Here is a 143,607-nt window from a genome sequence, read left to right as displayed (position 1 = left end):
TGAAAGCGCAACAATATTTACACTTGTCAAGGGAATCAAGCTACTTATGTCTTATTTATAGTTGACTGTTGCAAAATATTAATCACCATCTATTTATCTGATTTGCATTGATATGCATCACTCAATTGGTATAGACTCACTTTAAGCATAACATTATTTATGCATTCAGTCATGTGTGAGCATGGGTGAGATTTTCACTTCGGTTATGCTCTATCAGTGAGTCTATACACAATATATTTATATTGGAGGAAGATTAATAGTTTCAACTTGCCTGCTGTGTGATTACAGTTTGTTTGGGCAATAATAATGATAGTAAACACACAACAATAATGCTGATGCAAAAAAGGTTGAAAAGCACTTTATATCAGCACACGGACAACATTAACTTACTGCATGTGACCATAGCAGTGCCAATGTCATGGGTTTGATTATCAGGGAACATACAAACTGTAAGATGGAGACCCCCGAATACACCATAAGACACTGGAGAATTAACGCTGTCAAAACCATGCATAATAAATAACACATACAATCACCGGACTTTTAACCTTATTCCCTGTTTTATTGTTTTAGGCTCTATTTTTGATCAAACAAATGTAGCCTTGGTGAGCATACAAATCTTCTTTAAAAAACATAAAAATCAACCCCAAACCAGAATCTTTTACTAAATTTGACAGCGTGTTATGTTGCAATCAATTTAATTATAATCATAAAGCATAAACGATTACTCTCATCAGATTACTCTCATCATTTTCATGTGGATGTTTTCTTGAACAGCGTTCAAACAGTTTGAAGTGTGTTCACTGTTGCAGAAATTCACTGAGGTGACAGTGACTGATTTCCTACAGAAAAATGAACAAAGGAATTTAGACAAAGTATAACATTCATAGATATTTTGATTAGAGATATATACAGTATGTGTTCATATACTGTTACTATATTAAAATAATGACTTAAATGTTCTCATTTTGTAAAGTTAAAAAATGTTTAATACCGTGTTCCCAAACTGGCAGGGGCAGGGACCGGAATTTTCTTGTATATATTTTGCTTGTTTATCAGATACCATCTTCTGGAATGTTGCTGTATTAAAGTCAGCCTGTGAATATAAAGACAAACACACACATTTGTCATGTTACTTTGTGAATGTAATTAGATCAGAATATGAACCTATTAATGTCATATGCAGTTTAAAGTTCAGTGACAGGAAACACATACCGTATAAATGAACTTTAGCCAAGCAGATGAGAATTTATCAGAGAGGTAGACTTTCCTGGTTTCGTCGAAATCACTGGAAGTGCTCTGGATATATTTGTCACATGCAGTCAATGCAAAGACTGGGTGAGAGATTCAGAACAGATTAGAATCTTTTTTTATCTTCTTTTTTTTAAAATTGATTATGGACAAAACTTTCAAATAAAAACTAGCGTGTTCCCAACTCTTATTACTTTTATGGCAGGGCCATTAGTTGTGGTTTTCATGTAATATCTTACCATTTACATGACTGGAAAGGTCTTGGAACATCGTTGCAGAATAACTGCTGGTCATGAATATCACCATCTGCAGCACAGATACATGTGGAGGAAACAGTAAGACCACAGCCTACTCATTCTCTTCTTTACTTCAGCTGATTTATATCACTACAGGTTGATTTTGCCCTTTTCGAAAGCTTTGAAGTAGCAGTTAAAGCAGTAAAAGCAGTTATAACTGGTGGGTAAGATGGACCTGCTAGAAATAGAAGCAAGTACAATCACAAGGTTTGAATTTCCTGAATCTATCTATCTATCTATACTGTATCTAAAAAATATGTAACCACAGTAATTGAATATGTACCTTGGAGAATGTTTGTTTTTCACTCATTTTGTTGATTGATCCAATGAAATCACCTGGATAAAGCTGTAATTAAAAATACAGAATTAATGGTCTTGAAGTCAGCAGGTTGTCAGATTAAATGCACAGGTTCTATGTCTTAATTATTTACATACAAAATCTTGAATTTATCATTGTAAATCATTTATCAATTCTTAAATGAATAACAGGGTAAATAGTGTCATCTTTAAGAAATGTAGCAGGAAAGTTTTTTTTCCAACAGGAATCCACGCAATGGGAGTTTTGCATGAGGGCGAAAATGTTCCCTATAGATTTTGCTCATATTTGAGTTAGTTGTCAGGAAGCTGCGTGGTTTAAAAGTGAATTCTGTGATAGCTGTTAGCTTCATACATTGCTGCACTATCAATAATAGAGAATGGCCATTTTTATATTATAATATTTTGACTCATCATTATATATACACAGCCTGGCCAAAAAAAAAGTCATTCTTTGGATGTAAACAGGTAAATTTGTAAGAATCTATGATTGGATCATTATTGAAGTGATTATTATGTTTCTAGTATGTTAACATGCAACATTTATTTCCATCAAGAGGGTCATCAATTTATGGTCAAGATCTTGTCAATACAAGAGTCCAGCACTCTGTAATGTCTCCTCCAGCACATCCCAAAGACTTTCATTGTGTGGAGATGATTCTTCATGCTCCCTCCCAACCATTCTTTCACAATTTGGAAGTGACTTAAACTGCAAATCATCGACTGGCCACTAGAGACAGGCTCCAGAAGGAAGCAGAATCTCATTGAGCCCATTGTTAAAATGCCCGACTTTACAGCTGAAAAACACATGTTTACAGCCTGGTACAAATTGCGGTTTTGGTCTATACGGCTAATTTTACCCTTTATGACAATTGAGTTTTTTTTTTTTTTTTTTTTTACTCATCCGTTTAAATTATATTAAGCTTTAAAGTTCTGCATTAATTAAGGGCGTGGCCACTTGAGTGACAGGTGGATTGCCGTTGCTGTCACAACTAGCGTTTGTCTCCTGTCTGTTAGACATCACGTGACCTTAGCTCCACCCACGTCCCACCTTTTTCGCTTAAGGCTAATTTATATTTCTGCGTCGGACCTGCGCCGCAGCCTCTACGCCGTGGGCTATGCGTCGATTTTTCATTTATACGTCTGCGTCGTTGTCCGCGTCGACGTGCAGTTACACATGCAGCGGGAGCATGTGTACCCCTGAGGGGGGTTCTGGCAGACCAATCACAGCGCTCGCAGTCCGTGTAGAATTGACGCTTTGTTATATTTTTGGAGAGGTGCACGTCAGGGTACGTTGTAGGCTACGCGTGCAACACACGGCCTACGTCGTAGCTACGGCGTACACTCAACGCAGAAGTATGCCAAGATGGCAACGGCCTGCCCCGCCCACTTTGGGCTTCAAACATGCTCTTTAGAAACCTATTGGTGAAGTCCCAGACATTACATGTATTCCATTGCATCCATTGTTTTATATAATCTAGAGTCTTCCCACATCATGTTTAAGAAATGAAAGCTACACACTCCATCAATGAGGGTTAAAAGAACTGTTGCCAAACTTATAACATGCTAGAAACATAATAATCACTGCAATAATGATCCAACCATAGACTCTTATGCATTTGTCTATTTAAATCTAAACAGCGACAATGCAATGTATGTGCTGTATATCATGTCCATTATTCTGATATCATTTCTTAAGTCTTAGTTTTTGTACTTACTGACTTGTGAGGAAATTCAAACGTGCCTTCATTTCCCAGACCGGTCATGTAGACGTAAATGTTGTCATTTGCTCCACTGCATTAAATGAAAATAATAATGTTTTTCATTTTAGCTGCAAATTCAAGCAACAATTACGGAGCCATGCACGAAAGCGGCAGATCCGTTACAATTATTTAACTGTACATCGTATCCCTAGGGATAATTGAAGGCAAAGCAGTTTTCCAAAATCCTCATGTAAAATGATTTATAATGTGATAAAATTGCTTTTTGACCAGTAGGTGGTGCTGTCATCTAATTCATTGAAAATGTTTGTGTATTTTGACAAAAACAAATGCTACAAGAAAGTTACAGCCTAAGCACATGTGCTGCTTCTTCAAATTCAGTGCTTGAATCTTAATGAACTGCACAAAAGGTACAATGACCATTTTAATAAAATAGTATTAATAATAAAATGAAATAAAATAAAAACATTGCATAACATATTGAAAGATTTCTTCTTAACAAACAAACCTTTTTATGACTTTCCTCCCTGTACTGTCATCCCCTTGAAGAGCGGCCAGGAAGTTCTCTGGGGTAACTTGCTGTAAGGTCAGAATGGTCATAATTATTGTAAGGAAACAATATTTAACAATATTTAACATTACAAATGTTACCTCTCCAGTGTAGTCCTTCGGAACTCCTAAGTACACGTTTGACGTGTCTGCTACACTTATAATGTCTCCATTTTGTGGGTTTCTGCAGGCAGAGAAGAAAAGGAACGCAATCAGCTCCAACTCCATCGTCACTTTTCTGTGTTGACGGGTTTCCAGAATTATTCAATCTAGCAAAGTTTTTATTATAATTTTTTTTTTTAATAACATCTTTATACTGCTATACTTCTGTACTGTACACTGTACTACATTTAGCCTACATTTTAACACTATACTTGTGTTATATGACCTTGACAGTAAATTACTAAAAACTAGTTTACGCTGTTATGGGGGTGTTTCTAACATGACTGAGGGAGTGATGGCAAATTTGACATCTTTATCTCATCTGACTATTGTATATCAAGCATTTTTTGGTCTTTTTTCTTTTGCTTTAGCAAACAGGAATCCAAAATCATGCATAGTATACTGTATAATCTTTCGTTCACCCCTCTTTTGCTTCTAAGAAGCCCAGATATGTAAGGGTCCATTACACTTTTGTTAGGTATGTTCAGCACGGAAGACTGAGGTCAAACGTGATACTTAAAAAATTCAGGAAATGACTCACAAGTGATTGCAAGCGATGTCATCATACATCATCACCACAATCTGCTCATCTGGAATTCCATGATTCTTAATTATCTGATATAAACCGCACACATTGGCCTGAAACACAAATGAAAACGATGATTTTCATGTTCAGTTACTGTCATCATCAGCACACCTCGAGGAATGTATGTTTTTGCTAATGAAAACAAGGACAAACCTGGTGTTGGTAATTTTCCCAGTCCTTTGAGCCGGCAACAAGGAGAACCCATTTTTTCCCAGACATTTCTTGAGCCTTTTCAAAACAAAGTCTATCGGAAATTCAATAATAATGAAAAAAATATATATATATAATTATTATTATGCAAACATTTTAAAAACAAAATAGATTTTTATTCTAATGCTTTTAATTGGAAAATGTTTACTTTTGTGATGGCTCATTTATAATGTGATTAAGGAAACAACACAAGCAAGTAGACGATATGTTACAAAGTTTGACAAAATAACAAGAGCTCAAGTATTGCAGTCTACTTAAGTGTTGCTTTCTGTTCATCAAGTGCTGAAATGTCAACCACTCATTGTAATGTTGAAAATATTTGTCATACAGGTCAAGAAATGTTTAAAGTTTCTATTTAACTGAATGATCTACATAATGAAATACAAGTGCTAAAAGTGTTTATTGATGTATCGATTGGCTCATATGCCATCATACCTGCGTTGAGTGTCAGGTGTTCCTCTGCGTCAGTCTAGATGTCTTCTGGTGCTTTTAGTCGGACGATCACTGTCTTTATATAGGCCATTTACTACTGTCATTTGAGACTCATGGGTGGAGAGTCTGTGCTGGTGGGAGGGTCAATTTAATATTTTGCAATATTTCCTATATTTCCTTTTTTTATTGAAAACACATGTAGGAAAGTTAATTTGGTTTGAATATGAATAGAATTACTGTAAAGCAAAGGTGCAGATGACATGCTTCAAAATTTTAGATACTAAGTCATGAAGTTCATCCATAGGTTTTCTCATATTAGTGTTTTCACATTTCATTGTCATTTGTGTGGGCTGCTTCTGTGGTTTCATCAGAAATGATTAGATCTACTGAAAAATGCAACTCCCAAGAAAGATATGAACCTGAAGATGCAGAGATACAGCCACCCCACCGTTAAGAGTAGTGAGAGAGGGAAACATTTTTTTGTTGTTGAGGAAAACAGGATTTTTCTCCACATAATGGACTTCAATGGCAACCAGCGGTTGAAGGTCCAAATCAATGCAGTTTCAAAGGAACACTCTAAAAAAAAAAAGGTTCTATATTGCACCAAAAATGGTTCTTGGCTCGTAATCATAGGGGAACCTTTTTTAGTGCTATATAGCACCAATTTTGGTGCTTCAGTGGTTCTTCAGTGGTTCTTCAGAGGTTCTTCAGCGGTTCTTCAGCGGTTCTTCAGAGGTTCTTCACCGGTTCTTTGACTAAGGTGCTATATAGCACCTCTGAAGAACCGCTGAAGAACCACTGAAGCACCAAAATTGGTGCTATATAGCACTAAAAAAGGTTCCCCTATGATTACGAGCCTTTTTTTTTAGAGTGAAGCGCTTCAGAGGCTCTGACCGATCCTAGACGAGGAACAGGGTCTTATCTAGGGATTCTATCTATGACTTTCACAATGAAATCTGTTTAGAAGATAATTGCAAGGGTACTATTTATAAATGAGTTTTAAATGAGAATTTATTATTACACTCTAAAAAAAAAAAGGTTCTATATGGCACCAAAAATGGTTCTTGGCTCGTAATCATAGGGGAACCTTTTTTAGTGCTATATAGCACCAATTTTGGTGCTTCAGTGGTTCTTCAGCGGTTCTTCAGAGGTTCTTCAGCGGTTCTTCAGAGGTTCTTCACCGGTTCTTTGACTAAGGTGCTATATAGCACCTCTGAAGAACCACTGAAGCACCAAAATTGGTGCTATATAGCACTAAAAAAGGTTCCCCTATGATTACGAGCCTTTTTTTTTAGAGTGTAGTTATGAGGTACTATTTGTGTTTAACATTTGTGAATTGAGTTTGACTCTTACAAAAGTTCAACGTTCTTATACGTTCAACAATTTATTGAAAAAAAAAAATCATTGATTAACCATTAAGATCAGCTGGATTAAAAAAAATACATAAAAAATTGTAAACTGAACCAGAAGAGATGCAAATGAATAAAAAATTTCGACCTGTTGCGAATTTAGTACTGAAAGTTTAGAATAATGACAGCTGTTTGAATATGAATGCAATTACTGTAAGGTATGTGCAGATTAAATACTTTGAAAATATACAAAAGAAATGTTTTAAGTATTGTACAAATATTTTTTTAATATGAATAAATAAATCTTTAATATATACAGTATATATATTACAAAATGTATAGATTCTGTCATGAAGTTCACCCACAGGTTTTCTTCTTTTTCCTGAAAACTTCCATTTTGACATATATTTCTGTCACAAGTCTCTTTTGTGTTTTTGCATTTGTCGCATGCTTCTTTGTTATATTTTCTGTGTTTCCGTTACCCTCCTTAGCCTAGTTCTGTTCAGCTGTGTTTAGTTAATTATCACATGTCCTTCATTTATTCAGTTATCTTTGTTTGTATTTAAGTTCCTCTTGTTCACCCACTCCTTGTCTGGTCACCGTTATGTATCTTGTGTGTATGCCTGCTTGCTTTGAGAGTCATTCATCAGTAAACTTCCTTTGAGCAATATATTTACCTGACCTTGCCTTCCTGCCTGAGCGATCTGTAACAATTTCACAATGTATGCAATTTATGTGGGCGGCTTCAGTTAAGTTTCATCGGAAATGGTTAGATACTCCCAAAGCGTGACACTGTACAGTCAATCAGCAAATGCAACTTCCAAGAAAAATATGAGCAGTCTCATGAGCAGTTCTGAATCCCCTTAATAGCAGGTTTTACAGGGTTTCACATAACACACACACACACACACACACACTTTTAAATATATATGTTCATTTTGGTAGGGTTTCGATTCAATTCTGATTTGCAAGATTTCGATTCTCGATTTTTATTTGATTCAATGAATAGTTTTCAGAAATGCCCCAATAATTAAAAAAAAAAAGAATAAGATAGTTATTGTTTTAGGTTGTCTTAGATATCGAATCGACCACATTTAAAACAACAAAAATCTTTTTTGCCCAGCCCTACAGTTTGGGACTTTTTTTTTTTTAGGAATCTTTTGTCCTAATCTTCAAGCTGATCCTTGAAACAGTTCGAAATAAAGCATTTATTAATTTACTAACAATATAGAAATACCTTGTATTTTTTAAATTACATTTAACATTATATCACAACAAACATTGCCTGAGACATAGCCTAGTAAAGGGAGGAAATTAATAATATCAAAATCAAGTATGACAACGCAATATAAATAGATATATAAATACAAATATGAATGAATAATTCAATTGAACCAACAGAAGAAGAAGAAAAACGTATAATTTTATGCCATCCTTATAGAGAGGATGATTTATCGTTAATCCAAGATCAAGTCAAATTAAAAAGTCGTCTGGCATATTTATTGGAAATTCATTTACAGAAATATTTTACTCAATTCAAAAACAACTTTGGACCAAGAGGCTTTAATTATGTGACCGTTCCACAAACAACAGGTTTAATCTCCTGTGTCTATCTTGCATTTGCAGTAGAGTGGAGAAGGAATTGAATTTATGTCTGTTATAAGGCGTGATATGCACCGAGATCTTTAGCTGAATCACTCTTGTCCTGTTGCATACAGAGTCCAAACCTTCTCCTGTTTGTTGCAACACATTCTCACTTACAACTTGGTCAGGACCCCTTAGCGTCACTTTTTAACGCACTTTAGCGTAATTGTCCGACGCGCAGGGAACTCCGTTGATCAAGACGCATTTAATTCTTTGCATTTGTAAAAGCAGACATATTTTACGAATATTTATAGGCTACTTTTATATTGGAGCAACTAACCCAACTCCTCCTCTCAACCTACCCACTTCTAAACAATATAAAACACGTAACAGGCAAATAAAGTAAAGTCACAGGTATTTATTGCAAAAACTGACCAAACAGTATAAAAGTATAAACTCATGTTGCATTTCAAGTCTTCTGAAGTCACACGATATCTTAATGTAAAGAACGGAGTTGATCTTAATGTTTTAATCGTTGAAATAATGATCCCGCCACTCTGTGAACGCACACACGCCACTCAGTCATATCTCATTCAAAAGATACACCCAACTCTTTAGCATGATGCGATAGATCACGAGACACAAGAGCCAATGACATTTTACAATCAAAGCTGGCGTAATGATGCAATTGGTCACGAGACATACAAGAGCCAATGCAATTTCACTATCAAGCAGCGCAGCAAGCAGCCACGTGACAGTGACGTATGTCAACAAAGCGCCGCAAGAGCGATTCGAGAGCAGCCGGCTAATACAGCCGGTGCAGCTGCTCGAGGCTGCACAGACTCCGATGACGACACAGCTGTTCCACGTTTGGCCAGATTCACCGCATGACCGCATGATCACGTGTATTTCGTGTTTATTCTAAAACCTTCAGCTCCACTAATGCGCACAAATCTGTTTTTTATAACAGTAAAACCTCCTTTCATGTAGTCGCGATGTTATGTCATGTTTATCAAAATAAAACTGATTAAAAACATAGACCCCACTTCATTGATAGTGTAGGCTTATATGTTGAACTTTATCCTTGTACAAACAGACGCTGTATTAAGCAGTACATAAAGTATTACATGACAATAATGTCTCTGAAACATCTGTGTATTGCCAAATATTGCATTTATTTCACTCCAGCTGAAAAAGTATGCAAACACAGCGCAAGCGTCACTGCAGGAAGCAGAAAGTGTCCGACTTCACGTCTCTGTTTGCAGCTCCTCCCCGCCTGCACGCGGCTACTCTCACCGATCAGTTGCATCCGGCCGCAGCCGATGTCGAACACACCTAACGTTAAATATCTTCAGGCAGCAATTTTCGAATGTGTGCATGATCTTCTGCTGATAGAGACGCCGATCGCTTTTGGGGATTTTCTTCACACAAATCAATCGCTTGGCCTTTGAACACTTGGAATATTTGTACTTTTTGAATAAATTGTGCCTGCAGTCATATCTGCCTGTTATATCCTGTGTTTTAGATCATATAATACACAAATGGGTGACTGATGACTGATGGATCATTGCTCACCCACTGTCTTATGTCAAAGCCTCCTGAACTTAAGAGGCTGCGGAGTCTGTCAACAAGGTCTTTTGCGGTCTCACTTGTGGCAAAGTTCTGAAGGCAGTTGTCAACGTAGAAAGATTTCTCTACTGAGAACTGTGTCTTCAGGCTCACTGTGATCCAGGACGTGCTTCTGTAAAGCGACTGTTGCACAGCAAGGACTACACGTTGTTCCAAAAGGAACTACTTGCCATTCATACACATCTGGTGCCTTGTGTTTCTGAAGATTTCTCCAAATGAATCTCAGTAGTGGTTTGACTTCAGGCAAAAGGAAAACTAGGTGGAACATCCCGCGAATGTCACTACTAACAGCGATGGAATGTTCTCGAAATCGCAGAAGATCTGACAGAAGAGAAGGGCTGAATGGTGGACCTGGGAGCAAGTACTCGTTCAGGTTGTGGCCTTGGCAAGCAAACGAACAGTTGAAGACAGCCCTTTTTTTCCATGATGCTCCACCAGATGATGTGGAATGTACCAGCTCTCCCTGGAACGGTCAACCTGTTCAGGAGTGAGTTTTGTGATATAGCCAGCTTGCTGTAGCCTGACTCTCTCTTCTTGGTAGGCCACTGCTTGATCAGGATTCTTGTTAAGCCGATTCTCCATTTGTCAGGATTTGTTGAAGGGATGAGGCGAGGACTCAAAGATGCAGATAAATGGGCTTTTTAATGAAAATAATAAAACAAAAAACAAGACAAAACAAAACTACCCCGAGGGGGAAAAACAGACTTGACTTGACTTGACTTGACTTGACTTGACTTGACTTGACTGGCGCAGGGAAACATGAGGTAAAGACGACGATTCCGCACTGGACTGCAAACACAAGGAGATTAAATAGGGAACAAACAAAAGAGGGTAACGAAGGAAGACAGGTGGGGCAAATTAACCAATAATCAGGAAACAAGGTGGGCGGGGTTAGCAATAGACACGAGCACATGACACTTGACAAGACATGTGCTCACACCAAACATGACATGAACATGCAGCTAATGAGAACTCATCAGCTGCATGTTCACACAAAACATGACAACATAACGTAGCACGTAGCCAGTGAAAAACACCAACCACGTGCTACACAACATAAGACAAAACATAACATGAAAGCACACGGCCGATGAAAACATGAACCGTGCGCTACACAGACAGAAGAGCACACGCTCACGTGACAAGACAGAGTGACAAAACAAACACGCAGAGCATGAATGTCCGAATCCCAACACAAAACTGAAACCCAAACTAGACCGAAGTGCTGGGATCCGAACACCACGCCCGCACACAAAACAAGGACAGAAGAGCACGCAGCTCGAGCATGCTCAAAGCTGTGCGCTCACACAAGACAAGACGAACAATACAGGAGTGTCAGGGCTCTGTCGCAAAACCATGAATAAACTAGACAGAAGTGACAGAACCCTGACACCATTCCCCTTAATTGCGGCAGAACAGCTTCTTTGGGTGCATGTAGACAGGGAATACCTTTGGCACGTAGAAGAGGGGTAAGCATAATGCTGGATTCCGTTAACATCCTCTCTCACGGTTTTGTCCTGGAGAAGTTGGATAGACTCTTGGTCTTGTCTTGACCTTGTCAGTACCTTCTTGTTTTTTCGATATGGAAGAATGTCCATTTTCCACAGTTTCTCCACATTCGCATAAATGTCATTACTGGGCCGTAAGCTGTTGAAGAGACATTGCTGTGGGGAAAGTTGGCTGGTCACTTCTTGTGCTGGGCCTTGTTGTGTCCATCCAAGACGTGTTCTCACAGCAGGTTACGACTGTAACCCTTGTTCCCTGAGAAGGAAACAAGACACTGCATCTCGCCGCCACACCTTCATGCCTGGAGCGCTTGCTTCATCACTAGGGTTGGGAATCGTGAGAAATTTTCCGGTTCCGGTTCCGGTTCCGGTTTCGGTTCCGCCTAACGATTCCGGTTCCGATTCCGGTTCCATTAAAATTATTACACAAATAGTGGTAAAGGAAAAAGGCACAATACGCAACTCAAACAATCCATTTTGTGTTTATTACTTGCTCTAAAATTAATTTACAGGTTGGCAATGTCAAAAAAGTCCTGTACTGTACATATATTACAGTATTAATTAAGCCATTCTTGCAACACATTGTTTTTCAAATGAACACCTCTGAAATTGTCTTATTACATTTTATCTCTCTGTCTCTGAATAAAACCAAGTTATAAATTATATTTATTAGTTATATTTATTAATTAGTTGTATATTAATTTAATAGTAATTCAGTTATTCAGTGAACTTGTAAATAATAAATTGCAATTCAGCATTACAAAGGTAATTGTGCCTAAACGCTTACCTAAACCATGGTGACTCAACGGTTGACATACATATACATATATATATATATATATATATATATATATATATATATATATATATATATATATATATATATATATATATATATATATATATATATATATATATATATATATATATATGCCTTACACTATAAATCTGGTATAAGCCCTGAGGCACTTTGTGCTGTAGCAAATGTTTTGTCAAATTGCTAGTGCAGCCTCCTTTGCATGTTATTAACTTTTCACATTTTGCTTCATTATCATTCATTCTTTGGAAATGAATCCATACTTTTGACTTTCTCTTCGCCATGCTGGTGGTCAACGAGAAAATATCTGACGCAAAACCGTAAATGTGTAGCGCGAGGGCTTTCAGTGCTGAACTGCTGCACTCCTGGAAGCGGCAGGCAATGTAATTAATATTCATGATGAGGTGAGCCAGGGTTGCCAGGTTTTCACAACAAAACCCGCACAATTGCACAATCGCTTCAACCCGCGGACATGAAACACAGCCCGCGGCAACAGTGGAAAGCGGGAAAACCACGGACTTGGCAACACTGGCTGTCACTCGCTATGAAAGGATACGCTTCCAGCGCTTCGCACACACATTGCACCAGAACCGTTTTCGGAACCGAAACTTAGGAATTTCGCGCGGTTCTGGTATTTTTCAAAAATCAGTTTCGGTTCTGAATAAGAACCGGTTCTCGGTTCCCAACCCTATTCATCACTAAGAGTTGTGTGTATAATGTGCCGGCGTCCCTTTGTAGCTTCTATATGTGCCATCACATACTACGTCATGACGCAACACCAATCAGGATTGGAGTAGGATTTCATTCATAGACTTGGTCGGCGTTGTGTCATAGCTGGGGGCGTGACGTGGGGGCAGAGTCAACGTGGGGGACAACAGTCCTTTCCACCACAATGTAAAGGGATGGGGTCAAACCAGTTTAACCTTTGTAGAATCACTTTTGCCGCTCGACAGAGCAAGTTATATAGAAAAGCCATATTGGGTCAGATTGTCCGTACAGTATCTGTGACTGATAAACGACCCAACGGAATCAATGGTCAGATATGTCATTTTCTCATCAGAACACATGCTGCTCCGCCGACCCCCATATAGGTATGACAAGCCAACTTCATAAATTACCCAGTCTTTCGATGAAGACATTAATTCAGTATTCCTGACTTTAATGGATTAAAATATGTATTACATTTAACATAAGATCGTACACGTGTCATGTGCTATGAAATTGATATTTGGAGTTGACAACGTTGTCAGTGTCACAATATTATTAGAATTACTGACAAAAGCAAAGTTTTTTATTTACTTTTTTATAGCAACCGTCTTCATCAAAAGACTGGGTGATTTATGAAGTAGTCTAGCTATTATGTTGTATAATATTTGTGGGAGCAGCTGCATTTTGATGAGAAAATGTACAATTGCCGTATATATAATGTGACATATCAGTTTGAAGCACAAGCATGAGCCCAGCCCTTCCCATCATGAAATAAAGAAGACTTTGGAATGTTTTGTACATTAATAACCTCACGAATTATGTGGGTATGTGATCGCTCATCGTGAAAAACTGCTTTAACGATAAATTGAGTCCCGTGACAAATATGACTTTATTGACGTCTTGTTCAACAAACTTTTGCCATTGCAATTAATGAAATCTCTTTTCTAAACTTTACAATAATACCAGCATCATGCAGTGCAAATCTAATGGACATTTCACAGGCTTTGGGAATTGACAAACAGCTCCGTCTGCTTATTCGGCAGTATAAAACTTCAGATCAGGGTTTTTTTAACTTACTAGAGGTGCAGAACGCCACATGGCAACTTTTCGGGACTGCACCAAGCAAAAATAAATTCGTAATTATTACAAAGAGTAAAGATAAAGCATCTAAAATGGTCTCCGTGCATTCATGGCTTGTTTTCCCCCACGGCATATGGTGGATATTACATTTTGTGGGCGTTCCCAGTAATGCAGACCAAGTCTAGTATACTTCAGACGCGCTACGCTAAGGGAGTGTCTCCAAAGTGTCGTTAGACGCAGTGTCTCGCTCCCTTCTCAGGGAACAAGGATTACAGGATGACGATTTCAAAACACGGCCTCATGAAGCTTTGAAGCGTTATGAATCAGTGAGTCGATTCAGCAGTTTGGATCGCCAAATTTCAGCAGTTTGGCGGTTTGACACGCGATCCGAATCATGATTCGACTCACTGATTCATAACGCTTCGAAGCTTCATGAGCCGTGTTTTGAAATCATCATCACTATATAAGTCATTATTCAGGGGTTTTTTTGCGAACAAAAACTATTCTCGCCGATTCATAAAGTTATTGTAGAACCACTGTAGTGAGATGGACTTTGTAACGACGTCTTTAGTGCCTTTTAAGGGTCTTGAGAGTGAACCGTGCATTGTGCCAATGGAGGCCTTTCAGAGCCATCAGATTTCAACTAAAATATCTTCATTTGTGTTCCGAAGACGAACGGTGTCCAACGACATGAGGGTAAGTAATTAATGACAGAATTGTCATTTTTGGGTGAACTAACCCTTTAATTATCACCTGTCCTTCATTTATTCAGTTATCTTTGTTTGTATTTAAGTTCCTCTTGTTCACCCACTCCTTGTCTGGGCACCGTTATGTATCTTGTGTGTATGCCTGTGTAGCAACAATGACCCGATTCAATCAGATTTTGGGCCGAATACATCACCGGATGAGGCTTCTACACACCAACTCGTGACTCTCCTAATCAAATCAGACATAGACAATGGGGTGTGTGTGTAAGAGATATCGAAGTTAATGAACAACCACGATGTCCGCCAGATTGTCTGAGTCTAAAGGATGGAGCATCGAATTGTACCGCCTGAAGGCATCCACATGACTTTACACACACACACGCATATCAGCGCTGAAAGAAGACAATTCTTGCACAACACGTGTTACTTAAAACATGGGACTTAAAGAACTGTCTTAATAATGTTCAAATATATATAATCCGTTGATTTCATGTCTTTATACAATGTATTAGAATAACTAGGATGTTTACTGTTGTAAATCAAAACCTGTATGCCAGTAACTGTGATAATCTTGTATATCTGGACGCGCAAATCGCAGAATGACCGTTCTTAGTATCTCTGAAATCAGATTTTGATGCATAATTTCAGAAATACCAGCTTTCTAAAGAAAAAGAGGCTTAGAATTTCCACCCTATTGATTAACTCAGAGGAGGGGGGTTCAGAGAACAATGGAACACTCGCGCCTTCTCGAGAAGATCTCTCCACGGACGTGATTGGATCTTTCCATAAGTCGGGCTCGGCCACTCCATCTATAAGAGCAGAAGTTTATCATTAACTCAGCGCATTCCGCCGTCCCGAGGACCCTGGCCTTTGACCTTCCCTTGAGAGAGGGATTCCCTTGGCACCAAGCCAAGAGAGAGAGACCTGCAACTTCTGGAGCGACTTTCCTGAACTTCACAGAAATTCTCCGGACTCACCTCCGTAGCGAACTTCCACGACGATTCGAACTCAGACACGTACATGAGAGAGCCTAATGCAAGTATTATATTTCACCTTTAACTGCTTGTACGAGGTTGTCTTAATTAATCCTGATTCACGAAATCATAAATGTCTGAAGGGTTTTGGTGAAGTGATTGAACTGTCTCTCTCTCTCTCTCTCTCTCTCTCTCTCTCTCTCTCTCTCTCTCTCTCTCTCTCTCTCTCTCTCTCTCTCTCTCTCTCTCTCTCTCTCTCTCTCTCTCTCTCTCGTGGATTCTCTTTTTCCATCATTCTCTTCCCTTTGATTTTATTCGTTAAGTTTGATTTTTCCTTGTTTGTACCATATCGTTTGTTTCTCCTATATATATGCATATTTACCCCCGTGTGATTCGTAGCTTTGTATTCTATAGTGTTTTATTAAAACTCAATAATTGCATTAAATTGAATCCTTATTGTTTTGCTCACAAATCTCGAAGTCACTGAAGCGTAAGATCTAAGCTACCCATTTAAGCTTGATTTTCATGTATTACTACCTCAGTAATACAAATTGTGCAAACATAAGAGATATTATTTGTCCTGATCAAACAGATCAATGTTTCTTAAGGTTTGTAAGATTGATAATTGATGAAGAAATCAATTTGGATAAAGGTTACTTTTAAATGATTAAAGGTTCCGTTATACGTTAATTTTTCTGTACAACAAGCTAATAATATTCATAAACTCATGAATATTCATACCATTTGAATTAGTTATTCCCCAGAACTTATTGTTGTTACAGTGGTGGAGATATGTTCGAGCAGTTTCAAACTTTGTTTTTGTGAGCAATATTAATATTCATATTCATGTGTAATTTTTGGGTATTAATATTATGCACGCGCGTTTTCGTTCGTTTCTTTGAACTGTGAGACAAATCGCGCAAAGCGAAACTCACTCACTAAGGCACGACGCCGAGCTCAGTTTAAAGCATATTAACAGATGCTAAATTGGCAATATTAAATGTCCTGCAGAGATAAAGAAATCTCTGTTCAGTCCGTACATGAGTAATATTGTTTTGTCCCGCTTGACTTGAACGACGAAATCTTCTTTCAAGCGGAAGATTGAAATAGGGCGAGTCTCCCCTATTCAATAATAGGCCTAATATAATATTAAATCGTTAAAGATAAACGATAAAACTCCTGGTTTCGCGTTGGGGTAGCTACCCAAAGCAAAAAGACCTAACACATGATTCATAAATGCTGACTGACCTTCAGCCAGTTTGATAAATGTCTATTGGAGTTCTTTTAAATGTGAAGCAAAGCAGATGTTAATTCCTGTAGCCACATGTTTCTTGTGCCATTATAGCACAAAAGGGCCCGCCGTGGTCTAAAAGTCATTGTGTGTTAATTCTGGGTGCGGCCATTATATGATTTTTGGTCTTCAACCCCCACGAGCGTGTGTTGCAACTCCGCGTGCTAGACGCCCGAGGGCGCGAGCTCACAGCTCTCGAATTACACTTCCTCATAACTTTATCCCGAGCGAGCGCAACAACGCCATCTCGTAGGTATTTTCGGATAGTTCTACTCTCCGCTAGTAATTTTGTCTTGACAGACTTAATTTTCCTTCCTAAGTTGAGCATGTGAATTGTTAATGATTACTGTTAGGAACGTTTTCATTTATGCAATTTTACCAAGCATTAGGCAGCAACCAGGTCTCATTCTCGCTGATTAAAAACACTTATTTGAATTTGGGTTTAAAAGGAAAAATGAATTTCCTCTAACTTAAATTGAAATTAGGCTCTTAAAGTTACTGACAGTCCGCTTGGAAGGACGCCACCCTGTGGCCGTACCCTGCTAAGTCAGCTTACAGCTCTCTCTCTCTTTTCCACTTTCTTCCAATTCTGTGTGAAGTGCTTATTCCTGTTTCCCTTGCTGATTATTAATTTTTTTTTGGTTATTAATGATACTCCAACTTAGCATTAAATTGTTATAGGATATTATTTGGACTTGCTTTCTTTTATTTACATTCTCCCTACAGGCTAATTTAAATTTAAATTTTAAACTTGTTTTGAATTTAATTTGAATTAAGTTTGTCTTGTTTAATTTTAATTTTAATTTTCTATTTAATTTAATTTTATAAAAAAAAAAATTTTAATTAGTTAAAAAATTTTTTTTTTTTTCTTCCTCTCATTTGGGTTAGGTTCATTTTAATAGTTACCAACATTATCAAAATTGCCTTTTGTTTTATCATTATTTGATAGAAACCTTTGCCTTTTTCTAAATCACTCTCGATTTTGCATTTCCTTTTCGCCTGCAACCATAAATCACTTGATCCGGTAAACAATAGAGTCTTAATTAATTTTGATTTCGTCTGTTTACCCTCTTTTGTGTATTTATCGTAAGGCTCACAAGCATCTGTGGTGAACTGAGAATCGTCTCAACGTGGTCTCCACGAGCAAGGTTGTCCAACCGACGTGACCTGCACCGGCTGTGTGTGAATCTCGGTTTCTTTTACCTCTGTCCGCCGTTGCGGCACGCAGTGGCGACATCAGCAATCTGACACTCCAAAGCCAGTCAACCAGTTCAGCTGACACACACAAGGCAATTTCTGGCACCAGTACCTAAACCGGGGCTTTATAGGGAGCCACTCTTGAAAAAGAGGGTTCTGGGGAGCGGGCCAACTTTGCTGTGCTGGCTGGCGGTTGACAGGTGGATGCTGTCAGGTCGTGTTTAAGGTCTAAACTGTTTGAGTGGGCGTAACACGACAGAGTAACAAGGACCGAGGACACGGCAGTTGGGTGTTTGGGAACGCCCGGAAGGCCGACTGCGCCACTGGTTTCCGCCTGAGCGACCTCAAATCGCCCCGGATAAACTAAAGGTGATAAAATCCACATTATAAGCCAAATATTAGATACTCCCCGAGTATAGCCTAAACGTTTGGCCCACCTTTCCTCTCTAAGCCGCACCTTTTTCCTAGGTTTCCTACCCCGATAGCCACACATGCTGTAGGCCCTATCAGAAACTCTTACGAAAGGTAGCAGGCTTAACCCCTTTAGTGCTTCTCTAACACTCCCAGCGTTCGCGCTTATTCTCCTTGTTATTGCAGACCAATTCATTTTGTGTTTGTTTCACTGTGCTCTTTCCTACCTTCACTGTCCGGACTGTCGTAATCTTGTTTCTTTCAGTTCACCAAGAGACCCCAAGGAAAGCAAATTAATAGAGTGACAACCAAGCAGTCGGCGTCACCAGGTGACCCACAGGGCTACCGCCTGTCAAAGCCTCTATTTCAGGCCGATCCAAAAATTGGCCCGCCTAATTGCCTAACTGTCTAACTGTCTACATCAGTTAGCCAAAATTCTTGTCGACGGCATAGTCCGTACAAGAGCTCGTAAACCCTAGAACAAACTTGCATTGGCCTCTTTGTGTGTGTGTGCTGTGTTTCTCTCGCCCACAGTGAACCAGTATGTCCCGTTCATCCAGTCCCGCTGTCCCTTGGAATCGCCTAGCGGTATGGTTGGAAGCGATGACGAGCACTGTTCCGTCGGAGGACACCAGTGATCTGCAACTGCTGAGCCAGGAGGAACTGGACACAGAGCTAGACAAGCTGACGGCACACGACCCGACGCAGAGTTACTCTCACAAAGAACTGGCCAAGATCCTCGGGAGCCTCGCCCACAACCTCGTCGCCCAGGCACGGCTAAGAGAAAAGAGCCATACCGACCTGGAACAGGAAGCGGCAACACTAAAGCTCCAAGCCGAGGAGGCCCGGAGAAACCAGGCCCTCACCCAGAGTCATCTAGACCAGCTACTTCTAGAGACCGAGGAAAAGGGTGAAACGGACACAGAGCGAGAGAAAGAAGTAAAAAGATTTCAAAAGGCCCTGGAAGATCTGCGTCTGGACACAGACCGCAGAGAGCAGTCGGAGAAAGACACCAGGGAAGAACTCAACGAACAGCTCCGGCGAGGCGAAGCTCTCCTAGAGAGAGCCAACACTGCGCTCAAAGACAGAGATGCTAAAGCCAAAGCCTCCGAAAACCACTTGCAGGCTGCCCGAGCCGAGATCAATGAGCTGGTCCAGCAAAGACATGAGCTCAAAGATGAACTTGACCTTGTTCACAGAGAACTGAAACATTCCTATAAACTGCAAAGTGACCGGGAAGGGGGAACGCACCACACAAAGTTTCCCCCGACCAGCTGGTCCGCACCTTTCAGCCAAGAACCAAGAGCTGGAAAGGGGGGTGACAGCCCACTGCTCAGACTGTCACCTGCTAGCCTCCACGAACCCCCGCCAGCAGCGGAGGAAGGGACGCCCTTCCAGGAAGTCAGGGTCAGCAGCCACGTAGCTCATAAGGACCTTTACAAGCTGGCCAGAAATATCCCTACTTTCAGCCCAGACCCTGCAGGAGGACACGATGTTTATGCCTATTTGCAAGACATAGACTTTCACCTGCAGACTGTCGCTAACGCGAGCACTTGGGACAGATTGTGCCTACTCAAACTCACGTCTAACCGGGACGTACGTAGCTTTCTAGACCGCCAACCAGAGACTGTCAAAGCGGACTACGGGCAGCTACGACGAGCTTTAATTCGTGAATACTCTGATCCAGAATCAGTCCAGGGGCTCATCGCTGCTGTGGACCTCAGGCAAGGTCGACTTGAAACCCCACAGAACTTTTATAATCGACTGCGACGTACCTACTTCGGCGCACGAAACGAACCAGGCATGGAGGAGGACCTCAGCTTCAGAACCCTGTTCCTCCGAAACCTCCACCCCACGATTAATCACCATCTGGGAGTTCTGGTTTGTCCACGCAGCATGTCCACACAACAGTTAAGAGACTTAGCTCACAAGGCTTACACCAAGCAAAAAGCTATTTCTGAAAAGACTGTAAAACACCCAACCATTTGCCCTGTCTCTGAGCATCGCCCAGAGCTGACCCTAGAGGGCGCCCAACAGAACCACAGTTACGGACCCGTCAACAGAGAGTCTACACCGTTCCAAGCCAGCAGAGGGCAGCATGATCGTGGTAATGCCCATCCAAGGTACCAGAACGATCGCTCTGGAGGATCCTGGGACCAGCCTCGCCCCCTCCACAACCAAAAGGGGAGGGGCACATGGGAAGCCGGCCGGCAACCCAGAAGGAGCCGAACCCGCTCTCCCAGAACGCCAAGCCCAGAAAACCGACGGAGGGACCACTCTCAACGTGGTACTGGTAAGCGCGGATCTGAGCCCACGGCTAACAAGAAAAGCATGGTCGAGTCCGAAACTGCAGAACTGCTGAAGGTACTGAAGGAGTTTCTACAAAAGAAACCCCGCAAGACAGACAAGAAGGATGAACCAGACACCGCATGACTGGACCGGACGCCTGAAATCAACCTTCCTGACCTTTCTGCAACTGAACCTAACACCCAGAACACTGTTTCCCAACCACAGACTCTCGAACTAACTGTTGCACCCCCACATGTCAGCAACACCCACTCACTTCAGCTGACAGCAACACTTCTTGACCGAGACAGTGTCACTCCGCACACCAAGGTACATGAAAGTGCTGTCCTGGTTATCTGCACTCACAGTGAGACACAAGAGACATATCCCGACTGCCTACCGATCAACACACAGGCCCCAACACCCAGACTCTTGGGGAACCTGATCGAGAGGGGAATGGCTCGAAAACTCTACCTAACCATCACCTTGGAAAAGGAACTGAGGCTCGAAGCCCTGGTTGACACCGGCTCCGACCTAACGTTGATATCCGTTCAACTGTTTGACAAACTCAAATTTGAAGCACAGAGACAGAATCGCACTCTTAACCTTCACACGTGTAAGCTGAATGTGCAGTCGTACAGCCAAGACGACATCCAGCTCAAAACCATAGCTCCCATTCACCTGACAGTTGGGCCTATGAGTCTTGTACATCCTGTCTATGTGTCACCTATGAACACTTATCCGTTTCTCATCGGCAAAGACCTGCTGGACCGTTTCGAACCTTTACTGGACTTCAAACAGCTGAAATTCTGGGCACAAGTGCGAGAACCTCTTCCCCTCCAGACACACAGGTCTTCTGAGCAAGACTGTCAGGTCACAGAGGTCACGGCAACCCCAACAGAACCAGACTGTCAAGTCATAAAGGTCACGGGAACTCCTGCAGCCAGCCGTGAGAACACAGTCTCAGACCCAGAGCAAACTTCAAGTTCGCTACTCTGCACATTTCAGCTCACCATAGACTCTGATACCTACAGCCCCAAGGTCATGACTGACCTGCAGCTGAATGATATCACCACAACGAACACTATTCTAGCATTATGGGCAGACAACTCAGCCATTAGTCTCTCACTGTTCAATGCACTCAGGGAACACGCACCAGACCCGCCTTATGCCAGCAAGCGCACCCGTTTCCCTTTGAACTCACACCCCTCCTCTATGGTGTCCGCCAGAGGAATCTGTGCGCTGCGCTTGACATGGAATCATCGGTGCCTGACCCATTACTTCCTGGTCCTTCCGGACCCGCCCCACGATGTTTACATCGGAGCAGACATTTTGGTTCGCCTCCGGGCTCATGTGGACACGTTTAACGAAGTGGTATGGGCCCCATTGACTTTACAGCCACATGTTTCCATCAGCCATGACAACCTCATGTCAGGACAGACCATCCCTGAGGTCTGCACCCTAGTCAACGAACAGGGAATGGTGGTACCAGCATACACCAAAGGGGTCGCTGTTCGGCTCAACATGCGATGTGGTCAAACCTTAAACCACACACTGGGTTTCTTCCAACCCTCACCTGAATGTGTGGAACTCGGACTCACACTTGAAGCCACACCCCTCACTGAAGTGTCATCTCGTGTAGTCTACATCCTCTTCAACAACTGCACAGCAACTGACATCAACATTCCCAAGGCCTACCGGCTGGGATGGCTAGTGAGCCATGACTTTCATGACTTTGAACTTGTACTACCCATCATTGGGCCCATTCCACCTGCACTGATACCCGAAGGGAGCACAGATAACACACTGTTCACCGCACCCTTCAAATTCATTGCCATCACATCTGTCATGCCAATGACCAAAGACCAGGTGTGCCGAACGGAGCTGACTGAGGACAGTCACCTCGCGGTGTACACAGTCTCCCACCAGCCTGTCGGTGAGACTGATGACCCTGCCACACCTCCCAAGACCAACCTGACTGATGACACACATACGGAGGAACCGTACCCAGGTTTTGAGTCTCAAGTGCAGCAAATTCTACGAGACGCTGACGCGCTCCAGAGCGAGACAGACCGTCAAAGACTCAAACAAGTCCTTTACAAGTTCAAAGAATCCTTTGCCAAAGACTCTTTAGACTGCGGTCTCACCAACCTCCACACGGTGCGCATCCCAACGCACCCTGATGCGCCTCCCACTTTTGTCAAGCAATACAAGATTCCCATCGCCTCACACGAACCAGTGCAGGAGATCATCGAATCCATGCTTGAAAAAGGTGTCATCCGTCCTTGCAACAGTACCTTTTCAAGCCCCTTGTGGCCTGTGCTGAAAGCCAGCGGAGCCTGGAGACCCACGGTCGACTATCGGAAATTGAATCAACAGGTACCGTTGTCAAGATGGCCTATGACCCAACTAGAACAAGAAATACCCCGAATCAGGGGAGCCACAATCTTCTCTACACTTGATGTGGCCTCTGGATTCTGGACCATTCCGGTGCACCCAGAAGACCAACACAAGCTAGCATTCACATTCGGCAACCGACAATACACCTTCAACAGGTGTCCGTTCGGCTATGCCAACTCACCAGCTGAGTTCAACATCTTTCTGAACAAAGCCTGCCCAGACGCCAGAGTAAGAGGCAACCTGATCTATGTAGACGATGTTCTCATGAAGAGCACAACGGTGGCCGACCACCTGAATGAAATAGACTATGTTTTGAACCAACTGTCCGCAGCCGGTGCCAAGATCGCCCTCCACAAAGGACAGTGGTGCCGGACCAAGGTCAACTACGTGGGCCTGCTCATCGGATCCCAAGGCATTGAACCTCAATCAAACCGTATTCATGCCATTCAAAACATCAAGCCTCCTACAAACGTCTCTGAGCTGCGCAGTTTTCTAGGGGTATGCAATTACTCCCGACAGTTCATTGAAAACTACTCAGACATTGCTAGACCTCTAACAGCCCTGCTGAAGAAAGACTGTCCTTTCGTCTGGTCAGACGCTCAAGAATACGCCATGACGGCACTTAAAAGACATTTATGCACAGCTCCATGCCTTGCTTACCCCGATCCACAGAAGGAATTCTACCTGGAAGCCGGGTTTTCCGACCAATGTCTCAGTGCTGGCCTATATCAACGACATGACCAAGACAAAAAGGTGGTCGCATATGCCAGCAAAACGCTTCTCCCACCAGAGTGCAAGTTCTCTGACTGTGAAAAAGCTCTGTTCTGCACGGTGTGGGCCATTCAGCGATTCTCCAACTACATTGAGGCACAGAAAGTTATCATTGAGACTTGCCACCAGCCCGTAATGTTCCTCAACAGCCAACGCATCCGAGATGGCGTTGTCACTAATTCACGTATAGCCACATGGTTAATGGCCCTCCAGGGACGCAATGTTGAGGCACGGTACGCACAAAATCACAAGTCTGCACTGGGCAATGGCCTGGCTGCATGCCAAAACTGCTCTGATAACACGCCTGCTGCTGCAGCGGATGCACAAGAACCCCAACCACAACAACTGACCTGTCACAGATACTTTGAACCGAATGCGTGCCAGGGCATGCCCACGGCCTACGTCGATGGGTGCTCTTACAACCACGACGGCGTCCTAAAGGCAGGTGCAGGAGTGCTGTGGGTGAACGATCAGCCGTGCCCACCACAACACTTCAAGTTGGGCCCCCAGTCAACGCAATATGCAGAGATAGCAGCTATTCTCATAGCCCTACAGATCGCATCAGCCAATGACATCAGAGAACTGCTCATCTGCTCAGACTCTAACTATGCCAGACTCAGTTTCGTGTGCCACCTTCCAAGCTGGAAACAGAATGGTTTCAAGACCGCTAACAACAAGCCAGTCAAACACCAACACCTGTTCCAGGAATGTGACAACATCACAAGAACACATGACCTGACAGTGTACTGGAAGAAGGTAAAAGCACACTCGAAGCTACCAGGTCTCGACAAAGACTTAAATGACCAAACAGACGCCCTCGCCAAGACGGGCGCACTACACGGCGACATGTGGGTACCCCCAAACCCCACATCCAGCCCCAACGTTGCAGTGCTAACCCGCAGCAAGCGACCGGCACCGGCTACAATGCCCGCCTCGCAGCCGCTATCGCTAACTCCGCAGATTTCCAACAACGACATCACGGATATGCAAGCCTCTGACACTGCAATAAAGACCATTCTTGACCACCTCTCTGTCCCCTCCTGCCACCCTATCACTGACTCTGAGCTCACTGATGACTCAAGCCTCAGACATCTACATAACTCCAGACACATGTTGCGTATACATGACAACATTCTGTGGTTTGCGCCTGATGACAGCACAACGCCACGGCTTGTGGTGCCACGGTCGCAAAGGGGGGTCATGCTAATGTATGCCCACGACACACCATGTGCTGGACACCACGGCACCAGAGCCACGTATGACACACTGAAACAGGTGGCATATTGGCCCGGGATGCAACAAGATGTGGCAGAATATGTCAGAGAATGCCTGGTTTGCTGCCAGTTCCAACCAGCAAACCCGAACCACAGAGCCCCACTGCAACGCAGAGGGATCACGTTCCCGTGGTCAGACCTACAAATCGACTGGGTGGGACCCCTGCCCAGGTCCGCAAGAGGCAACAAGTACTTCCTCACGGTGGTGTGCCAGTTTACCAAATGGGTAGAGTGCCTGCCAGCACCCAATGACACCGCCCAAACCACAGCATACCTCCTGATGAACCACATCTTCTCCCGGTTTGGATTGCCACTGAAAGTCAACTCAGACAGAGGCACCCATTTCACGGCCGAGATTATGCAACAGATCTGGAAATGCCTAGGAGTACGGGCTAGACTTCACATCAGCCACCATCCAATCTCGTCCGGCCAGGTCGAGAGATCGAACCGAACGGTGGTCGCCATGTTGAAAAAGTATGTGTCTGCTAACCAGAAAGACTGGGATTTGAAACTCCCCCTCGTTCTGATGGCTCTCAGAGCTACCCCGCAGGAATCGACAAGGGTGTCCCCCTTCGAGCTCATGACTGGGCGGCAGATGACTCTGCCACTTCACTTGCTGTACCAACCCGGAGACTCCAATCTTGTCACCGCGTACACCACATTCCAGTACCTCGAGGAGCTCCATAGACACTTAAAAGCAACCTTCGCGTTTGCCCAGCAACACCTGCAGAAAAGCGCTGAAGGTCAGAAAGCATATTACGACCGGAAAGCATCACACCAGGAACTGGATGTGGGCGACAAGGTCTTGTATTACAGCTTCAACCCGCCACCTTTGACAGGCCCCCGGCGGCTGTCGAAGAAATTTCTGCCTCACTGGACGGGACCCCATGAGATTATGGACAAACTCTCCCCAGTAGCGTACCAAATCCAGTTAAACCGGGGATCCAGAGAACCAGTTCTCAAATGGGTCCACCGGAACCAGATTAAGAGACATGGGGCCACTAGCATAGAAAGACAGGGAGGGGCCAATGCAAGCTAAAACTCAACCGCCGTCACCGAAGCGAAAAGACTGTCCCATCCAACCCGGGACAAACCTTGCTGACCTGTTCCTTTTCTCTCTCACCTGCTCCTCCCTACCTCTCTCACTCTCCTGCCTGTAATAGGATGCGGCTGTGGATCATCCTCCTGTGCCTCCTGTCAACCAGAGGCCAGCCGCCACCCGACCTCATCACAACAGGCCCCGCCTCTGGCATTGTATTGAGAGAACAACCGGGGCTCCTGATCACCAATTGCCGGACGCACACCCAGAAAGTGTACGTTCGACTCGACCCTCGCAACGTCTACAGAGCACACTACCCCAAAGCAGTAGCCCAGTACAGCTGGGCCGGTGCCCGATGGACAGAAGACTCTCTCCTCCATGCCGAGGCCGATGTCAAGCACATGCTCAACCAACTGGAGAAGATGACAGTCACCCAAGCGGAGTTAGGCGGACACAACCGCCGCTCCAAACGGTTCCTGGGAGCGTTGCTCGGAGCCGCCGCCGCCGTTGGAACTCTGTTTAACATTGGCATGTCCAGTGTCAACGCAGTAAACATAGCCACGATAAGACGGCATGTGGCTGAAATTCAGACGGAACTCCCACAGCTAAAAGAGCAACTCACCACACAGAGTGCAGCTTTACAAACCGTCGGCCAGACATTAAGAGGAACGGTGGTAATTCTGAACACCCACAGTGTCCTGTTGAACCAGACCGTGAACTCCATGAAACAGCTGTTTACAGTCTTCCAGAATGACTTTGCTCAAACGCAGCTGGTAACAGCCTTAATGACTGACATGCTACGGGAAATAAGCTCCTCCATCGACAGCTTAGCCATGGGTAGAATACCACCATACCTCATACCCTTAAGCCTGGTGCAAAGTGTGCTGGCGTCTGCTATCAACACACCCGCCGACCCTCTGCAGGTACACCTGGCCTACTCTCTGGGTAGCGCCATTCCCCTTTATGTGGACCCCGAACAGAAGGAGATGGGTTTCCTTCTTAACTTACCCATCATCGAGTCGAGCCGAATCTACCGACTCAAAGACATTGTCAATGTGGGCTTTTGGAAGGGTAACACACACCTTAAGCAAGCCCTTCCTCAGAGACAACACCGAAGGAATCTGCGGACTGCAACCAATGATCAGCAACACCCGCTGCCCTACCGATGCCACGCCTCGTACCCAAGTCACCGAGACGCAGGCAGAGATCGTAGGTGACAGGTGGCTCGTCAACACTCCGTTGCGTACCGCTATGCTGATCTACGACCAGCATGACACCGCCACCCGCATCAACTTGCTGGACCAGAGCATGTGGATCCAAGTACCACGAGGGGCCATCCTCCACCTGGACGATTTGGCTTTGTACCATCTCCCAAGTGAAGAGTATCAGTCAGAGCTAGAAATCCCAGCCTTTTTCATGGACCACAACTTCACCCTAGCTCCAGAACTGGAACGGTGGATTGAAAAAGGGGGGCCCCAGCTCATTGACATTGCTCCCCTCGACACAGCCCTCCAAGCATTGTCCCGATTGCCTATCCTGAATACCTCACCTGTTGTCCAGACCTGGACCGCCGCTGACACTGCGCTATGTATCTCCATGATCATCGGCAATACCCTAACCCTGGGCATGGCCTTTCTCCTGTACAGGAAGTTCAACGAGATGAAAACCTCTACAGCCAAACTCACGACAGCCGTGTCTGGAGGTCTCCGATGGAAACCCCGGAGGGAGGGTACCATGCCAGAAGCAGATGCGAACCTCGTCGAGCTGGCTCCTCAGCCATAACGAACACCTGCTACCCAACCATCCCAAATCACCTGCCATCCGACCATTGCGATGGGGGTTGTCCGATAATGACCACAGGACATCATCCGACAAAAAGGGGGATAACTGTAGCAACAATGACCCGATTCAATCAGATTTTGGGCCGAATACATCACCGGATGAGGCTTCTACACACCAACTCGTGACTCTCCTAATCAAATCAGACATAGACAATGGGGTGTGTGTGTAAGAGATATCGAAGTTAATGAACAACCACGATGTCCGCCAGATTGTCTGAGTCTAAAGGATGGAGCATCGAATTGTACCGCCTGAAGGCATCCACATGACTTTACACACACACACGCATATCAGCGCTGAAAGAAGACAATTCTTGCACAACACGTGTTACTTAAAACATGGGACTTAAAGAACTGTCTTAATAATGTTCAAATATATATAATCCGTTGATTTCATGTCTTTATACAATGTATTAGAATAACTAGGATGTTTACTGTTGTAAATCAAAACCTGTATGCCAGTAACTGTGATAATCTTGTATATCTGGACGCGCAAATCGCAGAATGACCGTTCTTAGTATCTCTGTTATCGCAAAATTATGACTAGGCCAAATTTGGTTCAAAAATCAGATTTTGATGCATAATTTCAGAAATACCAGCTTTCTAAAGAAAAAGAGGCTTAGAATTTCCACCCTATTGATTAACTCAGAGGAGGGGGGTTCAGAGAACAATGGAACACTCGCGCCTTCTCGAGAAGATCTCTCCACGGACGTGATTGGATCTTTCCATAAGTCGGGCTCGGCCACTCCATCTATAAGAGCAGAAGTTTATCATTAACTCAGCGCATTCCGCCATCCCGAGGACCCTGGCCTTTGACCTTCCCTTGAGAGAGGGATTCCCTTGGCACCAAGCCAAGAGAGAGAGACCTGCAACTTCTGGAGCGACTTTCCTGAACTTCACAGAAATTCTCCGGACTCACCTCCGTAGCGAACTTCCACGACGATTCGAACTCAGACACGTACATGAGAGAGCCTAATGCAAGTATTATATTTCACCTTTAACTGCTTGTACGAGGTTGTCTTAATTAATCCTGATTCACGAAATCATAAATGTCTGAAGGGTTTTGGTGAAGTGATTGAACTGTCTCTCTCTCTCTCTCTCTCTCTCTCTCTCTCTCTCTCTCTCTCTCTCTCTCTCTCTCTCTCTCTCTCTCTCTCTCTCGTGGATTCTCTTTTTCCATCATTCTCTTCCCTTTGATTTTATTCGTTAAGTTTGATTTTTCCTTGTTTGTACCATATCGTTTGTTTCTCCTATATATATGCATATTTACCCCCGTGTGATTCGTAGCTTTGTATTCTATAGTGTTTTATTAAAACTCAATAATTGCATTAAATTGAATCCTTATTGTTTTGCTCACAAATCTCGAAGTCACTGAAGCGTAAGATCTAAGCTACCCATTTAAGCTTGATTTTCATGTATTACTACCTCAGTAATACAAATTGTGCAAACATAAGAGATATTATTTGTCCTGATCAAACAGATCAATGTTTCTTAAGGTTTGTAAGATTGATAATTGATGAAGAAATCAATTTGGATAAAGGTTACTTTTAAATGATTAAAGGTTCCGTTATACGTAAATTTTTCTGTACAACAAGCTAATAATATTCATAAACTCATGAATATTCATACCATTTGAATTAATTATTCCCCAGAACTTATTGTTGTTACACCTGCTTGCTTTGAGAGTCATTCATCAGTAAACTTCCTTTGAGCAATATATTTACCTGACCTTGCCTTCCTGCCTGAGCGATCTGTAACAATTTCACAATGTATGCAATTTATGTGGGCGGCTTCAGTTAAGTTTCATCGGAAATGGTTAGATACTCCTCAAGTGTGACACTGTACAGTCAATCAGCAAATGCAACTTCCAAGAAAAATATGAGCAGTCTCATGAGCAGTTCTGAATCCCCTTAATAGCAGGTTTTACAGGGTTTCACATAACACACACACACACACACACTTTTAAATATATATGTTCATTTTGGTAGGGTTTCGATTCAATTCTGATTTGCAAGATTTCGATTCTCGATTTTTATTTGATTCAATGAATAATTTTCAGTAATCCCCCAATAAAAAAAAGAATAAGATAGTTATTGCTTTAGGTTGTCTTAGATATCGAATCGACCACATTTAAAACAACAAAAATCTTTTTTGCCCAGCCCTACAGTTTGGGACTTTTTTCCTAATCTTCAAGCAGATCCTTGAAACAGTTCGAAATAAAGCATTTATTAATTTACTAACAATATAGAAATACCTTGTATTTTTTAAATTAAATTTAACATTATATCACAACAAACATTGCCTGAGACATAGTAAAGGGGGGAAATGAATAATATCAAAATCAAGTATGACAACGCAATATAAATAGATATATAAATACAAAAATGAATGAAGAAGTCAATTGAACCAACAGAAGAAGAAGAAAAACGTATACTTTTATGCCATCGTTATGGAGAGGTTGACTTATCGTTAATCCAAGATCAAGTCAAGTTAAAAAGTCATCTGGCATATTTATTGGAAATTAATTTACAGAAATATGTGACTCAATTCAACAACAACTTTTAAACAAGAGGCTTTAATTATGTGACCGTTCCACAAACAACAAGTTTAATCTCCTGTGTCTATCTTGCATTTGCAGTAGAGTGGAGAATGAATTGAATTTATGCCTGTTATAAGGTGTGATATGCACCGAGATCTTTAGCTGAATCACTCTTTTCCTGTTGCATACAGAGTCCAAACCTTCTCCTGTTTGTTGCAACACATTCTCACTTCCAACTTTGTCAGGACCCCTTAGCGTCACTTTTTAACGCACAGGGCACCCCTTTAGCGTAATTGTCCGACGCGCAGGGAACTCCGTTGATCAAGACGCATTTAATTCTTTGCATTTGTAAAAGCAGACATGCTTGAAGCACAAGCATGAGCCCAGCCCTTCCCATCATGAAATAAAGAAGACTTTTGAATGTTTTGTACATTAATAACCTCTGGCATTATGTGGGTATGTGATCACTCATCGTGAAAAACTGCTTTAACAATAAATTGAGTCCCGTAACAAATATGACTTTATTGACGTCTTGTTCAACAAACTTTTGCCATTGCAATTAATGAAATCTCTTTTCTAAACTTTACAATAATACCAGCATCATGTAGTGCAAATGTAATGGACGTATTTCACAGGCTTTGGGAATTGACAAACATTTTATACTGCCGAATTGCTTATTTGGCAGTATAAAACTTCAGATCAGGGTTTTTTTAACTTACTAGAGGTGCAGAACGCCACATGGCAACTTTTCGGGACTGCACCAAGCAAAAATAAATTCGTAATTATTACAAAGAGTAAAGATAAAGCGTCTAAAATGGTCTCCGTGCATTCATGGCTTGTTTTCCCCCACGGCATATGGTGGATATTACATTTTGTGGGCGTTCCCAGTAATGCAGACCAAGTCTATACTTCAGATGCGCTACGCTAAGGGAGTGTCCCCAAAGTGTCGTTAGAAGCAGTGTCTCGCTCCCTTCTCAGGGAACAAGGATTACAGTCGTAACCCGAGACGTTTTCATGATTTATGGGGACTTTACATAATGATTGTTATACTGTACAAACTGCATCTACCCATCACACTATACTTTCTGCATTTTGACATTTTCAAAAAAAAACATAATTTAGTCTGAATTATAATTTTCCTCATGGGGACCAAAAAATGTCCCCACACAGACAAGAATTTCGGATATTGCCATCTGATATTTTGTCCTCATAACGTAGGGTCTACCTGAACCACACACACAAACACACACGTAATTGGTGCATCATACCTGAACATGTACAGTGGCTGATTTGGCCCACTTTTCAGTTTTGCCCCATTGGTCTTGTGAGGTGATGACAAAATGTCAAAGAGAGACGCAGCAATTTGCTTTCCACACAAAATAAACATGTTTTCCTCCAGGAACAAGGATATAGGATATTAGAGCGGATGCAAAGACAACATTTCCAAGGACATTTCCAAGTGAAAGCTGGTGCATGAATGACAGCAGAAGTGTTTATTTTTTTCTCATTCCCTGCCTTTCTCTTCCTCTCAGGCTTTTGAAAGAACAAACAGAGAGATTAAAACAGAAAACTATTATACTTAAAATAAACTAACCTCTTTTACTACCAGAGTAGAAGTAGGAGAAAACAGCCATTATTTAGTGTATTCATGTATAATTTGGAAGTAAAGTGGAGCTCAGCATTAAGCGTTTTCTCTTCTACACAGCTGCATTCATCAGTGTCACACACACTCGGGTTTATAAATCTAAATGCACTGAAGCGTGTTTCTGTCTCCAGCCGTCTGTGGCACTATGGGAGAATGTGTGTATATTAGCCGTGGAAATTCCTACTGTGATATTTTTAACATTGTCCAGTTTGTTGGACAATAATAACACCAGCTACAAAGTTTTTGTTTTAGTTAACCTGAGATGAAGTGTGATAAGACAACAACAGAACTGAACACAAATAGGCAGCTTTGTTTGATCTGTTTAGTGATGTAGAAACTGCTGCAGAACTAGATTGATTTTCAGTGTTTTTCAACTGGTGGCTCAAGACCCAAAATTGAGTGAGGGGTCTATCCCGTTCTGAACTTCCTTTAGGTTTCAGAGTTGACTGAAACACTGGCTAAATCAGCTAATGTCAAAGTATCTCCAGCAAATCTCCCAAACATAAATGAAATGGGAGGCAGAAAGTTGTTTTTCAGTTTTTCTTCTCTTTTTTCCCCTAATAGTGTATACATAAATCTGTAAATCAGTGGTTCTCAACGTGTGGGGCACGCCCCCTAGGGAGTCAGGCGCTGGTCATTCAAAAGCTAAATGCAGAAAATATGATGAGGCATATCTTGTTCTCGGCTTCACTGTTAATGTGGTTACGAGGAGGAGAGGCCCCTGTGTGTCCTATGTCTTATGCTGCGTTCACACCAAACGCGAAAAGAGCGTCCAATTCAGGTCGATCGCATCAAGTTGGACGCTTGAACATTTTGAATCCACTCGCGTATGGAGACAGATTTGACGCAATAATAATTCACGCAAAAAACAAGATGCACACATGTAGCCAATTTCACATGCATAAAACCAAATTCACGTGCACAAAAAAAAATTCACGTGCGCAAAATCAAATTATATATTCATAAAATACATTTCACAAATGCAAAACACAATTCGTAGATTTACAACTGTGCACAAAAACTTTCGAATGTTTAAAATGTACACGTTCATCCTGTAATGTGAATGTGCAAACCGTCATTCACGTGTGAATTGCCTTGGATTTTTGTGTGTGTGTTTTTGAGACTTTCCTGGCAGCGCTCTCCTCCCACCCGGATCAGTTGTACTCTTTAGCCAATCAGATTTAAGCTTATCAATCAGCCAATCATTATCGTGTGACGGCGGGCCCCCCTGGGTGTTACGTCATCAGCTTTCCACCTGGGTGTTACGTCATCAGCTTTCGACCACGGTTAGAGATCATGGCTAAGCAGCAGAGGTATGTGCAGTTTGATCGGTTCATTTCTGTGTTTACTGAAGCTAAGAAGTTAGAGATCAGCTGAAGCGATAGTTTATTAACTGGTGTGTGTGAAAATAAACATTTTAAACACTTCATTAGAGAATGAGTAGTAGTGGAGGTAGACTTTAAAACTTAGGCTCGTTTGAGATGAGCAAAATCTGTGCAGAACCGATCACCGGTGATAACCCCGAGATGCATGCCGGTTAGAAATGTGTCCGAACGTGGTCCGACTTGCTCTGATGTCATGCTGATGTGTGTCAAAAAACTCAAAAGTTTTTGACGTATTGGATTCTGCAGTCAGGCGCAGTTGCTACCAACCGACTGCTCTGATCAAAAGCATGATGGGAAACGACTTGCTGACGACACAGCTTAATGCTTATTGGTTTAAACAACCGTGATGTATGGTTCTTTTTTAAAATGACTCTGATATCATGTTTTTATGTGTGAATATTCCCAAACTCTCGGACAGTGCAATCTCTCTGTGGGTTATGTGATTGTTGTCATATTTATAAAAAAATATATAAAAACATAAATGTAATTCAAGTAAAAATTATTGATAAACACGTCTTTCGAATGGAAATAAAAACCAAAAACTTTGGGTGTCTTGTTCATAATATTTATTTTCATATAAAAGTAACAGAACTTAAATTACATCCAGTTTTTCAGCAACAAAGTGCACGAGTGGGAATCTCGCGATATCCGTCTTTGATCTCGCAGGTGTCTGAGCCACTACAAGAAGAGAGAACTGTCCGTCTTGCCTGCACTTATTTCACTCCTCCCCTCACTGCAGCCGCCTAGTCTCGGCTGAATTTCACGGGATATAACAGACAACAGGCACACTTTATTGAAAAAGTTCAAGAGGCCAAACGATTGATTTGTGTGAAGAAAAGACCCAAAAGCAATCGCCGTCTCCATCCACGCCGCGCCGCGGCATCACATGAATACGCCACAGGTACCCCTCGGGGTCACTCTATGGACAAACTGGGAACTCCATTGCTTTCAATGGGAAACCTTTGACGTCGACAAAAGACGCAAATTCTATCGGTATGAAACCACGCTGAAGAAGTCTCATTCAGAACACATTGCGATGTTTGGCATCAGTTCACGCGTGCAACCAAACTTAAATTAGCTACATCCAGTTTATCAGCAACAAAGTGCACGAGTATGAATCCCACAATATCTCGCAGGTGTCTGATCCACTACGAAAAGAGAGAACTGTCCGTCTTGCCTGCACTTTTTTCACTCTGTCTCGGCTGCAGTCTCGCTTTCCGAGGCGAGGCGCATCTCAAACAAGCCTAGTTATTCATATTTAATGATAACTACCAGTGTAGTTCCAAAGTGACATTTGTAGTAGAAGCACAATAAATACAACACTTGCCGTTGTTTTACCACAGTAGTGTCACAGGTCGGGGTGGGCACTTAAACAACCGGCCGTCACTCCTGACTTGCACACTGCCGTGAGGAGCTGCACCACAGGACAGAGCAGACGGGACAACAGAAGGTAAGTATAAAAATCTCTTTATTTACTTTAAAACATCTCTTTAAACCAATTACTGTAGTGGCTTCAACACCCTCTTCAACAGGATCTGAATGGAGGAAGAAGTGAATATGCTTCACCGCTTTAGCACCTTCTCCACAACTTTAGCAGGCTCTTCACAGGACTCGGACAAGAGGAAGGTACGTATACCTCACAGCTTTAGCAGGCTTTTCACTGGACTCAGACAGAGAAAAGGGTGCGTATACTTCACAGCTTTAGCCGGCTCTTCACTGGACTCAGACGGAGAGGAGGGTACGTGTACTTCAAAGCTTTAGCAGACTCTTTGTTGGGCTCAGGCAGAGAGGAGGGTGCGTATACTTCACAGCTTTAGTAGGCTCTTCACTGGACTCTGACGGAGAGGAGGGTGCATGTTTTCATCCACATCAACAGGCTTTCACAGCTTTTAGCGTTTCCTTCAACTGTGTTCAAACAGAGAGAAAGATGAGTATTTTCAACCGCATCAACGGGCTTTCACAGATTTTAGCGTTTTCAGCAACTGGATGCAAACAGAGAGAGAGATGAATGTTTTCGACCACATCAACGGGCTTTCACAGCTCTTAGCGTTTTCAGCAACTTGATGCAGGTGAAGCAAATGGGAGGCGAAGTCTGGAGAAAACACAATGACATTGTCCAGGTAGCCCAAGGTAGTATCGACCAACTGCCCTCCCAGGCACCGCTGCATCAACCGCTGGAAGGTCGCAGGGGCATTACACAAGCCAAACGGTATCCTGTCCCACTCAAAGAGCCCGAAGGGGGTGGTAAAAGCAGTTTTCTCACGATCCTTCTCCTCTACCTGGACCTGCCAGTACCCACTGGCCTAGTCCAATGTGGAGTACCACGCAGCATGAGTTAGACTAGTCAGAGAGTCCTCGATCCGCGGCAGTGGGAACGCATCCTTCTTTGTCACATTATTCAATCTCTGGTAGTCGACACAGAACCTCCAGGCGCCCGTCTTCTTCCGTACCAGAACAATTGGAGCCAAACAGTGGTGGCGATGGAGATTGACAGGATATGGGTTCACATTCCGCACTCTTACAGAAACCTGGCCCTGATGGACCACGGCCAGCCCTCGTGCCACCTCAAGGGACTGACAGTCCCAATGGGGTTCTACAAGGACCCAGTTTTCCGGCCCATAAGACCCAGCAGGCAACCTGGCCCAGATGACAGCCTCACTCCATGCTGGAACCGACACGGCATACCGGCAGACCACCCGGCCAATGTCCTCGCGGTCCTCCCTACTACCAGCCGCATGAATCCTACGACAGTCGGCTAATAATATCATATTCTCCTATTTCTCCAAACTATTTACGCCCAGTTAAGATATAAACTGTTAAAATAGCTACTCTCCAACCTGGTCATTTTGACACAGGCTATTTGTTGTTTATTTGATGGTTTAGACGCGCACACAAAGCCTAAAATATCAAGTACAAGTCGGTCCATTTCGCAGCACACACACATAAGCCGCCTTGAAGTTGGAAACAGTGTCTCTTGTGCGGACTATTGAGCATTTAATAGCTCTATATTATCAAACACATCCCGCAGTTTGACAACAGTAGAGACTGCAGTTTACAACAATCACTGATTCTGACGTTAAGTTTAGATTTAGGGAGAAATGACAGCGCAAGCCTTGAAGGGAAGGATGTCGCGCTCGACGGAACACGGCTATAGGAATAGTTTTACCTCATATCATCTTTTTAAATTCTTGGAAGCCGAAATCGAAAATAAAATTAGATTAATATCACATCACAACACATCCCTAAAGTTTAAGCAGACTAAACTTTTGTGTAGTTCTCTTGGCCATCGTCACTCATTAAGCTGACTGACGTGTTGTGTTCGCTGTAGGCTTTCTCTCTCTTCTGGATTGCGAATAGCAAAAATCACGGACAAATGTAATTTAATATTACATAATATTATTTAATATTATCTCAAATAGAAACGGCTGGCGAAGATAGAATTTGCCAGATATAACGTCTAAATAATAAGAGTATTTTTTTAATTTATCCAGTACCGACAGCAGGCAAATTTACTGGTCGCACATGTGAGACTGGATGTAAAATTCAGTCGCACACTCTCAAATTTTAGTCGCAAAATGCGACCATTTGGTCGCAGTCTGGAGCCCTGCAGGGACATCTATTGTTCCATAATCCGACTAGAATTCGACACCTATCTCACCCCAGGTGCTGGCCTCACTTCAGTTTCTCACTTTCTCCTCCTGCCTGTCCTTCTCCTTGCCCGGGTCCAAATCTCTCTTCATCTTCCACACTCCTCCTGAACTCAATCACAATGCCCTTTTATACTCCCCTACTGCGGCACGCGTCCCAATCGCCACTCTGTCCTTCTTGCTCCTGCACCTGATTGTAATTCCAGTCATCAATCCCGTCATTTGCCCATACACCCGGAACCGGCAGCCTCCTCGGTCCCCCACCGGAAGCGCTCCCCGAGGAAACTCAGGTTCCATTTCAAGTTCCTCCCCCTTCGAAATTCGTCACCCGTGACAGTAGCCTTAGTTTTAATGTGATAGGTTCAGTAAAAGGACAGTATCCTCAAATCCTACCATGCTTTTACCATAGTATTGGTAGTTCTAATGTGATGTTTGTTGTAAATAGACAGTAACCACAACACTTACCATGCTTTAAATGCCTAAATGTAAAATCCAAATATTGTAATGTAAATAATACTTTTTCCTGTATATAATGCTATATATTATGATTTCTTTTTTTCTCTTTCTTTTTATTACCTGAAAAGACCAAAAGGGCCTTTCGGACTCAGTCAGCCCATTCTTGTTTGTGGAGAAGTAAACGGAGAAGAATGGAAGCTGCAATGGCAAATATTTGCAATGGTATGTGTTGGTTTGAACCCTTTATCAAACATTTTATCAAGCATTTGTTGTTACTTAAACTTATTCTTACAAACCCCATGGCTCAATCAGTATGAACATATTCTCAAAATCATAATAATTCACAAGATTTAACAAGTTGTCAAATTTGTATGATACTAAATATTTCTATATACTCGTACATGATTAGGGTTGGGTATCGTTTGGGTTTTTTCCGATTCCGGTGCCAAACCGATACTTTTAAAACGGTTCCGGTGCCTAAACGGTGCCTGAACCGATACTTTTTTTTTTTTAAAAGGCCACAAAACGAGGTGGATGACATTAAATGGCTTTTTATTTATTTATTTTTTATTTAAATTGAACCATTTATTAAAAGTTTAATGTATACTTAACCCCTTTGTGTTCAAAGATCGCCGACGGCCCCGCGTTTGATAGTGTTTACATTGATCGCTAGTTTACAATATCATTTTGTCAATTAATAAGGTCAACCAGTACATTGTTTGAAAGATAAGAGACTGCAGATTCGTATCTGTATAAGCATTATACAATCAAGATAACTTTGCAACGTTTTTTTGTCATTCTGTATGAATCTAAACAATGTGATATGACAACAAAGAGAGGGAGGTCCCTTACCTTTTTGTGCTTTGGAAATGTAATGTTTGGCAGAATAATGGTGACTTCGACCTTTTTTCCATGGGAAGAGTCCAGTGTACGATGTCCATAGTAAATATTTGTCAAAAAACAAGCAAACTGGTAAAAAAAAGCTATAGAACTTCTGTTGTTTACTTCCTGAAGTTTACTAATCACGAGGACGCTGTCCTGTTTATTTGATGAACTGTACGCATGAAGCGCATTATTCAATGAAATATAACGTATCAATGTATTTAGTAGAGTGTCTGGAACTGAATGAGAACCGCCCAGAAGATATCTGATGAAAACTAGCCACGCAATTTTAGAAAAGATTGAAAGATGACAGTCACTTTTGGTGACGCATGATTATCCACATGCAAATGTGTTTGGTAAAAAAAAAAAAAAACAGCAATGGGAAAGTCTTGTGTTGTCATCTAACATGTAGTCTATGCAATAACGAATACGCCGATGTGTTGATTAGCATAAATCTCGCGAGTATCACATTGTATTTTTGTTTGCGTAACCATTTGCATCCTGGAAAATTACTCACGCACGCCCCTCGTGACGCACAGAGGTTCCATTGCTACACTTGCTCACTAGCGCTCGCTCTGTTAGCATTCGCCTGCAATGGATCCACGTCGAGGACAGAAGTTATTTTCTCCTGCTGCTGCATTGGAAGAACTTTTGCGAAGCAGTGATGAAGAAAATGTGGAATATTCAGAAGAGAGTGCTGTATCCAGCGTCGACTCTGAAGAAGAGGAAATGTTTTTGGAAGGTCTCGATCCTGTTTTAGATCGGTAAGTGTCTACATTTAGTACGTTTTTGTTGCTTTGTTTTGTAGTTTTGTGTTTCTACACTATTACGGCTTATTAGTACATTCAAGTACCGCAAAATTCCTTTTTTATTCAAGTTCTGAGTTAGAAGCTAGTGATGTAAGTTGTAACAATGTATCGTGGATAGTGAAAATCTGTATTGTGTATATTTCACCCAAAATAAAAATGACAGTGTGAGGAAAAAGTTAAATTTCACAGTGTTTTAGTGTCAGTACTACATTCAATTACTATAAAATGTTGAATATAATGTATAGTAATGCAATGGGGGAATATTTGTGGGACCTGATAATGACAAAAGTCTTATGTTGCCACTAAAAAGTGACCAGCAATATTTAAATATATCTAGTCAGTGAGTGGGTGAGAGTGTAAGCATATTTGTCCAAAATAATTCAGTCTTTTCGGCTATTATCACCAGAATAGTTTTTACTATGTTGTCACCATTGTCCTGTGCGTTTGGTTATCAGCACCAGGTCCAAGCCTATTCATATCCACCCCTAATGTAATACCAAATTTAGCATTTCGGTATATTTTTTGTTATCCTTTTTACAATATGCCTTGGAGTATCGCAATAATATTGTATTGTGAGTTCAGTATTGTGCTATTTATCGAAATGTGACATGGGAGTATTGGTAAACCTCTAGAAGAAACCCTGTACAACGTACTTGAGCATATAACTTTATGTATGTACAGTTGTGTATGTAGAAAGCAGGACAAAGTTCAGACCAAATGTGTCTAAAAAAATGCAGGAAAAATGAGGAAAAAATGCAATAATATGTGCTATTTTCTGTGCAAGATAATCTGTTATGTTGGGTTTATTTCTAATCCTTTTTGTGTAATTCAACAGTGAGGAAACTTCAGATGATGAAAGGGTACCAGAGGCCTCTGGAAAACAGACAAAACGTCCCTGCCTGGCTGCAACATCTCTCGCTGCCTCCAGAAATTCCAGGGGAGGAGGAAAGAAAGGAAGACCGAGACAGCGCAGTACTTTGTGGTAAGCAAATAATGTGAAGCAAGCAATGTTTCTTGAGAGAAGAAACTGTTTTGGTGTATGATTATTGTCTGATTACAGTCTGAGTCATTAGCTGGTAGTGTAAATGTTTCAAGAAGGGAAACAACAGAGTGGGTATGGAGGTCGATCACTGTATGTGAAAGATCCTTTGAATTTGTATAGAAAATTTGTAAGCTTGTGTAAATGTGCCATCAGGGCAACAATAGAGTGTGTATGTAGGTAGATCACTGTATGTGAATGATTCTTTGAATTTGAATAGAAAATCAGTAAGCTGATGTAAATGTGCCATCAGGGCAACAATAGAGTGTGTATGGGAGTAAATTGCTGTAGTTTTTTCTATGTGTAAGATAAACAGTTGTGATGGGTTTATTTCTAATCCTTTTTGTGTAATTCAACAGTGAGGAAACTTCAGATGATGACTGGGTACCAGAGGCCTCTGGACAACCGACAAAACGTCCCTGCCTGGCTGCAACATCTCTCGCTGCCTCCAGAAGTTCCAGGGGAGGAGGAAAGAAAGGAAGACCGAGACAAACTCAGTACTTTGTAAATTGTCCTTTTTTGGGGTTTTTTTTTTGGGGGGGGGGGGTTATCACTGTGTTGAATAACTAAGGAACAGATGTTTGTTGCTGTATACAATATATACATAAATAAAACTTTTTATTTGCTAAATAATGTATGTCATCATTCTAAACCTTTAAATTAATGGAAGTGAACAAAGACTTTGTTAAACGTCTTATACGTTACCAAGTGTCACTTTGGTGTCCTTTTGGAGCTCTTTCAAAAAAATATTATTTTACAAAAAAATATGCACATACATGCATTTTTATAAACATTTAGGGGTGAAAAATATACCAGAGAAAGTATATAAATTGAGCTTTGTCATGTTGTAATGAGAAAATAGATTGAAATGATCAAACAAACTGGTTATACCTCATGGTAAAAGGTGGTTACCAAGTGTCCCTTTGGAGTCTCCAAGTGGCCTTTTTGGAAAGGTGCCTAGACATACTCAGAACTAAATGCTTGTAAAAAAGTCATTTTGGCTTGTATCAACTTCAAATTTGAAACGTACATTTAAAAGACATGTGGCTTTAGTTTACTTGTGTTTCCAGATCCATATATATTTCTGCCTTATGTATTTTTCTTGTTCATAAACCGTTATAATTTTTTTTTTCAATTGTCCATTGTGTTTGAGCTTATTTATCTCTCTACTAGTAATTTCTAGAGTAATTTTGAGTCTTTCATGGTAAACTGTCAAGTGTCAGCTTTCAAATGATACCTTTGATTTGTGTGTAGTCAGAAGGACTCATTAGCAGCAACAATTTTATTTTGGGTATGTCATTTTGCACTCCTTTGCCAAAAGTGGGGGTGACTGGTAAGGGGTTAAATGTATGAATATAAATAAATACAAAACACAATTTACTTATTTACAAATTATAATTGACTTATTTACAAATTCACAGTAAAACCTAAGGCACCTAACCCAACTACAACAAGCCTAATATAACTCTTAATTACAATAATAACAGCAGTAGTCTGTATTCTTGGTATGCTACTAACCAGCTTCGAGCTTCAGCTCTTTTTTGAAATATGATCATATTCTCTGGCTAAATATTTTAGAAAGGTCTTAATGTTTCCATGACGACGCGTCATGTTTCTCACATGATGACACAGCAGCCGCAATAGCGCTGACAGCTCAGCTGTATCGGGTTTATTTCGTTTTTTCTTTTTATTCAAAATATTCACAAACTTCTTAACTGTGTCACGAACTATCTGATGTTCAAATGTGTGAGTGAATGTGTGTTAGTTGATCTATAAAGCGCAATGGGCGGCGCCATGTTAGTTTGCGCCTCAGAATCGGATCTGTCGGATTTAACTTACAACACTTGAGAACATTCTCGTCTCACGAAATACATGAAAGTAAGTGACCAGTGAACTGGAAGAAGAACAGAGTAAACGCTATAGTTACTATATAATGTGCATGTATCTGATGTGAATAAAACATGTAACGTTAGTCAAATTATAATCGTCTGAAAGGATTGTCATAGCCGCTTTCATAGACATCAGAGTGTGTTTTTTGCTAGTAGCCTACTTATGAGCATTTAAATGTCTGAAACCTGAAATAAACATGATGACGTTGAAAACACTGAATAGTTGTCATGAGTTGTGATGTGACCAGCGCTGAGCGTCTGTCTCTGGCTCAGCCAAAGCGCGAAAGCACGTTTGAATTTTGGCACCGAAATGAGGAACCGAAATCTGCGTTCTGATTCGGTCCGGTACATACCGGTTATATAAGTACCGGTGCCATATTGGAACCGGATTTCGGTACCCAACCCTATACATGATCCTGCAGCTTTTACTACTACTGCTGTCATTGGCTACAGCCTCAATTCCTGTAGGCTACATATTTATTGTGAAATCAGTTGTGCCCCTTCTTGGAAAGTAGTCGGATGTCCCACACACTGTCAGAAAGTTTATATTACATTCGATAAGTCCATTGTATTATTTAAAATTATTACAAATTGGGCCTTGTCTGTTCATGTTGCAATGTTACATTATGTCTCTCCACACCTCGTAACCTACCTCTGTTTGCAAGAGTGGAAATGCTCACATGGCATCAGATATTCGATTGTTTTGTCATAATCAGATCAGTTGCACTGCTGATAACGTCCCGTTTTAACAGTCAGTTAATTCAGAAGCAAAGACTGCAATATGCATGTTTCACATCATCCTCATTGCTGAATTATATTTGTTACAGTAATACAATTCAAAAATACACTTACATCACTTACTAACTACTAACTTACTAATTAGTCAAGTCAAGTCAACTTTATTTATATAGCGCTTTTAACAATGCAGATTGTTTCAAAGCAGCTTCACAGTGTTAAACAGGAACATAATGCAACAGAATTTTATTCAGCCGTACAGCCGTTCCTGAGAAAACGGTGATGTCATCAGCTCATTTCAATTATCATACAGTGACAATGTGGGCTTTAGAACAGTAATTAGATCAGTATTTTAGTTTATATGGTTAATTTAGTTTAATAATTAGATTTATTTGGATATTTAGTCGAAAAATGTATTTATTTATTAATTTAATAACAGCATTTAAGTCAATAGGTGCCGGAGTCAAGTAGTCACCTGAAATAACAACATTAAGACAGGCTGAACATGAAAACTCTGCAGAAATACACCTCAGCGGCACAGTCCCGTTAGGTGTAGGTGTACTGTGCTGATTGGATGCTGTAGCAATTAGGCAGGATATCTGTTATCCCGTTGGTCAGGTTTGTTTCTACCTGCCGATGATTTTGATGGTTTTCAGTCTGTAGAATGACTTGTTGTCCCAAGTCAGTTGTGTTAGTCAGCATGAGCAGAAAGTGTCAGTGGAAAGTGTCTTTACACTTTGAGGAAACATCGGTGTCCTCCCCAGGATTCTTATCAATAGCTGACCCTTAGAGAAATCCTCGGTCACCTTCAAGCAGAAGGTTTGGTTTGCCGGGCAGGTCAGATCTCCATGGGTGAAGGAATCATTTCACTGATGATGCTCCATCATGTGCTAGACACCTGAACAAATTCTGAATAACCATGCAATAATTGAACACCGATGACTTTGTGGTTATTGTGAGATGGAAAAAGAGAGTTGTTGGATAATCACAAGAACATCAAAATAACAACACATGATAAACTCCTGTCAGAAGTGCGAGTGGTAAAAACGGTCTCATTTCTCAGTGTCAAATATTTAGTGAGCAAGTCTCATTTGATCAACAGATTCTTCGATACCACTAGTGATATGGAATTTAAACATGGTCTGGATGAATTGAAGGAAGGGTATCAAAACCGTCAATAGAACAGTATATTTACCAGCAGTATACAGAATTAAAATATATCACATAATTAAACATGGAAATACACAATTGGATAATTGCCATTATAAAATTGTTTGTTTCAGTTGTTTTAAATGCAAATTATTTTTGAATTCTTATGTTTCAATCAGATTACTTAGAGAATGAGATTTACATAAACAGAAATTTAAAATCTTTAGTTGAACTTTGGCACTCATCTTCTGCGCATTTGATGTACAGGCGGAGTCACACTCAATGATGCAGGTCTGACTGAGAATTGTTTACTTAATTTATAGAAATGCCTGCATCCCAGATCTAAGTCTTTAGATGTATTTGTATTTTCATTAGTCATATGTTGGAAACTAGGGGCCCTTCCAGTTTTCAACAATGCTAAGGACTGGACATATTAAACATTTTGTCCATCAGTTTACTGATCAATTAATTGTCCATTAATTAATGTGTGACAAAGCCATGCACATGTTTTATGCATCTTGCAGAATTTACATACAGGAAGTTGACATGGCTGTAAGCCGTAAAATTGTTCAAACCAAATAAAAAGGGAATTATGAAAATAAAATTGTTCAAACCAAATACAAAGGGAATTATGAAAATAATTAATTTTGTCCTGCATGTATGGAGATGAATAGTGTATGATACGTTTGTATTATGTGAATGATTTTGGCCTGGATAGTCCCATGATCTATGCCAGGAAAGATATGTTGTGCGGTGATAGAATTAAGGGTGTGTGTTGTGTATGTATGTGTGTATGTGTATAGGAGATGGGTGGTGTCTATCCTACCATAATCTGTGTTGTATAATTTTATTCCAGTTTTTATACTGGGAAGCCATGTAACTATGTGTGCTGTGAGGTGTGAATGGCTTCATGAAGTCTCTTCACTCCCATCTCCTACATGTTAAGTTGTGTGTGTGTGTCCTGAGCTTCAGACCCAGTGGAATCTGGGTCTGAAGGTTAGCAACTATTCACCTGAAAGGAAAATAAACACACAGAGAGAAATACAGTTTATTATTGAACCTTCACACAAATTTAATTAAGATAGATGATGCTATCTTATTTTTCCTAAAATGGTCTTAGCCAGATAGTTGTTGTAGATGGCTTTAACCTGTTAAGGTTTTATGCCATTATGAGAAAATTTATTGTAGTTTACAAAGACATGTATCATAATCATGATCATGTTTCTGTAAAGAAAATGTCAGATAAACTGATTTATAATGGTCAGATCTGACTGTGTGTAAATGCACCAGTTGCACCTTAAGTTGTTGTTGCAGTTGTGTTTACACAATCTGCTGTATTGTGATCATCATCACACCCAGGCCCCCTGGGGCAATCTCTTTAAATGATGCTGTTTATACAAGTCAGATCTGTGTTTAGAGCATGGTAAGCGTGGTAAACAAAGGCGGGGTAAGCGTGGAGGTCTAAGAGCTAAGCTAAGGCTAACTCCTTACCGGCTCTCTTTACCCAGCATTTTCCTTGCCAATGTACGATCGCTAGTGAACAAAATGGAGGAGATTCGACTCAGCATTACACACAGTAAGAAACTTTTGAACTGTAACGTCCTAATCTTCACTGAAACCTGGTTAAACAGCGGAATACCGGACACCGCTATTGAGCTAGCGGGACGCCACACACTCCGGGCGGATAGAACACTAGATGGCTCCGGGAAGAGCAGAGGGGGTGGATTGTGCATTTATATTAACAAAGCTTGGTGCACAAACTCTGCTATTGTTGGGAGTCATTGTTCAGCTAACCTGGAGTTTCTCATGGTTAAATGTAGACCGTTTTATCTACCGCGGGAGTTCACCTCCACTATTATCACTGCGGCCTATATTCCTCCGGATGCTGATGCCAAGCTTGCTATGAAAGAACTTCACGCAGCCATCAGTAAACAACAGACTGATCACCCGGAAGCTGCGTTTATTGTTGCAGGTGACTTTAATCATTCAAACCTAAAGTCAGTGCTACCCAAGTTTCACCAGCATGTTTCCTGCCACACCAGAGGAAACAAAACCTTAGACCATGTTTACACAAACATGGCTGGCGCTTACGTAGCGACACCCCTCCCCCACCTGGGACAGTCAGACCACCTCTCTTTGTTTCTATCACCCAAATATTCACCCCTCATCAACCGTGTGAAGCCATCAGTGAAGACCATCAAGGTGTGGCCTGCGGGGGCAGATTCCACACTCCAGGAAAGGTTTCTAAACACAGACTGGAGTATGTTTGCTTCTCAAGCCACCAGTGGCGCTCACACGGACATTGACTCATTCACTTCCTCTGTATTGGATCATATCAATACCACCATCGACAGTGTTACAACCCAGAAACAGATCACCACATACCCAAATCAGAAGCCTTGGATGAACAGGGAAGTTCGACTCCTGCTGAAGTCACGCAATACTGCCTTCAGATCAGGTGATGCACAAGCCTACAGTACATCCAGAGCTAACCTGAAGAGGGGCATCAAAAAGGCCAAGCACTGCTACAAGCTAAAGATAGAGGGTCACTTTTCCAACTCTGACCCTCGACGCATGTGGCAGGGCATCCAGGCCATCAGTGACTACAAACCCCCCCACTCCACCCCCGCAGCCACTGATGTCAACTTCCTGAACAAGCTAAATTACTTTTATGCTCGTTTTGAAAGAGACAACAGAGAAACTGCCACCAAGCTCAAACCCTCAGCTGACCACCCACCAATCACACTCTCCTCCACAGATGTCTGCAAGGCACTGAGCCGGATCAGCGCGCACAAGGCTGCTGGACCAGACAACATCCCTGGTCGTGTTCTCAGGGCATGTGCGGAGCAGCTCGCTGGGGTTTTTACAGACATTTTCAACCTGTCTCTTGCCCAAGCAGCTGTACCGACATGCTTTAAACGCACTTCCATTGTGCCAGTGCCAAAACACTCTAACCCGAGGTGCCCTAATGACTACCGCCCTGTAGCACTCACACCCATCGTTATGAAGTGCTTTGAGCGGCTGGTCCTGGAACACCTAAAAGACTCTCTACCATCCACATTGGACCCACACCAGTTTGCCTACCGCAGCAATAGGAGCACAGAGGATGCCGTTTCCATGGCACTGCACTCTGTGCTCACCCATCTGGACCATAAGAACACTTATGCACGCATGCTGTTTGTTGACTTCAGCTCAGCATTCAACACTGTCATCCCATCCAAGTTAATAGCCAAACTTGGAGACCTGGGCATCAACACTTCAATGTGTAACTGGATTTTGGACTTCCTAACTGACAGACCCCAGAATGTTCGTTCAGGATTCACCTGCTCCACATCCATCACACTCAACACTGGCGTACCACAGGGCTGTGTGCTAAGTCCGTTTCTCTACTCCCTCTTCACCGCCGACTGAAAGCCTGTGTATGGATCTAATTCCATCGTCAAGTTTGCGGACGACACTACGGTGATTGGGCTCATCAGCAACAACGATGAGACCGCCTACAGGGAGGAGATCCAGCACCTGGCCACATGGTGCGCTGATAATAACCTGCTCCTCAACACCACCAAAACGAAGGAGCTCATCGTGGACTTCAGGAAGGAGTCAAGAGGCACACACAACACCATCCACATCAATGGAATGGCTGTTGAGCGTGTCTCCAGTTTCAAGTTCCTGGGGACCCACATCTCGGCGGACATGTCGTGGACGACCAACACCTCCAGCCTGGTCAAGAAGGCTCACCAGCGCCTCTTCTTCCTGAGGACACTGAGGAAGAATCAGCTCTCCTCGGCTATCCTGGTGAACTTCTACCGCTGCGCAATAGAAAGCATCCTGACCAACTGTGTGGCAGTATGGTATGGGAGCTGCTCTGTTGCGGAGCGCAAGGCACTGCAGCGGGTGGTGAAAACTGCCCAGCGCATCACAGGGACTCCACTACCTGCCATCGAGCACATCCAGAGGAAACGCTGCCTGCATCGAGCTCGCAGCATCCTCAAGGACTCCTCTCACTCAGCCCACAGACTGTTTTCTCTCCTGCCCTCCGGCAGGCGTTTCAGGATCCACCGGACCAGGACCAGCAGACTAAAGAACAGTTTTTTCCCCAGAGCTGTCTCTTTACTGAACTCAAACCCCCGTTGATCCACTTCCCTCATAAACTGATAACTCTCCTACCTCACATCTTCCTTCACTTTGTTATTTGCACTACCGACTGTTTATCACAGTAACAACTGTTACATATGCATCTTACACTGCCATATCTTAACTGGATTATGCTCATTTGCACTGCCGACTGTATTTATAGTACCAATGTTTACATTTGCATTTTGCACTGTACTTCTAACTGTAATATGCAACCACTTTCCACTGCACTTTACACTTTTTTTTTTTTTCCGGATAGCTCTGTCCATAATTTATTGCACTACCCTAATCCACTGCTATTCCTCATATTAGCCTAACATATTATTGTATACCTCTATCTGTAAAATTCTGTTTATAGTAATAGCCATCTGTATATTGTATTCATAGTACATATTCACCTGTAAATTCTGTTTATAGTAATAGCCATCAGTATATTGTATTCATAGTACATATTCACCTGTAAATTCTGTTTATAGTAATAGCCATCTGTATATTTATTCACTGTACATATTCACCTGTAAATTCAGCTCTGTTTATAGTAATAACGTCTCTCTATTTATACATATTTATACATATTCAGTACATATCCATGTCCTGCACTTACGCATCCATTGTATATCCTGCACTTGCTGCTATTGCACTTCTGGTTAGACCTAAACTGCATTTCGTTGCCTTGTACTTGTACTTGTGTAATGACAATAAAGTTGAATCTAATCTAATCTAATCTAATCAGGTCACCAGGTGTTTATGGTGTCATTTGAACTCTTGACCATTTGGATCTCTGTGGTGTGTGACCCCTGTAGAGTGAATGCCTTAAGTTAACATAACACACAACTTTCATTACATTCCCAGTAAAATGACTTCCCCAATCAGGTCCCATGTAATCTGCCGCACCCAGAGAGGAATTTGCTAACACTTGTGGGTTCATTGCAATGGAAAACTTGTACCTCCCCTTTCTCATTGGGTTACAGATTAATGAAATGTAAATTATTAGGCCTTGCCTGAATTAAGTTACAACAATCAGGTTAATCATTTAACTGGGCATTGTAATTTTTTCTCATTTAAATTCTTGCACAAATAGAAGGTACAGAAGTTCTTTCTCTTTAGGGTTTTTTCTCTTCAGTTTTCTTCCTTAACAATTCTTTCTTTAACCATTTATATTCTCCTTCCCATCATTTCAACACTAATAATGCTCTTGCCATCTTATTTCCCTACTTGCACATCCCATCTTTCTACATTCTAATCCTTTTCATACTTTCCCAACATTCTTTCCTCTTCTAAATAATGCTGAATCATCATGAGATTAAAACCATTTCTGTCCATTATAATATAATTTACATTCATAATATAAATCATATTACATTAAAATGAATTAAATAATAATTTTATTTGCTGGTCTCAAGAGGGTCTCTGCTGAGTCATTTGTCCATAATAATCTGTTATTATCTCACTGATCTTTAGATTGACCTGCAGCTGCTGCTGTGCTGGCCTGATCAATGTGTGCACAGCAACAATACCAAACTGGAAACCAGTTATAAACTTAGTTGCTGTGAACATTCAATAAACTGCAAACACTGAGAGCACAGATCAAATCATTGCTCAATTCAAAGATTGTTGTGACTACACAATATAGAATTGGGCACAATTTTCTTGTTTTAGGCTGAGAAGTTATCAATTGCATTCTTTGGATAATCTATTTGCATATGAAAAGAAAGGTTTGACAAACACAGGTCTGATGGAGAAAGACACAGATTATCTCTGGTCTGTTCATTTTCTCAGTCTCTTCTGAGATAAACACCCAAAAGTGCAGCGATTGCAAAGTCTGAAGTAAGACCATAGTAAAATGCTAAATTTTATAAGACATTTATAATTGTGACATCAGACCTGAACCAGTTTTGTCCACCTTCACATTTTACACACAAAGGATTCCAGTGAGATCTTTTCAATTATATTTTAGCTCATCTACTCACAAGATTTCATTCACAAATTAACGTGACCAGTTCTTTTTCTTTGTTATATAAATAAACAAATGTAACTGGACATTTTTCCTCAGAATTCAAGGTTTTAATTTACAGAGCTCTCCTGAGTACAGAAATAAAATTTCCTCTCTTGCTGCATAGGCAAACAAGGAGAATTTTAAAGCAAGGGATATCATTTCTACTCTACACTGTTGCTTTCATGTCCCTGATAAGCAATATGGTTGTCTAATTTTCACGCCCCCATCAGATTTATACAGTATTTAGTCCTATAGGCTACACTCCCAACATTTCTAAAAGGCAAATAAGAATGGACTTACCATAACAGCTGAAGAAAGAGAAGAAGATCAAACCTCTCGCTTGTGGCAATCCCAATATTTAGCTGAAAAGACACTCACCACCGGGAGATCACGGAGGACAGGTCACCACTGTAAACTTCCATCCATTTAGCCCAAAAACCGGATGCTAATGGCTTGGTCAAAAGGAATTCTGTGTGTAAGCCTTTTCAGCATTTTGGTGAAGTTCTCTTAATTTATTGATATCTCATTTCAAATCTGACTCCATTAATAATTTTATCTTTTATGTGACTCCATAAAGTGTGTTACGTTTAGAGTTTATCAGCTGATTTTAAGATTAGTCACGATTTAATTTAGATCATTGATTTTCTTAGTATCTTACTAGTTTTCATATTCGTTCATCGAGAGACCCAAAATCGCAGCGAAACATACGCGTCCGGACACGCGTTCACGGACACAAAATGTTTACTTCTGATATTAGTCAGAGGATGCAGAGTGGATATGTTACCTTTAAGTGGTTGCACATGCTCACTCAACAAAAAGCGTAATTTTTGGTCATATCCACGGACTACAACTTGCTAATTCAGCGATAGTCAGAAATCGGAATATCGCGCACGCTGCGCCCCATGCTTCAGTCGTGCCGTCATCGGTGTGATCTATCATAACACTAGATTTTGCAGTAATTAAGGAGTCTACATCGATCCATACTAGAAAAATGATTTCAGAATAATACAAGATAAGTCAAGTTTAACATTTATTTTGGCCAGACAGGAAAAGTAAATAAGTAAACAAGAATCCATGGAACACAACTGATCAGCGTAAAAACATAAAACACAATTGCAAAGCAATATGAAAATAATTTAAAAGAGTCATCTTGTCTGGCTCATAGTCTACATGTCGTGTATGTGTGTGCCCAAAAGACACAGACACAGCACCACATGGGGGTTCTGGCTACAGAATTTTTCTCCCACTGAAAGCTCTGTTACCCTCGCTTAAATACTCCAACTAGAACAAAAGGGTTGTAAATATTTGCCACACAGACACCTGGTTTTGGGGGGAGTGGATCAGATATCTTTGAAGAGACTCCTCAAAAGGAGAACTGAATTCTCATTAGTTTTCAATCTTTCTAATACTACTAGTGACTGCAGTGAAACTGAGACCATTTTACCATTCGCACCGAGACCTTTAAAAAGACATTAAACATGAAAGGGATAAAACAATAGATTTACAAGACACATCATCACTGGTATATCTGGATTTGGTGACTTGAAAACAGGGCAAGGAAAGGGCAAAATGGGGAGGGGGGAGAAATGTTTCATCAGGGTGTTGTCACACAGTTTCTGTGAGATCTTCTCTCAAGATTAGTGACTTTTATTTTTCTATTGCTGGGGTGTGGATCTAAGATTTCATCTTAGCAGCAAAACCGATCCTTACAATGCCGTATTGATTAAACAATTATTAAATTGCAATATTCGAAAGATCGGAGCCGTCAGGCGGGAGATGGGTTTATTGAGGATGACATATCGATTTAACAATTATTAAATTGTAATATTCGAAAGATCGGAGCCGTCAGGCCGGAGACAGGTTTATTGAGGATGACATATCGATTTAACAATTATTTAATAGGAATATTCAAACAATCGGAGTCATCGCGCCGGAGACGGGTTTATTGAGTATGCCGTGTCGATGAGGCAAATTCAGGAGTAGTCTAATTGACACGGTCTCTGCAGACACTTCAGGGTCATGTGTTGGTCTTGTCTGGGCGCAGGTCCACCATCTGATCTGGATACGGCAGTTTTGGCAGTTGTTGTGTCTGAGTGAGAAAAGAATTCATGAAATTTGAGAGATGTAGTCATTGAATGCATTTTGTGCCAAAGCAATGATAATTGATCCTCAGTTTAACCCACATAGACTTCTGTTGTGCTCACTGTGTGAAGAGTTTTGCAAAAGTGACCTAAGTATTGGAGAAATGTATCCTAGCGTCTGTAAAAAACTGTAAAAACACAGAAGACTACAGAATGTGTACAGATGATGCACTTCACTGGCAACAAAAAGCAACACACAAAAAAACCCCCACACAAAATAATCTAAATGTAGGCTATGTATTCACATGGGCATACATGACAATATGAGTGAGAGAAGCAAAGACAAAACTGAACACAAGTGGGCAGCATTGTTTCATCTTTGTTTTAGTGATGAAGAAACTGAACTGAAATGTGTTCTCGTAATGGTTCTCAACTGATGGGTTAAAATGGGTCACAGTTCTGATTCTTTAATTCACCAATAAAGGTCTGAGAATGTACTGTAATACTGACCAGTAGCAGCTAATGTTATGAGACTGTAACTTCATGCTGACATGCCAAACTTCATGGTATTCCACACAAATCAAGTTTGCTGCAAAAACGTCACAGCACCCTCTAGTGTCAAACTGAAAAACTGCACAATACTATAGATTGTTTGCTCAGCAGCAGTCAGAGAATTGTGGGTAACATGAAGTGACACACACAGACTATATTGACAAAAGCATCCTCGATAACCATCCTTATTATTTTTGCAGAATGTATACTGTGAACAGCATACAAACGTTCTGTATATGCACTGAATACCTTGACTTATACATTTTCAAGAACACAACCAGAACTACTGTGATTATTGTAACGCGTAATGCATTGCAATTGGCATTTTCAGAATTAGCTGGATGAAATATCAGCTGTGATTTTTAACATCTTTTTGACCAATCGTTTGCATAAATTACTATTTATATTCCTCTAATGAGTTACAATCATGAAAAGGGAGCCGCCCTTTGTGTCACTATTAAAAGAGAGTACAGTACAGTAAAACTTTTCATTTTCATTTGTTAACATTAGTTAAGATAAACTAACAATCAGCAATACTTCTGGTATTTATTATTCTTGTTAACTTATTTACTATTACGTTTCTAAACTTATCTGTTGCATTATTTTAAGATTAACAAAGATTAATAAATGTGCCAGTTAGTTCATGCAAACTAGTGCATTAAGTAAAGTAAAAAAAATTTAAAAGGTTAAAGTCGACTCAAAATAGATTTTTAGTATGAATATGTTAGTCTTAATGTTATCTACACTCACCTAAAGGATTATTAGGAACACCTGTTCAATTTCTCATTAATGCAATTATCTAATCAACCAATCACATGGCAGTTGCTTCAATGCATTTAGGGGTGTGATCCTGGTCAAGACAATCTCCTGAACTCTAAACTGAATGTCAGAATGGGAAAGAAAGGTGATTTAAGCAATTTTGAGCGTGGCATGGTTGTTGGTGCCAGACGGGCCGGTCTGAGAATTTCACAATCTGCTCAGTTACTGGGATTTTCACGCACAGCCATTTCTAGGGTTTACAAAGAATGGTGTGAAAAGGGAAAGACATCCAGTATGCGGCAGTCCTGTGGGCAAAAATGCCTTGTTGATGCTAGAGGTCAGAGGAGAATGGGCCGACTGATTCAAGGTGATAGAAGAGTAACTTTGACTGAAAAAAACACTCGTTACAACCGAGGTATGCAGCAAAGCATTTGTGAAGCCACAACACGCACAACCTTGAGGCGGATGGGCTACAACAGCAGAAGACCCCACCGGGTACCACTCATCTCCACTACAAATAGGAAAAAGAGGCTACAATTTGCACAAGCTCACAAAAATTGGACAGTTGAAGACTGGAAAAATGTTGCCTGGTCTGATGAGTCTCAATTTCTGTTGAGACATTCAGATGGTAGAGTCAGAATATGGCGTAAACAGAGAACATGGATCCATCATGCTTTGTTACCACTGTGCAGGCTGGTGGTGGTGGTGTAATGGTGTGGGGGATGTTTTCTTGGCACATTTTAGTTCCCTTAGTGCCAATTGGGCATTTTTTAAATGCCACGGCCTACCTGAGCATTATTTCTGACCATGTCCATCCATTTATAACCACCATGTACCCATCCTCTGATGGCTATACTTCCAGCAGGATAATGCACCATGTCACAAAGCTCAAATCATTTCAAATTGGTTTCTTGAACATGACAATGAGTTCACTGTACTAAAATGGCCCCCACAGTCACCAGATCTCAACCCAATAGAGCATCTTTGAGATGTGGTGGAACGGGAGCTTCGTGCCCTGGATGTGCCCACAAATCTCCATCAACTGCAAGATGCTATCCTATCAATATGGGCCAACATTTCTAAAGAATGCTTTCAGCACCTTGTTGAATCAATGCCATGTAGAATTAAGGCAGTTCTGAAGGCGAAAGGGGGTCAAACACAGTATTAGTATGTGTTCATAATAATCCTTTATGTGAGTGTATAAGCCAGTGTGCTCCAAAACAATGAAAAAAAATCACATTTAGTAGATATAAGCTTTCAAAACTTACAGTCTCTCACTTCTGCCAATATGAATAAAACATTTTGATGACATCACTTCTGCACTTCATCTTCTCATCAGATTTTTTGTCCAATCAAATGCTCTCTAGAATCTTAACCCCCGCCCCCTACATTATAAACAGACGCTGATGCTGCGGCTGAAATCGGTCCCTCTACACACATATACTATTTCCTACATGGTGAATGGCACTCATACCCCTTTCCACCAAGGCAGTGCTGGTGCTGGTTCGGAGCCAGAGCCTAGTTTCAAATCGGTTCTTTGTCTTTCCGCACCCAAAGCACCAGCTCCGAACCAGGAAAAGTGGTTCTTAAGTAGCACCAAAACATTGCTGGTCTAGAAGTAAGAACCGCTTGTGTCAGGGGCTGGGGTTACCGTGACCAACAAGACGAACACAAATTTGAGATCCGCCATTTTTGAAATAGCAGCTAATGGAGATAACAGCTGCTGCTCGATTGTAATCTCCATCTATACAAATCACGGTGAGCTGCACGAATGCGTTGGATTCGCTGTGTTTTTGATGCCGATGTAGGATTGCAAAGCCATGTGCATCAATAGTAAAGCAACGTTCGCCATTGTTGATGAAAGGCTTGTTCGAGATGCATCGGCGCTGTGCAGGCTGATCGGCGTATGACATCAAAGTAAAGCGAGAGCAAACGACTCCTTATTATGCTTTTGAATCGCTCATGCAGTGTTTTGATATCATACGTCTGCGCAGCGCCGATGCATCTCAAATAAGCCTGATGTGTTTGTGTTTCCCGCTGCCTCGCTAGCATTGCTGAGAAAGATGAGACCGGCTCTGTGGTGGCTCTCTAGCATGTGGAAAGACAAACCGGTTCTTAGAAGGCTCATCAGTCGAACCAACAATGAACTGGCACTAGCACTGGCTCTGAACTAGCACCCGGTTCATTCTGGTGGAAAAGGTGTAATAGTGCATTATATAGGGGATAGGGAACGATCAAACAGTGTAAATATGCTTTCCATTGGGGTGAATGAAGTTTGGTTTCACATTAGCGTCACGTGAACCGCTGCAGCTCCGGACCAGAGACACAATAGCACAGAGTGGATCATGTGATCAAGTCACCGCAGACCAGAAAACATATCGGACCCGTTTGAATTCTGCACACAATGATATGAAGGAGATCAGGAGGAAAAACGGTTGGAGATTAGGAGGAAACTGTGGCTTTACTGAGCTCAACGGCTCTGGCTGAGCTGTGATATAAACTAAATGCTATTGGCTATTTAAAAAAAGGGGAGGATCTAGTCGATATTGTAAGAGTGGACTCCTGCAGATGGTTCAATCTGCAGGGTTGCCAGAAGACTAAAGAAACGTTATCAGAAAGATGAAAGAAACCTGTAAATTTCTCGTCTATTTCCACCCACTGCAACTTATACCAACGACGGAGATAACTGCAGTTTTATTAGCAAAATATGTGGGAGAGCGTTGCTATAATGTGAGTATATTGTATTGCAATAGGGAGCACTTCAAAGTCAATACCAAATCAAAACTAGTTAGCACAGTATTGGTAATAGGAAGGATTTAATGACAAAATCTGATTATGGTTACACTTAAAATAGTTCCAAAAAGGATATAGGAGATGATAAACTTAAACCATTAATCGTACACAGCATGAATAAAATGTTACCTGAGGGATAGAAACAGAGAGAGAGAGAGAGAGAGAGAGAGAGTGGGGGAGAGAGAGAAGAAGATAGCAAAGAAGAGAAGCCCCAATGACCTCAAGAGCCAGAGAGTAAGAGAGCCAGAGAAAAAGAGAGAAAGAGCAACAGTTCCAATCTTCTTTTATCTATTCCTTGACCATGTGACTGAAACCAAATGTATTCATTTAAACTGACCAATCAGACCAAACTTCCCCCTGTAAAGGTGTGACCCACATTTGGCCTGCAGGCCTCTTTATTGTCTTCCAGATGGCCCTTCTGATAAGGAAATGGGGGTTGACAACAGTAGAGCAAATTTCTTTGTTGGATTTCAAATATCTTTGATTATTTTCAATTCCTTCAATATGCCCCACCCTGTCTTCCTGTTTCAGTGGAAATTACGTCAACACATTGAATAATGCTGCGCTTTGAAGGCATTTCATAAGGACTTTTTTTTACCGATTTTAGCCAATGATAATAATCTCTCTCTGGGGCGTTCCTTATTTTACGTGGCTTATAAATATAGCCTTAGGTGTGGTAGGAAGGTGCGTCTCATAGTCACGGGTGACGTCATCCATTTTTGTATTGAACTGGGTTTTATGTACTTATTTGGCTCACGTATCTCTCTAGTGTGGACTGAGGAAGCCTGCGGTACAACGCATGTGGTACCCGATTGATTTTACGTCCTGGAGTTTAAATGCCCTGTGCATCGCAAGCAGTTTAAACCGGTAGGTTGTGTTCATTTATTGTTTGTTGCACTAAGGGTCTGGATTGATCACCTTAAATTTGTATTTATCTTTCTAGTCTACAGACTGAGGGAGAAACATTGCAGTGGGTTTCTCGTCGGGACTTTTGTGACTGTCTTCGTATATGCTGACTGCAATACCACTGATTATCGTTCAGTATTGTGCTGCATATGGTCACGTTACAGACTGTCGTCGCGTGGTGCTGCGCCGGCTCGACTGCAGGAATGGATGTGTAATCTACCGCGACCTGCATTCACGTGCTGCTGTAATATACTTGTGTTTATTTCTGGTTAAAGCTGGACACTTGCAACATAAGCTGTCTGGTGGCCTGGCGTGCCGCAGATTCGATACGGTGGCCTAACGTTACTCTCGCTTTGAGGCATCAAATGGTTTAACCAACCAGCAGTCATTATTTTGATCTGGTTTCTTTTGGAGTGGCGTAACGATATATTATTTGGATAATTTTTTGTTTATTCTGTTTGCTTTCTTTCTTGGTTTATGTGAACCAATTGCTTTAAACATTTAGTATTCTTGTGTTGTAGATTTGTTTTGTCTGTTCTGAATTTATTATTATTTTGTTGTGTCAACCAAGTTTCTGTGAACTGGTGGTTAACTGACCATTTTCTTTTTTTTTTATTAGATTTGTGAATTTGTTTTTGTTTTTTGCCATCCACCGTTTCAGTGAACTGGTCTATTAGTGGATGGCAACCAGACATGTGTGTAATTGCTCTTACTTCATTGAGTACTTAGTTTTATAAGAATGTATGTGAGTGTGTATATTTGATCGTATGTTTAACGTGTAATTCTGCTTCTCCCTCCAGTTTTTGGGGTGATTAGGATTCGTGTCTGTGTGGACGAGTCGCTCTCTCTGCTGGGTGGGGGTCTCTTCCGATTGCAGTGTTCCATATTTGTGGTATAAAGTGTGAGTGCACGAGTTTTTGTGTTTGTGTGTGTTTTTTTATTTTTCTTATTTATACATGTACTAATGGTGCCCAAATAAAAACTGTAATTTTGTATTTTCACCTCTGACTCGGGTCTTATCTCAGCCGCAACCGAACCTGTGTGCTTTAAGTTAATCTTATCAGGCGATTTCCCCGGTAAATTTGCCTCCTGGAGTTGCGTAGTCGGGTATCTTAGAGGGGTAGAGTTTAAGTTTGCCTTCTGGGGGTGGAGCAACTATCTCCCTGGTGTAAACTTTCCAGTTTATGCCCATTTCTAACCAACGCGCTGGCATAAGGACCAGCATAAGGACCATTTTACTGTCATTTTTTAAATAGAATTTCTCCAGAATTTGAAGCATTACTGTCCCGTCTCAAATTCAAAAACAGCTGAGCAATTTCCCATCATGAACCCACAGACATCCTTTCACAAAAACAACTGCCGCTCCAAACTTCTCGATCCTGCAACTCGACTAGTTCTGAGCTTTAGGTGTAACAGTTCTGGGAGATGATGAGCAGCAGTGTAATTCTCTGATCTTTGATGCAGAAACCTGAGCGAGGTGAGATGGGATCAGTCCATTAGGTGTGGAAGCGTTTCCCACTGTTCTGTGACAGAGACAGAGTGCCTTTTCTGCAGCCGTTCAGCCTCGCAGGACGTGTGACGCCTCACAGACACTCTGGAGGAGCATTTGAATTTCACACCCCGAAAGAAGCTGCCCGTCATTAAAAAAACTCTTATTTCTGTGTCAGGTAGATTTACAGGTTATCAATCACCTTGTCACAGTGATTTTTCCATATATTATTTAGTTTCATTTTGAAGTGAATTCTTTCAGAGTAAATTCTTTCAAATGGAAGTTTTTAGCGAGTCAAAGAGAAAAGAAAATGTCTCTGCTTATGATTAAGCTACAATTTGTTTCTCCCCTCAGATACTTTTCACTTCATATTTCTGGATTAGATTGCACCTGAACACTTGCACTGTATACCTTGTACACCTTGTATTTGCTTATTGAAAATTTCAAAACCATAGGCATAATTGGATATCCATATACTAGAAAAGTTAAATATTTAACAAGTGCTTTTCTCCATATAAAATAAGGTAAAAATGTAATTTTAGTGTAACATTTTAGTGTACTTCCAAACAGCTCTCATTGTTTGTTACACAAATCAAAGTGACTTCGGTATATAGTAGAAGGTGCAAAGTCTCAATGTAGAAGCCATTTAGTGCTGTTTTCTAATGGGGACCAAATAGTGTCCCCACAGGGGGCCATCTTTGTGGGAACATTTTGTCTTCATAACATAGGGTTTACCTGGACCACACACACACACACACACATTCTTGAATATGTGGTTTAGGGGGATTCTCCGTAGGCATAATGGTTTTTATACTGTACAAACTGTATATTCTCTCCTCTTGCACTAACCCTACCCCTAAACCTACCCATCACACAAAACATTCTGCATTTTTGTGAATGTCAAAAAAATAAAACCTGTGTAATTATACACATTTGTGTCCTCATAAACCATATACACACACACACACACACACTGTGGGAGCTTTCTTTCACTAAAGATGTTTTTTTGTTTTTTTTTCAACAGAAATTATCTCGCTCCTCATTTTTCACTTTAGAATTTAAATGTCTTATACCTTTTCCTTTTGTCCAAGTTCAAATTACACAGTACTCTTACATTCATCAGGGCAGTGTGCAGTTACCCATCATACTTCACCCTGAGATATTGACTTGGAACAGTATCTACATGTATAACTAAAATAAATATCGAAATTTTGCAGAATAATGCAGGTTGCCAACTTTTCTTCTCAAAAGCTGCTATGAATGCAGGCAACTTTTAGGGCTGCACAACTAGCACAACAGAGTACTGTGGAGCCTTTCTTTCTCAATTTAATTGTCAAAAGAGAAATTCTGGTTTTCTCAAAACTCTTGCTTTTCCAATCTTTAGGAGAACTGCTTGATGAAGCTCAGATGAAGTTGTCCTCAATGTTCTTTGTTCGTGAAGTCAAGTCACCTTTATTTCTATAGCACTTTAAAGGTCCCGTTTTTCCTGTTTTTTTGAAGCTTTGATTGTGTTTACAGTGTGCAATATATATGTTCATGTTTCGCGTGTAAAAAAACACAGTATTTTTCACACAATTTACTTATCTGTATACCACTGTTTTCACTGTCCTAAAAACGGCTTGAGGATTTCCCTGTTCTATGAAGTCCCTCCTTCAGAAATGCGTAACGAGTTCTGATTGTGCCAGCGGTTCCCGTGTTGTGATTCGACAGCAGTTTAGCGCACGTTGCCCGGAAAGGTCCCGCCTCTTACCATAACGGGGAGATGCATGCGCTCAAAGTACAGCGTCCCTGAAGGCCAGTCAAAGGTGATTTGACTCCGGGATGAAAATAACACACTACAAATGCAACCGAACGCAACACTTCCTCTTCTCCACGTGGGAGAGTAACAAGACCACGCCCCCTTTTTTGCGTATTCTTGTGGGCGGAGGTTAGTCAACAAACTGTTCTACTGACGTCATTAAAGCAGGATGTACAGGGATGTAGTCCAAACCGGCCGTTCGCTGTAGGCTTTGAAAGGGAACTTCTGTTAAATAAAATATCTTGCTTGGCATTGAACTTTGAGCTTTATAATTTTACAGGGATTATTTATGCTCTTACAGCAACATTACACACTAATTAAAGTTTGAACAATGGGATCATGAAGAACAGGACCTTTAAACAGTAAAAAGGAAAAGATGCAAACTTAATCAAATATGGGGCAAATTGTAAAGAAGTTTGACAGAACGCAATAGCGTGATTCATCGAGTTTAGAATTTACTTTAACTTAATTAACTCTTGGAACGATAAAGGAAACAAATATAACAATGCACCTTGCTTAATAATCTGTGGGATCTGGCACAGAATAGTATCATATTTCATAAAGGCAGCGGCTATACCTATATAACTCTGTAACGAGGACTCAGGTGGATTGGGATCCATTTGCAGTTTATTAGGATTACACAAACTCACAGTGAAAACAGGCAGAGGTCGGTAATCCAGGAATAAGGCAAAGCATAAATCGTGGTCATAACAGGCAAGGGTCATGGCAGGCAGCAAACAGTCGAATGAACAGAGTCCAGGCAAACACATATCAAAAGGCAGGCAGCAAGGGATCAGAATCGATATAACAGGCAGGGCCGTATACAGGCAGATCAGGATATCAGTTAGGCTGGGAAAACCCAGACAACTTCCGGCAAATTTAGATTTGCTCTGCAAGTAGTCTGGCAAAGACCCCATTCAAACCCATTTCTAATCCCTAGAAATCGCGGCACCAATTAGAAACGTTGGGGCGGGCTTTAGACGATGACGACAGCGCAGCGACATTGAAGTAGATTTGCCGCTGTGGAGCATCACTCGTTGGAATCAGCTATCGCGTCTGTTTTAAGCGATTTAAACTTTTCCTTTTCGTTAAAACCCGAGCAAAGAACAACACTCGAAGCGTTCATATCTAAAAAAGATGTTATCGCTGTCTTACCGACTGGATTCGGCAAAAGTCTGATACCAGCTTGGCCCTTTGGTGGCTAAACGAATGGGTCTTAGCGAGAGCCCTCTGGTAGTGTTAATGCTTTACAAAATATTGTTTTAAGTCCTTTTCAGGCGAGAATGTAGTTGTTTAAAGCTCAAATCTGTGGTTTATTTATAAAGAGAGCTCCTTTTTTAAAATTTGATTTGCCGTTTTCGGAGTTGTGAGCTCCAGTGGTTCAGCGGCGTTCAATCGCTCATAACCCCACCGAGAGGCGCCTTTCCTCAGCCAGTCCTTCTGCCGTCTGCCGCTGGCTCTGATGTCCCTGTAGTGGTTAAACATAAGATATGATTCGTCTCGTCTTGTGTAGATCTAACGGCTGATCTTTGCTCTCATTAATCTATAATTTGTTCCCAGACAGATCGTTTTGTCTGAGGGCAAAGTGAAGTTTCATAACTTTATATTTTTAAGCTATTAAACTTTACCGTTGTAGTCTCCTAGCGCTGACTTTGACTGAATTGCTTTATTTATTGTATAGCTTCTTATACCTTTTACTTACTTTTATAATTGCTATTGATGATCACACATAAACTGACACTTAACAAAAAGAGACTGGGTTGTGTTTTGTGTCATATTTAATTTATTACAGTGATAATCATAGCCTATAGTATGCCTATATTATGTGTATGTTTTTTTAATGTAAACAAAAAGAGGCTGTTTTTTTTTATATTTCGTTTTGTTATAAACATGCATTGAAGATAATATGCATTGCCTGCACTACATATACAAATATATACTGAGTGATACTGTCAGCATTGTAGGCGGACTAGTGTCCTCTCGTCCTCGGGAGTTCGTTCTCCGGAGTCAAACTTGGCAAGTCACGGACGCAAGTCAGAAGTTCGCGTACGAAATATGTCATAAAACACCACTGCCTCATTTGATAAAAAATAAAAATCTTAAACATAATAGCCACACTAATGTGGTTCAGGCAACGCGTAGCTAGGCCTACATTGATTATCTTATATATTTATAATAAAACGAAGTATAAAACACCCTGCCTCTTTTCGTTTTACATTTAAAAAAAATAATATATTAAATATTAATATGGGTAAGGTGGTTTAGGTAAGGTGACCAGATTTCTGAAATGGAAACATGGGACATTTCCTATTTGAGAACACACAATTACAAACAAGAAAGCATATTGAGAAACGGCCAGAGTCAGATGTTTCTCCGTCGCTCTGCATACGTCATCTCCCTCATCGCTCTGATTGGTTTTAGGTCTATCCAATTGCGCCGAGAGGCATTTGAGCGACGCCCGTTGGTGACGCCCCTTTGGAAATGATTTGTCTATGAAGCTTTGCCAGACCATAACTCAGTTACTACTGAGAATGGTCTGGTTTTAACCAGGCTAGATATCAGTAGGTAAACACTCGTTGGGGCAGAACAAGACTTTGCAGTGAGTGTGTGAGAGTTCAGAGTATAAATAGGCAGGATGATAAGGATCAGGTGTGCAGTAATCAGTCCCGGCATGTGGGAGCATGGGAAATGAAGTCTGTGAGAAAGAGTTAGTACTCTGGTGAGTGCGACCTCTGATGGCCGACGGTGGGATCTTCACCAGCGATTGTGACAAACACCAAGTGTAAATAGCAAATAGATTATATGTTAAAATAGCACATTTTCTTAGCGATAGATGGTATTTACACTAAGTGCAAATATCTGTATTTTATTATCTATTTACTAAGTGAAATAGCATACTAAGTTGATATATTCTATTTACACCATATAAAAGTAGCAGTTCTTTGCAATGTGTAAATAGTAATTACATGTCATTTATACTTTATTTTGACAGATACATACTATTTGCACCTCAGTATTGTTGTACATCAACAGGATGCAATAATAACATAGTGTAAAGATTATATTTATAGAAATTATTAAATGGATGCCGCCTTAAAGGGACAATAAAACCCTACCCAATAAATGCTTTTATTATTATTAAACATTTCGTTAGGCACTTTATTTCCACATTTAGAACATTTTCTTTTTATTGAAAGTAAATGAATTTCTGGTGTGATTTGTGATGAGAAAAGAGAAAAGAACAAACTCTGCAAAAGGCGGATTCAGACCAATGTAAATTGCGGCAAAATCAAGATCCATTAGCCATACGCTTTACTGATTACACCACTGAGGACATTGAAATCCAAGCGCTTTTTTAAATCTTGTTTGTCCCAACCAGGCATTGTAAGGTGGAGCTAGTGTGAATAGCACTTGCCAACAAGGCACGCTATTTGCACTTGGGGTGAATAGACACTCCGTTTAACAAAGCCCTGCTTATCTCACACTCATGAATTATAACAACTCAGGGAATTAAAATATAGAGGATGCATGACATCAGCTGCATGGACATTTATGGGTAATGAGTTTCACCAAACACAATGTAACACACCAAAACATTTAACTCCTAGGTGTGGTTGCTTGGAGATTAAAACATTTTGACCTGGTTTCACTGACAGGGCTTTGATTAAGCCTGGGTTAGGCCTCTAAGTAGCTTTTATAAACTTGCCCTAGAATTGTTTTAAGAAAAAAACAATGGCACTGACCTATTTTAAGATATGTTAGTGCACGTTGCTTTTAATAATAATACAAATATTTTTTACAAATCAAACATGCATTTTTGTCTTAAGCCTTGTTTGTGAAACCAGGGACTAAAATAGTATGAATAGTAAGAATTAAAAGTCAACTCAGTACTTCATATTCATATATTTATTTAGCAATTAAACTGCTGCAACTGAATCAAAGAGTCTGTAATATAAACTCTGAAGTGGATGGATAAGACCTGTGCTATTATAAACCTCACTCTTTATATGGACTGTTCCTGCAGACAAGAAAACAAACACTCACTATGCATTTTAAACACTTAAAATCTCGAATTAGTTCCAAAATATTTTATCGACTCCAGGCTGTGATTGCAACCCCTTTAATTATTAACCCCTTAGCATTATTCATGCAACCAATCATGTGAGAGCATAGGTGGGCTTTTCATTTTAATTTGTTGGAATTCAGTGTAATGATCTATTGATGAGTCTATGAATACTGGAGGAGGAAGATCAACAGAGCAGAAATGGTGCTGGGAATCCCAGGCTGCCCCAATGATTGACAGCTCACAGCTAACCTGCCTCTTGTTGATTTCACTGTTCCTTCGTTTAATCAATTCTTGTATTATAAATGAAGGTATGTTCCTGTCCACATCTGTGCACAAACACTGATGAATGAGTACACTATAGAGAAATATGGTTGTGTCGCACGATTGGAAAAAGGGAAACATTGAAGTTCAAAGTTCACTGACGAACTGAAATGCAGATTGCTTTCATGGATCATATTGTCAGCGAGTGTATGGCCACATTTCCAATACTTCTTTAACCTTTAATGTTGAGCAGTTGATATGGACTGCTATCATTCTGGAGTAAAGAAGCTTTCATTTCATCATCGCTGTCTTTATTCATTTAACCATTTAACTTTTATACTTTCTACAACATATAATAAACTAGTTGATTGTTCTGGCGATAATTCATTTCACTTCTTCTTTTTTAGACCTCAGGCAAAATCTCAAAAAGTCCTATTTTTACTGTCCCCCATCTGGACACCCATTAAAAAAATATATTATGTGCAATATATTATCAGTGCAAGGAATGATACAATTTTTTGTGAAAATAATTTATTACCCAATAACATCAGTAATTTTACAAAAATAAAGCAAATTTGTACAATCAATTTTAAATTAGTCTGAAGCAATAATCAAGTCAAGATTAAAATCATAAATAAAAGCCATTATTTCTAAGTACAGCAATTACAAGTTTCTTCGCACACAAAGACAATTTATAAGTTATAAGTTACAAATAATTTATAAGTTCCCCATTTTTTTTTTTTTTTTTTTTTTTTTTTTTATAGGAATGTAGTGTGGACAATAAATATGACAAAAAAATCTAAAAAGTTTAAACTAGAGGTAATTGTGGGTGCTTTCTGTTGTGGTCTCAGTTGTGGTGCTTTCTGCAGTTGTTATTCCTAGGTACAGCAATTACAAGTGTCTTCGCACACAAAGACAATTTATAAGTTATAAGTTACAAATAAGTTATAAGTTCCCCATTTTTTTTTAAATTTTTTATATGAATGTAGTGTGGACAATAAATATGACAAAAAAGTTTAAACTAGAGGGAATTGTGGAAATAGAAGATGGTGCAGGCTCTCAGAAGTCAAATAAGCAACATTATCACCAAACAGCGCAAAACTTGGGCCCTGGATTTGGATCTTTACTTTTTCTGTAAGTAGAAAGAAGAAAAGAATATGGATCAGTGCATGCTATGATGTTGAAAAACATAAATATGTCTATAAAATGTACATAACCTGTCGTAAGTGAAAAAGAAATAAGCCTGCAGGTTATTGAAGAATATTTACCTGAGCTCCCTTCGGACCCATGGATGTGGAAGTGCTGTTATTAACCTCCTGAATAAAAATACATAATCAGAATTAATAATGAAAGAATTATCACTTATAATATGACACATATTTACAGATAAGTCTTCTCTTATTCTCTTGATGTAAATTAGCCAAGGGTTTAGGCAATCTAACCATATGTTTTAGCTTAAAATAATAAACATACATGCATTTCCATGATTACTTAAAACACTTTGTCAGTATCATGCTAATACAATTTGGCTGAATTACATTCAAATTAAAAAAAAAATTGTATGTATGTAACAATGCTTTGAATTTTTATAAGGGCTGACAAGCGATTGAAATGTTCAATCTAATTAATTACAAGAAGTGGCAATTGCTTAATATAATTTATCGCAAAATCAACCGCACATCAAATTTGGCTGCAAATTATCCACAAAGATAAAGTTAAATGAAAAATGCATCAAAAAGACATTATAAAAATGTTATTTCATTCAACATAGAATTTAGTACACAAACTTTTAAGCATCAACGGTCATGAGGGTGAGTAAATGAAGACAGAATTTTCGGGTGAACTATAGCTTTGATGTTTTTTTTTTAAAATTATTATTAATATAGAAATATGAAATCTATAATTCATTAGATTTGTTCAAACACTTGATTAATTCAGGAATAAAGTAGCAGGCTATTGAATAATATTGGTTCACCCGATTGATTTGCTCAAAACGTGGATCATTTAGAAACGAAGCACTGCTGTGTTTCGCTCGGAGTTGCACAACAGTTCTTCTCTGGCTTTATAGGTAATATTTTGTTTGCAAATTTGAGTAAGAACAGACAATATTGTGTCTAAAATATAACACAATATTAACTTCTTATTAATTGACCTCTTGTATAAAACCAATATCACATTTACATCTGTGCTATTCAGGACAAAAACAGCACTCGTGTGATATTGTGTAACTATAGCATGATATAAATATCAGACAAAAACTCATACAGGGGCATTTTTGCCCTGATGAATTTTAGGGGCGTTCTAACCACATCCTGTAGGCAACATCATGCAGAGAAATGTTGCTTCACCACCAATCGACTGCATGAAATTTAAGATGAACTACGAAGGTCTGGGTAGGGCAGCGTGCATTAAAAAAATTAATAAATTTTTCCTATAGCTAATTAATTCAATTAATGAGTGAAATTGATAGCCCTAATTTTTTTTAAATATATTTTACGTAAAATATTTGCTTATTCATCATTTTGAACTTTTACTTTCTGTTGTACTTTCATTAGTTGTCATGCTTTATGTTGTTATGATTCTGTTGTGGCCTCGCTTGTGGGGATTTCCGTTGTTGTAGTACCTGCAGTTATGGTCTCAGGTGCTATATGAAATTGTGCCATTATTTGTAATTTCTGTTTCTGCTGTGGTGCTTTCTGCTGTTGTTGTCTTAGTTGCGGCACTTTCTGGAGTTGTTGAGCCTGTTGTTGTACTTTCTTTTATTGTGGTGTTTTCTGCCGTTGTGGTCTCAGTTGTGACACTTTCTGCTGTTGTTTTCTCAGTTGTGGTGCTCGGTGTTGTTGTCTCAGTTGTGGTGCTTTCTGCTGTTGTGGTCTCAGTTGTGGAGCTCGGTGTTGTTGTCTCAGTTGTGGTGCTTTCTGCTGTTGTTGTCTCAGTTGTGGTGCTTTCAGCTGTTGTGGTCTCAGTTGTGGTGCTCGGTGTTGTTGTCTCAGTTGTGGTGCTTTCTGCTGTTGTTGTCTCAGTTGTGGTGCTTTCAGCTGTTGTGGTCTCAGTTGTGGTGCTCGGTGTTGTTGTCTCAGTTGTGGTGCTTTCTGCTGTTGTTGTCTCAGTTGTGGTGCTCGGTGTTGTTGTCTCAGTTGTGGTGCTTTCTGCTGTTGTGGTCTCAGTTGTGGAGCTCGGTGTTGTTGTCTCAGTTGTGGTGCTTTCTGCTGTTGTTGTCTCAGTTGTGGTGCTTTCAGCTGTTGTGGTCTCAGTTGTGGTGCTCGGTGTTGTTGTCTCAGTTGTGGTGCTTTCTGCTGTTGTGGTCTCAGTTGTGGAGCTCGGTGTTGTTGTCTCAGTTGTGGTGCTTTCTGCTGTTGTTGTCTCAGTTGTGGTGCTTTCTGCTGTTGTGGTCTCAGTTGTGGTGCTCGGTGTTGTTGTCTCAGTTGTGGTGCTTTCTGCTGTTGTGGTCTCAGTTGTGGAGCTCGGTGTTGTTGTCTCAGTTGTGGTGCTTTCTGCTGTTGTTGTCTCAGTTGTGGTGCTTTCAGCTGTTGTGGTCTCAGTTGTGGAGCTCGGTGTTGTTGTCTCAGTTGTGGTGCTTTCTGCTGTTGTGGTCTCAGTTGTGGTGCTTTCAGCTGTTGTGGTCCCAGTTGTGGTGCTCGGTGTTGTTGTCTCAGTTGTGGTGCTTTCTGCTGTTGTTGTCTCAGTTGTGGTGCTCGGTGTTGTTGTCTCAGTTGTGGTGCTTTCTGCTGTTGTTGTCTCAGTTGTGGTGCTCGGTGTTGTTGTCTCAGTTGTGGTGCTTTCTGCTGTTGTGGTCTCAGTTGTGGTGCTCGCTGTTGTTGTCTCAGTTGTGGTACTTTCTGGAGTTGTTGTGCCTGTTGTTGTACTTTCTATTGTTGTGGTGCTCGGTGTTGTTGTCTCAGTTGTGGTGGTTTCTGCAGTTGTGGTCTCAGTTGTGGTGCTCGGTGTTGTGGTCTCAGTTGTGGTGCTTTCTGCTGTTGTTGTCTCAGTTGTGGTGCTTTCTGCTGTTGTGGTCTCAGTTGTGGTGCTTTCTGCTGTTGTGGTCTCAGTTGTGGTGCTCGGTGTTGTTGTCTCAGTTGTGGTGCTCGGTGTTGTTGTCTCAGTTGTGGTGCTTTCTGCTGTTGTTGTCTCAGTTGTGGTGCTTTCTGCTGTTGTTGTCTCAGTTGTGGTGCTCGGTGTTGTTGTCTCAGTTGTGGTGCTTTCTGCTGTTGTTGTCTCAGTTGTGGTGCTCTGTGTTGTTGTCTCAGTTGTGGTGATTTCTGCTGTTGTTGTCTCAGTTGTGGTGCTCGGTGTTGTTGTCTCAGTTGTGGTGCTTTCTGCTATTGTGGTCTCAGTTGTGGTGCTCGGTGTTGTTGTCTCAGTTGTGGTGATTTCTGCAGTTGTGGTGCTCGGTGTTGTTGTCTCAGTTGTGGTGCTCGGTGTTGTTTTCTCAGTTGTGGTGCTTTCTGCTGTTGTGGTCTCAGTTGTGGTGCTTTCTGCTGTTGTGGTCTCAGTTGTGGTGCTCGGTGTTGTTGTCTCAGTTGTGGTGCTCGGTGTTGTTGTCTCAGTTGTGGTGCTTTCTGCTGTTGTTGTCTCAGTTGTGGTGCTTTCTGCTGTTGTTGTCTCAGTTGTGGTACTTTCTGCAGTTGTGGTCTCAGTTGTGGTGCTTTCTGCTGTTGTGGTGCTCGGTGTTGTTGTCTCAGTTGTGGTACTTTCTGCTGTTGTTGTCTCAGTTGTGGTGCTTTCTGCTGTTGTGGTCTCAGTTGTGGTGCTCGGTGTTGTTGTCTCAGTTGTGGTGCTCGGTGTTGTTGTCTCAGTTGTGGTGCTTTCTGCTGTTGTGGTCTCAGTTGTGGTGCTTTCTGCTGTTGTTGTCTCAGTTGTGGTGCTCGGTGTTGTTGTCTCAGTTGTGGTGCTTTCTGCTGTTGTTGTCTCAGTTGTGGTGCTCGGTGTTGTTGTCTCAGTTGTGGTGCTTTCTGCAGTTGTTGTCTCAGTTGTGGTGCTCGGTGTTGTGGTCTCAGTTGTGGTGCTTTCTGCTGTTGTCGTCTCAGTTGTGGTGCTCGGTGTTGTGGTCTCAGTTGTGGTGCTTTCTGCTGTTGTCGTCTCAGTTGTGGTGCTTTCTGCTGTTGTTGTCTCAGTTGTGGTGCTTTCTGCTGTTGTTGTACAAAAATATGTTATTTCGTTTAACAAAGAATTTATTACACAAACTTTTAGGCATCAACAGTCATGAGAGTGAGTAGATGGTGACAGAATTTTCACTTCTGGGTGAACTATAGCTGTAATATTTATTTTTTTTAGTAATATAGAATTTTTAAATATACATATTCATTAGATTTGTTCAAGCACTTGATTAATTCAGGAATAAAGTAACAGGCAACAGTAACAGGTTCACCCGCTCGATACGCTCAAAACGTGGATCATTTAGAAACGAAGCACTGCTGTGTTTCGCTCGGAGTTGCACAACAGTTCTTCTCTGGCTTTATAGGTAATATTTTGTTTACAAATTTGAGTAAGAACAGACAATATTGTGTCTAAAATATAACACAATATTAACTTCTTATTAATTGACCTCTTGTATAAAACCAATATCACATTTACATCTGTGCTATTCAGGACAAAAACAGCACTCGTGTGATATTGTGTAACTATAGCATGATATAAATATCAGACAAAAACTCATACAGGGGCATTTTTGCCCTGATGAATTTTAGGGGCGTTCTAACCACATCCTGTAGGCAACATCATGCAGAGAAATGTTGCTTCACCACCAATCGACTGCATGAAATTTAAGATGAACTACGAAGGTCTGGGTAGGGCAGCGTGCATTAAAAAAATTAATACATTTTTCCTATAGCTAATTAATTCAATTAATGAGTGAAATTGATAGCCCTAATTTTTTTATATATTTTATGTGAAAAAAAATAGTTTTTCCGTCATTTTGAACTTTTATTTTCTTTTGTACTTTCAGTAGTTGTCATGCTTTATGTTGTTATGATTCTGTTGTGGCTTCGCTTGAGGTAGTTTCTGTTGCTGTTGTTGTTGTAACCACAGTTGTGGTACTTTCTGGAGTTGTTGTGCCTGTGGTCATACTTTCTATTGTTGTAGTACCTGCAGATGTGGTGCTATCTAGAGTTGTGCCTGTAGTTGTATTTTCTATTGTTGCGGTGCTCGGTGTTGTGGTCTCAGTGGTGGTACTTTCTGGAGTTGTTGTGCCTTTTGTTGTACTTTCTATTGTTGTGGTCTCAGTTGTGGTGCTTTCTGGAGTTGTTGTACCTGTTATTGTACTTTCTATTGTTGTGGTGCTCGGTGTTGTGGTCTTTGTGGTGCTTTCTGCTGTTGTTGTCTCAGTTGTGGTACTTTCTGGAGTTGTTGTGCCTGTTGTTGTACTTTCTGTTGTTGTGGTGCTTTCTGCTGTTGTTGTCTCAGTTGTGGTGCTTTCTGGAGTTGTTGTGCCTGTTGTTGTACTTTCTATTGTTGTGGTCTCAGTTGTGGTACTTTCTGGAGTTGTTGTGCCTGTTGTTGTACTTTCTATTGTTGTGGTGCTCGGTGTTGTGGTCTCAGTTGTGGTGCTTTCTACTGTTGTTGTCTCAGTTGTGGTACTTTCTGGAGTTGTTGTGCCTGTTGTTGTACTTTCTGTTGTTGTGGTGCTCGGTGTTGTGGTCTCAGTTGTGGTGCTTTCTGCTGTTGTTGTCTCAGTTGTGGTACTTTCTGGAGTTGTTTTGCCTGTTGTTGTACTTTCTGTTGTTGTGGTGCTTTCTGCTGTTGTGGTCTCAGTTGTGGTGCTTTCTGCTGTTGTTGTCTCAGTTGTGGTACTTTCTAGAGTTGTTGTGCCTGTTGTTGTACTTTCTATTGTTGTGGTGCTTGGTGTTGTTGTCTCAGTTGTGGTGATTTCTGCAGTTGTGGTCTCAGTTGTGGTGCTTTCTGCTGTTGTGGTCTCAGTTGTGGTGCTTTCTGCTGTTGTGGTCTCAGTTGTGGTGCTTTCTGGAGTTGTTGTGCCTGTTGTTGTACTTTCTATTGTTGTGGTGCTCGGTGTTGTGGTCTCAGTTGTGGTGCTTTCTGCTGTTGTTGTCTCAGTTGTGGTACTTTCTGGAGTTGTTGTGCCTGTTGTTGTACTTTCTGTTGTTGTGGTGCTTTCTGCTGTTGTGGTCTCAGTTGTGGTGCTTTCTGGAGTTGTTGTGCCTGTTGTTGTACTTTCTATTGTTGTGGTCTCAGTTGTGGTGCTTTCTGGAGTTGTTGTGCCTGTTGTTGTACTTTCTATTGTTGTGGTGCTCGGTGTTGTGGTCTCAGTTGTGGTGCTTTCTGCTGTTGTTGTCTCAGTTGTGGTACTTTCTGGAGTTGTTGTGCCTGTTGTTGTACTTTCTGTTGTTGTGGTGCTCGGTGTTGTGGTCTCAGTTGTGGTGCTATCTGCTGTTGTTGTCTCAGTTGTGGTACTTTCTGGAGTTGTTTTGCCTGTTGTTGTACTTTCTGTTGTTGTGGTCTCAGTTGTGGTGCTTTCTGCTGTTGTTGTCTCAGTTGTGGTACTTTCTAGAGTTGTTGTGCCTGTTGTTGTACTTTCTATTGTTGTGGTGCTTGGTGTTGTTGTCTCAGTTGTGGTGATTTCTGCAGTTGTGGTCTCAGTTGTGGTGCTTTCTGCTGTTGTGGTCTCAGTTGTGGTGCTTTCTGGAGTTGTTGTGCCTGTTGTTGTACTTTCTATTGTTGTGGTGCTCGGTGTTGTGGTCTCAGTTGTGGTGCTTTCTGCTGTTGTTGTCTCAGTTGTGGTACTTTCTGGAGTTGTTGTGCCTGTTGTTGTACTTTCTGTTGTTGTGGTGCTTTCTGCTGTTGTGGTCTCAGTTGTGGTGCTTTCTGCTGTTGTTGTCTCAGTTGTGGTACTTTCTGGAGTTGTTGTGCCTGTTGTTGTACTTTCTATTGTTGTGGTGCTTGGTGTTGTTGTCTCAGTTGTGGTGATTTCTGCAGTTGTGGTCTCAGTTGTGGTGCTTGGTGTTGTTGTCTCAGTTGTGGTGCTTTCTGCTGTTGTGGTCTCAGTTGTGGTACTCTCTGCTGTTGTTGTCACAGTTGTGGTGCTCAGTGTTGTTGTCTCAGTTGTGGTGCTCGGTGTTGTTGTCTCAGTTGTCCTGCTTTCTGCTGTTGTTGTCTCAGTTGTGGTGCTTTCTGCTGTTGTGGTCTCAGTTGTGGTGCTTTCTGCTGTTGTTGTCTCAGTTGTTGTGCTCGGTGTTGTCGTCTCAGTTGTGGTACTTTCTGCTGTTGTTGTGCCTGTTGTTGTACTTTCTATTGTTGTGGTGCTTGGTGTTGTCGTCTCAGTCGTGGTGCTTTCTGCTGTTGTTGTCTCAGTTGTGGTGCTTTCTGCTGTTGTTGTCTCAGTTGTGGTACTTTCTGGAGTTGTGGTCTCAGTTGTGGTGCTCGGTGTTGTTGTCTCAGTTGTGGTGTTTTCTGCTGTTGTTGTCTCAGTTGTGGTGCTTTCTGCTGTTGTTGTCTCAGTTGTGGTGCTTTCTGCTGTTGTTGTCTCAGTTGTGGTGCTCGGTGTTGTTGTCTCAGTTGTGGTGCTTTCTGCTGTTGTTGTCTCAGTTGTGGTACTTTCTGGAGTTGTTGTGCCTGTTGTTGTACTTTCTATTGTTGTGGTGCTTGGTGTTGTTGTGGTCTCAGTTGTGGTGCTTTCTGCTGTTGTGGTCTCAGTTGTGGTGCTCGGTGTTGTTGTCTCAGTTGTGGTGCTTTCAGCTGTTGTTGTCTCAGTTGTGGTACTTTCTGCAATTGTGGTCTCAGTTGTGGTGCTCGGTGTTGTTGTCTCAGTTGTGGTGCTTTCTGTAGTTGTTGTACCTGTTGTTGTACTTTCTATTGTTGTGATGCTCGGTGTTGTGGTCTCAGTTGTGGTGCTTTCTGCTGTTGTTGTCTCAGTTGTGGTGCTCGGTGTTGTGGTCTCAGTTGTGGTGCTCGGTGTTGTTGTCTCAGTTGTGGTGCTTTCTGCTGTTGTTGTCTCAGTTGTGGTGCTTTCTACTGTTGTGGTCTCAGTTGTGGTGCTTTCTACTGTTGTGGTCTCAGTTGTGGTGCTTTCTGGAGTTGTTGTGCCTGTTGTTGTACTTTCTATTGTTGTGGTGCTTTCTGTTGTTGTGGTCTCAGTTGTGGTGCTTTCTGGAGTTGTTGTACCTGTTTTTGTACTTTCTATTGTTGTGGTGCTTGGTGTTGTTGTGGTCTCAGTTGTGGTGCTTTCTGCTGTTGTGGTCTCAGTTGTGGTGCTCGGTGTTGTTGTCTCAGTTGTGGTGCTTTCTGCTGTTGTTGTCTCAGTTGTGGTGCTTTCTACTGTTGTGGTCTCAGTTGTGGTGCTCGGTGTTGTTGTCTCAGTTGTGGTGCTTTCTGTAGTTGTTGTACCTGTTGTTGTACTTTCTATTGTTGTGATGCTCGGTGTTGTGGTCTCAGTTGTGGTGCTTTCTGCTGTTGTTGTCTCAGTTGTGGTGCTTTCTGCTGTTGTTGTCTCAGTTGTGGTGCTCGGTGTTGTTGTCTCAGTTGTGGTGCTTTCTGCTGTTGTTGTCTCAGTTGTGGTGCTTTCTACTGTTGTGGTCTCAGTTGTGGTGCTTTCTACTGTTGTGGTCTCAGTTGTGGTGCTTTCTGGAGTTGTTGTGCCTGTTGTTGTACTTTCTATTGTTGTGGTGCTTTCTGTTGTTGTGGTCTCAGTTGTGGTGCTTTCTGGAGTTGTTGTACCTGTTTTTGTACTTTCTATTGTTGTGGTGCTTTCTGTTGTTGTGGTCTCAGTTGTGGTGCTTTCTGGAGTTGTTGTGCCTGTTGTTGTACTTTCTATTGTTGTGGTGCTTTCTGGAGTTGTTGTGCCTGTTGTTGTACTTTCTATTGTTGTGGTGCTCGGTGTTGTGGTCTCAGTTGTGGTACTTTCTGGAGTTGTTGTGCCTGTAGTTGTACTTTCTATTTTTGTGGTGCTCGGTGTTGTGGACTCAGTTGTGGTGCTTTCTGCTGTTGTGGTCTCAGTTGTGGTACTTTCTAGAGTTGTTGTGCCTGTAGTTGTACTTTCTGTTGTTGTGGTGCTCGGTGTTGTGGTCTCAGTTGTGGTACTTTCTGGAGTTGTTGTGCCTGTAGTTGTACTTTCTATTGTTGTGGTGCTCGGTGTTGTGGACTCAGTTGTGGTGCTTTCTGCTGTTGTTGTCTCAGTTGTGGTACTTTCTGGAGTTGTTGTGCCTGTTGTTGTACTTTCTGTTGTTGTGGTGCTCGGTGTTGTGGTCTCAGTTGTGGTGCTTTCTGCTGTTGTGGTCTCAGTTGTGGTAATTTCGGGAGTTGTTGTGCCTGTGGTTGTACTTTCTGCTCAAAAATGTTTTAGTTTGAAGGTTATTAATTATTTCAGCTACAACTAGCTATATATATATATATTTCAACAATAACAATGCAAGTTCCTCCCCAGCTAGTGAACAGAAGCATTAAGACTCGAGGCTGCTCCGAAAACAGTCGAAGTTAGAAGTTCAGAGAAAGTGAGACTGACTGAAAATGTTGATTGAAAAAATCTGGGTATCAGTAACTTCATAAAAAGGAGAATTATGTCACAAGATCAGCCTATCAGTCTATTAATCAGTTAATCAAAACATTTTTTTCTTGATTGGATGGCGTGCCCTGAGCGTTTCGCTGTCCCGTTTATTTTCGTGGGAATATGACACCTAATAATAATCTGTATTCATAAGAGCTGCCGCCATCGCACTCATGTCAGAACTGTACAGCTCAAACTGTATACCGGCGCCCACTGCCTGTGCTCATAGTCCCCGTCTTTTTGTGCTATTACGTAGTTTGTTCGTTTATATAACACACAGTAAAATGGATATGCATGTCAGAAGGGTTGTTGATGTGAAGGATTGTTGATGTGATATGTCTCTATAGAGCTAGTTTCATTCAAGGCTCAGTTTACTGTATTTATTAGGTATAATTTACTCAAAATTTTAAATTCTGTCATCATGTACTCACCATCATGTCATTTCAAACCTATTAGTTATTCATAACTCTTCAAAATACAAATTAATATATTTTTCGAGAAACCAGAGAAAGATTGCTGTAGCTACCTCCATTTAAAGTCAATTCCTCTCAAACTTAAAAGATCCCAAAAATGTCATAAAGGCATGGTAAAAAAAATCAATCGAGTGGTCTAATCCAAATCCAAGTCTTCTGAAGAGACACAATGACTTTATATGATGAACAGATTTATGCGGATACTGTAGTAAACACGGACGTTCAAAAAACAACATGAAAGAACTGTGACTGATTGCACTGATCATCAGAAGCGCACGAGCTGCCGGAATGACACTCCTCAGAGTGAAAGAGCAAACATCATTTAAATCACTATATCACGTTTAGTTTTAGTAGTGTGATTATTCAAAGCATTTTAAATGGTTTATTCTTATATGTATAGTGCATTAATAGCAGGAGAGGCGGAACATAGCAAGCACTGGGAGAGTGTGTGTGCGCACAGAGTGTGTGTGAGTGCAGGAGAAAAAAGGTTTACCGAGTTTCAGTGACATTACGACAGGAAACTACTAAATATAATGTTGAATATAAAGTATGTAGTAATGCAATGGGGGAATATTTCTGTGTACTGATAAATATATAATAACAATAACATTATTTCATTAATAATAAAAAAGTAATAATAAAACTACATCTTTTCTTTATTTTGGCCTAAAATATTGCAATAAATATTGTATTGTGAGATTAGTATCATTATAGTATTGAATCGTGACACGAGTGTTTCGTTATTAATCAATAGTCTGATTCTATGTTTTGGTGTGGGCACTCAGAGTTCCAGCAAAATGTGAGAAGAGACGGAATGCAAGAAAAAGTGAGGGTACACTACTGATTAAAATAAAGAAGTGCCGATACTGTGTGCCGGTGCATACTGGCCCACTTCAAGCTCTGCTCATTATACATAAATCATGTAACAGTTCATGTGTTTACTTGCAAGACAAGATTAAAAGATCAAATGTGAGATTAACTACGTAGGTCTGGGGTGGGGTGTGTGTTACATTTGTTAATAATTGTAATGCATTATTTTTCTCTATAACTAATTAATTAAATAAATGTGTTAAAATGGTCGGACCCAATTTTTATGTATTTTATAAAAATATTAGATTTTTCCTAATCTGGAAGTTTTTTTTGCCACTGTTGCCTTTGTCACTAGAAGCTTTGAAATGTACTATTGCGCTGTTGTTTTGATACCTGTTGTGGTACTTTCTGTCGTACTTTCTGTTGTCGTACTTTCTATTGTTGTGGTGCTCGGTGTTGTTGTCTCAGTTGTGGTACTTTCTGCTGTTGTTGTCTCAGTTGTGGTACTTTCTGCTGTTGTGGTCTCAGTTGTGGTGCTTTCCGCTGTTGTGGTCTCAGTTGTGGTGCTTGGTGTTGTTGTCTCAGTTGTGGTGCTCGGCGTTGTTGTCTCAGTTGTGGTGCTCGGCGTTGTTGTCTCAGTTGTGGTGCTTGGTGTTGTTGTCTCAGTTGTGGTGCTTTCTGCTGTTGTGGTCTCAGTTGTTGTGCTCGGTGTTGTTGTCTCAGTTGTGGTGCTTTCTACTGTTGTGGTCTCAGTTGTGGTGCTTTCTGCTGTTGTGGTCTCAGTTGTGGTGCTCGGTGTTGTGGTCTCAGTTGTGGTGCTCGGTGTTGTTGTCTCAGTTGTGGTACTTTCTGAAGTTGTTGTTCCTGTTGTGGTACTTTCGATTGTTGTGGTGCTCGGTGTTGTTGTCTCAGTTGTGGTGCTTTCTACTGTTGTGGTCTCAGTTGTGGTACTTTCTGGAGTTGTTGTGCCTGTTGTGGTACTTTCGATTGTTGTGGTGCTCGGTGTTGTTGTCTCAGTTGTGGTGCTTTCTACTGTTGTGGTCTCAGTTGTGGTACTTTCTGGAGTTGTTGTGCCTGTTGTGGTACTTTCTATTGTTGTGGTGCTCGGTGTTGTTGTCTCAGTTGTGGTGCTTTCTACTGTTGTGGTCTCAGTTGTGGTGCTTTCTGCTGTTGTGGTCTCAGTTGTGGTACTTTCTGGAGTTGTTGTGCCTGTTGTGGTACTTTCTATTGTTGTGGTGCTCGGTGTTGTTGTCTCAGTTGTGGTGCTTTCTGCTGTTGTGGTCTCAGTTGTGGTGCTCGGTGTTGTGGTCTCAGTTGTGGTACTTTCTTGAGTTGTTGTGCCTGTTGTGGTACTTTCTATTGTTGTGGTGCTCGGTGTTGTTGTCTCAGTTGTGGTGCTTTCTACTGTTGTAGTCTCAGTTGTGGTGCTTTCTGCTGTTGTGGTCTCAGTTGTGGTACTTTCTGGAGTTGTTGTGCCTGTTGTGGTACTTTCTATTGTTGTGGTGCTCGGTGTTGTTGTCTCAGTTGTGGTGCTTTCTACTGTTGTGGTCTCAGTTGTGGTGCTTTCTGCTGTTGTGGTCTCCGTTGTGGTACTTTCTGGAGTTGTTGTGCCTGTGGTGGTACTTTCTATTGTTGTGGTGCTCGGTGTTGTTGTCTCAATTGTGGTGCTTTCTGCTGTTGTGGTCTCAGTTGTGGTGCTCGGTGTTGTGGTCTCAGTTGTGGTGCTTTCTGCTGTTGTTGTCTCAGTTGTGGTGCTTTCTGCTGTTGTTGTCTCAGTTGTGGTGCTTTCTGCTGTTGTGGTCTCAGTTGTGGTGCTTTCTGCTGTTGTTGTGCCTGTTGTTGTACTTTCTATTGTTGTGGTGCTTTCTGCTGTTGTGGTCTCAGTTGTGGTGCTTTCTGCTGTTGTGGTCTCAGTTGTGGTGCTCGGCGTTGTGGTCTCAGTTGTGGTGCTTGGTGTTGTTGTCTCAGTTGTGGTGCTTTCTACTGTTGTGGTCTCAGTTGTGGTGCTTTCTGCTGTTGTGGTCTCAGTTGTGGTACTTTCTGGAGTTGTTGTGCCTGTTGTGGTACTTTCTATTGTTGTGGTGCTCGGTGTTGTTGTCTCAGTTGTGGTGCTTTCTATTGTTGTGGTCTCAGTTGTGGTGCTTTCTGCTGTTGTGGTCTCAGTTGTGGTACTTTCTGGAGTTGTTGTGCCTGTTGTGGTACTTTCTATTGTTGTGGTGCTCGGTGTTGTTGTCTCAGTTGTGGTGCTTTCTACTGTTGTGGTCTCAGTTGTGGTGCTCGGTGTTGTGGTCTCAGTTGTGGTGCTCGGTGTTGTTGTCTCAGTTGTGGTACTTTCTGAAGTTGTTGTGCCTGTTGTGGTACTTTCTATTGTTGTGGTGCTCGGTGTTGTTGTCTCAGTTGTGGTGCTTTCTACTGTTGTGGTCTCAGTTGTGGTGCTTTCTGCTGTTGTGGTCTCAGTTGTGGTACTTTCTGGAGTTGTTGTGCCTGTTGTGGTACTTTCTATTGTTGTGGTGCTCGGTGTTGTTGTCTCAGTTGTGGTGCTTTCTGCTGTTGTGGTCTCAGTTGTGGTGCTCGGTGTTGTGGTCTCAGTTGTGGTACTTTCTGGAGTTGTTGTGCCTGTTGTGGTACTTTCTATTGTTGTGGTGCTCGGTGTTGTTGTCTCAGTTGTGGTGCTTTCTGCTGTTGTGGTCTCAGTTGTGGTGCTCGGTGTTGTGGTCTCAGTTGTGGTGCTTTCTGCTGTTGTTGTCTCAGTTGTGGTGCTTTCTGCTGTTGTTGTCTCAGTTGTGGTGCTTTCTGCTGTTGTGGTCTCAGTTGTGGTGCTTTCTGCTGTTGTTGTGCCTGTTGTTGTACTTTCTATTGTTGTGGTGCTTTCTGCTGTTGTGGTCTCAGTTGTGGTGCTTTCTGCTGTTGTGGTCTCAGTTGTGGTGCTCGGCGTTGTGGTCTCAGTTGTGGTGCTTGGTGTTGTTGTCTCAGTTGTGGTGCTTTCTACTGTTGTGGTCTCAGTTGTGGTGCTTTCTGCTGTTGTGGTCTCAGTTGTGGTACTTTCTGGAGTTGTTGTGCCTGTTGTGGTACTTTCTATTGTTGTGGTGCTCGGTGTTGTTGTCTCAGTTGTGGTGCTTTCTATTGTTGTGGTCTCAGTTGTGGTGCTTTCTGCTGTTGTGGTCTCAGTTGTGGTACTTTCTGGAGTTGTTGTGCCTGTTGTGGTACTTTCTATTGTTGTGGTGCTCGGTGTTGTTGTCTCAGTTGTGGTGCTTTCTACTGTTGTGGTCTCAGTTGTGGTGCTCGGTGTTGTGGTCTCAGTTGTGGTGCTCGGTGTTGTTGTCTCAGTTGTGGTACTTTCTGAAGTTGTTGTGCCTGTTGTGGTACTTTCTATTGTTGTGGTGCTCGGTGTTGTTGTCTCAGTTGTGGTGCTTTCTACTGTTGTGGTCTCAGTTGTGGTGCTTTCTGCTGTTGTGGTCTCAGTTGTGGTACTTTCTGGAGTTGTTGTGCCTGTTGTGGTACTTTCTATTGTTGTGGTGCTCGGTGTTGTTGTCTCAGTTGTGGTGCTTTCTGCTGTTGTGGTCTCAGTTGTGGTGCTCGGTGTTGTGGTCTCAGTTGTGGTACTTTCTGGAGTTGTTGTGCCTGTTGTGGTACTTTCTATTGTTGTGGTGCTCGGTGTTGTTGTCTCAGTTGTGGTGCTTTCTGCTGTTGTGGTCTCAGTTGTGGTGCTCGGTGTTGTGGTCTCAGTTGTGGTGCTCGGTGTTGTTGTCTCAGTTGTGGTACTTTCTGAAGTTGTTGTGCCTGTTGTGGTACTTTCTATTGTTGTGGTGCTTGGTGTTGTTGTCTCAGTTGTGGTGCTTTCTACTGTTGTAGTCTCAGTTGTGGTGCTTTCTGCTGTTGTGGTCTCAGTTGTGGTGCTCGGTGTTGTTGTCTCAGTTGTGGTGCTTTCTGCTGTTGTAGTCTCAGTTGTGGTGCTTTCTGCTGTTGTGGTCTCAGTTGTGGTACTTTCTGGAGTTGTTGTGCCTGTTGTGGTACTTTCTATTGTTGTGGTGCTCGGTGTTGTGGTCTCAGTTGTGGTGCTTTCTGCTGTTGTGGTCTCAGTTGTGGTAATCGGTGTTGTGGTCTCAGTTGTGGTGCTCGGTGTTGTTGTCTCAGTTGTGGTGCTTTCTGCTGTTGTTGTCTCAGTTGTGGTGCTTTCTGCTGTTGTGGTCTCAGTTGTGGTGCTTTCTGCTGTTGTTGTGCCTGTTGTTGTACTTTCTATTGTTGTGGTGCTCGGTGTTGTTGTCTCAGTTGTGGTGCTTTCTGCTGTTGTTGTGCCTGTTGTTGTACTTTCTATTGTTGTGGTGCTCGGTGTTGTTGTCTCAGTTGTGGTGCTTTCTACTGTTGTGGTCTCAGTTGTGGTGCTTTCTGCTGTTGTGGTCTCAGTTGTGGTACTTTCTGGAGTTGTTGTGCCTGTTGTTGTACTTTCTATTGTTGTGGTGCTTTCTGCTGTTGTTGTCTCAGTTGTGGTGCTTTCTGCTGTTGTGGTCTCAGTTGTGGTGCTTTCTGCTGTTGTGGTCTCAGTTGTGGTGCTTTCTGCTGTTGTTGTCTCAGTTGTGGTGCTCGGTGTTGTTGTCTCAGTTGTGGTGCTTTCTGCTGTTGTTGTGCCTGTTGTTGTACTTTCTATTGTTGTGGTGCTCGGTGTTGTTGTCTCAGTTGTGGTGCTTTCTACTGTTGTGGTCTCAGTTGTGGTGCTTGGTGTTGTGGTCTCAGTTGTGGTGCTTTCTGCTGTTGTGGTCTCAGTTGTGGTGCTTTCTGCTGTTGTTGTCTCAGTTGTGGTGCTCGGTGTTGTTGTCTCAGTTGTGGTGCTTTCTGCTGTTGTTGTCTCAGTTGTGGTAATTTCGGGAGTTGTGCTTATGGTTGTACTTTCTGCTTAAAAATTATATTGTTTGAAGGTTATTAATTATTTCAGCTACAACTAGCTATATATATATATATATATTTCAACAATAACAATGCAAGTTCCTCCCCAGCTAGTGAACAGAAGCATTAAGACTCGAGGCTGCTCCGAAAACAGTCGAAGTTAGAAGTTCAGAGAAAGTGAGACTGACTGAAAATGTTGATTGAAAAAATCTGGGTATCAGTAACTTCATAAAAAGGAGAATTATGTCACAAGATCAGCCTATCAGTCTATTAATCAGTTAATCAAAAAAAAATTTTCTTGATTGGATGGCGTGCCCTGAGCGTTTCGCTGTCCCGTTTATTTTCGTGGGAATATGACACCTAATAATAATCTGTATTCATAAGAGCTGCCGCCATCGCACTCATGTCAGAACTGTACAGCTCAAACTGTATACCGGCGCCCACTGCCTGTGCTCATAGTCCCCGTCTTTTTGTGCTATTACGTAGTTTGTTCGTTTATATAACACACAGTAAAATGGATATGCATGTCAGAAGGGTTGTTGATGTGAAGGATTGTTGATGTGATATGTCTCTATAGAGCTAGTTTCATTCAAGGCTCAGTTTACTGTATTTATTAGGTATAATTTACTCAAAATTTTAAATTCTGTCATCATGTACTCACCATCATGTCATTTCAAACCTATTAGTTATTCATAACTCTTCAAAATACAAATTAATATATTTTTCGAGAAACCAGAGAAAGATTGCTGTAGCTACCTCCATTTAAAGTCAATTCCTCTCAAACTTAAAAGATCCCAAAAATGTCATAAAGGCATGGTAAAAAAAATCAATCGAGTGGTCTAATCCAAATCCAAGTCTTCTGAAGAGACACAATGACTTTATATGATGAACAGATTTATGCGGATACTGTAGTAAACACGGACGTTCAAAAAACAACATGAAAGAACTGTGACTGATTGCACTGATCATCAGAAGCGCACGAGCTGCCGGAATGACACTCCTCAGAGTGAAAGAGCAAACATCATTTAAATCACTATATCACGTTTAGTTTTAGTAGTGTGATTATTCAAAGCATTTTAAATGGTTTATTCTTATATGTATAGTGCATTAATAGCAGGAGAGGCGGAACATAGCAAGCACTGGGAGAGTGTGTGTGCGCACAGAGTGTGTGTGAGTGCAGGAGAAAAAAGGTTTACCGAGTTTCAGTGACATTACGACAGGAAACTACTAAATATAATGTTGAATATAAAGTATGTAGTAATGCAATGGGGGAATATTTCTGTGTACTGATAATAATATAATAACAATAATATTATTTCATTAATAATAAAAAAGTAATAATAAAACTACATCTCTTCTTTATTTTGGCCTAAAATATTGCAATAAATATTGTATTGTGAGATTAGTATCATTATAGTATTGAATCGTGACACGAGTGTTTCGTTATTAATCAATAGTCTGATTCTATGTTTTGGTGTGGGCACTCAGAGTTCCAGCAAAATGTGAGAAGAGACGGAATGCAAGAAAAAGTGAGGGTACACTACTGATTAAAATAAAGAAGTGCCGATACTGTGTGCCGGTGCATACTGGCCCACTTCAAGCTCTGCTCATTATACATAAATCATGTAACAGTTCATGTGTTTACTTGCAAGACAAGATTAAAAGATCAAATGTGAGATTAACTACGTAGGTCTGGGGTGGGGTGTGTGTTACATTTGTTAATAATTGTAATGCATTATTTTTCTCTATAACTAATTAATTAAATAAATGTGTTAAAATGGTCGGACCCAATTTTTATGTATTTTATAAAAATATTAGATTTTTCCTGAATTGAAAGTTTTTCTTGCCACTGTTGCCTTTGTCACTAGAAGCTTTGAAATGTACTATTGCGCTGTTGTTTTGATACCTGTTGTGGTACTTTCTGTCGTACTTTCTGTTGTCGTACTTTCTATTGTTGTGGTGCTCGGTGTTGTTGTCTCAGTTGTGGTGCTTTCTGCTGTTGTGGTCTCAGTTGTGGTACTTTCTGGAGTTGTTGTGCCTGTTGTTGTACTTTCTACTGTTGTGGTGCTCGGTGTTGTTGTCTCAGTTGTGGTACTTTCTGCTGTTGTTGTCTCAGTTGTGGTGCTTTCTGCTGTTGTGGTCTCAGTTGTGGTGCTTTCCGCTGTTGTGGTCTCAGTTGTGGTGCTTGGTGTTGTTGTCTCAGTTGTGGTGCTCGGCGTTGTTGTCTCAGTTGTGGTGCTTGGTGTTGTTGTCTCAGTTGTGGTGCTCGGCGTTGTTGTCTCAGTTATGGTACTTTCTGCTGTTGTGGTCTCAGTTGTGGTGCTCGGCGTTGTGGTCTCAGTTGTGGTGCTTGGTGTTGTTGTCTCAGTTGTGGTGCTTTCTGCTGTTGTGGTCTCAGTTGTGGTACTTTCTGGAGTTGTTGTGCCTGTTGTGGTACTTTCTATTGTTGTGGTGCTCGGTGTTGTTGTCTCAGTTGTGGTGCTTTCTGCTGTTGTGGTCTCAGTTGTGGTGCTTTCTGCTGTTGTGGTCTCAGTTGTGGTGCTCGGCGTTGTGGTCTCAGTTGTGGTGCTTGGTGTTGTTGTCTCAGTTGTGGTGCTTTCTGCTGTTGTGGTCTCAGTTGTGGTACTTTCTGGAGTTGTTGTGCCTGTTGTGGTACTTTCTATTGTTGTGGTGCTCGGTGTTGTTGTCTCAGTTGTGGTGCTTTCTACTGTTGTGGTCTCAGTTGTGGTGCTTTCTGCTGTTGTGGTCTCAGTTGTGGTACTTTCTGGAGTTGTTGTGCCTGTTGTGGTACTTTCTATTGTTGTGGTGCTCGGTGTTGTTGTCTCAGTTGTGGTGCTTTCTACTGTTGTTGTCTCAGTTGTGGTGCTTTCTGCTGTTGTGGTCTCAGTTGTGGTACTTTCTGGAGTTGTTGTGCCTGTTGTGGTACTTTCTATTGTTGTGGTGCTCGGTGTTGTGGTCTCAGTTGTGGTGCTTTCTGCTGTTGTGGTCTCAGTTGTGGTAATCGGTGTTGTGGTCTCAGTTGTGGTGCTCGGTGTTGTTGTCTCAGTTGTGGTACTTTCTGGAGTTGTTGTGCCTGTTGTGGTACTTTCTATTGTTGTGGTGCTTGGTGTTGTTGTCTCAGTTGTGGTGCTTTCTACTGTTGTAGTCTCAGTTGTGGTGCTTTCTGCTGTTGTGGTCTCAGTTGTGGTACTTTCTGGAGTTGTTGTGCCTGTTGTGGTACTTTCTATTGTTGTGGTGCTCGGTGTTGTTGTCTCAGTTGTGGTGCTTTCTACTGTTGTTGTCTCAGTTGTGGTGCTTTCTGCTGTTGTGGTCTCAGTTGTGGTAATCGGTGTTGTGGTCTCAGTTGTGGTGCTCGGTGTTGTTGTCTCAGTTGTGGTGCTTTCTGCTGTTGTTGTCTCAGTTGTGGTGCTTTCTGCTGTTGTGGTCTCAGTTGTGGTGCTTTCTGCTGTTGTTGTGCCTGTTGTTGTACTTTCTATTGTTGTGGTGCTCGGTGTTGTTGTCTCAGTTGTGGTGCTTTCTGCTGTTGTTGTGCCTGTTGTTGTACTTTCTATTGTTGTGGTGCTCGGTGTTGTTGTCTCAGTTGTGGTGCTTTCTACTGTTGTGGTCTCAGTTGTGGTGCTTTCTGCTGTTGTGGTCTCAGTTGTGGTACTTTCTGGAGTTGTTGTGCCTGTTGTGGTACTTTCTATTGTTGTGGTGCTCGGTGTTGTTGTCTCAGTTGTGGTGCTTTCCGCTGTTGTGGTCTCAGTTGTGGTGCTTTCCGCTATTGTGGTCTCAGTTGTGGTGCTTTCTGCTGTTGTGGTCTCAGTTGTGGTACTTTCTGGAGTTGTTGTGCCTGTTGTTGTACTTTCTATTGTTGTGGTGCTTTCTGCTGTTGTTGTCTCAGTTGTGGTGCTTTCTGCTGTTGTGGTCTCAGTTGTTGTACTTTCTACTGTTGTGGTGCTCGGTGTTGTTGTCTCAGTTGTGGTGCTTTCCGCTGTTGTGGTCTCAGTTGTGGTGCTTTCCGCTGTTGTGGTCTCAGTTGTGGTGCTTTCTGCTGTTGTGGTCTCAGTTGTGGTGCTCGGTGTTGTTGTCTCAGTTGTGGTGCTTTCCGCTGTTGTTGTCTCAGTTGTGGTGCTTTCCGCTGTTGTGGTCTCAGTTGTGGTGCTCGGTGTTGTTGTCTCAGTTGTGGTAATTTCGGGAGTTGTGCTTATGGTTGTACTTTCTGCTTAAAAATTATATTGTTTGAAGGTTATTAATTATTTCAGCTACAACTAGCTATATATATATATATTTCAACAATAACAATGCAAGTTCCTCCCCAGCTAGTGAACAGAAGCATTAAGACTCGAGGCTGCTCCGAAAACAGTCGAAGTTAGAAGTTCAGAGAAAGTGAGACTGACTGAAAATGTTGATTGAAAAAATCTGGGTATCAGTAACTTCATAAAAAGGAGAATTATGTCACAAGATCAGCCTATCAGTCTATTAATCAGTTAATCAAAACATTTTTTTCTTGATTGGATGGCGTGCCCTGAGCGTTTCGCTGTCCCGTTTATTTTCGTGGGAATATGACACCTAATAATAATCTGTATTCATAAGAGCTGCCGCCATCGCACTCATGTCAGAACTGTACAGCTCAAACTGTATACCGGCGCCCACTGCCTGTGCTCATAGTCCCCGTCTTTTTGTGCTATTACGTAGTTTGTTCGTTTATATAACACACAGTAAAATGGATATGCATGTCAGAAGGGTTGTTGATGTGAAGGATTGTTGATGTGATATGTCTCTATAGAGCTAGTTTCATTCAAGGCTCAGTTTACTGTATTTATTAGGTATAATTTACTCAAAATTTTAAATTCTGTCATCATGTACTCACCATCATGTCATTTCAAACCTATTAGTTATTCATAACTCTTCAAAATACAAATTAATATATTTTTCGAGAAACCAGAGAAAGATTGCTGTAGCTACCTCCATTTAAAGTCAATTCCTCTCAAACTTAAAAGATCCCAAAAATGTCATAAAGGCATGGTAAAAAAAATCAATCGAGTGGTCTAATCCAAATCCAAGTCTTCTGAAGAGACACAATGACTTTATATGATGAACAGATTTATGCGGATACTGTAGTAAACACGGACGTTCAAAAAACAACATGAAAGAACTGTGACTGATTGCACTGATCATCAGAAGCGCACGAGCTGCCGGAATGACACTCCTCAGAGTGAAAGAGCAAACATCATTTAAATCACTATATCACGTTTAGTTTTAGTAGTGTGATTATTCAAAGCATTTTAAATGGTTTATTCTTATATGTATAGTGCATTAATAGCAGGAGAGGCGGAACATAGCAAGCACTGGGAGAGTGTGTGTGCGCACAGAGTGTGTGTGAGTGCAGGAGAAAAAAGGTTTACCGAGTTTCAGTGACATTACGACAGGAAACTACTAAATATAATGTTGAATATAAAGTATGTAGTAATGCAATGGGGGAATATTTCTGTGTACTGATAATAATATAATAACAATAATATTATTTCATTAATAATAAAAAAGTAATAATAAAACTACATCTCTTCTTTATTTTGGCCTAAAATATTGCAATAAATATTGTATTGTGAGATTAGTATCATTATAGTATTGAATCGTGACACGAGTGTTTCGTTATTAATCAATAGTCTGATTCTATGTTTTGGTGTGGGCACTCAGAGTTCCAGCAAAATGTGAGAAGAGACGGAATGCAAGAAAAAGTGAGGGTACACTACTGATTAAAATAAAGAAGTGCCGATACTGTGTGCCGGTGCATACTGGCCCACTTCAAGCTCTGCTCATTATACATAAATCATGTAACAGTTCATGTGTTTACTTGCAAGATAAGATTAAAAGATCAAATATGAGATTAACTACGTAGGTCTGGGGTGGGGTGTGTGTTACATTTGTTAATAATTGTAATGCATTATTTTTCTCTATAACTAATTAATTAAATAAATGTGTTAAAATGGTCGGACCCAATTTTTATGTATTTTATAAAAATATTAGATTTTTCCTGAATTGAAAGTTTTTCTTGACACTGTTGCCTTTGTCACTAGAAGCTTTGAAATGTACTATTGCGCTGTTGTTTTGATACCTGTGGTGGGAATTTCTGTTGTGGTGCTTTCTGCAGTTGTTGTCTCAGTTGTGGTACTTTCTGCTGTTGTTGTCTCAGTTGTGGTGCTTTCTGCTGTTGTGGTCTCAGTTGTGGTGCTTTCTGCTGTTGTGGTCTCAGTTGTGGTACTTTCTGGAGTTGTTGTGCCTGTTGTTGTACTTTCTATTGTTGTGGTGCTCGGTGTTGTCGTCTCAGTTGTGGTGCTTTCCGCTGTTGTGGTCTCAGTTGTGGTGCTTTCTACTGTTGTTGTCTCAGTTGTGGTGCTTGGTGTTGTTGTCTCAGTTGTGGTGCTCGGTGTTGTTGTCTCAGTTGTGGTGCTTTCTGCTGTTGTGGTCTCAGTTGTGGTACTTTCTGGAGTTGTTGTGCCTGTTGTTGTACTTTCTATTGTTGTGGTGCTCGGTGTTGTCGTCTCAGTTGTGGTGCTTTCCGCTGTTGTGGTCTCAGTTGTGGTGCTTTCAGCTGTTGTTGTCTCAGTTGTGGTGCTCGGTGTTGTTGTCTCAGTTGTGGTGCTTTCTGCTGTTGTTGTCTCAGTTGTGGTGCTTTCTGCTGTTGTTGTCTCAGTTGTGGTGCTTTCTGCTGTTGTGGTCTCAGTTGTGGTGCTCGGTGTTGTTGTCTCAGTTGTGGTGCTTTCAGCTGTTGTTGTCTCAGTTGTGGTGCTTTCTGCTGTTGTGGTCTCAGTTGTGGTGCTCGGTGTTGTTGTCTCAGTTGTGGTGCTTTCAGCTGTTGTTGTCTCAGTTGTGGTGCTTGGTGTTGTTGTCTCAGTTGTGGTGCTCGGTGTTGTTGTCTCAGTTGTGGTGCTTTCAGCTGTTGTTGTCTCAGTTGTGGTGCTTGGTTTTGTTGTCTCAGTTGTGGTGCTCGGTGTTGTTGTCTCAGTTGTGGTGCTTTCCGCTGTTGTGGTCTCAGTTGTGGTGCTTTCCGCTGTTGTGGTCTCAGTTGTGGTGCTTTCTGCTGTTGTGGTCTCAGTTGTGGTGCTCGGTGTTGTTGTCTCAGTTGTGGTGCTTTCCGCTGTTGTTGTCTCAGTTGTGGTGCTTTCCGCTGTTGTGGTCTCAGTTGTGGTGCTTTCCGCTGTTGTGGTCTCAGTTGTGGTGCTCGGTGTTGTTGTCTCAGTTGTGGTAATTTCGGGAGTTGTGCTTATGGTTGTACTTTCTGCTTAAAAATTATATTGTTTGAAGGTTATTAATTATTTCAGCTACAACTAGCTATATATATATATATATTTCAACAATAACAATGCAAGTTCCTCCCCAGCTAGTGAACAGAAGCATTAAGACTCGAGGCTGCTCCGAAAACAGTCGAAGTTAGAAGTTCAGAGAAAGTGAGACTGACTGAAAATGTTGATTGAAAAAATCTGGGTATCAGTAACTTCATAAAAAGGAGAATTATGTCACAAGATCAGCCTATCAGTCTATTAATCAGTTAATCAAAACATTTTTTTCTTGATTGGATGGCGTGCCCTGAGCGTTTCGCTGTCCCGTTTATTTTCGTGGGAATATGACACCTAATAATAATCTGTATTCATAAGAGCTGCCGCCATCGCACTCATGTCAGAACTGTACAGCTCAAACTGTATACCGGCGCCCACTGCCTGTGCTCATAGTCCCCGTCTTTTTGTGCTATTACGTAGTTTGTTCGTTTATATAACACACAGTAAAATGGATATGCATGTCAGAAGGGTTGTTGATGTGAAGGATTGTTGATGTGATATGTCTCTATAGAGCTAGTTTCATTCAAGGCTCAGTTTACTGTATTTATTAGGTATAATTTACTCAAAATTTTAAATTCTGTCATCATGTACTCACCATCATGTCATTTCAAACCTATTAGTTATTCATAACTCTTCAAAATACAAATTAATATATTTTTCGAGAAACCAGAGAAAGATTGCTGTAGCTACCTCCATTTAAAGTCAATTCCTCTCAAACTTAAAAGATCCCAAAAATGTCATAAAGGCATGGTAAAAAAAATCAATCGAGTGGTCTAATCCAAATCCAAGTCTTCTGAAGAGACACAATGACTTTATATGATGAACAGATTTATGCGGATACTGTAGTAAACACGGACGTTCAAAAAACAACATGAAAGAACTGTGACTGATTGCACTGATCATCAGAAGCGCACAAGCTGCCGGAATGACACTCCTCAGAGTGAAAGAGCAAACATCATTTAAATCACTATATCACGTTTAGTTTTAGTAGTGTGATTATTCAAAGCATTTTAAATGGTTTATTCTTATATGTATAGTGCATTAATAGCAGGAGAGGCGGAACATAGCAAGCACTGGGAGAGTGTGTGTGCGCACAGAGTGTGTGTGAGTGCAGGAGAAAAAAGGTTTACCGAGTTTCAGTGACATTACGACAGGAAACTACTAAATATAATGTTGAATATAAAGTATGTAGTAATGCAATGGGGGAATATTTCTGTGTACTGATAATAATATAATAACAATAATATTATTTCATTAATAATAAAAAAGTAATAATAAAACTACATCTCTTCTTTATTTTGGCCTAAAATATTGCAATAAATATTGTATTGTGAGATTAGTATCATTATAGTATTGAATCGTGACACGAGTGTTTCGTTATTAATCAATAGTCTGATTCTATGTTTTGGTGTGGGCACTCAGAGTTCCAGCAAAATGTGAGAAGAGACGGAATGCAAGAAAAAGTGAGGGTACACTACTGATTAAAATAAAGAAGTGCCGATACTGTGTGCCGGTGCATACTGGCCCACTTCAAGCTCTGCTCATTATACATAAATCATGTAACAGTTCATGTGTTTACTTGCAAGACAAGATTAAAAGATCAAATGTGAGATTAACTACGTAGGTCTGGGGTGGGGTGTGTGTTACATTTGTTAATAATTGTAATGCATTATTTTTCTCTATAACTAATTAATTAAATAAATGTGTTAAAATGGTCGGACCCAATTTTTATGTATTTTATAAAAATATTAGATTTTTCCTAATCTGGAAGTTTTTTTTGCCACTGTTGCCTTTGTCACTAGAAGCTTTGAAATGTACTATTGCGCTGTTGTTTTGATACCTGTTGTGGTACTTTCTGTCGTACTTTCTGTTGTCGTACTTTCTATTGTTGTGGTGCTCGGTGTTGTTGTCTCAGTTGTGGTGCTTTCTGCTGTTGTGGTCTCAGTTGTGGTGCTCGGTGTTGTTGTCTCAGTTGTGGTACTTTCTGGAGTTGTTGTGCCTGTTGTGGTACTTTCTATTGTTGTGGTGCTCGGTGTTGTTGTCTCAGTTGTGGTGCTTTCTGCTGTTGTGGTCTCAGTTGTGGTGCTCGGTGTTGTGGTCTCAGTTGTGGTGCTCGGTGTTGTTGTCTCAGTTGTGGTACTTTCTGAAGTTGTTGTGCCTGTTTTGGTACTTTCTATTGTTGTGGTGCTCGGTGTTGTTGTCTCAGTTGTGGTGCTTTCTACTGTTGTGGTCTCAGTTGTGGTGCTTTCTGCTGTTGTGGTCTCAGTTGTGGTACTTTCTGGAGTTGTTGTGCCTGTTGTAGTACTTTCTATTGTTGTGGTGCTCGGTGTTGTTGTCTCAGTTGTGGTGCTTTCTGCTGTTGTGGTCTCAGTTGTGGTGCTCGGTGTTGTGGTCTCAGTTGTGGTGCTCGGTGTTGTTGTCTCAGTTGTGGTACTTTCTGAAGTTGTTGTGCCTGTTGTGGTACTTTCTATTGTTGTGGTGCTCGGTGTTGTTGTCTCAGTTGTGGTGCTTTCTACTGTTGTGGTCTCAGTTGTGGTGCTTTCTGCTGTTGTGGTCTCAGTTGTGGTACTTTCTGGAGTTGTTGTGCCTGTTGTGGTACTTTCTATTGTTGTGGTGCTCGGTGTTGTTGTCTCAGTTGTGGTGCTTTCTGCTGTTGTGGTCTCAGTTGTGGTGCTCGGTGTTGTGGTCTCAGTTGTGGTGCTCGGTGTTGTGGTCTCAGTTGTGGTGCTCGCTGTTGTGGTCTCAGTTGTGGTACTTTCTGAAGTTGTTGTGCCTGTTGTGGTACTTTCTATTGTTGTGGTGCTTGGTGTTGTTGTCTCAGTTGTGGTGCTTTCTACTGTTGTAGTCTCAGTTGTGGTGCTTTCTGCTGTTGTGGTCTCAGTTGTGGTACTTTCTGGAGTTGTTGTGCCTGTTGTGGTACTTTCTATTGTTGTGGTGCTCGGTGTTGTGGTCTCAGTTGTGGTGCTTTCTGCTGTTGTGGTCTCAGTTGTGGTAATCGGTGTTGTGGTCTCAGTTGTGGTGCTCGGTGTTGTTGTCTCAGTTGTGGTGCTTTCTGCTGTTGTGGTCTCAGTTGTGGTGCTCGGTGTTGTTGTCTCAGTTGTGGTGCTTTCTGCATTTGTTGTGCCTGTTGTACTTTCTATTGTTGTGGTGCTCGGTGTTGTTGTCTCAGTTGTGGTGCTTTCTGCTGTTGTGGTCTCAGTTGTGGTGCTTTCTGCTGTTGTGGTCTCAGTTGTGGTGCTCGGCGTTGTTGTCTCAGTTGTGGTGCTTGGTGTTGTTGTCTCAGTTGTGGTGCTTTCTACTGTTGTGGTCTCAGTTGTGGTGCTTTCTGCTGTTGTGGTCTCAGTTGTGGTACTTTCTGGAGTTGTTGTGCCTGTTGTGGTACTTTCTACTGTTGTGGTGCTCGGTGTTGTTGTCTCAGTTGTGGTGCTTTCTATTGTTGTGGTCTCAGTTGTGGTGCTTTCTGCTGTTGTGGTCTCAGTTGTGGTACTTTCTGGAGTTGTTGTGCCTGTTGTGGTACTTTCTATTGTTGTGGTGCTCGGTGTTGTTGTCTCAGTTGTGGTGCTTTCTACTGTTGTGGTCTCAGTTGTGGTGCTCGGTGTTGTGGTCTCAGTTGTGGTGCTCGGTGTTGTTGTCTCAGTTGTGGTACTTTCTGAAGTTGTTGTGCCTGTTGTGGTACTTTCTATTGTTGTGGTGCTCGGTGTTGTTGTCTCAGTTGTGGTGCTTTCTACTGTTGTGGTCTCAGTTGTGGTGCTTTCTGCTGTTGTGGTCTCAGTTGTGGTACTTTCTGGAGTTGTTGTGCCTGTTGTGGTACTTTCTATTGTTGTGGTGCTCGGTGTTGTTGTCTCAGTTGTGGTGCTTTCTGCTGTTGTGGTCTCAGTTGTGGTGCTCGGTGTTGTGGTCTCAGTTGTGGTGCTCGGTGTTGTTGTCTCAGTTGTGGTACTTTCTGAAGTTGTTGTGCCTGTTGTGGTACTTTCTATTGTTGTGGTGCTTGGTGTTGTTGTCTCAGTTGTGGTGCTTTCTACTGTTGTAGTCTCAGTTGTGGTGCTTTCTGCTGTTGTGGTCTCAGTTGTGGTGCTTTCTGCTGTTGTTGTGCCTGTTGTTGTACTTTCTATTGTTGTGGTGCTCGGTGTTGTTGTCTCAGCTGTGGTGCTTTCTACTGTTGTGGTGTCAGTTGTGGTGCTTTCTGCTGTTGTGGTCTCAGTTGTGGTACTTTCTGGAGTTGTTGTGCCTGTTGTGGTACTTTCTATTGTTGTGGTGCTCGGTGTTGTTGTCTCAGTTGTGGTGCTTTCTGCTGTTGTTGTGCCTGTTGTTGTACTTTCTATTGTTGTGGTGCTCGGTGTTGTTGTCTCAGTTGTGGTGCTTTCTGCTGTTGTGGTCTCAGTTGTGGTACTTTCTGGAGTTGTTGTGCCTGTTGTGGTACTTTCTATTGTTGTGGTGCTCGGTGTTGTTGTCTCAGTTGTGGTGCTTTCTGCTGTTGTGGTCTCAGTTGTGGTGCTCGGTGTTGTTGTCTCAGTTGTGGTGCTTTCCGCTGTTGTGGTCTCAGTTGTGGTGCTTTCCGCTATTGTGGTCTCAGTTGTGGTACTTTCTGGAGTTGTTGTGCCTGTTGTTGTACTTTCTATTGTTGTGGTGCTTTCTGCTGTTGTGGTGCTCGGTGTTGTTGTCTCAGTTGTTGTACTTTCTGCTGTTGTGGTCTCAGTTGTGGTGCTTTCTGCTGTTGTTGTCTCAGTTGTGGTGCTTTCTGCTGTTGTGGTCTCAGTTGTGGTGCTTTCTGCTGTTGTGGTCTCAGTTGTGGTACTTTCTATTGTTGTGGTGCTCGGTGTTGTTGTCTCAGTTGTGGTGCTTTCCGCTGTTGTTGTCTCAGTTGTGGTAATTTCGGGAGTTGTGCTTATGGTTGTACTTTCTGCTTAAAAATTATATTGTTTGAAGGTTATTAATTATTTCAGCTACAACTAGCTATATATATATATATTTCAACAATAACAATGCAAGTTCCTCCCCAGCTAGTGAACAGAAGCATTAAGACTCGAGGCTGCTCCGAAAACAGTCGAAGTTAGAAGTTCAGAGAAAGTGAGACTGACTGAAAATGTTGATTGAAAAAATCTGGGTATCAGTAACTTCATAAAAAGGAGAATTATGTCACAAGATCAGCCTATCAGTCTATTAATCAGTTAATCAAAACATTTTTTTCTTGATTGGATGGCGTGCCCTGAGCGTTTCGCTGTCCCGTTTATTTTCGTGGGAATATGACACCTAATAATAATCTGTATTCATAAGAGCTGCCGCCATCGCACTCATGTCAGAACTGTACAGCTCAAACTGTATACCGGCGCCCACTGCCTGTGCTCATAGTCCCCGTCTTTTTGTGCTATTACGTAGTTTGTTCGTTTATATAACACACAGTAAAATGGATATGCATGTCAGAAGGGTTGTTGATGTGAAGGATTGTTGATGTGATATGTCTCTATAGAGCTAGTTTCATTCAAGGCTCAGTTTACTGTATTTATTAGGTATAATTTACTCAAAATTTTAAATTCTGTCATCATGTACTCACCATCATGTCATTTCAAACCTATTAGTTATTCATAACTCTTCAAAATACAAATTAATATATTTTTCGAGAAACCAGAGAAAGATTGCTGTAGCTACCTCCATTTAAAGTCAATTCCTCTCAAACTTAAAAGATCCCAAAAATGTCATAAAGGCATGGTAAAAAAAATCAATCGAGTGGTCTAATCCAAATCCAAGTCTTCTGAAGAGACACAATGACTTTATATGATGAACAGATTTATGCGGATACTGTAGTAAACACGGACGTTCAAAAAACAACATGAAAGAACTGTGACTGATTGCACTGATCATCAGAAGCGCACGAGCTGCCGGAATGACACTCCTCAGAGTGAAAGAGCAAACATCATTTAAATCACTATATCACGTTTAGTTTTAGTAGTGTGATTATTCAAAGCATTTTAAATGGTTTATTCTTATATGTATAGTGCATTAATAGCAGGAGAGGCGGAACATAGCAAGCACTGGGAGAGTGTGTGTGCGCACAGAGTGTGTGTGAGTGCAGGAGAAAAAAGGTTTACCGAGTTTCAGTGACATTACGACAGGAAACTACTAAATATAATGTTGAATATAAAGTATGTAGTAATGCAATGGGGGAATATTTCTGTGTACTGATAATAATATAATAACAATAATATTATTTCATTAATAATAAAAAAGTAATAATAAAACTACATCTCTTCTTTATTTTGGCCTAAAATATTGCAATAAATATTGTATTGTGAGATTAGTATCATTATAGTATTGAATCGTGACACGAGTGTTTCGTTATTAATCAATAGTCTGATTCTATGTTTTGGTGTGGGCACTCAGAGTTCCAGCAAAATGTGAGAAGAGACGGAATGCAAGAAAAAGTGAGGGTACACTACTGATTAAAATAAAGAAGTGCCGATACTGTGTGCCGGTGCATACTGGCCCACTTCAAGCTCTGCTCATTATACATAAATCATGTAACAGTTCATGTGTTTACTTGCAAGACAAGATTAAAAGATCAAATGTGAGATTAACTACGTAGGTCTGGGGTGGGGTGTGTGTTACATTTGTTAATAATTGTAATGCATTATTTTTCTCTATAACTAATTAATTAAATAAATGTGTTAAAATGGTCGGACCCAATTTTTATGTATTTTATAAAAATATTAGATTTTTCCTAATCTGGAAGTTTTTTTTGCCACTGTTGCCTTTGTCACTAGAAGCTTTGAAATGTACTATTGCGCTGTTGTTTTGATACCTGTTGTGGTACTTTCTGTCGTACTTTCTGTTGTCGTACTTTCTATTGTCGTGGTGCTCGGTGTTGTTGTCTCAGTTGTGGTGCTTTCTGCTGTTGTGGTCTCAGTTGTGGTACTTTCTGGAGTTGTTGTGCCTGTTGTTGTACTTTCTATTGTTGTGGTGCTCGGTGTTGTTGTCTCAGTTGTGGTACTTTCTGCTGTTGTTGTCTCAGTTGTGGTGCTTTCTGCTGTTGTGGTCTCAGTTGTGGTGCTTTCCGCTGTTGTGGTCTCAGTTGTGGTGCTTGGTGTTGTTGTCTCAGTTGTGGTGCTCGGCGTTGTTGTCTCAGTTGTGGTGCTTGGTGTTGTTGTCTCAGTTGTGGTGCTCGGCGTTGTTGTCTCAGTTGTGGTGCTTGGTGTTGTTGTCTCAGTTGTGGTGCTTTCTACTGTTGTGGTCTCAGTTGTGGTGCTCGGTGTTGTGGTCTCAGTTGTGGTGCTTTCTGCTGTTGTTGTCTCAGTTGTGGTGCTCGGCGTTGTTGTCTCAGTTGTGGTGCTTTCTACTGTTGTGGTCTCAGTTGTGGTGCTTTCTGCTGTTGTGGTCTCAGTTGTGGTACTTTCTGGAGTTGTTGTGCCTGTTGTGGTACTTTCTATTGTTGTGGTGCTCGGTGTTGTTGTCTCAGTTGTGGTGCTTTCTATTGTTGTGGTCTCAGTTGTGGTGCTTTCTGCTGTTGTGGTCTCAGTTGTGGTACTTTCTGGAGTTGTTGTGCCTGTTGTGGTACTTTCTATTGTTGTGGTGCTCGGTGTTGTTGTCTCAGTTGTGGTGCTTTCTACTGTTGTGGTCTCAGTTGTGGTGCTCGGTGTTGTGGTCTCAGTTGTGGTGCTCGGTGTTGTTGTCTCAGTTGTGGTACTTTCTGAAGTTGTTGTGCCTGTTGTGGTACTTTCTATTGTTGTGGTGCTCGGTGTTGTTGTCTCAGTTGTGGTGCTTTCTACTGTTGTGGTCTCAGTTGTGGTGCTTTCTGCTGTTGTGGTCTCAGTTGTGGTACTTTCTGCAGTTGTTGTGCCTGTTGTGGTACTTTCTATTGTTGTGGTGCTCGGTGTTGTTGTCTCAGTTGTCGTGCTTTCTGCTGTTGTGGTCTCAGTTGTGGTACTTTCTGGAGTTGTTGTGCCTGTTGTGGTACTTTCTATTGTTGTGGTGCTCGGTGTTGTTGTCTCAGTTGTGGTGCTTTCTGCTGTTGTTGTCTCAGTTGTGGTGCTTTCCGCTGTTGTGGTCTCAGTTGTGGTGCTTTCTGCTGTTGTTGTGCCTGTTGTTGTACTTTCTATTGTTGTGGTGCTCGGTGTTGTTGTCTCAGTTGTGGTGCTTTCTGCTGTTGTGGTCTCAGTTGTGGTGCTTTCTGCTGTTGTGGTCTCAGTTGTGGTACTTTCCGCTGTTGTGGTCTCAGTTGTGGTGCTTTCTGCTGTTGTTGTGCCTGTTGTTGTACTTTCTATTGTTGTGGTGCTCGGTGTTGTTGTCTCAGTTGTGGTGCTTTCTGCTGTTGTTGTCTCAGTTGTGGTGCTTTCTGCTGTTGTGGTCTCAGTTGTGGTGCTTTCTGCTGTTGTGGTCTCAGTTGTGGTACTTTCTGGAGTTGTTGTGCCTGTTGTGGTACTTTCTATTGTTGTGGTGCTCGGTGTTGTTGTCTCAGTTGTGGTGCTTTCTGCTGTTGTGGTCTCAGTTGTGGTGCTCGGTGTTGTTGTCTCAGTTGTGGTGCTTTCTGCTGTTGTTGTGCCTGTTGTTGTACTTTCTATTGTTGTGGTGATTTCTGCTGTTGTGGTCTCAGTTGTGGTACTTTCTGGAGTTGTTGTGCCTGTTGTTGTACTTTCTATTGTTGTGGTGCTCGGTGTTGTGGTCTCAGTTGTGGTGCTTTCTGCTGTAATGGTCTCAGTTGTGGTGCTCGGTGTTGTGGTCTCAGTTGTGGTGCTCGGTGTTGTTGTCTCAGTTGTGGTACTTTCTGAAGTTGTTGTGCCTGTTGTGGTACTTTCTATTGTTGTGGTGCTCGGTGTTGTTGTCTCAGTTGTGGTGCTTTCTACTGTTGTAGTCTCAGTTGTGGTGCTTTCTGCTGTTGTGGTCTCAGTTGTGGTACTTTCTGGAGTTGTTGTGCCTGTTGTGGTACTTTCTATTGTTGTGGTGCTCGGTGTTGTTGTCTCAGTTGTGGTGCTTTCTGCTGTTGTTGTCTCAGTTGTGGTGCTTTCCGCTGTTGTGGTCTCAGTTGTGGTGCTTTCTGCTGTTGTGGTCTCAGTTGTGGTGCTTTCTGCTGTTGTTGTGCCTGTTGTTGTACTTTCTATTGTTGTGGTGCTCGGTGTTGTTGTCTCAGTTGTGGTGCTTTCTGCTGTTGTGGTCTCAGTTGTTGTGCTTTCTGCTGTTGTGGTCTCAGTTGTGGTACTTTCTGGAGTTGTTGTGCCTGTTGTGGTACTTTCTATTGTTGTGGTGCTCGGTGTTGTTGTCTCAGTTGTGGTGCTTTCTGCTGTTGTGGTCTCAGTTGTGGTGCTCGGTGTTGTGGTCTCAGTTGTGGTGCTCGGTGTTGTTGTCTCAGTTGTGGTACTTTCTGAAGTTGTTGTGTCTGTTGTGGTACTTTCTATTGTTGTGGTGCTCGGTGTTGTTGTCTCAGTTGTCGTGCTTTCTACTGTTGTAGTCTCAGTTGTGGTGCTTTCTGCTGTTGTGGTCTCAGTTGTGGTACTTTCTGGAGTTGTTGTGCCTGTTGTGGTACTTTCTATTGTTGTGGTGCTCGGTGTTGTTGTCTCAGTTGTGGTGCTTTCTGCTGTTGTTGTCTCAGTTGTGGTGCTTTCTGCTGTTGTGGTCTCAGTTGTGGTGCTTTCTGCTGTTGTTGTGCCTGTTGTTGTTCTTTCTATTGTTGTGGTGCTTGGTGTTGTTGTCTCAGTTGTGGTGCTTTCTGCTGTTGTGGTCTCAGTTGTGGTGCTTTCTGCTGTTGTGGTCTCAGTTGTGGTACTTTCTGGAGTTGTTGTGCCTGTTGTGGTACTTTCTATTGTTGTGGTGCTCGGTGTTGTTGTCTCAGTTGTGGTGCTTTCTGCTGTTGTGGTCTCAGTTGTGGTGCTCTGTGTTGTTGTCTCAGTTGTGGTGCTTTCTGCTGTTGTGGTCTCAGTTGTGGTGCTTTCTGCTGTTGTGGTCTCAGTTGTGGTGCTTTCTGCTGTTGTGGTCTCAGTTGTGGTGCTCGGTGTTGTGGTCTCAGTTGTGGTGCTCGGTGTTGTTGTCTCAGTTGTGGTACTTTCTGAAGTTGTTGTGCCTGTTGTGGTACTTTCTATTGTTGTGGTGCTCGGTGTTGTTGTCTCAGTTGTGGTGCTTTCTACTGTTGTAGTCTCAGTTGTGGTGCTTTCTGCTGTTGTGGTCTCAGTTGTGGTACTTTCTGGAGTTGTTGTGCCTGTTGTGGTACTTTCTATTGTTGTGGTGCTCGGTGTTGTTGTCTCAGTTGTGGTGCTTTCTGCTGTTGTTGTCTCAGTTGTGGTGCTTTCTGCTGTTGTGGTCTCAGTTGTGGTGCTTTCTGCTGTTGTGGTCTCAGTTGTGGTGCTTTCTGCTGTTGTTGTGCCTGTTGTTGTACTTTCTATTGTTGTGGTGATTTCTGCTGTTGTGGTCTCAGTTGTGGTGCTTTCTGCTGTTGTGGTCTCAGTTGTGGTACTTTCTGGAGTTGTTGTGCCTGTTGTGGTACTTTCTATTGTTGTGGTGCTCGGTGTTGTTGTCTCAGTTGTGGTGCTTTCTGCTGTTGTGGTCTCAGTTGTGGTGCTTTCCGCTGTTGTGGTCTCAGTTGTGGTACTTTCTGCTGTTGTGGTCTCAGTTGTGGTGCTTTCTGCTGTTGTTGTGCCTGTTGTTGTACTTTCTATTGTTGTGGTGCTCGGTGTTGTTGTCTCAGTTGTGGTGCTTTCTGCTGTTGTGGTCTCAGTTGTGGTACTTTCTGCTGTTGTGGTCTCAGTTGTGGTGCTTTCTGCTGTTGTTGTGCCTGTTGTTGTACTTTCTATTGTTGTGGTGCTCGGTGTTGTTGTCTCAGTTGTGGTGCTTTCTGCTGTTGTGGTCTCAGTTGTGGTACTTTCTGGAGTTGTTGTGCCTGTTGTGGTACTTTCTATTGTTGTGGTGCTCGGTGTTGTTGTCTCAGTTGTGGTGCTTTCTGCTGTTGTGGTCTCAGTTGTGGTAATCGGTGTTGTGGTCTCAGTTGTGGTGCTTTCTGCTGTTGTTGTGACTGTTGTTGTACTTTCTATTGTTGTGGTGATTTCTGCTGTTGTGGTCTCAGTTGTGGTGCTTTCTGCTGTTGTGGTCTCAGTTGTGGTACTTTCTGGAGTTGTTGTGCCTGTTGTTGTACTTTCTATTGTTGTGGTGCTCGGTGTTGTTGTCTCAGTTGTGGTGCTTTCTGCTATTGTGGTCTCAGTTGTGGTGCTTTCTGCTGTTGTTGTCTCAGTTGTGGTGCTCGGTGTTGTGGTCTCAGTTGTGGTGCTTTCTGCTGTTGTGGTCTCAGTTGTGGTGCTTTCTGCTGTTGTGGTCTCAGTTGTTGTACTTTCTACTGTTGTGGTGCTCGGTGTTGTTGTCTCAGTTGTGGTGCTTTCTGCTGTTGTGGTCTCAGTTGTGGTGCTTTCTACTGTTGTGGTGCTCGGTGTTGTGGTCTCAGTTGTGGTGCTTTCTGCTGTTGTTGTGCCTGTTGTTGTACTTTCTACTGTTGTGGTGCTCGGTGTTGTTGTCTCAGTTGTGGTGCTTTCTGCTGTTGTGGTCTCAGTTGTGGTAATCGGTGTTGTGGTCTCAGTTGTGGTGCTTTCTGCTGTTGTTGTGCCTGTTGTTGTACTTTCTATTGTTGTGGTGATTTCTGCTGTTGTGGTCTCAGTTGTGGTGCTTTCTGCTGTTGTGGTCTCAGTTGTGGTACTTTCTGGAGTTGTTGTGCCTGTTGTGGTACTTTCTATTGTTGTGGTGCTCGGTGTTGTTGTCTCAGTTGTGGTGCTTTCTGCTGTTGTGGTCTCAGTTGTGGTGCTTTCCGCTGTTGTGGTCTCAGTTGTGGTACTTTCTGCTGTTGTGGTCTCAGTTGTGGTGCTTTCTGCTGTTGTGGTCTCAGTTGTGGTGCTTTCTGCTGTTGTTGTGCCTGTTGTTGTACTTTCTATTGTTGTGGTGCTCGGTGTTGTTGTCTCAGTTGTGGTGCTTTCTGCTGTTGTGGTCTCAGTTGTGGTACTTTCTGGAGTTGTTGTGCCTGTTGTGGTACTTTCTATTGTTGTGGTGCTCGGTGTTGTTGTCTCAGTTGTGGTGCTTTCTGCTGTTGTGGTCTCAGTTGTGGTAATCGGTGTTGTGGTCTCAGTTGTGGTGCTTTCTGCTGTTGTGGTCTCAGTTGTGGTACTTTCTGCTGTTGTGGTCTCAGTTGTGGTGCTTTCTGCTGTTGTGGTCTCAGTTGTTGTACTTTCTACTGTTGTGGAGCTCGGTGTTGTGGTCTCAGTTGTGGTGCTCGGTGTTGTGGTCTCAGTTGTGGTGCTTTCTGCTGTTGTGGTCTCAGTTGTGGTGCTTTCTGCTGTTGTGGTCTCAGTTGTTGTACTTTCTACTGTTGTGGAGCTCGGTGTTGTTGTCTCAGTTGTGGTGCTTTCTGCTGTTGTTGTACTTTCTATTGTTGTGGTCTCAATTGTGGTAATTTCGGGAGTTGTGCTTATGGTTGTACTTTCTGCTTAAAAATTATATTGTTTGAAGGTTATTAATTATTTCAGCTACAACTAGCTATATATATATATATATTTCAACAATAACAATGCAAGTTCCTCCCCAGCTAGTGAACAGAAGCATTAAGACTCGAGGCTGCTCCGAAAACAGTCGAAGTTAGAAGTTCAGAGAAAGTGAGACTGACTGAAAATGTTGATTGAAAAAATCTGGGTATCAGTAACTTCATAAAAAGGAGAATTATGTCACAAGATCAGCCTATCAGTCTATTAATCAGTTAATCAAAACATTTTTTTCTTGATTGGATGGCGTGCCCTGAGCGTTTCGCTGTCCCGTTTATTTTCGTGGGAATATGACACCTAATAATAATCTGTATTCATAAGAGCTGCCGCCATCGCACTCATGTCAGAACTGTACAGCTCAAACTGTATACCGGCGCCCACTGCCTGTGCTCATAGTCCCCGTCTTTTTGTGCTATTACGTAGTTTGTTCGTTTATATAACACACAGTAAAATGGATATGCATGTCAGAAGGGTTGTTGATGTGAAGGATTGTTGATGTGATATGTCTCTATAGAGCTAGTTTCATTCAAGGCTCAGTTTACTGTATTTATTAGGTATAATTTACTCAAAATTTTAAATTCTGTCATCATGTACTCACCATCATGTCATTTCAAACCTATTAGTTATTCATAACTCTTCAAAATACAAATTAATATATTTTTCGAGAAACCAGAGAAAGATTGCTGTAGCTACCTCCATTTAAAGTCAATTCCTCTCAAACTTAAAAGATCCCAAAAATGTCATAAAGGCATGGTAAAAAAAATCAATCGAGTGGTCTAATCCAAATCCAAGTCTTCTGAAGAGACACAATGACTTTATATGATGAACAGATTTATGCGGATACTGTAGTAAACACGGACGTTCAAAAAACAACATGAAAGAACTGTGACTGATTGCACTGATCATCAGAAGCGCACGAGCTGCCGGAATGACACTCCTCAGAGTGAAAGAGCAAACATCATTTAAATCACTATATCACGTTTAGTTTTAGTAGTGTGATTATTCAAAGCATTTTAAATGGTTTATTCTTATATGTATAGTGCATTAATAGCAGGAGAGGCGGAACATAGCAAGCACTGGGAGAGTGTGTGTGCGCACAGAGTGTGTGTGAGTGCAGGAGAAAAAAGGTTTACCGAGTTTCAGTGACATTACGACAGGAAACTACTAAATATAATGTTGAATATAAAGTATGTAGTAATGCAATGGGGGAATATTTCTGTGTACTGATAATAATATAATAACAATAATATTATTTCATTAATAATAAAAAAGTAATAATAAAACTACATCTCTTCTTTATTTTGGCCTAAAATATTGCAATAAATATTGTATTGTGAGATTAGTATCATTATAGTATTGAATCGTGACACGAGTGTTTCGTTATTAATCAATAGTCTGATTCTATGTTTTGGTGTGGGCACTCAGAGTTCCAGCAAAATGTGAGAAGAGACGGAATGCAAGAAAAAGTGAGGGTACACTACTGATTAAAATAAAGAAGTGCCGATACTGTGTGCCGGTGCATACTGGCCCACTTCAAGCTCTGCTCATTATACATAAATCATGTAACAGTTCATGTGTTTACTTGCAAGACAAGATTAAAAGATCAAATGTGAGATTAACTACGTAGGTCTGGGGTGGGGTGTGTGTTACATTTGTTAATAATTGTAATGCATTATTTTTCTCTAGAACTAATTAATTAAATAAATGTGTTAAAATGGTCAGCCCTACTTTTTATGTATGTTAATAAAAATATTAGATTTTTCCTAATCTGGAAGTTTTTCTTGCCACTGTTGCCTTTGTCACTAGAAGCTTTGAAATGTACTATTGCGCTGTTGTTTTGATACCTGTGGTGGGAATTTCTGTTGTGGTGCTTTCTGTTGTCGTGCTTTCTACTGTTGTGGTGCTCGGTGTTGTTGTCTCAGTTATGGTACTTTCTGCTGTTGTGGTCTCAGTTGTGGTGCTCGGCGTTGTGGTCTCAGTTGTGGTGCTTGGTGTTGTTGTCTCAGTTGTGGTGCTTTCTGCTGTTGTGGTCTCAGTTGTGGTGCTTTCTGCTGTTGTGGTCTCAGTTGTGGTACTTTCTGGAGTTGTTGTGCCTGTTGTGGTACTTTCTATTGTTGTGGTGCTCGGTGTTGTTGTCTCAGTTGTGGTGCTTTCTGCTGTTGTGGTCTCAGTTGTGGTGCTTGGTGTTGTTGTCTCAGTTGTGGTGCTTTCTGCTGTTGTGGTCTCAGTTGTGGTGCTCGGCGTTGTTGTCTCAGTTGTGGTGCTTTCTACTGTTGTGGTCTCAGTTGTGGTGCTTTCTGCTGTTGTGGTCTCAGTTGTGGTGCTTTCTGCTGTTGTGGTCTCAGTTGTGGTGCTCGGTGTTGTGGTCTCAGTTGTGGTGCTTTCTGCTGTTGTTGTGCCTGTTGTACTTTCTATTGTTGTGGTGCTTGGTGTTGTTGTCTCAGTTGTGGTGCTCGGTGTTGTTGTCTCAGTTGTGGTGCTTTCTGCTGTTGTGGTCTCAGTTGTGGTGCTTGGTGTAGTTGTCTCAGTTGTGGTGCTTTCTGCTGTTGTTGTGCCTGTTGTTGTACTTTCTATTGTTGTGGTGCTCGGTGTTGTTGTCTCAGTTGTGGTACTTTCTGCTGTTGTTGTCTCAGTTGTGGTGCTTTCTGCTTTTGTTGTCTCAGTTGTGGTGCTCTCTGCTGTTGTGGTCTCAGTTGTGGTGCTTTCTGCTGTTGTTGTCTCAGTTGTGGTGCTCGGTGTTGTTGTCTCAGTTGTGGTGCTTTCTGCTGTTGTGGTCTCAGTTGTGGTGCTTTCTGCTGTTGTGGTCTCAGTTGTGGTGCTTTCTGCTGTTGTTGTCTCAGTTGTGGTGCTTTCTGCTGTTGTTGTGCCTGTTGTTGTACTTTCTATTGTTGTGGTGCTCGGTGTTGTTGTCTCAGTTGTGGTACTTTCTGCTGTTGTTGTCTCAGTTGTGGTGCTTTCTGCTGTTGTTGTCTCAGTTGTGGTACTTTCTGCTGTTGTTGTCTCAGTTGTGGTGCTTTCTGCTGTTGTTGTGCCTGTTGTTGTACTTTCTATTGTTGTGGTGCTCGGTGTTGTTGTCTCAGTTGTGGTGCTTTCTGCTGTTGTTGTCTCAGTTGTGGTGCTCGGTGTTGTTGTCTCAGTTGTGGTACTTTCTGCTGTTGTTGTCTCAGTTGTGGTGCTTTCTGCTGTTGTTGTGCCTGTTGTTGTACTTTCTATTGTTGTGGTGCTTGGTGTTGTTGTCTCAGTTGTGGTGCTCGGTGTTGTTGTCTCAGTTGTGGTGCTTTCTGCTGTTGTGGTCTCAGTTGTGGTGCTTGGTTTAGTTGTCTCAGTTGTGGTGCTTTCTGCTGTTGTTGTGCCTGTTGTTGTACTTTCTATTGTTGTGGTGCTCGGTGTTGTTGTCTCAGTTGTGGTACTTTCTGCTGTTGTGGTCTCAGTTGTGGTGCTCGGTGTTGTTGTCTCAGTTGTGGTGCTTTCTGCTGTTGTTGTCTCAGTTGTGGTGCTTTCTGCTGTTGTGGTCTCAGTTGTGGTGCTTTCTGCTGTTGTTGTCTCAGTTGCTGTGCTTTCTGCTGTTGTGGTCTCAGTTGTGGTGCTCGGTGTTGTTGTCTCAGTTGTGGTGCTCGGTGTTGTTGTCTCAGTTGTGGTGCTTTCTGCTGTTGTTGTCTCAGTTGTGGTGCTTTCTGCTGTTGTGGTCTCAGTTGTGGTGCTCGGTGTTGTTGTCTCAGTTGTGGTACTTTCTGCTGTTGTTGTCTCAGTTGTGGTGCTCGGTGTTGTTGTCTCAGTTGTGGTACTTTCTGCTGTTGTTGTCTCAGTTGTGGTGCTCGGTGTTGTTGTCTCAGTTGTGGTGCTCGGTGTTGTTGTCTCAGTTGTGGTGCTTTCTGCTGTTGTGGTCTCAGTTGTGGTGCTTTCTGCTGTTGTGGTCTCAGTTGTGGTGCTTTCTGCTGTTGTTGTGCCTGTTGTTGTACTTTCTATTGTTGTGGTGCTCGGTGTTGTTGTCTCAGTTGTGGTGCTTGGTGTTGTGGTCTCAGTTGTGGTGCTTTCTGCTGTTGTGGTCTCAGTTGTGGTGCTTTCTGGTGTTGTTGTTTCAGTTGTGGTGCTTTCTGCTGTTGTTGTGCCTGTTGTTGTACTTTCTATTGTTGTGGTGCTCGGTGTTGTTGTCTCAGTTGTGGTGCTTTCTGCTGTTGTGGTCTCAGTTGTGGTGCTCGGTGTTGTTGTCTCAGTTGTGGTGCTTTCTGCTGTTGTTGTCTCAGTTGTGGTACTTTCTGCTGTTGTGGTCTCAGTTGTGGTGCTTTCTGCTGTTGTTGTGCCTGTTGTTGTACTTTCTATTGTTGTGGTGCTCGGCGTTGTGGTCTCAGTTGTGGTGCTTTCTGCTGTTGTTGTGCCTGTTGTTGTACTTTCTATTGTTGTGGTGCTCGGCGTTGTTGTCTCAGTTGTGGTGCTTTCTGCTGTTGTGGTCTCAGTTGTGGTGCTTTCTGCTGTTGTTGTCTCAGTTGTGGTGCTTTCTGCTGTTGTTGTACTTTCTATTGTTGTGGTCTCGATTGTGGTAATTTCGGGAGTTGTGCTTATGGTTGTACTTTCTGCTTAAAAATTATATTGTTTGAAGGTTATTAATTATTTCAGCTACAACTAGCTATATATATATATATATTTCAACAATAACAATGCAAGTTCCTCCCCAGCTAGTGAACAGAAGCATTAAGACTCGAGGCTGCTCCGAAAACAGTCGAAGTTAGAAGTTCAGAGAAAGTGAGACTGACTGAAAATGTTGATTGAAAAAATCTGGGTATCAGTAACTTCATAAAAAGGAGAATTATGTCACAAGATCAGCCTATCAGTCTATTAATCAGTTAATCAAAAAAAAATGTTCTTGATTGGATGGCGTGCCCTGAGCGTTTCGCTGTCCCGTTTATTTTCGTGGGAATATGACACCTAATAATAATCTGTATTCATAAGAGCTGCCGCCATCGCACTCATGTCAGAACTGTACAGCTCAAACTGTATACCGGCGCCCACTGCCTGTGCTCATAGTCCCCGTCTTTTTGTGCTATTACGTAGTTTGTTCGTTTATATAACACACAGTAAAATGGATATGCATGTCAGAAGGGTTGTTGATGTGAAGGATTGTTGATGTGATATGTCTCTATAGAGCTAGTTTCATTCAAGGCTCAGTTTACTGTATTTATTAGGTATAATTTACTCAAAATTTTAAATTCTGTCATCATGTACTCACCATCATGTCATTTCAAACCTATTAGTTATTCATAACTCTTCAAAATACAAATTAATATATTTTTCGAGAAACCAGAGAAAGATTGCTGTAGCTACCTCCATTTAAAGTCAATTCCTCTCAAACTTAAAAGATCCCAAAAATGTCATAAAGGCATGGTAAAAAAAATCAATCGAGTGGTCTAATCCAAATCCAAGTCTTCTGAAGAGACACAATGACTTTATATGATGAACAGATTTATGCGGATACTGTAGTAAACACGGACGTTCAAAAAACAACATGAAAGAACTGTGACTGATTGCACTGATCATCAGAAGCGCACGAGCTGCCGGAATGACACTCCTCAGAGTGAAAGAGCAAACATCATTTAAATCACTATATCACGTTTAGTTTTAGTAGTGTGATTATTCAAAGCATTTTAAATGGTTTATTCTTATATGTATAGTGCATTAATAGCAGGAGAGGCGGAACATAGCAAGCACTGGGAGAGTGTGTGTGCGCACAGAGTGTGTGTGAGTGCAGGAGAAAAAAGGTTTACCGAGTTTCAGTGACATTACGACAGGAAACTACTAAATATAATGTTGAATATAAAGTATGTAGTAATGCAATGGGGGAATATTTCTGTGTACTGATAATAATATAATAACAATAATATTATTTCATTAATAATAAAAAAGTAATAATAAAACTACATCTCTTCTTTATTTTGTTCTAAAATATTGCAATAAATATTGTATTGTGAGATTAGTATCATTATAGTATTGAATCGTGACACGAGTGTTTCGTTATTAATCAATAGTCTGATTCTATGTTTTGGTGTGGGCACTCAGAGTTCCAGCAAAATGTGAGAAGAGACGGAATGCAAGAAAAAGTGAGGGTACACTACTGATTAAAATAAAGAAGTGCCGATACTGTGTGCCGGTGCATACTGGCCCACTTCAAGCTCTGCTCATTATACATAAATCATGTAACAGTTCATGTGTTTACTTGCAAGACAAGATTAAAAGATCAAATGTGAGATTAACTACGTAGGTCTGGGGTGGGGTGTGTGTTACATTTGTTAATAATTGTAATGCATTATTTTTCTCTAGAACTAATTAATTAAATAAATGTGTTAAAATGGTCGGACCCAATTTTTATGTATTTTATAAAAATATTAGATTTTTCCTGAATTGAAAGTTTTTCTTGCCACTGTTGCCTTTGTCACTAGAAGCTTTGAAATGTACTATTGCGCTGTTGTTTTGATACCTGTGGTGGGAATTTCTGTTGTGGTGCTTTCTGCAGTTGTTGTCTCAGTTGTGGTACTTTCTATTGTTGTGGTGCTCGGTGTTGTCGTCTCAGTTGTGGTGCTCGGTGTTGTTGTCTCAGTTGTGGTGCTCGGTGTTGTTGTCTCAGTTGTGGTTATTTCTGCTGTTGTGGTCTCAGTTGTGGTGCTTTCTGCTGTTGTTGTGCCTGTTGTTGTACTTTCTATTGTTGTGGTGCTCGGTGTTGTTGTCTCAGTTGTGGTGCTTTCTGCTGTTGTGGTCTCAGTTGTGGTGCTCGGTGTTGTTGTCTCAGTTGTGGTGCTTTCTGCTGTTGTGGTCTCAGTTGTGGTACTTTCTGCTGTTGTCGTCTCAGTTGTGGTGCTCGGTGTTGTTGTCTCAGTTGTGGTGCTTTCTGCTGTTGTTGTCTCAGTTGTTGTACTCGGTGTTGTGGTCTCAGTTGTGGTGCTTTCTGCTGTTGTGGTCTCAGTTGTTGTGCTCGGTGTTGTGGTCTCAGTTGTGGTGCTTTCTGCTGTTGTTGTCTCAGTTGTTGTGCTCGGTGTTGTGGTCTCAGTTGTGGTGCTTTCTGCTGTTGTGGTCTCAGTTGTGGTGCTTTCTGCTGTTGTGGTCTCAGTTGTGGTGCTTTCCGCTGTTGTTGTCTCAGTTGTGGTGCTCGGTGTTGTTGTCTCAGTTGTGGTGCTTTCTGCTGTTGTGGTCTCAGTTGTTGTGCTCGGTGTTGTTGTCTCAGTTGTGGTAGTTTCTGCTGTTGTTGTGCCTGTTGTTGTACTTTCTAATGTTGTGGTGCTCGGTGTTGTTGTCTCAGTTGTGGTGCTTTCTGCTGTTGTGGTCTCAGTTGTGGTGCTCGGTGTTGTTGTCTCAGTTGTGGTGCTTTCTGCTGTTGTGGTCTCAGTTGTGGTAGTTTCTGCTGTTGTTGTGCCTGTTGTTGTACTTTCTAATGTTGTGGTGCTCGGTGTTGTTGTCTCAGTTGTGGTGCTTTCTGCTGTTGTGGTCTCAGTTGTGGTGCTCGGTGTTGTTGTCTCAGTTGTGGTGCTTTCTGCTGTTGTGGTCTCAGTTGTGGTGCTTTCCGCTGTTGTTGTCTCAGTTGTGGTGCTCGGTGTTGTTGTCTCAGTTGTGGTGCTTTCCGCTGTTGTGGTCTCAGTTGTGGTGCTTTCTGCTGTTGTTGTGCCTGTTGTTGTACTTTCTATTGTTGTGGTGCTCGGTGTTGTTGTCTCAGTTGTGGTGCTTTCTGCTGTTGTGGTCTCAGTTGTGGTGCTCGGTGTTGTTGTCTCAGTTGTGGTGCTTTCTGCTGTTGTGGTCTCAGTTGTGGTACTTTCTGCTGTTGTCGTCTCAGTTGTGGTGCTCGGTGTTGTTGTCTCAGTTGTGGTGCTTTCTGCTGTTGTTGTCTCAGTTGTTGTACTCGGTGTTGTGGTCTCAGTTGTGGTGCTTTCTGCTGTTGTGGTCTCAGTTGTTGTGCTCGGTGTTGTGGTCTCAGTTGTGGTGCTTTCTGCTGTTGTTGTCTCAGTTGTTGTGCTCGGTGTTGTGGTCTCAGTTGTGGTGCTTTCTGCTGTTGTGGTCTCAGTTGTGGTGCTTTCTGCTGTTGTGGTCTCAGTTGTGGTGCTTTCCGCTGTTGTGGTGTCAGTTGTGGTGCTCGGTGTTGTTGTCTCAGTTGTGGTGCTTTCTGCTGTTGTGGTCTCAGTTGTGGTGCTTTCTGCTGTTGTGGTCTCAGTTGTGGTGCTTTCCGCTGTTGTGGTCTCAGTTGTGGTGCTCGGTGTTGTTGTCTCAGTTGTGGTGCTTTCTGCTGTTGTTGTGCCTGTTGTTGTACTTTCTATTGTTGTGGTGCTCGGTGTTGTTGTCTCAGTTGTGGTGCTTTCTGCTGTTGTGGTCTCAGTTGTGGTGCTCGGTGTTGTTGTCTCAGTTGTGGTGCTTTCTGCTGTTGTGGTCTCAGTTGTGGTACTTTCTGCTGTTGTCGTCTCAGTTGTGGTGCTCGGTGTTGTTGTCTCAGTTGTGGTGCTTTCTGCTGTTGTGGTCTCAGTTGTTGTGCTCGGTGTTGTGGTCTCAGTTGTGGTGCTTTCTGCTGTTGTTGTCTCAGTTGTTGTGCTCGGTGTTGTGGTCTCAGTTGTGGTACTTTCTGCTGTTGTCGTCTCAGTTGTGGTGCTCGGTGTTGTTGTCTCAGTTGTGGTGCTTTCTGCTGTTGTTGTCTCAGTTGTTGTGCTCGGTGTTGTTGTCTCAGTTGTGGTAGTTTCTGCTGTTGTTGTGCCTGTTGTTGTACTTTCTAATGTTGTGGTGCTCGGTGTTGTTGTCTCAGTTGTGGTGCTTTCTGCTGTTGTGGTCTCAGTTGTGGTGCTCGGTGTTGTTGTCTCAGTTGTGGTGCTTTCTGCTGTTGTTGTGCCTGTTGTTGTACTTTCTATTGTTGTGGTGCTCGGTGTTGTTGTCTCAGTTGTGGTGCTTTCTGCTGTTGTGGTCTCAGTTGTGGTGCTCGGTGTTGTTGTCTCAGTTGTGGTGCTTTCTGCTGTTGTGGTCTCAGTTGTGGTACTTTCTGCTGTTGTCGTCTCAGTTGTGGTGCTCTGTGTTGTTGTCTCAGTTGTGGTGCTTTCTGCTGTTGTGGTCTCAATTGTTGTGCTCGGTGTTGTGGTCTCAGTTGTGGTGCTTTCTGCTGTTGTTGTCTCAGTTGTTGTGCTCGGTGTTGTGGTCTCAGTTGTGGTACTTTCTGCTGTTGTCGTCTCAGTTGTGGTGCTCGGTGTTGTTGTCTCAGTTGTGGTGCTTTCTGCTGTTGTTGTCTCAGTTGTGGTGCTCGGTGTTGTTGTCTCAGTTGTGGTGCTTTCTGCTGTTGTTGTCTCAGTTGTTGTACTCGGTGTTGTGGTCTCAGTTGTGGTGCTTTCTGCTGTTGTGGTCTCAGTTGTTGTGCTCGGGGTTGTGGACTCAGTTGTGGTACTTTCTGCTGTTGTTGTCTCAGTTGTGGTGCTCAGTGTTGTTGTCTCAGTTGTGGTGCTTTCTGCTGTTGTGGTCTCAGTTGTTGTGCTCGGTGTTGTGGACTCAGTTGTGGTGCTTTCGGCTGTTGTTGTCTCAGTTGTTGTGCTCAGTGTTGTGGTCTCAGTTGTGGTGCTTTCTGCTGTTGTGGTCTCAGTTGTGGTGCTCGGTGTTGTTGTCTCAGTTGTGGTGCTTTCTGCTGTTGTTGTGCCTGTTGTTGTACTTTCTATTGTTGTGGTAATCGGTGTTGTTGTCTCAGTTGTGGTGCTTTCTGCTGTTGTGGTCTCAGTTGTGGTGCTTTCTGCTGTTGTGGTCTCAGTTGTGGTGCTCGGTGTTGTTGTCTCAGTTGTGGTGCTTTCTGCTGTTGTGGTCTCAGTTGTGGTACTTTCTGCTGTTGTCATCTCAGTTGTGGTGCTTTCCGCTGTTGTGGTCTCAGTTGTGGTGCTCGGTGTTGTTGGTTCAGTTGTGGTGCTTTCTGCTGTTGTGGTCTCAATTGTGGTGCTTTCTGCTGTTGTTGTCTCAGTTGTGGTGCTCGGTGTTGTTGTCTCAGTTGTGGTGCTTTCCGCTGTTGTGGTCTCAGTTGTGGTGCTCGGTGTTGTTGTCTCAGTTGTTGTGCTTTCTGCTGTTGTGGTCTCAGTTGTGGTGCTCGGTGTTGTGGTCTCAGTTGTGGTGCTTTCTGCTGTTGTTGTCTCAGTTGTGGTGCTTTCTGCTGTTGTTGTCTCAGTTGTGGTGCTCGGTGTTGTTGTCTCAGTTGTGGTGCTTTCCGCTGTTGTGGTCTCAGTTGTGGTGCTTTCTGCTGTTGTGGTCTCAGTTGTGGTGCTCGGTGTTGTGGTCTCAGTTGTGGTGCTTTCTACTGTTGTGGTCTCAGTTGTGGTGCTTTCCGCTGTTGTGGTCTCAGTTGTGGTGCTTTCTGCTGTTGTTGTCTCAGTTGTGGTGCTCGGTGTTGTTGTATCAGTTGTGGTGCTTTCTGCTGTTGTGGTCTCAGTTGTGGTGCTCGGTGTTGTGGTCTCAGTTGTGGTGCTCGGTGTTGTGGTCTCAGTTGTGGTGCTCGGTGTTGTTGTCTCAGTTGTGGTGCTCTGTGTTGTTGTATCAGTTGTTGTGCTTTCTGCTGTTGTGGTCTCAGTTGTGGTGCTCGGTGTTGTGGTCTCAGTTGTGGTGCTTTCTGCTGTTGTTGTCTCAGTTGTGGTGCTTTCTGCTGTTGTTGTCTCAGTTGTGGTGCTTTCCGCTGTTGTGGTCTCAGTTGTGGTGCTTTCTGCTGTTGTGGTCTCAGTTGTGGTGCTCGGTGTTGTGGTCTCAGTTGTGGTGCTTTCCGCTGTTGTGGTCTCAGTTGTGGTGCTTCCTGCTGTTGTGGTATCAGTTGTGGTACTTTCTGGAGTTGCTGTTGTGCCTGTTGTTGTACTTTCTATTGCTGTGGTGCTCAGTGTTGTGGACTCAGTTGTGGTGCTTTCTGCTGTTGTGGTCTCAGTTGTGGTACTTTCTGGAGTTGTTGTGACTGTTGTTGTACTTTCTATTGTTGTGGTGCTCGGTGTTGTGGACTCAGTTGTGGTGCTTTCTGCTGTTGTTGTCTCAGTTGTGGTGCTCGGTGTTGTTGTCTCAGTTGTGGTGCTTTCTGCTGTTGTGGTCTCAGTTGTGGTGCTCGGTGTTGTTGTCTCAGTTGTGGTGCTTTCTGCTGTTGTGGTCTCAGTTGTGGTGCTCGGTGTTGTTGTCTCAGTTGTGGTGCTTTCTGCTGTTGTTGTCTCAGTTGTGGTGCTTTCTGCTGTTGTTGTCTCAGTTGTGGTGCTCGGTGTTGTTGTATCAGTTGTGGTGCTTTCTGCTGTTGTGGTCTCAGTTGTGGTGCTCGGTGTTGTGGTCTCAGTTGTGGTGCTCGGTGTTGTGGTCTCAGTTGTGGTGCTCGGTGTTGTTGTCTCAGTTGTGGTGCTCTGTGTTGTTGTATCAGTTGTTGTGCTTTCTGCTGTTGTGGTCTCAGTTGTGGTGCTCGGTGTTGTGGTCTCAGTTGTGGTGCTTTCTGCTGTTGTTGTCTCAGTTGTGGTGCTTTCTGCTGTTGTTGTCTCAGTTGTGGTGCTTTCCGCTGTTGTGGTCTCAGTTGTGGTGCTTTCTGCTGTTGTGGTCTCAGTTGTGGTGCTCGGTGTTGTGGTCTCAGTTGTGGTGCTTTCCGCTGTTGTGGTCTGAGTTGTGGTGCTTCCTGCTGTTGTGGTATCAGTTGTGGTACTTTCTGGAGTTGCTGTTGTGCCTGTTGTTGTACTTTCTATTGCTGTGGTGCTCAGTGTTGTGGACTCAGTTGTGGTGCTTTCTGCTGTTGTGGTCTCAGTTGTGGTACTTTCTGGAGTTGTTGTGCCTGTTGTTGTACTTTCTATTGTTGTGGTGCTCGGTGTTGTGGACTCAGTTGTGGTGCTTTCTGCTGTTGTTGTCTCAGTTGTGGTGCTCGGTGTTGTTGTCTCAGTTGTGGTGCTTTCTGCTGTTGTGGTCTCAGTTGTGGTGCTTTCTGCTGTTGTGGTCTCAGTTGTGGTGCTCGGTGTTGTTGTCTCAGTTGTGGTGCTTTCTGCTGTTGTGGTCTCAGTTGTGGTGCTCGGTGTTGTTGTCTCAGTTGTGGTGCTTTCTGCTGTTGTGGTCTCAGTTGTTGTGCTTGGTGTTGTGGTGCTTTCTGCTGTTGTTGTCTCAGTTGTTGTGCTTTCTGCTGTTGTGGTCTCAGTTGTGGTGCTCGGTGTTGTTGTTTTAGTTGTGGTGCTTTCTGCTGTTGTTGTCTCAGTTGTGGTGCTTTCTGCTGTTGTGGTCTCAGTTGTGGTGCTCGGTGTTGTTGTCTCAGTTGTGGTGCTTTCTGCTGTTGTTGTCTCAGTTGTGGTGCTTTCTGCTGTTGTGGTCTCTGTTGTTGTGCTCGGTGTTGTGGTGCTTTCTGCTGTTGTTGTCTCAGTTGTGGTGCTCGGTGTTGTTGTCTCAGTTGTGGTGCTTTCTGCTGTTGTGGTCTCAGTTGTTGTGCTTGGTGTTGTGGTGCTTTCTGCTGTTGTTGTCTCAGTTGTGGTGCTTTCGCCTGTTGTGGTCTCAGTTGTTGTGGTCTCAGTTGTGGTACTTTCTGGAGTTGTTGTGCCTGTTGTTGTACTTTCTATTGTTGTGGTGCTCGGTGTTGTGGACTCAGTTGTGGTGCTTTCTGCTGTTGTTGTCTCAGTTGTGGTGCTCGGTGTTGTTGTCTCAGTTGTGGTGCTTTCTGCTGTTGTGGTCTCAGGTGTGGTGCTTTCTGCTGTTGTGGTCTCAGTTGTGGTGCTCGGTGTTGTTGTATCAGTTGTGGTGCTTTCTGCTGTTGTGGTCTCAGTTGTGGTGCTCGGTGTTGTTGTCTCAGTTGTGGTGCTTTCTGCTGTTGTCGTCTCAGTTGTTGTGCTTTCTGCTGTTGTGGTCTCAGTTGTGGTGCTCGGTGTTGTTGTTTTAGTTGTGGTGCTTTCTGCTGTTGTTGTCTCAGTTGTGGTGCTTTCTGCTGTTGTGGTGCTCGGTGTTGTTGTCTCAGTTGTGGTGCTTTCTGCTGTTGTGGTCTCAGTTGTGGTGCTCGGTATTGTTGTCTCAGTTGTGGTGCTTTCTGCTGTTGTGGTCTCAGTTGTGGTGCTCGGTGTTGTTGTCTCAGTTGTGGTGCTTTCTGCTGTTGTGGTCTCAGTTGTGGTACTTTCTGCTGTTGTCGTCTCAGTTGTGGTGCTCGGTGTTGTGGTCTCAGTTGTGGTACTTTCTGCTGTTGTGGTCTCCGTTGTGGTGCTCAGTGTTGTTGTCTCAGTTGTAGTGCTTTCTGCTGTTGTGGTCTCAGTTGTGGTGCTCGGTGTTGTTGTCTCAGTTGTGGTGCTTTCTGCAGTTGTTGTGCCTGTTGTACTTTTTATTGTTGTGGTACTCGGTGTTGTCGTCTCAGTTGTGCTGCTCGGTGTTGTTGTCTCAGTTGTGGTGCTTTCCGCTGTTGTGGTCTCAGTTGTGGTGCTTGGTGTTGTTGTCTCAGTTGTTGTGCTTTCTGCTGTTGTGGTCTCAGTTGTGGTGCTCGGTGTTGTGGTCTCAGTTGTGGTGCTTTCTGCTGTTGTTGTCTCAGTTGTGGTGCTCGTTGTTGTTGTCTCAGTTGTGGTGCTTTCCGCTGTTGTGGTCTCAGTTGTGGTGCTTTCTGCTGTTGTGGTCTCAGTTGTGGTGCTCGGTGTTGTTGTCTCAGTTGTGGTGCTTTCTGCTGTTGTGGTCTCAGTTGTGGTGCTCGGTGTTGTGGTCTCAGTTGTGGTGCTTTCTACTGTCGTTGTCTCAGTTGTGGTGCTTTCTGCTGTTGTTGTCTCAGTTGTGGTGCTCGGTGTTGTTGTATCAGTTGTGGTACTTTCTGCTGTTGTGGTCTCAGTTGTTGTGCTCGGTGTTGTGTTCTCAGTTGTGGTGCTTTCCGCTGTTGTGGTCTCAGTTGTGGTGCTCGGTGTTGTTGTCTCAGTTGTGGTGCTTTCTGCTGTTGTTGTCTCAGTTGTGGTGCTCGGTGATGTTGTCTCAGTTGTGGTGCTTTCTGCTGTTGTTGTGCCTGTTGTTGTACTTTCTATTGTTGTGGTGCTCGGTGTTGTTGTCTCAGTTGTGGTGCTTTCTGCTGTTGTGGTCTCAGTTGTGGTTCTCGGTGTTGTTGTCTCAGTTGTGGTGCTTTCTGCTGTTGTGGTCTCAGTTGTGGTGCTCGGTGTTGTTGTGTCAGTTGTGGTGCTTTCTGCTGTTGTTGTCTCAGTTGTGGTGCTTTCTGCTGTTGTGGTCTCAGTTGTGGTACTTTCTGCCGTTGTGGTCTCAGTTGTGGTGCTCAGTGTTGTGGTCTCAGTTGTGGTGCTCAGTGTTGTTGTCTCAGTTGTGGTGCTTTCTGCTGTTGTGGTCTCAGTTGTGGTACTTTCTGCTGTTGTGGTCTCAGTTGTGGTGCTCGGTGTTGTTGTCTCAGTTGTGATGCTTTCTGTAGTTGTTGTCTCACTTGTGGTAATTTCTGGAGTTGTTGTGCCTGTTGTACTTTCTATTTTTGTGGTGCTTTCTGCAGTTGTTGTCTCAGTTGTGGTACTTTCTGGAGTTGTTGTGCCTGTTGTACTTTCTATTGTTGTGGTGCTCGGTGTTGTCGTCTCAGTTGTGGTGCTTTCCGCTGTTGTTGTCTCAGTTGTGGTGCTTTCTGCTGTTGTGGTCTCAGTTGTGGTGCTTGGTGTTGTTGTCTCAGTTGTTGTGCTTTCTGCTGTTGTGGTCTCAGTTGTGGTGCTCTGTGTTGTTGTCTCAGTTGTGGTGCTTTCTGCTGTTGTTGTGTCAGTTGTGGTGCTTTCTGCTGTTGTTGTCTCAGTTGTGGTGCTCGGTGTTGTTGTCTCAGTTGTGGTGCTTTCTGCTGTTGTGGTCTCAGTTGTGGTGCTCGGTGTTGTGGTCTCAGTTGTGATGCTTTCTACTGTTGTTGTCTCAGTTGTGGTGCTTTCTGCTGTTGTTGTCTCAGTTGTGGTGCTCGGTGTTGTTGTCTCAGTTGTGGTGCTTTCCGCTGTTGTGGTCTCAGTTGTGGTGCTTTCTGCTGTTGTGGTCTCAGTTGTGGTGCTCGGTGTTGTGGTCTCAGCTGTGGTGCTTTCTGCTGTTGTGGTCTCAGTTGTGGTGCTCGGTGTTGTGGTCTCAGTTGTAATGCTTTCTACTGTTGTTGTCTCAGTTGTGGTGCTTTCTGCTGTTGTTGTCTCAGTTGTGGTGCTCGGTGTTGTTGTCTCAGTTGTGGTGCTTCCCGCTGTTGTGGTCTCAGTTGTGGTGCTTTCTGCTGTTGTGGTCTCAGTTGTGGTGCTCGGTGTTGTGATCTCAGTTGTAGTGCTTTCTGCAGTTGTTGTCTCAGTTGTGGTACTTTCTGGAGTTGTTGTGCCTGTTGTACTTTCTATTGATGTGGTGCTCGGTGTTGTGGTTTCAGTTGTGGTACTTTCTGGAATTGTTGTGCCTGTTGATGTACTTTCTATTGTTGTGGTGCTCGGTGTTGTGGACTCAGTTGTGGTGCTTTCTGCTGTTGTGGTCTCAGTTGTGGTGCTTTCTGCTGTTGTGGTCTCAGTTGTGGTGCTTTCTGCTGTTGTTGTCTCAGTTGTGGTACTTTCTGGAGTTGTGGTCTCAGATGTGGTGCTTCCTGCTGTTGTGGTCTCGGTTATTAAACTGTCTGGAGTTGTTGTGCCTGTTGTTGTACTTTCTATTGTTGTGGTGCTCGGTGTTGTGGACTCAGTTGTGGGACTTTCTGCTGTTGTGGTCTCAGTTGTGGTACTTTCTGCTGTTGTGGTCTCAGTTGTGGTACTTTCTGGAGTTGTGGTCTCAGTTGTGGTACTTTCTCGAGTCATTGTGCCTGTTGTTGTACTTTCTATTGTTGTGGTGCTCGGCGTTGTGGACTCAGTTGTGGTGCTCTCTGCTGTTGTGGTCTCAGTTGTGGTACTTTCTGGAGTTGCTGTTGTGCCTGTTGTTGTACTTTCTATTGTTGTGGTGCTCGGTGTTGTGGACTCAGTTGTGGTGCTCTCTGCTGTTGTGGTCTCAGTTGTGGTACTTTCTGGAGTTGCTGTTGTGCCTGTTGTTGTACTTTTTCCTGCAGTTGTTGTCTCAGTTGTGGTACTTTCTGCTGTTGTGGTCTCAGTTGTGGTACTTTCTGCTGTTGTTGTCTCAGTTGTGGTACTTTCTGGAGTTGTGGTCTCAGTTGTGGTACTTTCTGGAGTTGTTGTGCCTGTTGTTGTACTTTCTATTGTTGTGGTGCTCGGTGTTGTGGACTCAGTTGTGGTGCTTTCTGCTGTTGTGGTCTCAGTTGTGGTACTCTCTGGAGTTGTTGTGCCTGTTGTTGTACTTTCTATTGTTGTGGTGCTCGGTGTCGTGGACTCAGTTGTGGTGCTTTCTGCTGTTGTGATATCAGTTGTGGTACTTTCTGGAGTTGTTGTGCCTTTTGTTGTACTTTCTATTGTTGTGGTGCTCGGTGTTGTGGTTTCAGTTGTGGTGCTTTCTGCTGTTGTTGTCTCAGTTGTGGTACTTTCTGGAGTTGTTGTGCCTGTTGTACTTTCTATTGTTGTGGTGCTCGGTGCTGTGGTCTCAGTTGTGGTGCTTTCTGCTGTTGTGGTCTCAGTTGTGGTACTTTCTGGAGTTGTTGTGCCTGTTGTTGTACTTTCTATTGTTGTGGTGCTCGGTGTTGTGGACTCAGTTGTGCTGCTCTCTGCTGTTGTGGTCTCAGTTGTGGTACTTTCTGGAGTTGTTGTGCCTGTTGTTGTACTTTCTATTGTTGTGGTGCTCGGTGTTGTGGACTCAGTTGTGCTGCTCTCTGCTGTTGTGGTCTCAGTTGTGGTACTTTCTGGAGTTGTTGTGCCTGTTGTTGTACTTTCTATTGTTGTGGTGCTCGGTGTTGTGGACTCAGTTGTGGTGCTTTCTGCTGTTGTGATCTCAGTTGTGGTGCTTTCTGCAGTTGTTTTCTCAGTTGTGGTACTTTCTGCTGTTGTGGTCTCAGTTGTGGTACTTTCTGGAGTTGTTGTGCCTGTTTTTGTACTTTCTATTGTTGTGATGCTTGGGGTTGTGGACTCAGTTGTGGTGCTCTCTGCTGTTGTGGTCTCAGTTGTGGTACTTTCTGGAGTTGCTGTTGTGCCTGTTGTTGTACTTTCTATTGTTGTGGTGCTCAGTGTTGTGGACTCAGTTGTGGTGCTTTCTGCTGTTGTTGTCTCAGTTGTGGTACTCTCTGGAGTTGTTGTGCCTGTTGTTGTACTTTCTATTGTTGTGGTGCTCGGTGTTGTGGTATCAGTTGTGGTGCTTTCTGCTGTTGTTGTCTCAGTTGTGGTACTTTCTGGAGTTGTTGTGCCTGTTGTTGTACTTTCTATTGTTGAGGTGCTCGGTGTTGTGTTCTCAGTTGTAGTGCTTTCTGCTGTTGTTGTCTCAGTTGTGGTACTTTTTGGAGTTGTTGTGCCTGTTGTTGTACTTTCTATTGTTGTGGTGCTTGGTGTTGTGGTCTCGGTTGTAGTGCTTTTTGCTGTTGTTGTTTCAGTTGTGGTACTTTCTGGAGTTGTTGTGCCTGTTGTTGTACTTTCTATTGTTGTAGTGCTCGGTGTTGTGGACTCAGTTGTGGTGCTCTCTGCTGTTGTGGTCTCAGTTGTGGTACTTTCTGGAGTTGCTGTTGTGCCTGTTGTTGTACTTTCTATTGTTGTCGTGCTCAGTGTTGTGGACTCAGTTGTGGTACTTTCTGGAGTTGTTGTGCCTGTTGTTGTACTTTCTATTGTTGTGGTGCTCGGTGTTGTGGACTCAGTTGTGGTGCTCTGTGCTGTTGTGGTGCTTTCTGCTGTTGTTGTCTCAGTTGTGGTACTTTCTGGAGTTGCTGTTGTGCCTGTTGTTGTACTTACTATTGTTGTGGTGCTCGGTGTTGTGGTCTCAGTTGTGGTACTTTCTGGAGTTGTTGTGCCTATTGTTGTGGTGCTCGGTGTTGTGGTCTCAGATATAGTGCTTTCTGCTGTTGTTGTCTCAGTTGTGGTACTTTCTGCTGTTGTTGTCTCAGTTGTGGTACTTTCTGGAGTTGTTGTGCCTGTTGTTGTACTTTCTATTGTTGTGGTGCTCAGTATTGTGGTCTCAGTTGTGGTGCTTTCTGCTGTTGTGGTCTTGCTTGTGGTACTTTCTGTTGTTGTAGTACCCACAGTTGTGGTGCTTTCTGCTGTTGTGGTCTCAGTTGTAGTACTTTTTGGAGTTGTTGTGCCTGTAGTCATACTTTCTGTTGTTGTAGTGATTTCTGATGTTGTAGAGCCTACAGTTGTGGTCTCAGGGGTTGTGCTTTCTGCTGTTGTGCTCTCAGATGTGGTACTTTGGGGAGTTGTTGTGCCTGTGGCTGTACTTTCTGTTGCTGTAGAGCTTTCTGTTGTGGTCTCAGTTGTGGTACTTTCTGTTCTTGTGGTGCCCAGAGTTGTGGTACTTTCTGCTGTTGTGGTCTCCACTGTTGTACTTTCTGGAGTTGTTGTGCTTTCTGTTGTTGTAGCACCCACAGATGTTGTCTCTGGGATTGTGCTTTCTGAGGTTGTGGTCCCGGTTGTTGTACTTTCAGGAGTTGTTGTACTGTCTGTTTTTGTAGTACCCAAAGTTGTAGTCTCGGTTGTGGTACTTTCAGGAGTGTTTGTGGTACCAACAGTTGTCTCACTAGTGGTACTTTCTGTTGCTGTGGTGCTTTCTGCTGTTGTGGTCTCAGTTGTGGTACTTCCTGGAGTTGTTGTGCCTGTAGTCGTACTTTCTGTTGCTGTAGTGCTTTCTGTTGTGGTACTTTCTGTTATCGTGGTGCCCACAGTTGTGGTGCTTTCTGCTGTTGTGGTCTCGGCAGTTGCACTTTCTGGAGTTGTTGTGCCAATGGTTGTACTTTCTGTTGTTGTGGTGCCCAGTGTTGTGGTCTCAGTTGTGGTGCTGTCTGTTGTTGTAGTACCCACAGTTGTTGTCTCAGGGGTGGTACTTTCTGTTGCTGTGGTGCTTTCTGTTGTTGTTCCCAGAGTTGTTGTCTCAGGTGTGGTGCTTTCTGCGGTTTTGGTCTCGCTTGTGGTACTTTCTGATGCTGTGGTGCTTCCTGTTGTTGTTGTACCTGCAGTTGTTGTCTCCTTGGTTGTGCTTTCTGTTGTTGTGGTCTCAGTTGTGGTACTTTCTGGAGTGGTTGTGCCTGTAGTCGTACTTTCTGTTGCTGTAGTGCTTTCTGTTGTGGTACTTTCTGTTATTGTGGTGTCCACAGTTTTGGTGCTTTCTGCTGTTGTGGTCTCACTTGTGCTACTTTCTATTGTTGTGGTACCCAGAGTTGTAGTGCTTTCTGTTGTTGTAGTAGCCACAGTTGTGGTCTCAGGAGTGGTGCTTTCTGATGTTGTGATCACAGTTGTTGTTCTTTCGGGAGTTGTTGTGCCTGTGTTCGTTCTTTCTGATGTTCTGGTACTTTCAGGAGTTGTTGTACTTTCTGTTGTTGTACCCAAAGTTGTGGTCTCAGATGTGGTGCTTCCTGGTGTTGTGGTCTCGGCTATTATACTTTCTGGAGTTGTTGTGCCTGTAGTTGTACTTTCTGTTGTTGTAGTAGCCACAGTTGTGCTATCAGGGGTGGTGCTTTCTGCTGTTGTGATCGCAGTTGTTGTACTTTCGGGAGTTGTTGTGCCTGTGTTCATACTTTCTGTTGCTGTGGTGCCTAGTGGTGTTGTCGCAGTTGTGGGGCTTTCTGACGCTTTGGTACTTTCTGTCGTTGCTGTACCCAAAGTTATGGTCTCAGATGTGGTGCTTTTTGCTGTTGTGGTCTCACTTGTGGTACCTTCTGTTGTTGTGGTACCCACAGTTGTGGTCGCAGTTGTGGGGCTTTCTGCTGTTGTGGTCTCGGTTGTGGTACTTTCTGTCGCTTTGGTACTTTCTGCTGTTGCTGTACCCAAAGTTATGGTCTCAGATGTGGTGCTTTCTGCTGTTGTGGTCTCACTTGTGGTACCTTCTGTTGTTGTGGTACCCACAGATGTGCTCGTAGTTGTGGGACTTTCTGCTGTTGTGGTCTCACTTGTGGTACCTTCTGTTGTTGTGGTACCCACAGATGTGTTAGTAGTTGTGGGACTTTCTGCTGTTGTGGTCTCGGTTCTGACACTTTCTGTTGTTGCTGTACCCAAAGTTATGGTCTCAGATGTGGTACTTTCTGCTGTTGTGGTCTCACTTGTGGTACCAAGAGCTGTGGTTGCAGTTGTGGGGCTTTCTGCTGTTGTGGTCTCGGTTGTTGTACTCTCAAGAGTTATTTTACCTGTTGTTGTACTTTCTGTTGCTGTGGTGCCTAGTGGTGTTGTCTTAGTTGTGGTGCTTTCTGCTGTTGTGGTCTGACTTGTGGTACTTTCTGGAGTTGTTGTGCCTGTAGTTGTAATTTCTGTTGCTGTAGTGCTTTCTGTTGTTGTGGTACCTACAGCTGTGGTCTCAGATGTGGTGCTTTCTGCTGTTGTGGTCTCACTTGTGGTACCAAGAGCTGTGGTTGCAGTTGTGGGGCTTTCTGCTGTTGTGGTCTCGGTTGTTGTACTCTCAAGAGTTATTTTACCTGTTGTTGTACTTTCTGTTGCTGTGGTGCCTAGTGGTGTTGTCTTAGTTGTGGGGCTTTCTGCTGTTGTGGTCTCACTTGTGGCACTTTCTGTCGCTTTGGTACTTTCTGTTGTTGCTGTACCCAAAGCTATGGCCTCAGATGTGGTACTTTCTGCTGTTGTGGTCTCACTTGTGGTACCAAGAGCTGTGGTTGCAGTTGTGGGGCTTTCTGTTGTTGTGGTCTCACTTGTGGTACCAAGAGCTGTGGTTGCAGTTGTGGGGCTTTCTGCTGTTGTGGTCTCGGTTGTTGTACTCTCAAGAGTTATTTTACCTGTTGTTGTACTTTCTGTTGCTGTGGTGCCTAGTGGTGTTGTCTTAGTTGTGGTGCTTTCTGCTGTTGTGGTTTGACTTGTGGTACTTTCTGGAGTTGTTGTGCCTGTAGTTGTAATTTCTGTTGCTGTAGTGCTTTCTGTAGTTGTGGTACCCACAGCTGTGGCCTCAGATGTGGTGCTTTCTGCTGTTGTAGTCTCACTTGTGGTACTTTCTGGAGTTGTTGTGCCTGTAGTTGTAATTTCTGTTGCTGTAGTGCTTTCTGTTGTTTTGGTACCTACAGCTGTGGTCACAGTTGTGGGGCTTTCTGCTGTTGTGGTCTCGGTTGTGACACTTTCTGTTGTTGCTGTTCCCAAAGTTATGGTCTCAGATGTGGTACTTTCTGCTGTTGTGGTCTCACTTGTGGTACCAAGAGCTGTGGTCGCAGTTGTGGGGCTTTCTGCTGTTGTGGTCTCGGTTGTGATACTCGCAAGACTTATTGTACCTGTGGTTGTACTTTCTGTTGCTGTGGTGCTGTGGTTTTCTGTTGTTGTGGTCTCACTTGTGCCACTTTCTATTGTTGTGGTACCCGGAGTTTTAGTGCTTTCTGCTGTTGTGATCTCGACTGTTGTACTTTCTGGAGTTGTTGTTCCTGTGGTCGTACTTTCTGTCGCTTTGGTACTTTCTGCTGTTGCTGTACCCAAAGTTATGGTCTCAGATGTGGTGCTTTCTGCTGTTGTGGTCTCACTTGTGGTACCTTCTGTTGTTGTGGTACCCACAGATGTGCTCGTAGTTGTGGGACTTTCTGCTGTTGTGGTCTCACTTGTGGTACCTTCTGTTGTTGTGGTACCCACAGATGTGTTAGTAGTTGTGGGACTTTCTGCTGTTGTGGTCTCGGTTCTGACACTTTCTGTTGTTGCTGTACCCAAAGTTATGGTCTCAGATGTGGTACTTTCTGCTGTTGTGGTCTCACTTGTGGTACCAAGAGCTGTGGTTGCAGTTGTGGGGCTTTCTGCTGTTGTGGTCTCGGTTGTTGTACTCTCAAGAGTTATTTTACCTGTTGTTGTACTTTCTGTTGCTGTGGTGCCTAGTGGTGTTGTCTTAGTTGTGGTGCTTTCTGCTGTTGTGGTCTGACTTGTGGTACTTTCTGGAGTTGTTGTGCCTGTAGTTGTAATTTCTGTTGCTGTAGTGCTTTCTGGAGTTGTTGTTCCTGTGGTCGTACTTTCTGTTGTTGTGGTGCCCAGTGTTGTAGTCCCAGTTGTGGTGGTTTGTGCTGTTTTGGTGCTTTCTAGAGTTGTTGTGCCTGTGTTCGTACTTTCTGTTGCTGTGGTGCCTTGTGTTGTGGTGCTTTCTGCTGTTGTGGTCTTGCTTGGGGTACTTTCTGTTGCTGTGGTACTTTCTGTTGTTGTTGTTCCCACAGCTATGGTCTCAGATGGGGTGCTTTCTGCTGTTGTGGTCTCGGCTATTATACTCTTTTGAGTTGTTGTGCCTATAGTCATACTTTCTGTTGTTGTAGTGCTTTCTGTTGTGATATGACCCACAATTGTTGTCTCAGGGGTGGTGCTTTCTGTTGTGGTCTCATTTGTGGTACCTTCTGTTGTTGTGGTACCCACTGTTGGGGTGCCTTCTGCTTTTGTGGTCTCGGCTGTTGTATTTTTTGTGATTGTTGTGCCTATGTTCATACTTTCTGTTGCTTTGGTACTTTCTGTTGTTGTACCCAAAGTTATGGTCTCAGCTGTTAAACTCTCTGGAGTTGTTGTGCCTGTAGTTGTACTTTCTGTTGTTACAGTACCCACAGCTGTGCTTTCAGTGGTGTTGCTTTCTGCTTTTGTGTTCGCAGTTGTGGTACTTTCGGGAGTTGTTGTGCCTGTGGTTGTACTTTCTGTAGCTGTTGTGCTATCTGTTGATATGGTCTCAGTGTTGGTAATATCTGGAGTCGATGTGCCTGTGGTTGTACTTTCTGTTGCTGTGGGGCTTTCTGTTGTTGTACCCATAGTTGTTGTCCCAGGGGTGGTGCTTTCTGCTGTCGTGGCTTCGCTTGTGGTTCGTTTGAGAGTTATTATTCCTGCAGTTGTTGTGGTGCTTTCTGCTGTTGTGTTCTTGGTTGTGATACTTTCTAAAGTTGTTGTATCCATAGTTTCTGCTTTTGTTGTTTCTATTTTCATTGTTGTTTCCACATTGTCTGTAAGGGGAAGTTAATTTATATATTTAAACTTAAAAAACTAAAAAACAATTAAACATTATATATATATATATATATATATATATATATATATATATATATATATATATATATATATATATAATCTTATATGTAAATTCAAATCAAAATATGTTTAACAGACTGTTTAACTTATATAAATGCAACTCATTACATAGATCTGATCTGCTCAATTAAAAACAAAAACATAATTTTCTCATTGAACATTAAATTACCAGTGTCTGTATATCACAAGTACCACAAGTTGTCTGTCTATTAGATCATTTTTCGGACAGTCTCTTCTGCTCACCCAGGCTGCATTTATTTGATCCAAAATACAGCGAAAACTATTTAAAATAGCTGTTTTTTATTTGAATATATTTTAAAATTCAGTTTATTCCTGTGAATCAAAGCTGTATTTTCAGCATCATTACTCCAGTCTTTAGAGTCACGCGATCCTTCATAAATAATTAGAATTTGATGATTTGCTGCTCAAGACACATTTATTATTATTATCAATGTTTTTCAGGATTATTTAATGAATAGTAAGTTCAAAAGAACTGCATTTATCTGAAATATAAAGCTTTTGCAACATTATAAATGTCTTTACTTTCACTTGATCAATTTAATGCATCCTTGCTGAATAAATGTATTAATTTCTTTATTTTTTTCCCAAAGAAATAAATAAAAATTCTTACAGACCAAAAACTTTTAAACGGTAGTACAATGTTGCAAAAGCTTTCTATTTCAGATAAATTAACTTTCTATTCATCAAAGAATCCTACAAATCCTGTTTTACACAACTGTTTTCAACATTGATAATAATCCTAAATATTTCTTGAGCATAAAATCATCATATTAGAATGATTTCTGAAGGATCATGTGACACCTGAAGACTGTAATGATGCTGAAAATTCAGCTTTGCATCCCAGGAATAAATTACATTTTAACATATATTCAGCCTTGGTGAGCAGAAGAGACTTCTTTTAAAAACATTAAAAAACCTTGTGTATATAGCACATACCAGTTGTAACGACCATCTTTGTAGTTTCTGTTGTTAACATTGTCTCTGGAGTGACAGTAGCAGGGGTAGTGTTTGTGTTCTTTACATCTGAAAAACATTTATGCATTGTAAATCAACAAAGCTACAATTATGACTTTTGTAAACAAAGGGGAAATGTAAATGTATTTACCTGCACAGTAAGCCAAAGAGCAGAAAGCTGGTTGCACAAACTCATACACATAATAATCTCCTGGACAGGCTTTGACTTTAATAGGATCTGATTGGAAATTGCAGCAGCTATTTTCCCAGTGACCGCAGACGTCTCGAGTGACCACTCCATCCTCAACTGTTGGATGTCCTCCGTTCAGCCATAGTGGGGCATGAGTGCCACAACTATTCTCATCAACACATGTGTCTGGCATCTCAGCGCTCTGACCCTGAATGAAGAGACGGTACCAGCCGTTCCAGCTAACCTCACAGTCACACATTATTTGAGAGGAATGTTGATTGTTGGTGGCTCTCCATGGATCATCCAGGACATTGTAGTTGTGGCAGGGGTCAACAGGGGGAGCTGTTATGGAGAAAAAAAGCTTCTGAGTAAGTCGATTTCTACTTGATATAGGCCTATCCTTTGTACTATTGCATAAGTAATAAAAGTTTAAAATGTTTTTTGATTTTAACATAATTTAGATTTAACATCATTTAGCATTGTGAAAGGGAGACCTTAAGTCCCATTGTACTTAAGTGTAAAGAAAATGATTACTAGCAGTTTGACTTCGGTAAGAATACTTTGACTGTAGACTGCAATACAATGTGGTTTCCAATCCACTGTGAAAAGTTTTTGCTGCGTTCACCCCTCATCATACCACAGTTGTTTTCCTTCAGTAAAAATGGAGTGCTTCAGAACCCATTTGAAGATTTAATATTTAATTTAAAACGGAGTTTTGTGGATATGGCATTAGATTATGTGGCATAGAAAGTGGTCATAACATGGAAAGCAGTTTCCTTTCTCTTTTTTTATTGCGTACTATGTAAAAATACTCCTTCTGCAGTCCAAAATAACTTTTTTTTGAAACCTTGAAACTCTTCCTCCTCGAAATGTTACTTTTTATAGTATTTTCCAACTACTGAATATTTTTTAATTTCTTTTATTTTTGACTTGTATATTTGTATGCGTTTCTATGTGTCAAAATGTATAGCAAGCATTAAAGGGATAGTTCACCCAAAAATGAAAATTAAAATGGGGGTAATAAAGGGCTTCTGAAACGAATCGATGGGTTTGTGTAAGAAAAAAAGATCAATTTTTAAAACATTATAAAGTAAAATATCTAGACCACCAACTTACGATAAAAGCATAACTGGCAATGACGTCAGACGTAGCATAACCGCTTTGAACCGTACGAGGAGTTACACTTTCTTCATAAGTTGAATATGGAAGGCGGTCCACCCGAAGCTAGACATTTTACTTTATAAAGTTTTAAATATGGATCCTATTTTTCTAACACAAACCCATCGATTCGCTTCAGAAGGCCTTTATTAACCCCACAGAGCCATGTGGAGCACTTTTATAATGGATGTGCTTTTTTGGGCTTCAAATTTTGGGCTGCCATTATAATGCTTGGATTAGCCAGGACATTTTTTAATATAACCCCGATTGTATTCGTCTGAAAGAAGAACGTCATATACACCTAGGATGGCTAGAGGGTGAGTAAATCATGGGCTAATTTTCATTTTTTGGATGAATTTTAAACACAAAATAATTGACTGCACTGTCTACATTTACATGCACCTTTAACAACATTACAGTCTTGGGTCTGTGTGGGTAGGTCTCTATCAGCTTTTTACATCTGGCAACTGTAATTTTCCCCCTATACCATCTTTGCAGAACCGCTCAAGCTCTGTCAGATTGCATGGAGATTGGGAGTTGACAGATTTTTTTCCCCTACTGTAAATTGGATTGAGATCTGAACTCAGACTTGGTCACTAAAGGACATGTTTTTTTTTCAGCCATTTCTGTGTAGTTTTGGCTTGACAGGGTCAACTGCAGAGATTATGCCTTTCTTAATCACTGATTGAAAAGTATACTAAAGGATTCCAGTGATTTGAAAATATTCTTATTTTCATGCCTTGCACATTTAAATTAGTTTTAGCAAAGCCACCAAAAGTAATTTTTTCTTCATGGTGTAAATTATGCCAAAATACTGATTCACCAGCTACAATCAATTGAAACTCCCTGACTATGCGCAAGTGTTTTTTTTTTTAATACATCAGCCATATTTTTTAGTTCGAAAATACAAAAATACTATTTATGTGACTTCAGAAACCAATGACATTTGACATATTAAAGGGGGTGAATACTTAAGAAATCACGACGTTTGAATTTGTCATTTATTAAAGGATTTGAAATGCACATTTTTGGAATATTTCTACTCTGCTTCAATTCATTTACCCAGACCTTTTGACTTTTTTTGTGATTGAAAAAAAAATGCAGCTGCGCTTATTTTCTGCTAACAGTAATAGTAATGATGCAAACCTGAATCAAAATCACAGCTGCACATTACACACACATTTTTTACATGCAGGATCGGATCTGGCTGCATAGGTTTGCTAATCTGAACAGAACTACTTCAGAAACTTTACATTACCATTCGTAATAGTCACGGATGTCATTTCTATAGCTGAGGTTGAGAAGGTATAGGTGGCGTTGATGTTCCTTACATCTGAAAAAAGTACAAATAAGATCAAAATTAAATCAACAAAGATGTAATGATGACTTAATGCTGTAGACAAAAGAAAAATGTAGGTATATTTACCTGCACAGTATGCCAAATAGCAGAAAGATGGTTTCACAAACTCATAGACATAATAATCTCCTGGACAGGCTTTGACTTGAATGGGATTGGACAGAAAAGCGCAGCAGTCATTGTCATAGTGACCGCAGACGTCTCGAGTGACCACTCCATCCCCAACTTCTGGATGTCCTCCGTTCAGCCACAGTGGGGCATGAGTGCCACAGCTGTCCTGATTGACACATGTGTCTGGCATCTGAACACTATGACCATCAAAAAAGAGACGGTACCAGCCGTTCCAGCTGACCTCACAGTCACACTTTATTTCAGAGGAATATTGATTGTTGGTGGCTCTCTGGGGTTCATCCAGGACATTGTAGTGGTCGCAGGGGTCATCTGTTATGGAAACATTAAAATAATGTTTGTAAATGTAAATTCATATCTCATATCATTGCATACTATTGTTAATGAGATTAGGCTTAAGGGTGCAGTGTGTAGTATTTATGCAATATAATATATATAACTATGTTTTCAGTGGTGTATAAAGACCTTACATAATGAACCGTTATGTAAGACCCTAGAATGAGCCGTTTCTATCTACATACACCACGGGTCCCTTACAGTGAAGTCGCCATTTTGTGCCTTCATGTTTCTACAGTAGCCCTAAACGGACAAACTTCTCTACAGAGCACTAATCACTCTCTGTGTCCTGAGCTTCTCTATGCGCTGCGAAAGGGAGGGGGTGAGCATTGGGGGTGCAATTCACAACCTCACCGCTAGATGCCGCTAAAAATCACAAACTGCACCTTTAAGGTACTTTTTTCACTTGTGATCTCTTTTCTTTTAGGATTGACAAAGGGGATATAAACAGCCTAACATTTCCTACCATAAGTAATGGATATTGAACATCCAGCAGGTTGTTATCACAGAATAAACCCAGACAGGGTGATCGGGACATCTTGCATTACTCCGAAGGGGTTTATTCTGCGATAACAACTGGCTGGATGTACATTATCCCACTTATTACACGGCCAGATGAGGGCCGGATCTGGGCGACACTATGTTGCTGTCCGGGACGTCAAATATCGAGTCGAAATATTTCATTAGATCATTAAACGCAAAGCTTCAACAGAGACAGTTGTTATGACATTTCACCACATAAATAATTATGGTGATAAGAGATATTGATTTGAGATTAAACTTTTAAAAACGTCTACCTGTTTGTCATCGTTGCTCCCTCTATTTCCACCTTCAAATCTGCTCTAAAGACTCTATTCTCTTTGGTTTTCAATACTCCTTGATCATAGGTTTGATTTGATTGTTTTACTATTGTTGTGGTTTCCTTAAGTTTGGTAGGTTTTTAATTTTTTCTATTTTTAGACTTATTCTTTTCTGTACAGCACTTGGTCAGCCTTGGTTGTTTTTAAATGTGCTTTATAAATACAGTCAAACCAAAAAATATTCAGGCACCAGATATAATTGTTTTACTAATGGGTGCAGGGCACTATAGTTATTTATGTAAGGGAGGATAGCAAAAGTAAACTGTGACATATTATACCCAAAAAATTCTTCATACAGTGACTACCAGTAAAATTGATTTAAAAAAAATTGGGGCCAAAATTATTCAGACACTTTGACCTGACCATGCTTTTCTTTAGTGTTTTTTCTTGAATTGCTAATGCGACCTTTGACACCACAGACTGAACAAAATGAAGCAATGCTTGGTCATTGGTTGACCTAAATTGGTATAATCTAATTGTGTACTTAAATTGAACACCTGATTGGTTGATTGTAATCCATTACATACCCTTCTATCAAAGTTATCTGACATTATCGAGATGAATTTGTTCTGACAGTTCAACTCTGAGTTCTTGTCATATTTTCTTACCATTTTCTAAACTACAGCGCATAAACTGTGATAATGTGAGAAATGTTGAAGGTGGCTGAATAAATTTAGGTTTGACTGTAAATATTGTACTGTATTGTTGTCTTGTAATCCATTACAGTGTACAAAAAAAATCATCTCAAAATGGCAGTTTGTATGAATGAAGGGAGTAGGCCAAGTCTGCGATACCCAGATGACATAATTAAATAATAGTACACAAAATATTGATTTGAGCTTTAATATTTTATTAGCTCACCCAACGCAAAACTTTAACAAAGAAAAACCCTTTCTAGCGAGTGTAAAGAGCTGACTTCAGTTACCCGGATGAGCCTGATGTGTTATCAGTTTTTATAAGTTGTTATCGGGGAATAACATTCCGCTGGAGGGCGTGATTGACCAACCGCATTCAAGTATTCCACAGAGCCGTGTAATAAGTATTGGTATTGTAATGTTTTGGTAACCTTATGTTTTAAAGTATTGAAGTGTGTTATCTCATGATGTCAACTGTGACAGAATGATTGGCAGGCGACATGTTTATCACACACCTAGGTCTTTCAAGATGCAATTCCATGACGCAGTAGTACATCCCATTGCATGTGTACACTATTGTGATAAGCTCAAAAATAGTTCTTTGAGAACAAGTACATACTTTTAGACCAAAGGTTTTAGGGCGAATTGCAAAACAGCTCAAATTTTTCACAATCCACACATTTATCTGAGACAATATCATAAATTATCGCACTTTTCAAAACAAAGTGGGGTGCTTTTGAATGCATTTACAGTTTTTCCTTACATTTCTTCACACTAAGGTCTTTGCTTTTTAAAATTCACTGATCCAAACAGACTCTTACTTTAGCCAGCCAATTTTAGATACGTAATGTACGTACTGCATACTTTTCAGCTAAGACTGTTATTATGAAAAGCTGTTATTGAAGTGTCACTATATACTATTGAAATAACATGTTTATCATAAAGTTCCACTACAGGGATAACAGGTAAAGTGGAAGTATAATTATAGTGTTGTTATAAGAAGATAAATATTGAGAATTACCTGGTTGCTGTCCATCAATTATTTCACCTTTAAAACAAAAGAATATAAGAACAAAGGTTTAACTTTGAAGGATGATACAGTCAGTTCGCTTATTGATGATTTGCGGCCACAGGTGTGTATTCAAACTTTAAAGATGTATAAACACTCACCAAACGGCAGCAGTATCAAAACACACAATGAGAATGTAAACCTCATTGTGATAAACGGCTCCTTCTACACCTGCAAACACAAACATAAACGTATAAAATATGTATATATTTGTATATTGTATTAAATGTAACAACTTCATAAAAAGCCTTCATTTGTTAGCTAACATGAACTAAGAATGAACAATACTTATACTCTTTCTTAATCTTACAAACTATTTTTTAAATATCACTATACCGTAAAAAATACATTGTTCATTGTTACTTCATGTTAGTTAATGCATTGAATAATTCTAACCAATTATACCTTATTGTAAAGCGTTTATGTTACAAAATCATTTAGGTGTATCAAGATTATTTAAAGAGTCATTAAACCTCAACGGGATAAAATTAAATAAGTAATATTACCTGATACAAAATATTGCTTCGCAAACTCCAAAAACACAGTGATGCTTTAATCCAGTTAAAGAATACAATGAAGAACGATCTTCAGGTCTCGCAATCTTATCTGTGACTGTATTAAGTGTGGGTGGACCTTTTCTACATGGGTTGAAAAACAATACCCAACCTCCAACATTTTTTTCCTATGTTGCATGACGACAATGCTTCTTTGTACACCTGCCATTGAGAAACACATATTTTAGTCTTGAATAGATGAACGTATATAGGAGAACTACAAGACAATCAAATGAATCTGAATGATGAGGACGCTAGTTCCCAGAACCATCACAGTCTATCAGCCTGTTTGCTTTTACACATTTAGTCAAACTAAGGTCAATGCTCTCAAAATAGTTAACAGAGCCATATTCTAAATACAAATGACATGCAACATTAAAAAAAAAAAAATACTAACTTTACACCAAGTTTCAATTGTCAACACAGGCGACTACAGTTAAGCCATATTTCCACAAAGTACATTTTACTAAACTGTTCACACAACAATTGTCAAACCACAAAACCAGTCAACCAGGAAATGTAGATGTATATATCATCCGAGTAAATAAGCTTTGCATTGATATATGGTATAGGATAGGGCAATATTTGGCCGAGATACAACTATTTGAAAATCTGGAATCTGAGGGAGCAAAAAAAAAAATCAAAATATTGAGCAAATCACCTTTAAAGTTGTCCAAATCAAGTCCGTAGCAACGCATTTTACTACTAATAATACATGTTTGATATATTTACGGTAGGACATTTACAAAACACCTTCATGGAACATGATCTTTACTTAATATCCTAATGATTTTCGGCATAAAAGAACAATGGATCATTTTGACCCATACAATGTATTGTTGGCTATTACCAAAAATACACCCGTGTGACTTATGACTGGTTTTGTGGTCCATGCAGGGTCACAGTTATGATTTCCCTTTATATAAATAAGTTACCAGATGAAGAAGAGGAAGAAGAGCAGTTGGCAGAACAAGAGGAGAAGACCGAGTGGAGGAGGTAAAAAGAAGAGAAGAGAGAATAAGAGGGCATTGAAAGAGGAAGATGAGGTGTTGTATGAAAAGGAGAGAAGCGATTGAGAGGACGAGTTACTTTAATTTATGAATCAGAGGATCCCAAATCACTGTCTGTCATGTGTTGTCTTCATACAAGACCTTGTTTTAGACAATAGATGACTTGTTTTATATGTTTTTGAAAAGAATGCTATGCTTACATTTACTACATTACATTGTTTTGCCGTATTTTTAGGTATTCGTTGTTTTTGAGATCATTCAAATTAGTTTGGAGAATTGAAACAACTTTTTTTTGACACTATTAAACCATAATGGCAAATTAAATTCAAATCATGCTGTTTAAAGTTAGGGTCATATTGTGGGTGGTGAGTTGGATGGTTTACCCTATGCAATGGATCAAATTGCCAGATTCAATCTGCCTGTAATAGGCCTATATTTATATAGGCCCATTATAATATCAAAATAATATGGAATTATGAATCATGGGTGGATCTGTGCCTTGTAGCTCTTTTGTGGCCTCGCCCGTCATATAGACAGCAGCAACATCATGACGTGCATTCATGCGTATTGTGATATTTCTGTGTCCTCTTTTTACCTCCTAACTATTCTAAGCATATTGGCAGCTTGGACTGGGAGAACCAGCTGTCAGTCAGGGCGGATCAAAGCCCCTGCAGGCCGTATGCAGCCACACCTGTGTGAACAATCAGCGTGAAAACAACGCTCAAACATTTTTGGTGATCTGAGCAATAACTGAACCTCACCCCAACCTTATATTCTATGAAAGGGAACAGCAACCAGTGCTGCAACATTCTTCGGCTCCTTTAGAAATGTAGGTTCATTGCCACACACACATTTGACGCAAGTAAGTATCAGTATTATCAATATGGAAATTAAAACAATTACACAGACGGTATTCCTCATATCAGTCAAATTTAGCTCATTCATTTTATATTAGTCAAAAGTTAAAAGGGAAAACGGATTTTGTAGCCACCTTTCACCTTTTTAATTTCATATTTGAACAGACATTATTCTCATTTTTAACATAGTCTCTTATTAAAGATTAATTAATTACATTATACATTATGTAAATCAATGAAATGTAGCCTAGGTAGGTGAGCACATAACATTCATAAATGCAATAAAACCAATACATAGAATTTGAGACCTGCAACCAGTTTGGTCACTTTAATAATCATTTAAACTATTCATTTAAATCCCAATACAGCGATTACACACACACACAGAGAGAGAGAGAGAGAGAGAGAGAGAGAGAGAGAGAGAGAGAGAGAGAGAGAGAGAGAGAGAGAGAATCAGTGGCGCCCCCACGTGTTCACGACGATCACGCTCTGATGACGCAGACTGATCGCGTGCGGCCATGATGCTACAAAAACACTGAACAGGTTTGATCTGCTCCCTTGCCAAAGTAAGCGTTTGACATTTCTTATTGCCAAAATGTGTTGTTGTTGTTGTTTTCAGCTCTTTTTTAGTGATTTAGAAGTTATAATATTGGTTAATGATACAATCTATTTAGTCTGCTTTTAACTTGTTGAACAGTTATCTCTGCTGGTTCAACTTTATTATTCTTTATGTAGTTGTGTAGTGCAGTTTTTTTGTGTAGGCCTATTGATACGGATGTCTCGATTTGATGTCTCGATTTGCGGAACTATGTATTTCTGATATCAATTCGATATGGATATAGTCTATATCAGGTACACTGATAAACATTTTCTGCTTGATTTACTTAAAAAAAGTATTTTTGCATAATTATATTATGTAGATCAAACAATAGTCTTTGTACATACTGGGCTATTTAATTGTTCTATCTGTTGAAAGAAAATGTGCGCATAAAGTAAACTTACGTTTAGCATTTCTCTAGTATTTTTTTGTGTGTGTGATCTACATAACTTTAAGAGTTCTAAATGTGTATTTTTGATTTTCCATATTACAAATTTCAAGTGGGATCTACATTGTTTTTCCAAATTTGTTAGTGTATTTTAAAGTTACATGCACTCATTTGTTTCTTTTTTTAATTAGCAACTGCTTATTTCTACTGAAAGTATAAATGCAAATAGTTTGTAGTAGTAATTTTTACTATTATTTACTATTGTCAACAGAATACCAGTAGAATGCACTTATCAAATATGGAAATCTACGCTGATAAAACTTTTCTGCTTGATTTACTTAAAAAATATAATGATATGTTTTGCATCATTTTATTATGTAGATCAAACAAGACTATTCTTTGTACAAACTACTTAATTGTTCTATCTGTATAATTTGCATATAAAGTAAACTTAAGTTTAGCATTTATCTAGACATTTTTTTTGTGTGGATCTGCATAACCTTTAGAGTTCTAAATGTGTATTTTTGATTGAATCCAATTATTTTTTACATTTCCATATTACAAATTTCAAGTGGGATCTACTTTGTTTTTCCAAATTTGTTAGTGTATTTTAAAGTTACATGCACTCATTTCTTTTTAAATTAGCAACTAACTATTTCTACTGAAAATATAAACGCAAATAGTAATTTCTTTACTACTATTTATATTGTCAACAGAATAGCAGAATGCACTTAATGCACTTAGGAAATCTAGATATCTCAGTTTAAAAATAATATATTCACGTCCCAGATTGAGACATTGTGTAGGCCTACAATATAAAATCGTGCTTAATGAGCTTTCTTCTTGCACCACCATGAAGTAAAAGTTGACAGGCTTTATCGTCTCAATTTCTCAATCTCAACATATGCATGCTGTAGGGTTGACCGTGATATTAAATGGACATCTTAAACTATACCAACCTGATGTTTAACTCATATTTTAAATGGCTGAACACTTTCAGTAATATATATTTTTTCAACAAAAAAGACTGTACAGTATACTTTCATTATAAAACAATATATTTTCTATACAATTGTTTTCCAGTCACTTCTTAATAGTAGGCCTAATCTCTCTATCAAATGCAACATTAACAGTCTCACACATAATAAATAGTAATAGTGCAACTTCAGTAAGTGCGTTGAAATAACATGAAAAATTGAACTGTAAAACTTTAAAACACAAAGATGTTGAGTACAAATGAAGTGAGGTCCTCTTTCTGCAGCACCCAAACCTGTGAAATATAGGCTACCAGAGAGCAGGGGCGGACTGGCCATCGGGAGCACCGGGCGTTTTCCCGATGGGCCGCCTCTGGACAAAGTGGGCCGGCCCGTTTCTACGCAAATATGAAGAATGAATAATAGTACATTTACGTAGCCTAGTCTTTATCCTTCCGTCAGCCCAGACGATTGGAAACTCTCATCTATTTAGCCTGATCAGTCTCAGTGGTGTAAAGCGCTCGTCAATGTCAAAATATTTGAGATATCCAATCAAATCGGAGGAGGCGGGATTTATTGTCCACAGAACCCGAGCAGCGGTGAGATAGCCTAAACAGCTGAACTTCAGGAGTCAAAACAGCAATATTTCCCGACTGTTTACGATTTTAAAAAATGTTAAACAATATACACACTAATTTCCAGGGATGCAAACTACTGCCAACCTTTTCGAATTTCTCAGATTGTAATGCCACGTTCAATTCACGTTATTCGACACACAATGCACACAGAAACATTAACGTAGCAGTTTACAGCATGTGTGTGTGTGTGTGTGTGTGTGTGTGTGTGTGTGTGTGTGTGTGTGTGTGTGTGTGTTTGTGAAATATCAGGACACAAATGTGTATAATGACTTACAAGGAGAGGTTGAAATGGACGTTACCCATGTCCTCACTTTTCAAAAGGCTTATAAATCACAGAATGGGTTTTTATTTTTCAAAGGCTGAATTTATTTGATTAAAAACAGTAAAAACACAATATTAAGAAATATGAATACAATTTCTAATAGTTGTTGTGAATATATAGTAAAGTGTCATTTATTCCTGTGATCAAAGCTGAATTTATCATCATTAGGCCTACTACAGTCTTCAGGGTCACATGATTCTGCAGAAATCATTCTCTAATGAGGATTTTTTTCATTAAAAAAAAACTTCAGGACCAATATAATTTTTAAACAATTGGAGCTATATTCCATAAAATAACAGATGTCAAGCTCCTGAAAGGACAAATAACCACTAGAGAGGCACCAAACACTCCACATTCTGCACTACATAGCATTGCTTTATACGGACTGATGTTATGGTATTGAACTTTAGTGATATTAGACTTCATTATAGAAAAATTTAAAAATGTGTAAAAAGAAAATCTAAATTATTTATTAATTGCCATGTGCACCAGGAAATACCAATTATAACCTAAAGAAGTGTGCCTGTCATTCATTAATGTTTATGATAAGCATTTCAATATATATATATCTGTGCATAATGAGCTGGTGGGTTTATGGTGAGATGAAAAACTTTTTTTTCAAAACCAAAATTAATTTCCTATTATCACTGTAAAGGCCTGTACACACCGGGACGATTTTCGCACGCGTTTATCGCCGACGTTTAACGCCTCGGGACTAAACAATGGGCGCCAATGTATAAAGAGTGTTCACACCGATATGCAAAACGCCAGGCGTAAAAGCGTCATTTTTAAAAAAACGCCTCGGGTTGGTTTTTTTATTTTGACGCGGCGCGTAAAAAACTGGCCGACCAATGAGATCGGCGCTTTTGTTCACGTGCCTGGAGCTGCTGAAGTGACAGTAAAACACGACTTGGTGGCGCTCAAGCACAAAACGCTCTTGCCGAGCACACATTGATACGACGAAGAAGTAGTAAGAAGACAAAGAAGAAGATGAACTGCTAATGCTGCTTGCCAGTTAGCAAAAATTGTGTGAATGGTTTTGTCCATATACATAATATGTCTATGGTTTTGGCAAGCACGTAAATACGGTCTCTTCTCCTTCTGTGTGACAAGCGAGTGTCAGAGGCTTAAAGGGGCTATATGCAACTTTTTCCCCAAAATAAACGTAACAATAGCCATTTATTTTACCATTTATGACTCAAACATCTCCTGATGAGCATACTGACACCTTGTCCGCTCAGTGGGTGCACCTATAAGCCTGTATCCTATTTTTCCTATTTTCTGGCGGGTCGTCTTTTCCCGCGCTGTCTGCGGATGTGACGTCACCACCGCTGCGAGAGCGAGCAGAAAATGAGAGCAGTTCTGTTTTTTGGCCACAGGTGTCAGTCGCGAGTTTAAATTTCAGAAAAACGCATATAGCCCCTTTAAAGTGCCGCAGCCATAGACATAATAAATACATAGACGCCCTATTGGCCGCTTTAGAACGTTGCTGCAATACGTCAACGCGTCCGCCATATTGCTGAGGGCAAGACTGCACTGTAAACAAATGCAAGTAAACGGGTGAGCTGCGGCTTTTCTGGATAAAAACAAAAAAAACGTTTACATTTATCAACCGATTTCAGTGGTTTATGATGTACGTGGTATACTAAAAGTTCTATTCTATAGTTACTTAAAATCTTGATAGTTAGACTTATAAAATAGATATATTTTAATAAGGAATTGTCAAAGGCTTGTAATGCGTTTGGCTTTTTATACTTGAATAAGAATTATGAAGACGCCCATACTGAGATATAATTTAATTTTCACATTAAATGAAATAAAGTTTTCTTATAGTGGAAAAGGCATTTTCTGTATTTAACCGATTTTTGCTTTTCTTGTGCTTAGAATTGACCGTCATTGAGAAAATGAAACCTCTGCAAATACAAATCACACTGGCAGGCTGCTTTCTGTTTTTTTATAGCACTAAAATGATAGATATTTACAGGTAGATACTCTAAATATACAATAACAAAGATAACTCATGGATCCTTTATACATATGATTTGGTACAACTACACTGCAATGCAAATAGTAAATACATGATAAAGTGAGAAGTAATAGTAAATAGTGTATAGTCAATACAAAAATAGTCAATGAAATAAACAAACAGTATACAGCAAATAAAATAATGAATAGTATAATTATATAATATCAAAAATACAATAATATAATGATAATAGCATAGTTTGTATAATACTATAATAATAGCAATAGAATATGAAATATCAATTACAGAATAGAGACAATAATAAAACATAGTTAAATAGTGACTAGTGAAAAGTACAATAATTTACCAGCATAACTATAATAGATTGATAATTGCAAGTGGTATAATATAATAACGATAATAATAATAATAGCAAATACAATGTAATATCAATTGCAGAATAATATAGACAATAATAAAAATAGTAAATTAAATAGTGACTGGTAGGTACAATAATAGTATTGGTATAATAATAATAATAACAACAATAACAAAAGGCTGTATATTAACCATCAATCATCTATAATCAGTCATCCTTTGTAGGGTCACCATGGCACACATCACAGAAAAACACAAAACCTGAAATGTACACCAGGGCATTGTCCACAAGGCTACCAAAGCGGGTTGGCAGGAAGCTGTGGTCACACACAAGTGCAGAAACGTTTACAAAAGGGAATGGAAGCTCCTCAGATTCTTCTACTGCTAGAGATTACATTTCAACAGCTGGGGTCTGTTTTTCGTACCTCGCTTAATACATCTGAGATGATTTGACAGATCCCAGATCTTTTAATCGTGATCACTGATCTCTGGATAATTTGGTTCTTCAAACAAATTTGCGGATTGGATTAAAATATCTGGATTAAGTTATCTGAGATTACTGCACGTTCTTGTGTTCCCTGAAGAGGGCAGATACTCAAAACCACGATCAGCAATGCAGCGATTGGCTGGTGGCAAGACAGCAACGTAATGACATCATATAATTAAAAAAGCCACCTGGCTTTTAACTGTACGTGTGTAAACCTCTGATAAAATGATAATATATTCCATCACAAATAAATCTCTCAATCAAGTGGCTGTGTGTATAGTACTACTATACACAACATTATAGTATTATAATATTTTCAAATACTCATTTTTATATGATTTTTATATTCTTATTATTTAAAATTATTATTGCCCCAGGTTCAGTAATGAACTCTTGAAATAAAGTAGCAGTGGCTGGGACAGATTTTAAGTATGCAACCTAATCCTGTTTACATGAAATAAACCGCTCCTGAGCAGGTTTGAGTTTCCGGACCTGTTGCTATGACAGCAAGTCCAGGGGCCAGTTGCATAAACTAAGCCATTATGTTAAGACAGTGTCTTAAGATCTAGTATGAGCCACTAGCAGTTAGGCAAGTGGCATTCAGTCTTACTTTTCGTATCAAATTAAGCCAGTCTATGTTTTTATGTAACTGATTTAAAAAAAAATTATGAACAGTCTTAAAGAAAAAAATGTATGTCTAACTTGTAAGACTAGTCTTAATGGTTTATGCAACTGGCCCCCGGATGAGCTTCGAAGAACCAAACAATCCAAGATCATGCCAAATCGGCAACAATCAAGTCCAGCTAACTGAGTTAGCCACATACGAAGAACAGACCCCTGATAGCGACAGGGTCTCATCCTGTGGTTCCACTTTCCCTGAAGTGCTTGGAGAGACACCGCACCGGACCATGAGACACCGGAAAATGCCCTGGAACTGGCCTGCAGTTGGATGTTTATTCCATCCCCCTAAAAACCACACACACACACACACACACACACACACACACACACACACACACACACACACACACACACACACACACACACACACACACACACACACACACACACTTAAGAAATAGTTCACACAAAAATTAAAATGACCTGATAATGTATTCACCCTAAGGCCATCCAATATGTATATGTCATATAAACAGATATATATGTCATATCTTGGCCAGCAGAGTTTCATATTTGGGTGAACTAGAACTGCACAATTCTGGATGAATCACGATTTTTTGCTGTAATCCTACTTATCAAAAGGTTTTAATAGAAATAGCAGAATAATTGTAATTTAAGAATAAGATGATGTAGGTGTTTGAATTAATATTCTTTTTACAATTAATCATGCAGCTCTTCCTTTAATACAGATATTGCCTCTTTTCAGATTATATTTTGATATCTGAAATCCGTACCTGATGCTCGAATTCGAGCTCTGATATCGTACCTCTTTGTCTGGGAAACCTTCAATGTGTGATAAAAGTTAGCTAGGCAACTAACTTAACTTAAGTTAACTAACGTTAAGAGTCACAATATGTCAGTCGCCTGTCATAAAAGTCTTTCAAAAATATATAGATGAATCGATTTCAGGAAATTTAATTTATAATATAAAATATAATATAAGCTAAAACTATAATATAAATCATGTCAACTCATGTCTCAACTTCCACAGCTAAGTAGCGACATCGCTAGCTATTTTAGTCTGACTCTGGTGACCAACTAACGTCACTATTACTAATTATATAATAATATAACGACCAAATACAACCAGAAACAAATGTTCAGTCTTACTTGTGAAAGGTAATTCCCCGAGAACTGTTTCCAATTGTGCGGTGATTTGTACAGCCCCGAGCAGCACACGAAGCAGGCATTTTTCTCAATTCCTGTTATTAGAGTTATTGGAAAGTTGCCCTCCGCAATATGGCGGCGTCGTTGACGTGCGGTCCAGCGGCCAATAGGGCGTCTATGTATTTATTATGTCTATGGCCGCAGCACCATCTTGTGTACCGGGAGCGCATCTACTGAATGTGCACGTTCACTCGGCGCAGCGCCAGTGGAAATCGCTTGGGTGTGAACACTCCAGACGCGCCGAAAAACGTCACGAAAAACGCTGGCGATAAGCGCGTGCGATATTCGTCCCGGTGTGTACAGGCCTTAAAGCTGCTTTGAAGCAATCTGTGTTGTAAAAAGCGCTGTATAAATGCAGGTGACTTGACTTGACGCGCGGCCGCTTTGTGCCAGAAAGTCCAGGACTCCAGGGCCACTTTTTTGTTGCCCCAGTCCGCCGCTGCCAGAGAGAATTAAACCTACTTTTTGTTTGCTAATGTGAAGAATGCATATTGCTCTTTGCTGTTCCTCTGAACAGAAATCAGGGTGGGGTTGGGATTGTGTGGTTGCTGTGGTAGTTGAGCGGCGTGTGCCAAGAAATGCGTGTGCGCATCAGAAATATATTTGTGAACCTTGATTTTTCATGTGGATTTGCTTACATTTATAAACAATATCTTGTGTGAATTGAAAAAAAAAAAAAATATTTATGTGGAGAGAGGCATGTACAGCCTACTGTGTCTTAGCATGTATTTTCACACACACACACAAAAGTTTATAAGCCAGTTATTTGTATATTTTGTTGTCAGTAGGAAATATCAGTTTACATTTCCAAACATTCCTTTTGCCATGAATTGTAATAATCCAGTGAGAGTTTTGTATACACAAGGGCCCGGTTTTTCAAAAGGTTTAATCCGGATAAAATTGATCCGGATTTAGTAATCCTTTTTTTGCGATCCGTGATCACGTAATCCAGCTTACTTTTGGAGCCCGTTTTTTAAAGCAACATCGGATTAGATCAATCTGATCCGGATAGGAACTTTTTAGGAACACCAAATCTGGATAACCAGTGCTGGATAACCAGTGCTCAAACAGGATAGGAAATCACAATGTAGAACTATAGATATGTAAAGAGCAACAAGTAGAATAGCCAGTGTGGGGTCAATATAAGTTTATTTTTATTTGAAATGAAAACACACACATTTAAAAAAAACTAAAAACAAGAAAAACCCTTGCCTGTATTGTCCTGCACAACATCGCTATTAAGCGCAATGTCCCTCTCTGTGCTGACAATGATGCACCTGAGCCCCTTGAAGACCCTAACCAACCTCCTGCATTCTGCCAGAACGAGCAAACAGGACGTGCAACACGGGACGCAATAGTTAGACACTATTTCTGATTTGGATTTGTTTTGGATTTCAAAAATCAGTGATTGCCATTCTTTGCATTTTTTGGGTTATTCTGTAATCATTGCATGCATCACTAATAAATATTCTAAAAACAAAAATATTTTCGATTGTAGTGAATATATATACATCAATTAGTGACAGAATAAAATGTATTGTTTTTGCTCAATTTTAACAGCTGTTTGGCGGATTATTTTATAAGGCCAAACTCTTTCTACTTTGCTGTAGGCCTATACTGAAAGGCTGAATAAGTTAAAGCCTACCTAATCACTGTAGCCAGACGGATGAACAGATAAAATTAAAACCTTTTCAATAAAAGGATATCTTGTAAGATACTGCATGATCCAAATATAGTATTATTTGATAAATGTTTTAAGTTTTCATTACATTTTGGGCATGAAATCCACGCTGAATCGATCAGTTTAATCCAGATTTTTTGGATCAAAGTGATCCAAATCCTACAAGAACGTTTTGAAAAACCCAAACTAAAGGTTTGATCCGGATCAAAACCAAGATTGGATTACGTGATCTAATCCGATTATGTAATCCGTTTTTTCTTTTGAAAAACACATTTTCAAGATTTGATCCAATCCGTTATCCAAAATCCTAGTGGATTACTTTTGATAAACCGGGCCAAGGAGTCTGACGACAGCCGGTATGATCTGATCTCACCACCATCG

At 41.4% G+C, this 143,607-nt stretch overlaps 2 protein-coding genes across 2 annotated transcripts; both read right to left on the bottom strand.

Annotated features, from left to right (window-relative positions):
• Positions 1-538: 538 nt before the first annotated feature.
• On the bottom strand, positions 539-5,575 carry LOC307143904 (legumain). Its single transcript, XM_079845722.1, has 11 exons — positions 5,526-5,575; positions 5,034-5,124; positions 4,836-4,933; positions 4,235-4,316; positions 4,092-4,162; positions 3,581-3,656; positions 1,831-1,893; positions 1,491-1,557; positions 1,216-1,334; positions 995-1,096; positions 539-842 (listed from the first exon to the last, which is right to left on the bottom strand). The coding sequence occupies exons 2-11, from the start codon at positions 5,097-5,099 to the stop codon at positions 801-803; spliced, it is 786 nt and encodes a 261-aa protein (XP_079701848.1). The 5' UTR covers positions 5,100-5,124; positions 5,526-5,575; the 3' UTR covers positions 539-800.
• Positions 5,576-65,912: 60,337 nt separating this feature from the next.
• Positions 65,913-132,150, bottom strand: LOC307143785 (uncharacterized protein). Its single transcript, XM_079845546.1, has 16 exons — positions 132,032-132,150; positions 131,627-131,696; positions 131,478-131,504; positions 128,566-128,937; positions 128,398-128,472; positions 125,943-126,323; positions 125,774-125,860; positions 122,062-124,731; positions 121,006-121,974; positions 120,463-120,912; positions 119,860-120,204; positions 117,434-117,534; positions 93,578-93,647; positions 68,016-69,423; positions 66,661-66,708; positions 65,913-66,524 (listed from the first exon to the last, which is right to left on the bottom strand). Exons 2-14 carry the CDS (start codon positions 131,670-131,672, stop codon positions 68,030-68,032), a joined length of 6,987 nt encoding a protein of 2,328 aa, XP_079701672.1. The 5' UTR covers positions 131,673-131,696; positions 132,032-132,150; the 3' UTR covers positions 65,913-66,524; positions 66,661-66,708; positions 68,016-68,029.
• Between the last annotated feature and the right edge of the window lie 11,457 nt (positions 132,151-143,607).

Source organism: Gobio gobio (assembly GCF_949357685.1).
Source record: "Gobio gobio genome assembly, chromosome: 20".
In the NCBI taxonomy this organism is placed as follows: domain Eukaryota; kingdom Metazoa; phylum Chordata; class Actinopteri; order Cypriniformes; family Gobionidae; genus Gobio; species Gobio gobio.
This window is presented reverse-complemented; position numbering and strand designations above follow the sequence as displayed.

Coding starts and splice junctions, on each gene's coding strand:
- LOC307143785 (XM_079845546.1), bottom strand. CDS start 131,672: ATGAGGTTTACATTCTCATTGTGTGTTTTGATACTGCTGCCGTTTG. Junction 121,975..122,061: donor AGGCACAACAACTCCAGAAA/GTACCACAAGTC, acceptor GTACAACAACAG/GTAAAATAACTCTTGAGAGT. Junction 120,913..121,005: donor AGAAAGCACTACAACTCTGG/GTACCACAACAA, acceptor GTACCACAACAG/AAAGCACTACAGCAACAGAA.
- LOC307143904 (XM_079845722.1), bottom strand. CDS start 5,099: ATGTCTGGGAAAAAATGGGTTCTCCTTGTTGCCGGCTCAAAGGACTGG. Junction 4,163..4,234: donor CGAAGGACTACACTGGAGAG/GTAACATTTGTA, acceptor CTGACCTTACAG/CAAGTTACCCCAGAGAACTT. Junction 1,894..3,580: donor TTGAATTTCCTCACAAGTCA/GTAAGTACAAAA, acceptor TTTTAATTACAG/CTTTATCCAGGTGATTTCAT.